This window comes from Pezoporus occidentalis, unplaced genomic scaffold (genome assembly GCF_034315485.1).
Source record: "Pezoporus occidentalis ecotype Australia unplaced genomic scaffold, CSIRO_AGI_Poc_V1 ctg12, whole genome shotgun sequence".
Taxonomy (NCBI): domain Eukaryota; kingdom Metazoa; phylum Chordata; class Aves; order Psittaciformes; family Psittacidae; genus Pezoporus; species Pezoporus occidentalis.
This window is the reverse complement of record NW_026912994.1, coordinates 710,994-855,172: the sequence shown is the minus strand read 5'-3', so window position 1 is coordinate 855,172 and position 144,179 is coordinate 710,994. Positions and strand designations below refer to the sequence as shown.

Below are 144,179 nucleotides of genomic sequence, written 5' to 3'. Positions count from 1 at the left end.
ACTGCATGACTCAGATTTGAGACACCATGCTTTGAAATCTATTCCAGATAAAAGTTAAGTGCATGCCAAATTATTTCCCCATGCATATTCTGTCCCCAAATCAGCCCCAAAACAGTTTACCAATTTGCATTGTTACTGTGCTTGAAAGTTTTTCACTTTTGATTTCAGACACCTTCTGCTACTAATAGAATTGTCCCTTAAAAAAATAAAGATACTTATTTAACTAGAAGAGAGATCACCACTAGAGAAAGAAATTTTAATCCTACATATACCCACATAACTAAGAAAGAGGAAGCAAGAGCCTAAATATATCAATTTTACTTTGGAGGACTTACTAAAAACCATAGACTAAAGAAGCTTATTTTCTCGGAGATGATTTTGTGGTACAGCAGTATCTGACATCAATGTAAGACCAACAAAATTTCTTTAATATGCAATGAAGTGCCTAGGGTACTGCACTAATTACACATTTGGCAGGACGTGAACTCCTCTGCATTTGTGAGTAGCCTCTTAGTCAGTGTGCAAAATGTAAGGAGCACAGATCAACCAGCAAGCTCAAATACCACATGAAAAAAAAAGTAAGGAAGGAACCTATATGACTATAGCATCAATGGCCAAATGATCTGATCCCTCTGCATGTGGTAGAATAAAATCTGCAGAAGCCAAATCCCTTCCCTAAAATCTCATCTTTCTTGAAGCCATGAATACTAACCAATGTTAATGCAAATGTTGACAGGCACCCAATCATTATTTAAATAAAGAAACATTTCTCTAAGAAGCACCTTTCCCAGGTCTCCCAGAAGAGTTTTCACTGTCTATTGTTAGACTGTACACTCCTTGGGCCAGGAAGTGTCATTTTTACTGCCTCTTACAGTGCTAAGCAGGTTATTGAAGCTTAGCATCCATAACTATGAAAGGAAAGCAAAGAAAAATCCCACAAGTTAACTTTGATGTGGGTGGAAGATCCCAGTCCTGTTCTGACATCAGGAAACTGGACTCACAAAGGATTTGTGAAGGCTGTTATTAAAAACGGTAAAGATATTTAAGGCTCACATACAAAGGGACAAATGAGAATGTTAACATGTTTTACTCCAGTTTATTTAACTGCATGAAACCTTTCCATGGACACTTATAACTATAGTGGCTTTAATTTGATTAGGGGAGGGTCTTTCTACATAAGGAAGTTAGCATACAGTAAGGTGTTTTAGAAATTTCTGTGTGTCTGGCTGCTCTACACTCACTCCTCATGCAGTGATGATAGCTAAGTCCACTTATATATATATATATATATATATATACAAATCATGCCCACACAGGGAGTCAGCATGAGAAGGAGTAAGCATGTCATCAAGTCATACTCTGCTGAACAGCCCTCCAAAGTGTCAGATGACAGTGATACAAGTCAGAACTTCATGGTATGTGTACCTTTGTCATCAGACTTTAATCCAGGCATTCCCTGTTGCTTCTGTGCCCTCAGCTACTTCAGATAGCTTTTCCTCCTTGTAGTGTGGGGAATGCACAAGCTGGCATAGGCTTTTTAATCTCTAGTTTCTTTGGGGTGACAGTACTGTATCATCTAATAACAGAATTAAAATGCTGTCATGCTGGGTGCATATATAAATGACATAGCGAAAAAGTCTGTCTCATCTCCTGCTGTTGAATATTTATACTGCAGTAGTGACCAGATTTCCCAATGAAGTTTGGGGTTCCATTGTGTTTGTAATTTTGTGCATGTCTGTAACAAGACAATCCAATCACATGCCTAGAATATTTATCTCATCTGGAGATGACAAAACCCCAGGGAACATCTACCTCACATGATCCAAAACCCACATGACAGCACAATCTAATGAGACTGGTTACTTCTTGTATAAATAGGTTTTAAGAAGAGCTAGGATTTTAATTTCAACTTTAACTCCTAGAATGCCTAAATAGCACTCCTTCCTGTCTATATCCATATTCAGTGCAGCTGGGAACATTTTTACTATTATAAATGCTAGGACTTAAAAGACAGCAAACCATCATCTGGAAGATATTGGTACCAGTGTACAACTGGTAATATATGAATGCTGGCACTGATCAGGACTTAACATTGACCTTCCTGAACAGGACATGATGAACCAGGTCCACTCAGATTTTGAAAGCATTATTTTAAAACAGAAACCACAAAAATACACAGTAGCAAATGCATGCTCAGACACTTCAGCCCTTTGGACCGAGGAAACACAAATGATCTTTTCCTCTGCAGCTACATTCACAGTAGTCCTGTTAAAAAGCAGAGACCAAACACTTGTATCACATTATATTACATATTCAAACATTCTATTAGAAGGAGAGTGATTGGATGTACTCTGCCAATTCAGTTCAGTTCTCAAGCAATATTCTCCTTCCTTGCTATTAAGCATCTCAGCCTCCCAATCTGTAATAACTGGAATTGGAATCCTCTGTCTTTTACAACAGCATTTCCCTCTGATTTAATCATTCTATTCATATTTTTTGCTGACCTGATTTTTCTCCCCTTTCACTTTTAAATCCCCTATTGACTTGAATTAATCTTGCAGAGGGTTTGTATGACTGGGAACTCACTGAGTTTCGAAGCAAGCTCTGCTAGCTCATGAAAGGCCTTCTCACACATCTACTTTCAAAAAAAGAGGTTAAATGCCCAGTGACAGAGGCAGCCAAGTATCATTGGAAAAACCTGCAGTCCACCGCATACACAAGAAGAGAATGAAAGTGATGGTTACAGCAAATCTTTACCTGAGATGCTGTTTCAATTCAAGTTAAAACTCATTTGGGGGAAACTGTAAAATATTGCATAGGAAAAGTAAGGACAGAATGGCTACTAATTAAAGCACTGAACAGTTTCATGTGTACAATACTTAGGCCCTGGAATAAGCTCTTACTTCATGCTGTACTGTAGGCAAAATACCAAATATGTACTGCATCCATCAAAACCTGTAACTGGCTACAGACCTCATGCCTTAAATAGCAACATGAAGCCATTTAACAGGATTTGATCGTTGGTTGATACTTTTCTCCCTGTCTTAAAACTGGAGTATATTTACACAATAGCTATCTCTATCAAAAAGGAGTCTTCAGTGTGATACAGACTCATGCTGTACACCTAATATAACCTCTCCGGATAAAAACTTATTTCAGTTATGAGACTGTGAACAATGGGCATTTCAGATTCCTGCAATTTGTGAAATACTATTTTTTTTTCTTAGTTGCATTAAATTGAGGAGAGAAAGAGCTTGCGATTTCATGACATATACTGAACATTGGCTATATAATAATTAAGCACGCTAGGAATATAAATTAAAAAATATATTGTTATAATCAGATACAAGCTCATATACAGAAGAAAAGAAATATATCCCTGCAGTGAAAAGTGTGGAAACAAACATCTGCTGGTGCCCAGAAAAATATGAAACAGCTCTTCACTTTTTTTCTTAGTCATGCTGTTGAGTAAAATCCTTATTTCAAGTACAGTGGTTGTACTTACCAGTCCTACTGCTATTTTATAGATAACATTCCGTTAAATGGGGATCAAGAAACAGCATGAAACTACAGTACTTAAGGACATAATACAGCTGTAACAGAAATTCCTACTGATGTCTGCATTTCATGTAGCTTTACAGATTCGGGTAGTGTTTCACAAAGTGTGGTCTACTGATTATTGTTGGTCAGCTAAGTCACATTAGGGGATCTATAGAGCTGCTGAACATACTCAGCAGCAACCTGGTATACTGGGAGGTGTCCCTGCCCATGGCAGAAGGGCTGGAGCTGAATGAGCTTAAGGTCCTTTCCAACACAAACCACTCTATGATTCCATGATTCTATTTTCCAGAAAAGAATGTGATAGAAGTGCATGCATTTCTTAGAAACTTAGAGGCCTATTGTTGATCCATAATTACACACTGAACAATCAACCCCTCCTCTCAGTTATAGGGGAATATTAACAGAAAGCAGCATTCTCCTTTTAAAGACCAAGGACTCATGTTTCAGATGAAAATAGAAAGGTTAAAAACGGCCACAAGCTAAACTTTCAGCCAGGGAAGATACTCTTATCCAATTACAAGAAACATTCCTGCAATTAAACCATTTGGCTGCACTATTAATACTACAAAAGCAGCATTTTCTAGCTAAAGAGTCAAAAGCCATCATATGCAAACAGAGCAGCCATTAGGCAAGGGAAACAGTGTGAGTCTAAAAGCACACAAGGCATTGCTTCACAGCAGAAATATTATTAATAGGTTTTTATCACATGTATTTTGCTAAATTTTCCTCTCCTTTGTACAGCTTTCCTGTTTGTTTGGTTTTGTTTTTTTTAAATATATCACTAAGAGCTTTGTAAGTTTCTGGTGTGAAAAATATTGTGTAACTATTGTGCTTAGACAGAAACAAATGAAAACACATTTTTCCTTAGGTGCTTAGACATGGAAAAGGTAAAGGAGAAAATAGTTTCAGCTGGAGTGACTTTTGCATAAAAAAATAATATTTATGAAGATAAATTTCAGATTACAACAAAAAGTACAGAATCTTTTTGCCTATTTTGACAATTCTTATTACAATACCAGAGCTGTTCATAGCAGTCTTATGAAAACAGGTTACAAAACCTAAGTACATTACATCTAATTTTCCTTCTTTATGCTAGTACTTTGACCTTCAAAAATTAGTGTAGGTTCCTGAAATGATTATATAGCTGTCTGTAAGCTTATTATGAGTATCTACTGAAAGTATTTGCAAATTTAAAATAAATAATTTTCACCTTTAATTGCAGTAGCAAAACTATTATCTTATTACTATTCTTACTCACCATGAAACTGCAAAGTTTGTGTGGGCAAATTATCCCTCTCTCTGCTAGATAAAAAAAAAGTGGATATGAAGTTGCTGAAATATTGCAGTACGGGCATTTAAAAATTAAGTAGAAATGTTATTCACAGATTCAGGAGGAGCAATAATGAACATTTATTGGTTTTAAAGATATTTGGTGATTTCCATCACACAATTTAAAGCTATCGCATTGTTTTAAATGTCCTTGGGATTTCCATGCCATCAGATGTGAATTTAAGAAAATGAAATGCTGTTTTCCATCAACCTGTGCATTAAATCCATATCATATTTTCCTTTAAGAAGCTTATGTCAGTCAATATGGATTCTGTAGGTTACCCACTGTTTTCAATACTGTACCAAGTTAAATGAAACTTCCAAGGAGTTAACAGAGAGGGTCCAGCAGAGGGCCACAAAGATGATCGGGGTCTTGAGCATCTCTTACAAGGAGAGACTGTGGGAGCTGGGCCTGTTTAGTCTAGAGAACAGAAGAAATGCATATAATACCTCAAAAGTGGGTGCCAAGAGGATTTTGCCAGCCTCTTTTCAGTGGTGCCCAGCAACAGGAAAAGGAGCAATGGCCATACATAAAAATACAAGAAGTTCCACCTCAACATGAGGAAGAATATCTTTATGTTGAGGGTGGCAGAGCACTGGAACAGGCTGCCCAGGAAGGCTGTGGAGTCTCCCTCTCTGGAGACATTCAAATGCCTGGATGTCTGGACATGTTCCTGTGTAACCTGCTCTAAGTGGCCCTGCCTTGGCAGGAGAGTTGGACTAGATGATCTCCAGATGTCCCTTCCAATCCTAATGGTTCTGTGATTCTGTGATCTCATGAAGAGAACAAGATATGCGCCCATTGTTTTCAAGGACTTGACAAAGAACCATTAGCTGCATAGTGTCACTGTGTCTTCACAAATAAGGGAGTAAGGGAAACCACAAGCAGAGGACAATGGAAATAAGAAGAGGAAAAGGCATGTTAAAGAAAGATTCAAGAAGGTATAAGAGTTCTTAGATACCAATACCATGGCTTCCAACTCACTGTCAAGCTATCCCTCAGAAGTACACATGGGTACTCCTGGAGAAGGCTGGGAGTTTATTATTCGTGAGAACTACTACTGCCTGTTGGTCAGGCAGCTTGCTACCGTTCTTCCTTGTAGAGGATGGCCTTCACAAAGACCATAACCTTTCTCTGAAAGTCCATCCAAAACTTATACTAAGTCTTCAGATGTTACAATTCTTCTTAATCAGTTCTGCCTATATGAAAAAGGCCCATACTAAGCCTGAGACCATGAAGATCTTGGGTCTCAGGTTTTTAATCATGATCACAATTTAATGCAGACTGCAGACTACAGACTACTACCACTACTACACCACCTGGTACAAATCAAATAATCCGCTTAAAAGTATTACAGAAATATATACTCAAGGACACAGTTTAAGAACACATTTGACTTAGTACAGCTAAACTGTAACTTATTTGCAATTCCAAATCACTAAAGTCACTTAGGAGCAGTTTGAGACAACATTCTGAGTCCGTAACGAGGCTTGATCACTGTAATGTGATACAAGAAAGGAATACTTGCTGTTGTAGTAATCATGTCTGGAGGACATGCCTTTTTAAAATGTATAGATCACATTATGAGAATTTTGCTTGCCACTTGTGTTTCAAAGTGAAAACGAAGGTAGTGGAACATTGAAAAAAAGTCAGGAACAAACCTTGGCTATTTTTCAGTTTTAGATCTCCATAAGCATTCAGATATCATTCACTTTCATATGTTAAATTGGAAAGGAGAAGATTTGAAGTTGCAAAGGCCTATTTATCTTCCTCCTAATCTAGCATGCTTGTTCCCTTTGCAATGAAACTTTTACTGTCTATTATCACATCATCCAACTTTTCTCCAGTGTTTCTGACTTTCACCTGCACTTGCTGCTTCTCTCATTCCAAGCTCCTCCAGGGGATGCCAGCTTTGAACTGAATCATATAGTTACTTTTTTTCAAACTCTTTTTCAAAAATCCACATCTTCTGCAACCCATGGAAGGTATGAGGTGACTAACAATGGGTCTACCATAGGGCGTCCGGGAAATGTTTGACAGTAAAAATAGCAATAGCAAAATTTATTCTTTTTTACTCCTCATTGATTAGTTTCTTAGGGCATGTCTGCATGGTACAATACTACAGGACACAGAGTCACCTGAGCTGCTACTGAATCAGCCAGCTCTGTGGGACAGAGCTAAGTAGCCTAAGCACAGTGCCATGCTAGCAGTGTTACTTTGCTTTTAAAAAGGAAGTTAGTATGCCTTCACAATAGCACACTCTGACCTGTCACTACGCCAGGTTGCTCAGTGGTAGCCTGATGATTTCTGGATTTACCAGAGTGTAGAATTTCATTAATGATTGTGCAAATGCAAGTCCATTAAAGTTAGCAAAACTCATATGACGACTTATTTGTAGATAGTTTTCTCTTAAGGCCTTATGTGCATGCAAACAAACACTTTTGAGTAAAAACACCTCTGTTCTGAACTTCTGTCCATTAAATACACATACACATACACATATTTATAAAATTTATATAAAAAATAAATTTATATAAAAAATAAATTCTTTGTTTGTATGTGACGAAAAAAAGAATAATTAAATTTTCAATGAAATCAAGGGATCGGTCACCCAGAATTGGGTGACCTCAGGCATGTGCATATAAACCAGCCATTTGGAAGACATTTAAAGGAAGTTCTTGATATTTCTTGAAACAACTTCTACATTGCAGAAATTATTCTCTTTTTATGCTCTTTCAACATTATATACATTTGAATAACTCTTATTTGATTTCAATCTACATTTAAAAATAGCAAAAAAGCATTTCTATACATTGCAAGATTATACTGCCCTGTGAAAATTTTGCTACACACTAATAAGGGAAGCCCACTTTATGGCTTTGTATATAAGTTACTGGCAGAGTCAAGGAAGCCATTCAAGGAACAGAGGCCTCAGCCAGTAAGACTGACCACAGTCTACAATTAAGATGATGATCTTCAAAAAAGTCATGTTAGAAAATAGCAAAATAGAAGTAATAAAGTTATGAAGGCAGCCATTAAAAGTTTCCAAAAGGTAAAAGTATGTGAATTAAAGTGTTTAGGCCCATCTTAGAAACTGTTTAAGCATATTATAACTGACCAATATAATTCACCTATAATCCAGACAGGAAACATGCAAACTAAGCTAAAACAGTATTACCGACCAGTAAGCTCTCTATAAAGGTTGTCAAGAAGTATGAGTTCTTCAAAATACCGAAATCCCCATCATGATCAAGTCAGTCATACAGGACAAACTACAGACAGTGAAACGTGAAGTGGGAGCTCAGAAATCTATGAATTTGAAGTCAAAATGGCAAGATTTCTAACATAACAGATTTTGAAAGTGTATCTTCCCTGCCTCCAAAGAAAGAAACAAAAACATCCTGAACTAACAGTGCAGCTAAAAAAGATATAGACATTATGGATAATAAGGGATTTGAGATGTGTTCTATCAGATATAGTTGTGGTTGGGACACTTTATCACACAACTTCTCTCTTCCTCTCACAACAAAACCTCTGACTTCATGCATAGCCTGGTATCTTAATTTAAACCAAGAGTGAATCTAGACACTGAAAGCAAGGCACTAGCAGCTGGTCTGACACAGTTCCCTCAGCACTGCCAGGGAGGCCAACAACATGCAGAGCACAGGGCAGCCAGGGTATGGCCTTATGTCCTTTCATTCAATAAGGGCACCCTGGAGGTAGGAAGGATTGTTAATATTGATAAACTGCTATTGGGCAGGTCACATAAAGATTACCTGCATGTAATAATAATCTGTGGGAGAGACTTCTATTTCTGTCCTAGGGTACCCCAGAATAGTACAGCTGGGGTTCTTTTCCAGCCATTCAGGCACAGTCTCCCAGTGGCAGAACACAAAACCTCCCAAACTCGGCTACTCCATTTGCTCGCAGCTAATCCAGTGAGCTCTGAAACACCATGTCCCACCTAGTGAGGCAGAACGGAGACCTCATAGTGCACTTCCAGGCACTAACACACTCCATGCGAAGCCACTGGTGCATGTGATCAGGCACAGCACCAATAAACTGCTTTAGGAATAACAATCTGGGTGCAACCAACTTCCAGCCCTGTCCCAGTCACTGTCACAGACTCCTTTGTGTGGACAGCTCTGAATTATCACTATCTGTTTTTGATATGTAATAGGCTTATTTCTAATGCAGTGTGATGAAAATAAAAAAAATAATAAATTGATTAACTATATATCTGAATGTTTTCCAGACTAGCCAGTTCCATAAACTACATTTTTATGACATTCTCATCCCTGACATTTTGGCTTCTATTTTTCCCAGGTGGGTTGCTTAACAACCAATTTCCAACATGCTCCTAAGTGACTAGTCTGATCACCCTGTCACAAGTTCTTGCTCACAGCTATCTCTACACCCACCTTCCATCTCAGACTGGGGGCCATATCTTACTGGCTGAACAGCAAGAAAGCATTAACAGTAACTACAGAAATGTTTTTCCTCTGCTCTAATTACACTGACATCAGCATTCTATTAACCTTTAAACCACTGATATTTTTCCAGGAGAGAACTCTAATGAATAGCAGTTAAGAAAAACAATTCATGACTTCAGTGAGAAGAAAATGAGCAAGAAACAAAGCAGAGAGAGCATATCTGGTGCCAGTATAAATGCCTCCTAACAGCACTCTCATACTGATGGACATCACTGACTCTTACAGGCCAGATCCTCAGCCTGTGTATCTTACAATAGCTTTCTGCTTCTGGTAACCCAGGAGCCATAAGGCACAGCTTTTATATTTGGTCTTTGGAGCTGTTAAGAAAAAACACCTGGAACTTGAAGTGCTAAAGGTGGTGTGGTAGGTACCTAAAGCTGGAAATAGTAAGGAGTTACTGTCTTGCATATGCTCCTGCGCAGACAGAAATAAGCATTGTTCTGGATTCATCTTAATAATGAATGAAATAAATAATATCATGACAATAATGATACTAATAAATCCTGAAATAATTGAAAATAATGAAAATAATCAATGAAACACTGATGAATATGAAAGAGAAATGGTTTTCTTTCTTTTGTGATAGTCTGATTTCATCTGTTATAAAGTTGATACTTCTTTTTATAACATCGATGGGATCCCTTAATTTTTCTGCAACTGACCTCAGAATGGAAATGTTTCTCAGAGAAGCTAAGGAAAGAACAGGTTGGCAGAAATAATACTTTATGGAACAAGTCAAACGAAGTAGCTGATATTTTTGCATATTCTGGAAACAATGTTTAATGATTTAGGGATTCTTAGTCAGAGGAAAGTTTTTTGTCCCTCTAGGTTTTCCAAGCACTTCATTCCTTTAAAGGAAGACTGTGGAAACATTTCCCATGCGAATATGACTATTCAGGAAAAAATAGGGAACCGTTTTGCTGATACGTGGTTTTTTACTTGATTGTTTCTTGCAGAGGTGCCTGTTCCCCAAATATACAAAAGCAGTCAAACGTACAATGGCAAGCACTTCTACAATGATGTAACAATAAATTCTGTTTACAGTAGCATATGCAGAAGCTTGGCATAACAAGGACATGGGAGAACCAGTAATGGAATAAAACAACCTTACTACCTCATGCACAACTAGAAAGAACCCCATGTGGCTGATTCCTCATGGAAACAAAATTGTTCTCTTCCTCCAATGGCAAGCATCGCTTTCACAGGCACAGTTCTTAAGTCAGTCTAGAATTCTCCTGTGTGTCCTTTGTAAATGCATTTAGGACTATCACTTATGGTTAAGCCTTCTCTGGGTTTTGCCTTGATTTCTGGCTAGCATATTTATGTGTGTGTATTATGAACTTTACTCAATCTACTACTGCATAATAAGATCTGAGTAAAAGACTTTCCACTTAAAGAATTTTCTTTTTTTAACCAAAGTCAATCCTCATTTCCTTTTTTTCAGTGTCTTTCCTAAGAACTGTTCTAATTCATGTAAACATTAAAAAAGTAAATAAAAATTGGGGGACTGGGTGAAGTGAGTGCTATGACAAAGGAGTCTCAACTGAGACGGAATCCTCCATCTGAAGCAGGAAGAGAAGGGACTTAAGCCAGCTTTCTTCTCTTGCTGTGTGACAGATCCACCATGCCATGGACAATACTGGATTGATTCTACCTCTTTGAGTTTGAAATTTTAAGCAGGATTTCAGGATTTCATTGACCAAGAACAACTGAAACTGCTCTTCTCAAAGCAGAAATTTCAGCATTTCCTTAAAACAGTTTTGTCAGCCGAAAAAACACCATGACCAGCAGACTTGTACCATTTTCTAAAACAGCCAAGAGGCTTCAGGACTATGAGATTAATTTTCAGAACTTTATACCCTTAATCTTACTTCATTTCCTTAAGGGTGAGAACAGTCAGCATGGATTTACCACAGGTCAGATGAAGATTATAGAAAGCCAAAGGCATAGTGGAGCATGTAACAGTATAACCCTGGTGGCATTAGGAATGCAGTACTTTCTGAGCCTTGGCAGAGGTGACTGACTCCAATACAGGAGCTCTTAAATCAGCACACACATTTATTGAAAATGCATCTACGAAGAATTCAGTTCTAATGAAGCAAGTAAAAGGAACCGAAATTGCTTAGTCCATACCTTTAGCAAATCTTATTCATATTGGCACTGCTACAATTAATAGCCTGTTTGAATTTTCCTTACAGTTCCTATTACAGCAGCTTTACAATTCAGGCAGAAAAATCTTACTCTGGGCTGAAACTTGTTATTTAATGTCTTAGCTCATTTCAGCAGCTTGCCTCCTTCCTCCAAACAGTAACAGAAGCTGCTATGTGGGGTTCCTCAACCTAATATGCTGGTAAGGGGGCAGCACACTCAGCTTGCTGTCTGGTGTAAAGTTTGTGAGAGTACCTTTGTAAAAGAAATACCAAGGTCTGCCCAAGGGCAGATAGAGTCACAGTTCAGGAAGAAGCTCTTCTAACTAAAACTTTAAAAACAATCAGAGAATGTACCTAGCAATTTACTGACTTATTTGCCTATCCCCAGTACAAGGAATTTGCATCTTCCTGTCACCTTGGAAAAGGATCCTATTGGCAGATAGGTTTTTGAGAGGGAATGGTCTTATACTGGAGGCAGAAAGGACAGCATAGCATGTGCATCCAGAAAGAGATGGAAGATACAGGAGCAAGAACAGACCAACAACCAGGAACGAACAGCCACCTAAATGACCTAAGAAATAACAAAGGGCCATATTCAGAAAACTGTTCATGGGCAGGTCAAAGAAATGAGACAGAGATCTGAAGCAGAACTGTATTTGGCTGAGACTTCTATCATGGTAAAAGAAGTGATGGCATTTAGATTCTTTCCAGATTGGTTAGTTAGAACTCAAGCCATGACTCTGCAAACACTAACACCAGATCTGTATGGAATCAAATCACTTTACCATAGAAACCTGATCCATATCAGCCATGGAGGTAAACTGCACTTGCGTTGAATTATACAGACCAATGATAACCTTTATGATGGTCTTCTACTGCGACATGAAGACAGACACATCTTAACTAGCAAATGCACTTTATGCATGATAGTTTGCAGCTGGAACACACTTTTCTGATTAGGAATTCAAAATCCTAATTTACTACATCATCAAATCATCATCCCAAAGGGAAGGTGTTGTGTTACATACCCTCACAACTCCACTACACATTTCCTTTCCTTTAAGACATTTCAGGCTTCCTACCCTCTCACTGTAATAACAATTTCTTTGAAAAAAATATATTTTTATAGTTTGCTGAATTCTATGTGTCCATTTCTTGAATTCACTTCTAATTTTTGAAAATTCAAAAGAAACAGAATTAATATCCACATGTTTTCAGTTATCTCCAAAACACTGCCAAAGTATCACTTTCTACTACTATGCGATAAAATTGCATTAAACTGCAAAAGGTGACTTCATGCATCACTTGTATTATCTGTGCAAAACCACAGAATAGTGACTTTGAAAGTAAAAGTAAGTTACTGAAAAATAAGGAATAGTAGAGAAGGGTTATGATTGGATTATGAATCAGCCAGTGCTTGTAAACAAATCTATTTAGACTTATTAGTCTGAATGGGCTGTAGTGCTTTGGGGTAGGATAGAAGCATGCAGCTGAACTGGAATCAGGCAATGATATAATACTCAGTATCTGTGGAAAAAAAGATGATGCTCAACATCGACTGGAGTAGGAGGAAAAACAGGGTGGTAGAAAAGATACAGACTAGAACAGGCGCCTATAGACTGAACTGGAAGTTACATAAGTGTTCTTAGTTTGTCATTTCATATCTTGTGAATTCTTAGTTTTGTTCTGCTGACATCTTTATGTAGTTCTGTGTGGGGATGTCAGCTGTGGAACAGTGGTCTACACCGATTAGAGTGGAATTGGCAGTAAAGATCTCTGATTTATATTCCCAGCCTTGCCACTGATGGTACCATTCACCATGAAAGTCACTTTACTTCTCTGTTCTTCAGCTTCCCCTTTTACAAAACATGAATATTGTTATTTGCTTACTTCACAGAAAGTCTTAGTGATTCCATTAAATACTTAACTGAAAAATAATATACATGAACCTTCCTTAAGGAAAAGGAAAAAAAAAACCCTGCAGTTAGCACAGTTCCTGACAAAAGGAATCAAATAAGAAAACAATTTGTAAAGTGGTCGTTTTTAAGAACTTTACTAAACTGTAAAGGCCATCACCTGTGACAGCATGCTAGAATAGAGTTTGTATGGAAGTACAACCCTACAGATAATCACAGTTGAACACTGAATAGGCAGCCACCATAGAAATTAGGTTTATGCTGAATCACTCACTGTGGAAACACTGTGCTTTTTTTCAGTTTTATGCACATCATGTCAAAGCGTGATGAGATTCTACCAGTTCCTATCCATGGATACAGATTTCTCATAAACAGAACAAACTCCCAGGTTAAATACACATATTTTAAGTCAGAGGTTGGCAGAGTTTTACATTAGCCTGAAGATGAACCTACTGTGTAGGGTCTTACTCTCCCTTCTCACAAAAGATTTACTGTACTTTTTCCTAATGAGATCAATTGAGCCTGGATTCCAGTGTCATTCAGTATGGGCTATTATTTTCCACCTGGGTTTTCCACTAAAGTATGGATGCTTCCTCACTTTGCTTTACATTGACATTTTAATTTTTAAGAGAGAAGTAGCATAAAAGAATATACAAAATTCAACTACTGAGGTACTCCAACATCTTGTTTGGATTAAGATTGGTTTGGTAGTACGTACTTGGATTAAATTTGGATGGTATATTTCTGGCATTTGAAGAAAGAGAAAAAAACAACTAAACTAGAAGGATTTATAAACTCTCAGGTAAAATTATATATTATTCATTTGAAGGCATCTCTTTACAGCTCAGAAGCTGTCCTTCACTGTGACAGATTGAAAAACTGCAGTACAATTTGTCTTTTCAAGCTGTCCCTGAAAGAAGATTCTGGGGGAAGTTTTTCAAGTGCAGAAACATGTGCTGTCTGCTTAGATTTTAGTTTATATCCAAGCTACTGAACTGAGAACATTTTATATCCTGTCAATTTTAACTTTTGTTTTGTTTTAATGTTTTTACGTTTTAATGTTTGTTTTAATGTTCTACTTTTATAATTGTGTCACTTGTGAGAGTTTGTTAGAATAAAGATTGGGGTTGCTCGGGGTTGTAAATATGTGAGGTTCTTCACATATGTAAATATTCTTCACAAAGAACTTTGCTTTCATCAACATTTAAAAACAGAGGACCTGCAAACTCTCTGGTACTGCTAGACAGCTTTGTAAACTGAGGCTTTGTCTGGTCTCTCATGTGGAAAGCAGAATCAGTTCTTTATTCCAGAGAAGTGAATTCTGCCCACTACTCACTATCAAGGCACATTTTCTCATTCTTTTAGTACATGTTCCTTCATTCCCTTGACCATATACTTATTTGTTTGCCAAAATACTGAACAGAACCAAAGCTAGTTGGATTTCAAGTCAATTTTTTTCTGAAAACAATGGCAGGTAATGAGAGAAGTCAACACGTTTTGGAGTAATAGAAACATTCTGTGTCTATGTTATACAATTCTTTAGTTCGGGCTTTTCATTATGAAATGTTTTAGAAGTCCCTTTAAAATAAAACTAAAAATTAGAACAAAGATGAAATAACAACTTGATTTTAGAAAAAAGCAAAACATTTCTATGGTGGGTCAAGCTGATGGCTCATCTGAGATTTACTCATCTGCTTTGGGAGGCAGTTTTCTTGGAAAGAAGTGATTTCTGTGCTAGTTGCTAAAAAGTTCAGGCACCAATATATCATGTTGTAAGGTTTTAATTTTTGACAGCCAGTCCACTGCTCCAGTAATGCTGAAGTTCTCTTCTCATGGCCACATATAAGTTGCTTATCATTGTTGCTGGAATAAGATTGCAGCTCCACCAGTCAGCCAGAACCCAAGTTGTTACTGGTCTTATCGCAGAATGGTAGAAGTAGCAGTCAGCTTTATCTGGATAATAAGTCTGTATATGGAGAACCTTGGAGACAAACTTGTCACACAACTTGTGTTCTTTCCTGATAGTTGCTATATCTGCTTGTGTGTGCTTTAACTTTCATTTTCTTTAGGGAACAAACACTGGGATACTTTCTTTGCCCACACAAGTTTCAGTAATACTTTAGGCCTAAGCATTTTACTTCTGGGATTTTGCCTGCCTTCTCTACACTGTATTGCACTGTCTGCTTTCTCAGATAGAGACTGCCTATTCTGTGTTCCAGTTCCTTGCCCTTAAATTCTGAATTTGTTCTGCACTAATGGCTATTAATGTTTTGATCCTTTTCACTCTACAGTCTCATTCTGCCTCAGGTCACAGTTCCCAGCAGACACTATCCATTCCAGCATTTCAGGAGTTATTCCTAGTATAAGTGTCAATCATTTTATGGCCTTGTTTCTCAGTGGGAAAGTATAGAAAGAATAAAAGAAAAATGGAAAAAAAGAAAATAAGAAGAAAAAAAATTAAGAAAAATAGAAAAAAATATATAGCAAAATGAAGAAGGAATAAAGAAAAACAAAAAAGGCAAAAAGAAAAAATAAGAAAGAAAAAATAAATACCCTGCCCCTCAATTTTATCTTCAGTTTTTCATCATTGTTTTCATTGTCAGGTCAGTTTATAGCAAGATTTAATTTTTCTTTCTGATACACTGCAGGTTCTTTCTGGTCTGGATATGCAGGTGACCAGGTGGCCTGTCTGTAGGTGTTGCATTTTTGTCTTGTTAATTAAATTTCTTGCCATGTTGTAGGTGTCATGAATCTTGTTAATGACATCAGATTTCATCTAGGGAGTGCTGAATAGTAACAGCTCAAGCTTTACAAACAAATTGTTCTTTATCTATTAGAGAAATCCTAGAACTGTGATAAATGACTGAGTTGTGCATATAGACTTGTGCTGTCTTCATCTACACTCTCTTCTCTAGCAACTTGTATTTCACATCCAATTTATTACGTGCATGAAAGACTCCTTATAGCATATGAATTGGAAAAGATTCAAACGCTGCAGCTTTTCAGCCTTTATTGCTGCTTAACTTAAGCTTATCTTCATGGCTAGAACTAACACCATTATTAGTTTGTGTTCTTGCAGGTACAATTCAACAGTCAGCAATAATGTACAAACAGGCATTCTTACAAGGTTGCCTGGGTCTAAAAAGAACTAATGAAGGCTTCATTAATCAGCATGCCACACTATATAACTGCAACTTCACTATGAACTAAAATGTTGCACTCTCAGGAGCACAGATTTTTCTCTTTTAGCATTATCCTTAATTACTCCCAGGAACCGTGCTGGCAGCACTATACTCTGATGTCCTATGGTCAAGTCCTTGGAGGCATCCCTTATCTGTACAAATGTGTTTGCACAAACCTCCACTCTTCTTGTGTACTTTTTCTGAAAGTCCTGTTGCATATTTGTACTCTATTATTCATTGCACTGAGAAAAGAGTGAATAATATTGACCATTCAATAACTGAAATACTCTGATAAGAGGCTAACTGAATGTAAAAGAGTTTTCTATTTATTTCAAAGAAAGATACTGATAGACTTCTCTTTTTAAATAAGCCAGCAGATACACAGTGTCACCATCCACATTTTTCATAAGTAAATACAGTTGCCTCTGATAAGGAGCTCTCATAACTAGCTGTTTTTTAAATTCCTCTTGTGATTGCTCATTTAGGTAGAAAAAAGCCAAATCCCTAAGCTCAGGTAAAAGCACTTGAGGAAAGGTGCACATGGTTATGAGATAAGACCTATCCCCCACTATGCACATGAGTAGTCAAGGAACTAGAAGCAAGTGAAAGGTAATATTAACAGAGATAACCAGTTGGCAAGTACAAGGGAATTATTTCCCTTCACTGGAAAGGGGATTATTTTGTTAATAGCTGGGATTCACTACAGAAAACAAGTCTTCAAAATTATTTATCTTTATCATATCTTGGATGATTATTTACAGTTTGCCTAGAATGAGCTTCCTATCAGACATTTTGAAAGTCAATTTACCTGAAACAGATAGCACTGATGAAGTAAAGGCACAGTTAGTTCTCTGTTAACTTTGGGGTTCAGTGTTAACAGTCCTTCCTTGAACTGAAGGAAGGCAGTTCTGAGCTCACAAAGGCAGAAGCTAGTGATGCCATACAGTGAGTTTAGGTAGGACCACATGTCTAGTTAAATAGTAGTTGGAAGTATTCAGAGGGTGTGGATCCTTCTGTTCCACATCAAAGGATGTGGAACATTATTTTCATTATATATATTGGATATACTTCCATTAAAAGCAGGAGTAGGCTCTTTACAATAGAACTGCTTCCTACAGAGCTGGCTTTTTATAGATGGATACGTACATGTTTCTTAAAACAGTGTGGGCAAACCTTTATTTACAGCATATTAAGAAGCAGTAGAACATTCATTCTGGCACCAGCTCAAATTTCTCTTTATATTGAGCTTCCTCCTATATCAATGGTTTGCCTTCATGCCTGAAAATGTTCTTTATCTTCATCTGTGTGCATATATAGTCCACCTGGTAAAAAAAATTTGTCATTAGCTTTAAGTTTTCTTCAGGCTTTCTACTTTCTCAGACAGTTTTGAAGCTATTTCTATAGACAAAGATCTATTTTCCTTCACTTTCTATACAGCTGTTCTGACAAAGATATCATACCAACACAAAATTTCCCCCACTGTTCTAGGCTTTGACTTAGCCTGTAACTCCAAGGTCTTAACATATGTGAAAGGTCATTTCCTTGCATAAAATCTTGGAAATAAAAACTGGTGTGCTTATTAGCACTACATGACTTTGGCAAAGTGTAACTAGGCTTGACATGAGAATTATCTAATGAAATTCTATAGCCTGCATTCTGCATGTTAATCCTATTTATTTCTTCTTTTCCTAATTTAGATAGACAAATTCTTTTCCCAGGACCAGAAATAACACTTTGGAAAGCATCTACTTCTATAGGTTTCTTTATATTAATCAAAACATGCCACCATAACCTGTTTTCAGCATAGGTGACATAGGAGTCCTCCTTTTAATTGTAGATGGGAGGTTTTCCTCCAGTGGGTTTTGAGCTTTCTGGTTTGCTTTTTTCCACTGTTGATGCAAACTAACCACTTGCATACAGGTGCTCGAAAGAGGTTTCAGAGAAGCCACACTGGTGATTGATAGTACATAGAAAAAATTAATCTCAGTAATGGTTGATGAAGCTTTGTCAACAAAGGCTGATCAAAGTACTCAAACTAAATCATCCTCTATCCAGATATTACAGAATTCATTAACTCCTTCACAGAGTATGGGATGAAAAAATTAGAACAGATTTCTAGAACGACAGAATAGCAAAGCCACAAATCAAAAGTATGTCAAAGGCACTTTGATTAACTGAACTAGATGTATGTATTGTGCCAATTGATCTCTCTTCTTCTTCTTGCCAGGTATTGTTTCTTGTCTCTCAAAATAAACTGACCGTATTCAGCAGTGACCTTAAAATTACCATTAGGGAGCTATGACTCAGAATCTCATCATTCGATGTTTATGAGATCATAGCTTCCTTTGAATCTCTTCATTTTGAGGAGATGCTGCTGTCACCTTCTGTTATCCTAAAACTTGCAGGACTAAATAAGTTTTAGATGACAAATCTGATTTTTGACTGTGTTCTTAGAAGACATTCTTCAGCCATGATAGCCAATGACTTTGAGATGACACACTTCGAGTTCTGTTGGCAATTTAAGGTTGTTATCTGGGATGAACATATTTAACTTTTTTCTTTTTAATTAACTACCTAATGTGCTTGTAAAAACACCCTGAAACACTAAAATTGAAAGGATATATTACATTCCAGCTCTTAAAAACTGAAGTGCAAGCTATCAGTCCAGTCTGGTAATATTAGCTATCTGATCTTTAACACTAGGACTTACAAAGTAGTGAGTTCTGATGTATTATTTACATTTTCTGAATTTACATATAATATCTTGCAATTGTTCCATAGTAAATTCCTGCCTTTTGGATATGACCATTACTGAACCAGCTTCTATACCACTCTGGATAATTCTGTTGAAATCAATAGAGATACTCAGGCATAGAACAGCCACAAGAAAATATCAGATACTAAACTTCAAGTATTTAATGTAAAGTGGTCAAAGTATGAAACAAGAAAAAGTCAAAAGAAATTAAAGAGCTCAACTCTGAGTTGCAAGAAAAGTGGACTTTTAATATATGTATGGGAAAACTATTGAAAATTCTATTTTAATTAACAGAAACAGAATGAAATCTGCAAGCAAATAGACCATATCATGATGTATAATTACTGAGAATTTCACATCTTTCCAAATCAATGGTGTCAACAGACTGCTAAAGAAAAAGAAAAAAGCCACCTTTTGATAAAAGTGGGATTTTTGACTTTGTCTAACCGTAATGTGTGAGAGTTTACTGTATAATTTTCTTCACGAATTAACATTTGTGTTATGTAAATTTGGTAAAGGAGTTGAAAGCTAAAATCTCAGACAAAGTTTGCATCCAATTACAGTATTGCAAAATAATTCTAATGTTTTAGCACTATATATTTCTATGCCAGAGAAAATCTGACTCAGAAGACCATTATCTGACTTAAACTACCTTTTCCTGACCACCAGTTTTAAGCTATCTACACAGACGAAAGATCTCCACCACTGACGGATATGCTGTAGTCATACTACATTATTCATGAGTAGTTTTTCTCTAGGAATAGAATACTTCCATGCTGGCCTGTTGAATCCCAGAGCAAAAGGAAGCTCTTCTGCTTACGAATCATAATTTGTCTTCAGACAAAAAATTGCTTGCTAGAAAGAAGAATTAACTATATGAAAACATCAACAGTGCAAAATCTGTGCTAATGAGGACTACACTATTTAAAGCACACAATGATATGTAAAAAGGTGTTCAACCCAAATAGATGCCAAAATAAACAGAAATAGGCAAGAAACCCCTATAATTGTATTAAAGCGAAAAAGTTAGCTACATCAAAATTTCCTATATTAAGTATAACTCCATTAGAAATCATCATGGGGCTGTTCTGTGTTTTCAGCATGGCATCTATCCTTCTATTCAAGCTTGGTATCTATCTTTACTTCTATTCATAACAAACAGTGAATTACTTACTATACAACTGTTCAATATTTCTTAGAGATGAAATTCAGTGAGCCCACATCTTTTCAGCAAAACACAGGAACCATTCTGCTTAGAAGAGTTTCCAATTGAAACTCATACTTATTGCACAGGTTATGTTATTCTTATTACTATTACATATTATTATATATATAAGAATTGCTTATTATATAAAGTATATGGTCTAGCACCCTTTTAAATTAACTTTATTTGAAGGATAGCTGCACCTTTACATTTTAACTACTTAAACTTTATAAAGACCAGATCAAGTATAGGCAACAGTGATGAATAAAATTTTGTAAATTATAATTTTGGGGGGATGGTGAAACTAAAAAATTATAAAAAGCAGCCAGCAGAATGCTTGCATTTCTCAGAAAAAAACGGGGGAAGAGGGAAGTAGTTTGTGGTTAAACAAAAATGATGTTTCAAACACAAAAAAAGCATTTTTCATTAGGTTAATTAACCTTATGAATGGAGGTCAACTTATGTATAAAACATGAAAGCACTGAGCTTTCAGTTTAAGGTTTCTCCTAAATCCATTGTTTTCCATATGTACAAAAATTTGCACAATAGTGGGGAAAACAGAATAATACCTTTTTTTTTTTTTCCCTGAAATATGCAGAATGGATCAAAATAGGCAATTGCATGTGTACCTCATAAGTCCATGAGCAAATTATAAAATTGCATAAAAATCCATAAATATCCAGTCACTTGTCCTGTGTACTTGGCAGGTGTAAAAATAGTCATTACTGAAAGGACTGAGTGCTGGTTTACTTTAATCATTAATAAAAGTTATATACTTAGCACTCCATGCTAAATATGTTAGGTTTGCAAAGCATGACAGAAGAGCTAAGTCCTACAAAACACTAAGTTAGAAGGATTACTGGGATTTTACTCTGCATAGAGACAACTGAGCCAGGTCCTGTCATGAAAATCAAGAGAATTTGGAGAATATTGATGTTAAAAAGTACTCTTTTGAATAGTATAATTAAGGATTTTGTTTATCAGCTGGGAAGCAGGAAGTGATTTCCAAAGGCAAAACCACAGAATCTCAAAAACAAAAAGGGTAATGAAGTTCAATTTGTTTTCCTTACATTTTGAACTGAGGTATGCCTTAGCAACTTGAACTTCATTCAGCGAGGAATCTACTGATTCTTCTGTGAATCTATTTGTATTCTCTCTGAGCCAACTGAATCATGTTCAGATGCTGGTTTTATTTGAATTTGTAAGTGATGATGTTTGGGGCCCACGTAATATTCAGAACTCATGCTTGTTCTTCCCTTTATGAAAGTGACTTCTAAAAGCATTTTTGCAGTTACTTGGTATTGAAATGAGGAAAAGTGTATGCATTTGGCTTTATTATCAAATTTATGAGTATAAGCCACAAACCAAAATTTGCTATTTATTACTGCATTCTGGTGCAAAAAGAAGTTTCCAGACTCTCTCTAACAAAAAAATCTGTAGAAGGGTATGCGACTTCGTGTTTGATTGCTTTTTGAAGAGTAGAAGGTAGTAGAGGAAGAAAGGTTTGGCATTACACTTAAAAATACGGTTTGATTTTTATTGTTCTGTGGGAAATGAGAGGAATGTTGATTTGCAAAGAACTTAAACGAGGCTTTCTCGTGCTTTAGCAAGATCCAAAAAGAATCTATTAAATTTACCCCCAAAAGAATCATCTTTCCCACTAGATACTTATAAAAATTTTACCATATCCAGGAATGTGTTTCGCTTCCAAGTTATGGTCTGAGAAACTGTATTTCTAAATAAATCTGAATAAAGCCCAATGGCTGTTTAAGTTCTTGTTTTTAATTGTATACACAGCCAGCAGTACTGATTCCTCTATTTAGACTGCCTATCAGTTTTCATTATGAAAAAAAGTCTCACTGTATACGTGTGTCAGGGGGAAAGGGTTCTTTAATTTGAAAGAACTGTAAACATGTCATGATTGCATCAGGGAACATGAACTTGGAAGCCATAGTAGCTGTCAGTTATGTGTCTTATCGAGCATATATATATAATATATTAAAAGATATTTAAATATAAATATATATAAAACATATAAAAACATATTTCAAATAATATCACTGGTTTGCTACCTTATTTGTGATCTTCAGTGACACTGCAATGGCAGTGGAGTAGAAAGAACCTGGGACACACGGCACAGGCACACAGTCATAGTTGTGGAGTTCTAGCAAATATGAATTCAACAACTTGAAAGTGCATGAAGGAAAAATAAGGAAAAAATGGAAGATTTGTAGGGGTGGATGACAGAAAGGAATCTGGAAATATTTTTGGACAAGAAAATGGTGCTAATGTGTTAAAGAACACTGAGGAGGAACTAAACAAAGATCGTAAGCAATTTGCAGCCTGCCATTCTGCAAAAAAAATAATGCCATATAATGCTGCAACCAATCTCCAGTGAGTTTTCTGCCACTATGCATTAAAGAAATATTCATAGGAAGACATGATGCCTGCTTTGAAGCTATTACTATCTATTTTAAAACATAACAGTAAATACAGCAAACACAAAAAGAGAAACTGAGGGAAAGGAATATGACAACAGAAAGCAAATTCTATTCTATTAGTTTAAAATGCTATTAATATATGTGTCCCTTGAACTAAAAAGTCTTCAAAAGCTAAAATTGTGTGGGAAATGTTTGCTGCCTTGTGAAAGTTTCTCATGAAAATATTTTAAGTATTTATTTTGAATGAAAGAAGAAAGAGAAGCTCACACAGAACAGCTGCTGAGCTAAGGCAAAGATTGGAAGTCCCAAGTTCAAGTCTCTGCTAAAATTTTATACAAAGTATAAAAACAGAAGAACAGGAAAGATGCTAATTGTGTATCAGCCAGTAGCTCAGTGGTTAAGGTTTTATCTGTGATGTGAAAGTTGGGAGATCAAGACCTGAATCTGACTCACCCAACACTGGCAGGCTCTTTGCTATGGCCACTGGAACACTGCTTACTCATACATCACCCTCCTCCCTCAGAAGAAATTGCATCTTTGTTAAAACCTTTCTGCCAAAACTAGAATATATTTTACAGTGAAGGGTGCTGGTTTCAAAACATGGACCTTTTCAAGTGAATATACATTCTGTTGAAACATTATTGAACAAATTCAGAGTCATAGCACTAACTTGTAAGAAATTAGTTGTTTGTTGCAGTTTAGCAGGTTTTATTATTTTCCTATTCAGGAAGAAAATCTAGAAGGAAAATATAAAAAGAAGTTAAGATTGAAAAATCAATCTAAATTGGGTAATGCCTTAACACTCTAGAATTTTAAATTCCTCAAAGAAAGTCAAATTCCAAAGCCACTATATTATGAAAAGACTAAATACTTCCCTGCTGAAATTTTATATTCTTTTAAAACTCTCCATAAAATTGTGATTTTTATCAGCTAGATCATGGTTTGCATTTATTTAATGCAAAATCACCCATACATCTTGGCAATACATTTGCAATGCTGTCTACTTGCTCTTTTAAAAGTAAATAGGGTAGAATAAAATAAGATATTACAGATTTATCATGATTCCTCCAGAAAGTGCTCTCGTTTAGACAACAGACAGGAAAGGAAAACAGAAAGCATGTGACAATAGCACAGTCTTGGGAGGTTTACCATTGATTTTGCTAGCACAAGTAAATAAAAATAATTAACTTGGTTAAAAAAATAGATGAGATTAATATTCTTGAGTTTCTTTCAAAAAGCTTATTTTAATGATATAAATGTTTGTGAACATTGGATATAAGAAGGAAATTCTTTCCTGTTAGGGTGGTGAGGCACTGGAATAGGTTGCCCAGGGAGGCTGTGAATGCTCCATCCCTGGCAGTGTTCAAGACCAGGTTGGACGAGGCCTTGGGTGATATGATTTAGCGTAAGATGTCCCTGCCCATGGCAGGGGGGGTTGGAACTAGATAATCTTAAGGTCCTTTCCAACCCTAACGATTCTATGATTCTAAAACATTGCAGCCATGTGCTTACACACATATGCATGTGTGTATAATGCTTTCTTTCACCAAAAAGATCTCAATGAGGTTTATAAGGAATCTGTAATTAGGATATATAATTTCACCATTGAAATGTGGCTACCTATTGGGCAGAAAATGACTTCCACTTGTAACTTTATCCTGAAAATCATTTAAATGCATGTTTATATATGCAACTACTTTCCATAAATCTGTGGGACTGCTCATATACCAAATACTTAAAAGAAGTCTATTTTACATGCTCTGAGGGTTAACACCATCATATATAGCAACTGAATTCAGGCAGTTCACCTTATATCACAAAACAAGGGTGAGGAAACCTGGTCAATAACCCAGAATAAATTCTCTCTTTCAAACAGAAGCACAGCAAATCTGGTATCTAATACACAGCAGACAGAAGTTGCATTTCAAAAAGTTTATCTAAGGTGAAATTCCCAACAGCCTGAAACTTGATCATGCTGATAGGACGAAGATTGTGTTGCTTACCTAGACTAGAGCACTTAAAATCTCCAAATACTAATCCTTTTATAACTGTATGTTAACATAGTTCCTTATTCTTTCTAGGAGCACATGTAAGAAAAATTATTCTATAAAGAAACCCAGAAGAATTATGGAAAGTCAGCCCTTGAGAAGATATCCAGATTGACATAGCAGCCTTCCAGTATCTGAAGCAGGCCTATAGGGATGCTGGGGATGGACTCTTCATTAGGGACTGTAGTGACAGGACAAGGGGTAACGGGTTAAAACTTAAACAGGGGAAGTTTAGATTGGATATAAGGAGGAAATTCTTTCCTGTTAGGGTGGTGAGGCACTGGAATGGGTTGCCCATGTGAATGCTCCATCCCTGGCAGTGTTCAAGGTCAGGCTGGACAGACCCTTGGGTGGCATGGTTTAGTGTGAGATTAGCATGGTTTAGTGTGAGGTGTCCCTGCCCATGGCAGGGGTGGTTGGAACTAGATGATCTTAAGGTCCTTTCCAACCCTAACTATTCTATGATTATATGACTGTAGCCAAGGGATATCAGCAGTTGGACTGGATGATCACTGAGGTTCTTTCCAACTGAAATATTTATTCTACCCTATTCTCTTTTATTCTGTTCTAAATATGAGGGTTTCCCAATGCAGGATGGCACCACCACAGTACAGTGCAAACATTGCTCTGTCCCAGTGGAATCTGGGAGGAAACAATTTCTACAACAGTGTTTTTTCTTCTTTTATCTTTAATCTCTTTTTAGACAATAAAGTAACATAGCACTTTCTCCCTAAAAACTCTGAAAAGTATAAATACTCCCAAGTTTCTGCCAGAAAGTACTGTATATTATAAGAGCATATTCTTGTGCAACCTCCTATCTAGTCTGAGAAAATACAGTCTAGAGCTTTCACTCTGGACCCAGGAAAGTTTGATCCTCCTCTGGTGTCTGACAAAATCTTTGTTCTGTAGGTGTGCTTAATCTTTTCACCTTATCTTGTTTTTCTCTAATACTTTCTGTCCTGCCTAATTAGATTACGGACTTTGTGTTTGTCTCATATGTTTCGTAAAATGCCTGGCATAAAGGGCCACTTACCTCAGTTGACACACCAAATGCTGCCATAATACAATTAATACCAATGCATCCTGATGTGACAATATATAATCTTAATGTGACACAAGAGGCTGTACTATACAGTGCACTTTAATTTAGCACTGAGGTGAGAAACAAGCTCAGGGTCTGAAAATGAGCAGCCAAGGGGAGATAGCAGGAAATAGGACTGAGTAGTGGATGAAAAGTACAGGAAAATAAACTTCTGTTAAAACTGACTGGAGACTCCAGATCTGGAAAGTGGTAGCTGCTTTGCTTGGCAACCATCTACATACCCTTCTGTGGCATTTGCCCACACACAAGAATAATATATATATATAAGAGTGAGCAAACGAACTTTTCAGCCCAAGGGATGCATGAGCTGTAATCTCACCTTCTGTCTGCTGACAAATATGCTTGTGTTTTTCACAGTTCCTGTTAATGATCCATCTTTGCAGACTTTTTCTAGAGGGGGATTTAAGGGACATGGCGGTTAGTTACCATATACGAAGGTTCACTTGGCTCACTGCATTTCTGGTGTGGTAAATTGCTCTAAATCATAAGATTCCCATTACAGACTCTTCAGTTACAAATAGGAGTACATCCCTGATTTCCAGTAGCAGAGACTGAATTCTATCTCATAAAAGAGTGGATATTCTTCACATTTGCAACATTGTCTCCAAGCACCGAACTATTCAGCTTACAATACCAAGAATCCTGATAGTCTGTGCTCTACATGTGTCTCATACAACCAACAAAGATATACTGTGATTTCTTCCAAGTAAAGGGCCATACAAAAGGTAACAGCCTGGTCCCGCCCCAAGTATCCTGTTCAGCTGTAGGAAGTAAGCCCTGGTTGTGTCTGTAATGATATTTCCTACAAGAACTGGCTTAAAAAAAGACTCCAAACAAACAAAAAATGCTGAGCCACTTGAAAATACAGCTCTGTGTTGGGCAGGTTCCTGAAATAGTTCTCACTGAACTAGTAATATCAAAAGCAGTATGGCGCTGTCAGTGCATTTTTCCTTTGCAGGATGAATTATCCAGGGCTCTGTGCCTCACTAATGCAGCTGTATTGATTTTGAGACCTTGGTAGTTTGGGTATCTTTACGCAGCACAATACTGTGTATATGTATTCTTAGCGCTCATTCCCAAGGGATGCAATTAGGGTGTCACTGAGTCTTAATTGTCTTTATAGATGGTATTTTCCCTAGTGCCCTGGCCCTTAGAAAAACAAAACATACTGCTTATTTCCAACGCTCCACAAAGAAGTCTGCAGTACTGTATATGGAACTTACAATTATAACATCATTTATTTTCAGAAGCAACTAGGAAGATACGTCAATGATTTAGGGAAATTCATCCCACCTGGGCTGAAAGAAACAGATCTGACCGACAGCTCTCGAAACTGGTGGGTAGTGAACACATGTGGGAGGAACACAAGCGCCCCAGTCAGGGAGCTGTGGAGTGAAGGACTCGAAGCCCACGCCTGTGCCAGCAAGGAGCACAGAGCAGATCTGTGCACCAGGTAAGATGCTGAGAACTCAACATCGGCACTGTAAGCGGGGGCGCAGTTACAGTGCTGGTTCTCGTCAGGTCCTGATACTTGGTAGAAGGATGGCCCTCACGAATGGCACTTTCAGGTCAACTTTAACTGAAACGGACAAATAAGAAAGACGCCCTCAGAAGCCCCATCTCCGCCCCGCAGCGTGAGTCAGCTGGTCAGTGGGGGTGATCCCCGGGCACTTGCTCCAGGACAGCCCCCGAAAGCTCACACTACAAACCCCTTAGCTACCCCACCCCCAGCACCACCCTTCCTCACCCGGAGCCCTTCCTAAGGCGCCCGGACACCACACGCCCTCCCCATCTCGGTACCCAAACAGCAACAAAGGCGCCGGAGAGCACCTCAACTATAACCTCAACAACCGCACCCCCATCAGCCACCCGCCAACCCCTCCCGCCCTTCTCGGCCGCCGCGAGGGAGAGGGCGGGACCGCGCGGAAAGTCCCGGATGGAAGCGGCACGGCGTGCGGCAGCGTGACCCCTCCCTGCCCGGAAGTGCGGCGGCGGCGGTGGCGGTAGCAGGAGGAGCGGTGGCGGCAGCGGGGCCGTACGGGAGCCGCGAGGTACCGAGCGAGGGGGAGGGGCGGCAGCGGGTCTTGTCGCGGGCAGCGATGCGGCTCCGCCACCGCCCGGCCTCGCCGCATCCGCCTCCCGCAGGGCACCGGTGACAGTCACACCTTTCCCCCCGTCCCGGCAGTATGAGACCCGCCGCGCCTCCCAGCCAGCGCCGCGCTCCGGTACGTACCAGCCCGGGCCGAGGGGGTGGGGAGAAACGGGAGGGGAGCACTGCTGGGTGGCGGGGCGCGTGTGGGGGCAGGCCTTTGTTGAGCTCTCCCTTGTCCATCGCCGTGCCGGCGGGGCGGGCCCGGGTCTCCCTGCCCGGGGCAGCGACCTTACAGGGCCCTTCCCGTGACGGGGACCAGGGGTATTCCTGAGGGGCTGGGGGTACCGCTCCCGCTCCCCCTTAGCGCCTCGCCTTCGCGGTGGCGAAGCCGCCTCGGCCCGGGCCGCACGGACGGAGGAGGCTGGGGACTGGTGTTGCTTCCACGTATGTAATCCATACCTTGGGCAGGACGCGCTTCATAATGGGCTGTTGCAGGCCCTGGCATGAGTGCTTTCGGCTGCACGGTGCAGGAGGCCGTCGTGCGAAACTGGCTGTTAACATCTTATTTTCTGCTTACGCTCTTGGTGTTATCCTAAGCTGCAGTTTGTGGTGGGAAAGTTCACATCCGGGGGGAAACATAAAATAGGGGGTTTGGCTCCCTTCTTCGGGCCGCGGCAAACTTTTGGGAACGCTGTAGCAGCAAGTGAATAATGTTTTAAGAGCTCGTGTTTGATTCATCTGTGCTGTCTGCACCATTTTATGCGTGGTCAGGAAACGGCATTGACTAATAGTGGTTTTCACCTGATGATGTCATCTACCCAAATTCACATCAGTCTGGTGAAATTTGCATCATAAGGCTTTTTGAGAGCACAAGTAGTTGATAAGGAGCATAGAGAATGGAAAAAGGCATAACAAAGAAACAACGTGATCCCTGTTGATGAGTTCACGATCGTTTTTTAATTGCAGTATACTAAAATCAGCTAATTTTAAAATGTAGCTTTGCTTTGTGAAGGTATTCTTAGCTTGTTTTGTAAAATGGTGTTGAGAGTTATAAAAATAGTGTTTGAACAAAAAGGATTGTTTCTAACCTCCTGCCGGGGAGAACAATCTGTGAGAGTCAAGCTGGGTCATTCCTTATTCTTATCAGTTCTGCAGAATGCATTATTTTGATAGATTTCCCATATGGTTAGAGGAATTTGTACCACAGTGGTGCTGAAGCTGAGCCATTTGTATGATGGCCAAGGCATTTGTTTAACTGTTAAAAAGAAAGAAAAAAGAAAAAAAGGTTTTGTTCCCTTTTTTAGGGTTGTGGGGCTTTTTTGTTGGTGGTTTTCTTTTCTTTTCTTTTTTTTTTGTTCCGGTTTTTTTTAAGCATAAACTTTATTATTTATGGAAGTAAAAAGCCCATTTTAGAGAGACGCTTAGCAGTCGCTGTCACTTCTGAAAGTGTTTTACCTGGCTTCCCTATCTGGGCCTTCTGGGATGTGTGACTAGCACAAACATAAATTTTTGTTTGTGAGGGATTTCCAGTGTGTGTCTACTGCACAGTATTTCTCCCCACTCTGTAAGTGGATGTTTGCTCAGGAAAGGGAAAATAATTTCTAAACAATACGCCTTTTATGTTTAAAGCTGCAAACATGGCAGACTTTGGTACATCACCAGAAACTACTTTTAACTCTCATCAGGAAACCTGAGATTTTAAATATCCAGAAATATCCTTGGTGTTATATTGCCTTGAAACAGCTTTCTGCCAAACTTTTAACTTCAGTGCTTTACAGTCTGCTCTTAAACTGTCAGCGAAAATAAAGCATTACATTCTGAACTTGCATAGGCGTTGTAAGCTACTTGTTGCTATTAAAAACTTCAATACGCCATAGACAAATATAAAATAAATTTGAAAACACATAATTTTTTTCTTGGCCTGTTCACCAATTTTAGTTGTCAGTATGTACAGTTTACTGTTCTTGGATTTTCAGTTGAAATAAAAATAACATATTAGAAAACTTCCTTCCCCCCTCCCCTTTTTTTTTTCTCTATGCTGTTTTTATCTGCTAATTTTGGGGCCTTTAAAAGTACCAAACACAAATATACAGGAAAGATAAGGAAACCAGTTGATATGAACAGTAGAAGTTAAAATGGAAAATAAATAGCTGAGGACAGCAATAGGTAGTGTAGTTACAACTTGCATGTGGATCTCATTGACTTACCTTTTTATTTACCTTTCCTTGTTTTTTTTTTTTTTTGTCTGCATTTGTTGTTTTCCCACTCTTTCATAGAGTCTTTTCACAATTCTACCTATGTTCTGTTTATATCTTATGCTCTTGTAGAAATGATTGTAAATAGAAATGTTGAATGTCACCTGCTTCTGGGGTATGCTCAGAAGTAGGCTTCTGTGTGTGTTTGTCATGATATAATGAAACCAGGATACTCTTGCCAAAACTACACTAACCCAGTTTGGTTGGTTGGTTTGGTTTTTTAATTGTTTTTCTTTCTGTTGAGAGCAAGTGGATATTTGTGGTATTTTCTCACAGTTTTTGTGGCAGGCTCATAGACTCCTTGTAGGTATTTCTGTCTCTGTAAAAAGAAGTCTACAACATGCTGCCCTTTCTGCTTCCTGTGTATTTAGCAAAACATGGTTAAGAGTAAGGACATGTCAATGAGATTATTACACCCATAAAAAGCAGTAACCTAATCTTGTAATGATAAAATAATGTGGTCTTCAAAATACTGCACCCTGGATTGGACCATGAAGATGTTGAAAAGTGTCAGCGGTGCTCCCTTCCCACCTTATTTAGGCCTTCCTTCACTGTGAATGTCAGAGCACTTTGTTGACAGTTGGCTCTTCCTTAACCATCTCTGTTGCGTTGACTGTCACACGGCCAACTGTTCTTTTACTGATCTTATATTAACTTATGTGAATTGCATAGCTTCAGAAGTCTACTAGTATTGTGAAGCTGAAGGGGCCCTCTCCTAACTCTGCAGAGGTCACTGGACTGAGGAGGAAGAGCATTTTGTTAGCCGCATGGGCTCTGTGTTTTGTTGTATATGTCCTAAACCTTGCATTTTTAGGATAAAATGGAAGGACTTTCCCTCAGTGGTTGTCTAGTACCTGCACCATCATGCCAGAGATTTGCCTTCCAAGAGACTTTCATACCTTAGCTCATGATTCCTTTTCCTCTCTGTAAAATGCGTGCATATTCACAAGAGGCTTCTTCCTTGCTTTGATTTCTTGAGAAACTTTCCAGTTTGTCCTTATGACACCTTTTTTTTTCAATTACTTCTTGTTCCACCCAAATCAAAAGGGCTCCCACTGGTACTGTCCCTTCAAATGGACAGTAGGAAGTCTCTCCTTCAGTTTGTGCTTTGTTACTTACAAGAGATTGTTGCAACTGTGTGAGGGGTGGAGGTACTTATATAGTGCAATGCAGACGCCATAGTTGTTACTGAGAGAAGATGGTCAGCCTAGTTCAGTGGCTTTCTTAAAGCAGTGTGTATACTATGTTATAGAGTGTGTGTTGTTTTGTGTGTTTGAAATGTTTTAGCTATTCAACTTTGGTGGGGCTAAACTTTAGCAGAAGTTCAGTGTTGGAGTTGAGGTTAAACAAGAAAAACTCTCAAGTCTCCTGATTCCAGTTTACCTGAGTTTAATAGCTTCCTGATGTGGGTGTGTTAACCTGGTTTAAAATGATTCTGTATCAGCTGTAAAGGGTTGTGGTTTTTTGGTGTTTTTTTTTGTTTTTTTTTTTTGTGTTTTGTTTTTTTTTGTTCTTTACAGGGAATTGCTTTGCAAGCAGGCATGTTAGCTGTCAGTGTTGTTTGCATATAGCATTTAGGAAATGTAGTGGAAAGTGAGATATTCTTGCAGCTGAGTCAGAAACTTGTTGGCATGGAATAATCTAGAGACCTCTCATGTACAAATTCCCGGAATTAGATTACTTATCCTTGATGCTGCCTTGTATCTCCCGTATGACATTTATCATTTGATTTTTTTGTGAAAAGTATCACACTTGCCACTTTTCATTGGTTACTTGTCTTTTTCTTTCTGTGGAAATCATCCAAAATAGGTGACATAAAACAAATGTAATATGTTATTTCAAGCATTTGACAGTTGTTTTCATGAAAAAAGCTGCTTGCTTTCCCATGCTGCTTATTCAAGGATTAAAGATGGACTAAATGATTTCAAAGTGGACTTTTTCTTTTTTTTTTTTTTTTATGTAGTGTGGAATGCTAGGTAAAAGGAGAAAAGGGTTAGTGTTCTTACCTCTATAAAAGAGGCTGCTGCAGATACTTGTAACCATTTTATTTTTATTTTTATTTTTTTTTAGTATTAGAAGTGTCTAAGTGTGCTCTCCCTTGATTTCACTGCTGAATATATGGAATGAAGCTGGTGAATTTGGGAGCATTTTTAAGATGGTAATTTGCTGCTTGTGTGTCTGTGAGGGTTTTGGTGGTGTGGTGTTCTTTTTTTTTTGTTTTTGAGACTTTCTTTTTTTTAAGTTCAGATCTCAGCTCAGTTGATATGCATTATTTGAAGCTGTAGTTTGATTGTACTCTTGCTGTAGGATTGTTTTGGAACAGACAGCTGTTGAGCCTTTAATTAGTGGTACTTTGTCAATCGAGTAGTGAACAGTCTGTCAGTTCTGCCTGCCTTCATCTATGTGACATTTGCTCTTTGCACTATATTGTGACTTGACTTCTTAAGCAGTTCAAAGGTGAATTATCATTTGATGTGTAATTTAACTGGCTGCTTTATAGAAAGAAAAAGTAATTGAGTGCCAGGGAGAAGCTCTTGGCGTAGGCAGTGTTGCTGCTTATGGAATAAATGTCTCCAGCAGTTGGGAAACTTCCAAAGTTCATGGGGTGGGAGCCTCTTATTGTTATACCTGCCTCTGTTGTGCAGTGGAGATCACTGGGTGAAACTTGGGAGGCAATGTTAATGTTTATCCCCTCCCAAGAGCTCACTTACCAGTTGGTCAAGTCACTTGCAAAAACAATTCATAAGTAAGGTTATGGATGCAGAAGAAAGGAATCGGGGGCACTGATGACTTGCACTTGATTTGTTTCAAATGACTTGTTTACTTGTGTATTAAATGCTTTGAAAATTAATTAGGCTTGTGTGTCTTTAGAAGGGTTTGGGGTTAGTTGCATCAGTTGTTGCTTCCTGAAAAACTGAAATTGCGTGTAGGTGCCGAACTCATTCTGACCTGAGGAATAGCTGGTATAACTTTCTCCTCTGGTGTCATACTTTCTAGTTCTCTGTTCCCTGCTGATGACTTCTTTGGAAAACTACTTGTCCAAAAAGTTTTTATTTTCCTGGCTTTCTTTATTCATATTCAGTTTCTAATTGATGGGTCTGTTTTCTCCATCAGCATGGCCTGTAGCCTGTGAAGGACAACAGTTTTCAATATACAGGGATTAAGTGGAAAAAAACCCACTGGTTTAAGTAGAAAAAAATCTAAATATAAGTAATTTGTTGCTTTGATTGCTTAATGTATGAATCTAATGATCCAGATTAGCTAGCTAATAATTTCTTAATGCTCTTTAGAAGATGCACTTGTTTACTGTAGGAGGCATCTAACACAATGGGGCTCTGAATTACTCCATCTGTAGACATTACCTCAGCAACAAAACAGTGCTCTTTGATGGCATTTTTCCATAAATTTTAAAACATATGGAAACTCGTTAACAGTTTAATTTCAGAGTCGCTTGTTTGTAATCAAAAATCTTGAAGATAAAATCAGAACTGTTTTGTAATGAATTTAGATAACAAGTGCTTAATATAGTTTGCTTCAGCTTCTGGGAGCAATATACAACGAAAATATTAAGCTTTAACTCCTTTCTGTAGGCAGCATATGCACCAGTGGTCACACTGATATTTACTTGTGAAATCGATTAACTGTTCTTGTAACAGAGGACAGAATACAGTCATGTCAACTAATGTGTTTGTGGTGTGCGTGAAACTAATTGCAGCAGTTTGCATACATACCTATTTTAAATGTGGTTTTTAATGCATTTGGAAAGTTCTGCTTTGTATGAACTCGTTTAAAGATGTGAGTCATACTACTACAGTTCTGGAAATGTTAAACTAGAAATCAAATTGTTTAAAATCCCTTGCTGCTTTGGGTAATTGTAGGTTAATATGATATGTTGCTGTATTGAGTGTTGAAGTTGGTGTGATCTTACTTGTAGGTCTGGTACTGCATTTGGTGTGTGGTAGTTTCAGAGGAATAGAATGTATAAAATCCAGCTTCAATGTTTTTTTGATCTCTGCAGAATATATCAAGGTACATTTTGTTTGTTACTTCTGTGCATATAGCAAACAAACTTTTAAAGTTTAAAATCGCAGCTGAAGAATATTTGTGTTGCAATGGGTGATTTATAAGAAACTGAAACTTACACTGAAGAAGTTTGCATAAAGACATTTTTTGCAAGATTTACAAAATAAACCAGGCAGGTGGTTGATCTGAGGGGAAAACAAATAAATGAAGTAAATACATCTGGAAGGGTTGAATTAATACTATTACATCCTGTGAGAGGCTTCTGATTAGGGGAGTTCCTGTGTTGCTTATCAGTGATGTTTTCCTAAAGTATGGCTGTTCTCTTAAAAAAATTTAAAAAGGGGGGGAGGGGGTTTGAGGGGATTGGGAGGGGGTTAGGAGTGGGAGGAAATCATAATACAAGTAGAAGTGGAAGAAAACCTTGCGTAGGCAGTAGCCTGCTTAAAATTTGTATGTGGTAAGCTTCGTACCCATAGTTAGTTGCTATGATTAGTTGTATTGATAAAATTATCAAGCAAAATTAACGTTTATTCTGTGATCAGTAGTTTGAAATATTGAATATTGTTTCACAGACCAGGCATCATTTTTTAATAATTTAAATACCAGTTTTATTTGGAAATGTGCCACCTCCTCCAGCAGCTGTGTGACTCTGCTCACTGAGTGGTGGTGAGGAAAAAATATGTGGCAGTAGAACCATCTAATGTTATTCTGGGTAACTAATAAATTATAGTGTCTAAGCTTTCACAGAGGTTTCCAGAGTCACTTGTGAAGATGGGCTCATTGCTTGGTGTTAGCTGACTTTTTGATTTCCTGATATTAAGTTGCATTTTTAACTTTTTTTTTTTTTGTGAAAGCAGTATTCTGTGGCTGAACTGGATCATCAGGATGATTCACAGTGCGGTTGTGTCTCCTGAAGTGAGGCAAGAAACGGCAGACTTGCATCTGCTTTAGGTCTGCCTTATTTGACAGCACTGAAGACGAAACAATATTATTTGCTTGCCATAGCAAGTGGAGGACTTTGCAAGCCCAGCTGTGCTAGGGTATCAATAAAGAGAGGAGGAATGTTAGGTTATTTGAGCATAGATGTCAGTGGGTGATGGCCTCAGTGGTCTGCAGCCCGTGCAGCACAATTTTTGGAAATAGCTTCTGGTAATAAGATGGCTACATGCAGTAGTAGTTCACAGTGTGGTGGTTTGTGGAGTTTGTTGCCAGCAAGAGCTTCTCGAAGGCAGCTGAAGCAGGTTATGAGAAGAGATTTTGGTGTGATAGAATTTACCACCTTTTTATCAACCCTGTTGGTTTTGTCAAGCTAAAATCTGCTTAACTCTTCCCAGACTAGCCAGGCCACTCTGACAGCCCTGTGCCATCCTGTTTGCCTTACTGTTGTTTTTAAACTTAATTAAACATTACCTGCAGAGGAGCAAACTGATGGCATAATGAGACTGTGCTGGGAGGTGAGGGGAATGTGGGCAAACAGCCTGTTTGACAAGGTGTGAGTTAAGATTTTACACGTTCATGCTTTGGTAACTAGGGCTTTTTTGCAAGATAGCATTTTTCCTATTCCTTTGAGTTTTAATCGCCAGAGAGTTTGCACAAGCTTTGTTAGGTGAGTAGGTGATGTGTGTTATCCTTTTCAAGAAAGATCTGTAGGGGGGAGCCCGATACAGAGTAACCTGCACCATCCCCTGTTCCCTTTCCCTCTCATCCTGTGTTGCAGTCCAGGGTTGCAAATAGAGCAGTGAGTTCTGCCACCTCAGCAGATGTAGAAGCAGTGGGGTTTGCTGTTGCGAAGCAAGAAGTGGTTATTGCTGAGTAGTCTTGTGAAGCATTACATGTTTCTGTGAAAGTTGAAAGCTACTGAAATCTTTTAATACTCAAACTAATTTCAAAGAAGTAACGTTTGCGTGAAAGAAATGTAAATACTGCTTTTGGTCTTGGGACTTACTCTTTCTAATCTATAAAAGTTTACAGCTCCTGAGTTTGATCAATTGGTCTTTCTTAAGAGTTTTGAATTGCTTTTGTTGTGGAAAACGGTATTTTAAACAGATTGTTTTGGAATTGTTTTTAAATCCGAAACAAAACAATCTCAATGGTTTTGAAACAATAGGAGAAATTGTGTGTCTTTAAACTTGAGAAACCAGCCTCTATTGGACTGAAGTTGGGAGCTGGATTCAGTGATTCTTTATGGGTCCCTTCCAGATGGAGGTATTCTATGAACTTTTAGGATTTTCTTTTTTTACCTTTCTGGGTGTGAACTTGTTTTGCTGCAGGCTGAGACTGCAAGTCAAGTTTTGATCGCCTTGATGGCTTTTGTCAGGTTCTCCTATAGCTATGCTTTCAGAGATTCCTAGTTAATATTCACTAAAGCAAGGGAGTGTGCAGCTGTACCTCTTGATCTATCTGTCTTTCCTAGGGTGTTGTCTGATCAGCTGGTGAGGGTGAAATTTAATACCCAGTCCATTGAAATGAGTTCAGTTTCAAGACTGTTTTGGGTGAACTAGCATTGAATGCAGTTTAGTCCTCTGGAAGAATTGAGTTTTGGGGTTTGGAGCTTATGTGTAGGTTTCTGGTTTTTTTTGTTTTGTTTTGTTTTTTTTTCCTCAGTTTTCCAGCTCATAAGTATCAGTTGTTTTTTTTTTCACAGTCTGATACACTTTGTGACTGGCCTGGTACAAGGCATAAGATGATGAGCTGTATGAACTGTACCTCTCACAAACTTACCACAAAGGTGCAGCCCTGTGCGCAAATGTGTCCACTGTTTGCCATGATAGGTAACACTGCAAGAAATGAATTATCAAAAGCCCTCCTGGTAACATCTGTGAGCTTTTGGCTGCTGAAAGCAGTTGTACCATTTCAGTGTGGACTTTGCAAGTGATCACCATCTGCAGAGGTTAATGAGGAGAGTATTAAGCTGCTGTTGCACTTTACAACTTCTCTGCAGCAAATGAAAGCATCTGTCTCCAGAGTGTAGTCCAGTGCTTTTCACAAATCTTAGGAATTTAAAAAGAAAGGAAAACCAAGACAAACCACCCCAAACTAACTGAATCTGCTGGAGAAAGATAGTTTTTGTTACAATTTGAAGTCAACTTTCCATTGGTTTTTACAGATACTTGTTTCATGTGCAAATTTGAAAGCCAAGATTAGCATTTTCAATTTGGTGAATTCTGAATTGTGTGTAACTGAAGTATTTAGGGGGGGAAAAAAAGTCTTCACTAAATATACTTTAACATGCCAATGATTTCTTTGAGTAAGAGTAATAGAGTAAAACGAAGGATGGGAAAAGATCACTTTGGCTGTATACCAGGAAAAGCCCCAAACATCAGTAGGTTATTTGAACAGAATAGTTTTCCAAGTGGAGCTGTGGTAGAAGTATCCATCTTTTTGGGTCCCATAAACTAGACTGGTCAATGAAATTGAAATATGCTGTAAGAAATAGTACTGCATTTCTTCAGGGAAATGCATAGATGACTCCCATAGGGGATGGTCTAGGCTATCTAATAAGGGGCGCAGTGGGTTTCCTATAGTACAGAACAATAACACAAGGCTAATGCTCTGAGGTATTATTAATAAGCTTGGCAGATGTAAACTAGACAGTTACAGTTCAGTCTCTGCTGGGCACTATGTTTTCTCTCAGCTGAGGTAAAACTCAACTATATTTTTCAATGGGTTGGGATAGGAAATAAAATTCAGAGCAAAGCCTGAAAAATGCATGTACTCAGCTTGGCAGTTTTTACAACTAAGTATAATCTTGCTAATTTTGAACTGCTGACTTCAGTGTTATTAGTTATAGCTACACCACCGTACTCCTGAAAAGTTGGACATTTCACATGTGCTGGGTTTTGCCTGGCTCTTCTTTGCTGGGGCTCTTCTGCTGGAACCCCTTTGTGGATGTGCTTTTAAATTCTTGAGTCTTAGTTGCAGCTATTTTAAGATGTCTCTGACCCCAGCTGCCTGCTCTATCTCTGCTGGAACTTACTGTCCCTGGAGTAGGGGTGACAGGGATGAATATGTAGCTCCTCAACTGTCACAGTCCCATCCAGGGTTAGTGTTATTTCTCACTGGAGAGCTGTGGAGAGGGTTATGAATTGGCTGGTGGTGTGGTTGCTGAAGTGTGTGTGTGTTTCTCCTGGCAGGGCAATAGCTTCCAGCAGCCCTGCGGGCCTGGCAAGGGTGAGATCTTCAGTGTGAAGCACACAGGAGAGCCAGAGCTTATGATTTAAGCCCCCAAACCTGATTTAGGTTTGTACAAACTTGGTTGCTATTGTGTGGTTCAAGAGCAAACTTAGATAAGTGTTTTTTAATACTATGTCCTAAAACAAAAGTCCTCAAATTCTTCCTTTTAACTGTTAATAGATCTCTCACTTCTTCAGTTAGGGTTTTCCTGTGTATAACCCAACTGCTGTTCCCTTCTGCTTGCCCTAAAAAGGAGACAGTTCATATGTTAGAAGTACTACAAATACGGAATGTAGTATATCCTTAACCTATATGTTTTCTAATTTAGGGGGTGGATATATATAACTGCAATTGTGTAAGTGTTAGTAATGCAGTTAAATGTTGCAGTGATAGGGATTAAATTAAGTAAATACTGAACACTGTATTTAAATTGTGTAAGTATATTTTGAGTATGTTTCCAGAGAAGCAAATGATGATACTGAACAAATTGTCATCAGGGTTGGAACTAAATGATCCATAAGGTCCCTTCCAGCCCAAACCATTCTATGGTTATATGAAATTAGAAAACTGCCTAAACTTAATAGACCTTTCAAATGTTTGTCGTTTTTGTTGTGTATCATATAGCAGAAAATTTAATCATTAGCTATAGGAAATATGCAGCAACTCTTTCAAAAAGATCAATTGTGAAGACATGCAAATCATGTTAATTAACAAACAGTCCTATCTTTTACAAAGTTTAGATTTTTTTGCGTACTTACTAGTAGACATCTTACAAATTTTTGTAAGTATAATCAGCTTACTACACAAAATCTTAAACAGGGAGGAAAACAAAAGTCACTTTGATTGGTTATTCTAAGTCTCTGAAATTTGGTGAGAAAGTGAATCTTTCTCCTGTGGATTTGATCAGCATTCAGGCCCCAAGAGTTTCATGCCACTGGATAGGCATGACCCAGGTGATGGGTGGCTGTTACACAAATCTTTCCATGGCCAAGGAGAAAGGGACATGGCTTTCTTGGGTCTTAAACAGTTTGGCCTTCATAAGTTGGTGCTACCTAGAACTGTTTGAGTCAGCTGGAACGTTGCTTCGGTTAGGGGTGCAAAAGTAACTTTGTGTTGGGCCTTATAATGTCTTTCACTTTATATTTAACTATTTTGATATGGTTTGTTCTCTGTCTTTAGCTTCATAAATGTATACTCTCTCACCCAAGAAGTGATAAAATTCAGTATTTTTCCCAATTGTTTGACTCTGTAATTTAAAAACCAAAACTGATTCCTTGAGTAACAAGTAACGATAGGTAGTACTATATATGATACTTACCATTCAAATGGAATATGGAATAAATACGTGAGATTTCTTGGTATGGTAATTTTTTAGGCTTTCATTATAGATGACTAAATGATATTAATACCACTCACTCTTAGACAGCAATTTACTCTTAGTTTTTGCATTAGTTGTTAAATGCTTGGTGTGGTTTGCTGGATAGAGATATTTGATGTTTCAGTCACAACAAGCTCCACAGCCTCTTTCTTTGTGGAGACTGCTGTCGTGGTTTGGAAGTGAACAATGACATTAATATTAAATGTTGCTTTGTTGCCCAGTTTCTGGACAGGACATGAGAAGAAGTCTGCACTGTGCCAGACTCACTCATGTGAGCGTATCCCTTCCTGGAGGAAGGGATGTCAAAGAAAAGAGGGTCAGCAGGAGCTGATCATCAAGTTCATAATGTGCTTTCCTTCTCACTCTTGAGGGAGCAGGACAGGGTCACTGGCTTGCTTGGTGAACTGATGTGTGGGTTAGGTTCTGGCAGGCTGGATTTGACTTTTGGGGTGTGTTGCATACCCTGCAGAAGACTGTTTAGCTGTTCCTGCCAGTAATTTGCTGACTGTAACACCTTATTGAAATACAAAGATAAGTTATTCCTATGGTCAGTGGTTAACATGCGAACCTGGTTGTGTGCACTTGCTACACTTTTATTATTCTGAAAGAACTGTTAGGATATAGTTACCCTGAGCTTCTGCTTTCAGATGTGGGGGCTGGCAAAGGATCATGTTAACGCTTCAGACAAATATTCAAATAGGTTTATGAAGTGTTTTGTAGGTTTATTTTGGGGGATTAGGAAACTCCTCTTTGTGTTCATATGCATGTGGTACTTTCTTAATGAGCTAGTAATTTTTTCAGTGAAGGTGTTGAGATGATTCCAACACAAGATGTAACAACCTGGGAATGTGTTCTTGTCTAGCTCTAAGAGGTTGAAAAGAAACTATTTACAATAACATGGACAAGTACTCAATTTTTGGGAAAGGAAGCAAGATAATGTTTTCTGGAATTCATGTTCTGTGGATGTATGAAGTAGCTTTGAATCTTAAGATCTCTTAAATGTTATGAAAATGGAGAGCTGATGCAGCTTTTGATGAAATTTAGTGTAATTGCTTTATGGAGGGTAGCCCATGCTTTCTTTATGCTTCATGTGCAGGTAATTAATGATAATCAACTTACGTGGCTTGAAGCTTAACACAAGTACTTTTTTTTGACTAGGAGAGTACTTTAGTTGATTCCTGAATAAAATGTGCTTTGAGAAATGCCTTCTTTTGTCATCTGTGTGCCTTCAAACCCACCACTGCTCTGCAAGTGGTACCCAGCTCTGTGAAGATCCTAATTTAACTGGGACCAGTCTACTTGGCAGAGTGATTAGCAGGTAAAACCAATACCTTCCTAAAGAGACCAGTACAGGTGATAAGCCCATCATGTTTGGATTAGAAATTAGAAAGAAGCTCTTCCTTGTGAGGGTGCTGAGGCACTTGCACAGGTTGTCCAGAGAAGCTGTGGCTGCACCATCCGTGGAAGTCTTCAAAGACAGGTTGGATGAGGCTTTGGGTAAGGTGGTCTAGTGGAAGGTGTTTCGTTGTTTGGGGTTGGGGTTTTTTGAAGTTAGACAATGAAAGTAGCATCTCGGTGAGTAAAATCATCACTGACTGCTGCACTACATTCAATATGGGTATATAATTTCATTGATAAACCAACCAAACAACAAAGGTACTTGACATCCTTTAAAAATACATCTCTTTCCCTTTGAAAACCAGAAATTTCTTTTACCCTTATCCATTAAAACTTGTTTTACTGTTCCCAGTGCATGTTTACTCTGGTCAAACACATCTGCCTGGCAAAATGGCCACACTGGTTTGTTAAGCCAAGTCCAGACAAGTATGGCCTGAAAACTCTTGGAGGCATTACCTGATAATGTCCTGTCACCTCTGGTGCTTTGTTCATTATAGCCTGCAGAGAAATAAGTGCAGGTTCTAGCATGAGTTGCTTTGTCCTGCAGATAACAGGTCTGTCTTTCTGCACTTCATTCATTTAATTCTGCCCAGTCATTCTCAGACTGGTTTTGTGAACTTCAGCTTCATCTTGTTCCCAACCATTTGATCTAATAGGCTGTGACGAGGGCTTGGTACTTGGAAAACTTTTTTGTCAGAGCTGAGGGCAGTGGCTAATCAACGATTCATAAACATTTTCTTCAAAGTGGTATTTAGACATCTCCCCAAGCAGAGTACAGTATGTAGAACAAAGGGGTAAATGTGTAAGTACATTTTTTTTTTTCTCACCTTCAGTCTGCCCTTGTGAGGTCCACTTTGCCCTGGTAGCCATCACGGGCCACATGAAGTGGGTAAGGCTCTTGGCCTGCAAGGCCTGCTTGGTCTGAGTGGCAGTCTGGGGTCTGAAAAAAATCCTTCCTTCCCCAAACACCTCTACACTTCAGAATAGCACCTTTGAAGCTTGTGTTCTCTTTCACCCTGTAGTTTTGGTAAATATCCCTACATCCCCACCCAAATGCTGATTAATAGGTTAAGCGAGGGGCAGATGAGCAGTACTGCTAAACTGTTTCCCTGCTGTTCCTGGCAGTCTTTTGGTATGTCTTGCCAGAGAGCCTCTGATGCTCTGTGTATTTGTTCTCCATTGTTCAGTTTTGCTGTTAGTTGGTTTCTTACTACTTTTTTTTTTAATTGCACATCCAGGCATATTAAAAAGTAAAAAAGGCAGCTCTTCAACACAGGCTCACAGTATATGAAGTATTTAAAGTTATTGTTTTCTTACAGTTTTCTGAATCTAAAAATTTGATTGACTTGGTAAATCCATGCCAAAAAATGTGATGTCTAAATCTGTTCCTCAAAGTCTTATCATGAGCTCAATGAAAATCAGTTTTCTAGTTCTAATACTGTAAATGGAAACTTAACAAAATGCTGAAGCTATTCAGAAGGATCTGTAAAGGGTACTTACATAAAATCATGCTGTCAGAACCTGAAATAAAAAAAAAAAAGCCATGCAGCAGGTGGAAGCAGCCTGTGAAGTACAGATGCCCTGGGTAGAGCAGGTACAGAGACAGGGTGGCAGATACCTGAAAATAATTGAGAATGCCCACCCTTGCTTAGAGTTAAATTGTCAGCGAATCTGGCAATTTAGCTGTGTGATAGGAGGGGGCAGGTAAGCACTGGTACCTGGCATAAGGTGACTGGATGCTCTCTAAAGAGCTTGCTATACAGCAGGTTTTTCAATCTTTTTCAATTTGGATACCCTTTCAGAGCAAACTAGGCTCAGATCTGCTGCTCGATCATGGTTACTGGGAGCTGAGCAATCTAATGGACTGAAAGAATTGAGGAGCAGATTAGAGATGAGGGAGTCCTGTGCATCTCATGCAAATGACAGGATAAGGAACAAGGGTATATTTCTTCTTGGTTTTAGCATTGGAGAATTGAAGAAGAGCAAAACAGGTTCAGTAAAGCTGAGGTGAGCTGTTGTAATTCTTTCAGGATGTGGTTTTATCTAAAATCCATCATGTATTTGGGTAGCAGCTTCAGTTGTTACCATTGAATAGGATCTGCTTCCAGAAATAATGGTAACATAAGTACGAATATTTGCTTTATGAAAGAGGGATGTTCACATGTATGTTTCCCAGGAATTTTACTCTGCATGGTTTTGTACAGACAGTCAAAACAAGTTGTAAACCTGCAAACAAAATCTCTGTAAACACAGTTTCCACAATACAGGCAATTCTTGCTTAAAAAAAAAAAATATAGGGCAAGCAAGTTCCATTACCTTAAATTTAGGGTGGCTGTTTGTTTCTAGTTTTCATCTATGGAAAGTACTTTTAAGTACTGAAGATTGCCATAAATAAAATCAAATTTTACTTACAAAAAAATAACTTATAAGAGCTGAATTGTATTTATGATTACACTTCAGTGTCTCTGATCCATGTCTTGCAGAAGACCTATTCACTAATTTTTATTTAATTTTTTTTATATATCTAGTCACAGTAGGTCTGTTAGTAGAGATCCAGTATGGGATCTGATTATATAGCATCTGCTTCCTCATAAACTGAGAATCAATTTTGTTTTCAAGGTTTCATACATTTCAGAGTGATTCCCATGCCAGCAGGATTTAGTGAGGAATGGCTAATTCTTATCAAAAGTAAGTGAGAAGCAGCCCTAGAAAGATAAGAGGGAAGACATCTACCGAGGTTCATAGTGATTTGCAGAGAATTCTTTCCCTATAGGAATAATAAATTTGTTCACATTGTGACTGAATGACGTGGTCTTGTAGTATCTTCTTACAAAGGCTTGCATAAACCCTTGTTTCTAAGTTGCCTGTCCCTAAAAAAAGAGTTCCAATATGGTTAGTGATGTGCAATCGCATCTTTTGAGTAAGACAACTAGTGCTGTTCTGTCACAAGTACAAAAGACCTCTATGCGGAAACACTCAAATGTTGCAGGAAGATTGTAGTTTTCTGATGGTGCTTCAGCGATAGCAGGATATGTTTAAAGAAACTTTCTGTACTAAGAGAAAATATTTGGTGGCAGACAATTGTCACTTTCATCTGGTTTGATCAGGGTTAATTTAACTTCTTTTTTGCAACTTAATGGAGCTGCTTAAGTGAGAAGCTGTGCTTCTGGCAGAAACCTGTCTAAAGTTGACAGCAAACCCTACTCTAAAGGAGAGTCAGCCCAGTAACCCAGAGCCTACCCTCTTGAAAAGCCCGCCTTCATTCATTACTTGTATACCAAGACTAGCACAAGTAGGCTGCTAACTTGGTGTCTGTGGCTAGATGTGATGAATCTGGGCATGTGACTCAGTTTCTGATGGGCAGAAAAAATTGTAGTGCTCTGTTAAGTGATAATCCATAACAATACGGCTTTATTTGCTATTAGAAAGTTCTTCGGGTTTGGCAAGTTGTCTTAAGCTGGTTTTCAGTTTTGTGTTCCGATAAGGAACAAACGCATGATTATGGTGATTATAGTTCTGCAGTTGAATCTGTTGGTGTTAAACATACAAGGCAGTCATGAAAGATCTATGAAGAAAATACTTTAAATGCAAGTTTAATTTCTTTCCTTCCCTTGAGAAATCCCAGGATTGTTTGAACCTGGTAGCTAGGTGTGATTCCAGGACTGAATTGTGCTTGTGTGGGCAACTAATACATTGGTAGTAATAATTGAGTGCTCACAAGGCCCTAGTTACTCTCCAAATCAAAGGAGAAGATCCTGAAGAAAGTTGTAACACAACTGGTGTGATCAAGGTGGTAATTTGCAAAGGTGATGTTGAAGTAAGGTTGTTAGTGGTATTGTATGATGCACAAGTGCTTGCTTTTATGAAGTATTTCAATGAAGATTCAGCCTGTGGATTTTGAGTACAAGTGGTCATTAATGTCAGACATCTAGCTCATCTAAATAGCAAAGCCATTGTCCTCTTTCAGTTGCATCATTTAGTAAACATAGTAATATGGATTTCAATGGATATTTCTTTCTACACTTATAAAGGGTGAACAAAATGTATTAAATTATTTTTTTAGGAGAATTACTGAAGTCTGGATTGCTATCTTGATACTATAAACCTGCAATAAGTGGCAATGTCAAGGGTTCCCACCCCACCTCCTCCTGGGGAGATGTCCAGTGGACCTGTGGCTGAAAGCTGGTGCTACACACAGGTAATCTACATAAATTCCAGCGCCTTTATTTTCTAGTCATAATTATAACTAAAAATAAAAAATAAAATTACTGAGCCGTGCTGACAATCTAACTAGCTGGTGCAAGTTAAATTTTATTGACAGTCTCTACATCTCTGCATCTTTTATTCAGGTTAAAGTAGTAAAATTTTCCTACATGTGGACCATTAATAACTTCAGTTTTTGCCGAGAAGAAATGGGTGAAGTGTTAAAGAGTTCTACCTTTTCATCAGGGCCAAATGACAAAATGAAGTGGTAAGGTCTTTATTCTAGCAACTTCTTTGTGGGTTTTGTTTGGGGTTTTTTATTTGTTTTTGGTTTTCCCACTCACAAAAGTTGCAAAATTCAATTGCAAATAAATATTAAACCTCATATTTCTTGAAGTTTTACTGTAGGTACAGATTGGTTCTAATTTCAAAGTTTCAACAGTCATAAGGGAAACATTCATTTTTGTAGTATGTATCATTGTATTTTGTAGAAGTATTTCTGAATTTATTCTGGATACTATTGAGAAATGTACGATTTCTGTGTTCCTTTCAGGTGCCTGAGAGTAAATCCAAAGGGATTAGATGATGAAAGCAAAGACTACCTGTCATTATATCTGCTTTTAGTCAGTTGTCCTAAAAGTGAAGTCAGAGCAAAATTCAAATTTTCCCTGTTGAATGCTAAAAGAGAAGAAACAAAAGCAATGGGTAAGGGAATCTTAATGTATTACGTGTGGATTTGTAAAAGCATTCCCAAAAAAATCAGCCTTGTAAGTTTTTCAGTTGAGAACAGAATTTAGTATTGAGGTAAACTTTAAAATACATTTTTAATATACTTTTAGAAACTTAATTAAAAATCTTGTTCATGTTTCACACTTCCCTGATTGCTGAGCTATGTTAATTCTGTCCTGAGCAGTATAAATTACTGTCGTCATTCCAAATTCTTGTCACTTTGCTCTTCTAGCAGATTATTCTTGCTTCCTATTATTAGGGGTGTATTTGCTTGTTTCTAGCTGCAGTGGAAGTGTTTGATTTCCATAGTTAATTGGGATAAACATGCATGGTTGGTGTTTGGGTTTTTTTTAGACACTCCTTTACAGTGTTTTGGTCTAGTTCATCTCATTTACACTCTAATTTTAGAAACATGAGCCATATTTACCTGAGGAATTAGGAAGGAAACTTTGAAATAAACAGTGATTTAATTGCTGCTTTAATATGAAAAATATGGCTCTTAGTTTTAAAGTTACAAGCTTAACCTTCATTGGAAACACTTTTTGGAAAAGCTGGAATTCTCATGAAAATGTGTACTTTAATGCTGGTCTGCACTGAGCTTATGCTGTTGCTAGTCCTATATATGAAGAATCTGTCTACCTTTCTTCCTTCTACTCCAGGACTTGAGATCTTGCAGGGTCTGTTCTGTTGCAAGTTCTGAATTTCTTGGAAAAATCTGTAGCTCTCTAGTACTCATACCCAAAGTTCATGCTGCTTTCTCCTTATGTAACTAGGCATGCTTGTAATCTTGAAAATAAATCCACAAAACTGAGTTCAAATCTAAAACTTAAATGGTTGGACTCTTTGGAAGGAAAGGAAATACATACATTCTCTCTATTTATCCTCTTCCACTGATATAGTCGGTTGCTTCAATCTCTTCAGGCCTCCTGGTTCTGTTACATGAACAAAGCTCGTAGTTTTTGGCTTGAGACAGAATTGTAGAATCATAGAATAGTTAGGGTTGGAAAGGACCTTAAGAGCATCTAGTTCCAACCCCCTTGCCATGGGCAGGGACACCACGTACTAAACCATGTCACCCAAGGCTCTGTCCAACCTGGCCTTGAACACCACCAGGGATGGATCATTCACAGCTTCCCTGGGCAACTCATTCCAGTGCCTCACCACCCTTACAGTAGAGAACTTCTTCCTTACATATAACCTAAACTTCCCCTGTTTAGGTTTGAACCCATTACCCCTTGTCCTGTCACTACAGTCCCTATTGAAGAGTCCCTCCCCAGTATCCTTATAGGCCTCCTTCAGATACTGAAAGGCTGCTGTGAGGTCTCCATGCAGCCTTCTCCAGGCTGAACAGCCCCAACTTTCTCAGCCTGTCTTCACAGGGGAGGTGCTTCAGTCCCCTGATCATCCTCATGGCTCTCCTCTGGACTTGTTCCAACAGCTCCATGTCCTTTTTATGTTGAGGGCACCGGAACTGCACACAATACTCCAAGTAACGTCTCATGAGAGCAGAGTAGAGGAGCAGGATCACCTCCTTCGACCTGCTGGTCACACTTCTTTTGATGCAGCCCAGGATACGGTTGGCTTTCTGGGCTGTGAGCGCACACTGAATCTGGCTCATGTTCAATTTGTCATCAACCAACACCCCGAAGTCTTCTCCACAGGGCTACTCTGAATCTCTTCTCTGCCCAACCTGTAGCTGTGCCTGGGATTACCACCACCCAGGTGCAGGACCTTGCACTTGGCTTGTTCAAGTGCGATAAGGTTGCCATCGGCCCACCTTACAAGTGTGTCAGGGTCCCTCTGGATGGCATTCCTTCCCTCCAGCGTATCAACCAAACCACACAGGTGTCATTGGCAAACCTGCACTCAATCCCGCTTTCCATGTCACTGACAAAGTCCGGTAGTGGACTGATGTATGTAGTTAAATAAAACTGCAATGTGAACATCAAAAAATATTTCGAAATAATCAGAGAATCACAGAATTGTTGAGGTTGCAAGGGACCTCTGGATGTTGCCTTGTCTAATCCCCTTGCCAAAAGCAGGATCAACCAGAGCAGTTTGCTTGGAATCTCATGCTTTAAATATCTCCCAAGGATGGATACTCTGCAACTTATCTGGGTAACCTTTCTAGTGTTTAATTAGATACTGCTGGTCCTTTTTTGCTTTAGGGGTTCACTGATGACTTGTTCATTTGTTGCCCACCAGCACCCTAATCACCAGTCGCCTGTTTCTTCCTGATGAGTAGGTCTGCAAGCAGACACTGAGCACATTGCTTGCACTGGCATCCCCTCTAATCCCGTAAATTCTCTGCTGGTTCATCATCTGCAGGGCAGAGCTCCATGCATTCCTATAGGTCTCATGTAAAGGGTAGCCTAGCCTTCCCAAGGAGACTGAACCTGTCCACTGCAGCCCTATGGTCCCATGAGCTATCCTACTGTGTCTGTGTGGGGGCAAGATGGTAGCCGTGCAACCGAACACAGACTTCTGATTTCTCCTATTTCTTCCTCATCCTGTGTACATGAGTTTGTGAGCACTTCAGAGAGGTGCTTCAGAAGTGTTACTTTAAATGCTAAAAATCACAAGGTGCTAAACCCCAAAAATCCTAGTGTTTTCAGTTTCTGCAGTAGTAGCTGTCCTGTGTTTGGCACTACAGGAATTGGAAACATATTTTTATTTTGGGACATTACCAACAGAAGTCTTATTTTTTGGACTTTCCAGCCATTTGCCATCTGCTTCTGTTCTGTACTTTTATTTATACAGTATCGTGATGCCCAACTTCAGATGTCCTTTGTAAATTCATAATTCACGTGCAGACTGCTTCAGATGATGAAGCTGTGTATAAAATCATAGAATCGTAGAATAGTTAGGGTTGGAAAGGACCTTAAGAGCATCTAGTTCCAACCCCCCCTGCCATGGGCAGGGACACCTCACACTAAACCATGCCACCCAAGGCCTCGTCCAACCTGGTTTTGAGCACTGCCAGGGATGGAGCATTCACAACCTCCCTTGGCAACCTATTCCAGTGCCTCACCACCCTAACAGATAAGAATTTCCTCCTTATATCCAGTCTAAACTTCCCCTGTTTAAATTTTACCCGTTACATGTGAGGTCTCCATGCAGCCTTCTCCAGGCTGAACAGCCCCAACTTTCTCAGCCTGTCTTCATAGAGGAGGTGCTCCAGTCCCCTGATCATCCTCATGGCTCTCCTCTGGACTTGTTCCAACAGTTCCATGTCCTTTTTATGTTGAGGAAACCAGAACTGCACACAGTACTTCATGTGAGGTCTCATGAGAGCAGAGTAAAGGGGCAGGATCACCTCCTTTGACCTGTTGGTCATGCTGCTTTTGATGCAAAAGGAGCATAACATAATACATAACAAAGTAACATTTGAGCTTTATTAGGAGGAAAAGAACCACATTTATGCTTTTATGTTGCTTTATTTTTGTGGGTTTTGTATACTTAAATTGCTACTGGTGACAATTTCAGAGGGTTTATCACTGGTTGTTGCTGATAACAGTAAAATCTGTTTTCAGAATAAAGAATTGGGCTGAATCCAGAGGAAAACAATTTTAACCTCTTCATTTTTTTTCTGGTTTTATGTTTTCATTCTGTTCTGAGGTTTGTTGTGGATTTTTGGCAAGTTGATAAAAATGTGAAAATGCTGATCCAGATGACAGAAAACCTAAATGGTATTTTTTAAAATGATAATTTTTCTTTGGCATACAAAGTTAAATGTAACAGTATTTGACATTTGTTCTGTTGCCCTCAAAGCCCACACTGCACTTGGTAAGTGTATTTTCCTCTGCTTCTGTTTTCTGCAGCGTAAGGAGGATTTGTTTTTGTTTGGATGTGTGCTGGAGACACCTCCTGTATTGTCAGTTCCTGAGTGGTTCTTAATTGTATTAAAAGAACAGAATCAAAACCTGTAGAATATATTCTGCTTGGTCTAATTCTAGTGGAAAAACTGTTAGGAATGTCATTTTTCCAGCTACTGGCAGTGAGGACAACGTATTAGACATATGTTTCCTAGCATGTGTGGTGTGTTAAATGGTCAAGTCTATTTCAGTGATGCTACCAAGCTGAATAGAGAAGTCTGACTTTCCTGATAGCTTTATTTTAGATGTTGTAGAACGAATTGTATTTTAACAGATTCTATAATGGAAAATACATTGCTTTTATAACAAACTTCTGACTTCTAAATTCTTCTCTAAAAGGCTAAAGTATCTATCCATACAGCTTTGTGTGGAATTGTATGGAAATATGATGACATGTTTCTTGTCCAGCTTTTTGGAATGAAAAAAAAAATCTTATCTTGGAGAGCTCTTTTTGAGATTCTTTCCCCTTCCCCTCTGACTCCATGTTATTTCAGAATTAGTCTTGCTGTCTTCATTTTGAACAGTCTTTCTAAATCTGATTCAGAATGTGGTTTATTCTACAGATATTCTCAAAGGTATTCCCAAATAACCTCTTTCCCATGAATGCTCCATCCCTGGCAGTGTTCAAGACCAAGTTGGACAAGGCCTTGGGTGATACGATTTAGCATAAGGTGTCCCTGCCCACGGCAGGGGGGTTGGAACTAGATGATCTTAAGGTCCTTTCCAACCCTTATTATTCTATGATTCTATGTTTTAGTTCCACACAGAAGTATATAATGCTCTTCCCTGTGGAAGAAGTGAACACCTTATAGTGAACCTGCCATGTAAAATAACTAATCTTTCAGAATTACACGTATTTGCACTGATATGACTTTGGGAACCCTTCTGTGGGCTATGAACACTAGAACTGGAAAAAAAAAGGGTTGTATGGTCACAGGAAATCCAATGGATTAAAAAAAAAATAATAATTATCCTAACTATGGCTAGAAGGTAAATATAAATAATACCTTTTTATGACCAAAAAAAAAAGTTTGTTACTTGAAAGCTTTTATTTCTGTTTTGCCTTTTTTAGTGCTGTTACCATATTTCAAAATAAATTCAGCCTGTGAAACATGATTTTCCATTCCAGGAGGAAGTCAAAACAGATTGTTGTGACAACTGCAGAAGTGCTGTCAGAATGTACTTGTGGTGACAAATTCATTGTAATGGTACTTCCCAGTGAACAATTTCTGTTTTGACACATTGGCATTCTTAAACATTAACTGAAAAACTCCTTTTTTGCTGGATGGTGCCTAAGATAGCGTCTAAGGGGGTGACCCGGCTTGAATTGCAAATTTTGCTCTATTAAATTCTATCAGGTGTTTCATAAAATAATGCAATTACAACATTATATTTTTAAGAGTTGTGGGTTTTCTCAGTGTGACATATGATCCAAACATGCTAAATGGTTTTATTTTTTGATTAATGCTTGGCTTTAATATAGCATTTAGGTGTTGTTATTTGCTAATATTTTTATTTAACTTGCTTTATTTGTACATTGACTGTATTTTATCAGAAAGCCAAAGAGCATATCGATTTGTGCAAGGCAAGGACTGGGGTTTTAAGAAATTTATCCGAAGAGACTTTTTACTGGATGAAGCCAATGGTCTTCTACCAGATGACAAGCTTACATTATTTTGTGAGGTGGGTATAGGTTTATAAGTGGTAAACTTTTAAGTAAAATGTTTTCTGCTTTAATAAAGGTTAACATTGATTTAAGCAGTGATATCTTAACGTTTTCTTCTGTAAACTATAATATGGTAAAATACACATTTACTTGTTTTGTCTGCATTGCATTTGTTGGGTTTTTTTCTACATGTATACTGAAGTTTAGAATAGGTCTGAATTGATCACTTGTAAACTATTGGACTTCACCATGAATCTCCTAGGATTATTTTAGGATTACTTCTGTAAAAGGAGGCTTACACATGCTCTCTGTAGAAGTACTCTTTTACTGAGGTCACTTTTATTTAAAGATGTTGTATTTGGAATTACAGGATTGGTTTTGACTGGATAAGCAAAAAGAATGTCTGCATTTTGGTTTGCATTATAAAAACCCCAACTGATTGTCAGAATCTATATTTCTGTAATATCATAATTGATGATTTTAACCAATGATCAGGTATTTCCAGTAAATGAAATACTTTTTTTTTTTTTTAAATAATGATTTTATATTTTGCTTTCTGAACAAATGCAAGAATCCTGTAGAAGGACTGCTTAATGTTGAGAATTAATATTGAGAGCTGTGGTGTATATTTAACTTCATGGTGCATCAGGGTCACTTCTATATCAGTTATATTGTAACCTAAATTGTCATTAAAATTCAGTAAAATGCTTACTCAATGTTAAAAATGGGAACTAGAGAAAGTATAAGTACAGTGTAAAATACTCATTGGCTGGTTATCTCTGCTACCATAAAGTGATTAGTGACTTAGGAGGATGATAGATGTTCTAACTACTAATAAGTTTGCTTTGATCTGTGTATTTGCAGGAAATATGTAAAATTGTCTTGGCAAGATTACAATTTAATTATATGTCATTATGCTGTGTAGGAAGAATAATTGAAATGTGCCCCCTGAGACTAGATATTGCAAATATAGTGCATCTTATTTTCACTTAGACAAGTTAAATGAGCAGCATGATAAATTTGTTATGAATACAATTATTTGGGTCATAAAAGCTGATGTAACAAGTGTCTTATGGTTCTGTGAAGATACTTTTGGGTATTTTCTCATTTTAAGTTTTCCTTGTAATGAATACTTTGTAAATTAATATTTTTTTTTGGTTTTGTAAATAGGTCACTCTTTAATGTTAAAGTTTTTTGCTTTGTTTTTTAAAATTGAACAAATACTGAATTTTCCAGAAAGAAACATTGCTATGTAAATCTTGATGCTAATCTTTAAATATAGCTGTGTTTCGCTACAAAACTTCTTGATGTCTTAATGCGAATGGCTTTTTTTTTTAAGTGTTTGACCTACCCTGATTATAAATGCTGGAAGAAAGTACATTTAGTTGTGCACAGTGAGCATGTTAAATAACTTCTGGCTTATTTTAGGCTAAAGGAAAAAACAACCTCAGTAATCCAAATAATTTTGAAATTAGTTTAATCTGGTGTGTTCTGTCATTTCTAATGACACCTGAAGAACTAGGTGTTGTTTGAAGGACTTGTTTCTATAGACAAGTTTGAAGTTTTTGTCCTTTAAAAGTGAACTGTAAGTTGTAATTTCTGTCTTTGCCTTCCTATTTGTAGCCTAATTGGAGGACTGACCACTTCTTAAAACTATATTGCTAAAATTTACCAGTCATAGCAGGTATTTAGTAAAGATCAGTGGGTACCTGCTGTATTGGTTGGCTCTTTTCTCCCTTTTGAATTGCAGGATTTTTTTTGGTCGTGTTTGGCAGCAAAGATATTCCTTCTGTGTTGAGTGTTCTTGGCTATGTCCTTGGAATGGAAACTGAAGGGTTGTTAAGTTAAATACTTTGCAAAGTCTGGTGTTGCCACTGACAAGTGAGCTCCTGATTAAATACAACTTCATAATTTTATTTTTTTTTAAGCAAACTGATGTGTTTCGCTCAGTTTGTATATTCCATATAACCTGCAGTTACTGAAGTCTTGCAGGTACTTTTACAAATAGAATAGTAAGTTCTCTGCAGGGGTGTTTTTCCTAGTGAGTGCTTTCACAGATCTCTTACCTAGCTTATGTCAAGAAAGTAGTCTGGAGTATCACTTAAATTATCTTTACTATTAGTTTACCATGGGTTCAAAACCAAGAAAATAATAGACATTATCCTCATTAACTGTCTTCACACACAAAACTTGAAGTCCTAGTTTATGCATTTTTTTTCTATACACTTACATGTGAGAGAATGCAATGCAAATAGGACCTGTATCCCTAAAGTATGTAGGCTGCACAAAAGCTGCATGTTGGATAGCTTCCTAAGCAGTAAAATACATCAGACCTTTTTGGATGGAGTACCTGGAAATCCTGGCTGGGTTGCTGCTGCTCTTTGAAATACATTGTTTGCTCTTCTAACATCTTCTCATCATCCCTCAGTTCAGTAAAGAAATACCTTTGATCTTGTGAGTGGTTTTTATAAACACAAGTAAGGATTGTATCAGGTGTTACTCAGCCTGAGATGAGGTTTCAGTAGTTATGTGGGATTAACTTCATTGGATTTCAGCTTGATTTAAACAAATTAAAAAAAAAAAAAAAAAAAAAACAAAAAAAAACAAAAAAAAAAAAAAAAAAAAAAAAAAAAAAAAAACAAAAAAAACCCAAAAAAGAACCGTCTGGACAAGTGAGATATGAAATATCAGACTCCTGTGTCTGTATTTAGAATTTTTAAAACTTGTTACTATCTATAGACAATACATGCCAGGCCTCTCAGAGGTAGGAGATGTGAATTAAAATTTTGCTTGGGTTATATCTTTAAAGGATGGATCATAGCAAATTGTTGTGTTGCACAACTACTAATGTGTATTAAAAACCAACAGAAGTTTGGAAGATCAGAGGTCAATTTAATTACACATAAAGAATATGTAGGTGACCTTCCTAGGCACTTGTCTGTAGCCAGCAAGAGGATGCTGTGCAGGCAACTTGGCTCAGGAACTTTGAGTCAAGTCTCTGAAGAAGCAGAACTCTCCTTTGACAACAGAAGACTAGCTTTGCTAAGCTGAAACTCTGTGTGTATGTATATCTCTTGAAATCACTCTGTGTGTATGAAAACTGTGAAATCAAGTACACAATAGCTCTGTAGATTTTTAGTGTTATAAATTTATAGTCTTAATGTCAAACTGAAATTTCACAGTGTCTGGGGTATTTTTTATTTTTTTTTTCCTTTAGAAGGTGGAAGAATATAAAGGAATTTCTACTAATCACAAGGAGGTATGGGATGAAACAGGGAATTAGGCAATGATTCAAATTCCCAAGCGGCTGTCCTAATTTGATCATCTTCCTCTTCTGATCTGGAGTTTCATTTGCTGTGCTTCAACTTTCTGTGAAGCTTAGCTGTGCTGTTTTGTTTTATGCCATATTTATTCCAGATGCTGTGCCTCTAGAAATCAAACTGAGCACTGATCTTAACAGTATCAGCATTTTCTCTTAATATATAACCCTACTGTATTTGGGAGATCTTGTGATCAAGATCTTGTAGTATGTCTCTTATTTACAAAAGTGTTTTGTTTTTTTTTTTTTTCTCCTCAGGCGTGTGATCTCAGGGAACAGAAGTAAAACCTGCTGAGCATTTCTGTTTTCCCAACATACATTAAAACAATATGTACCGATATCTGAAAAAAAGCATGTAAGAATGCTGCTGTCCTGTTCTCATGTGACAGATTTAAACATGGGGAATAATGGCAATATATTCACTTCAAATGCACATATTTCACAGTTTTCTTAATTAGTTCTGTACCAAAATGACATCCTGTGAGCATGCATTTCACTATTGAAGTTACCTACTCCATCTTTTACTTCATTGACTTACATTGCTGAAATAATGGCTTTTAATCTTGTTTGGAAAACAATGACTGGTGATTCCAGCCTCAGCTGTACACAGTAAAATGAAATAATGGAGGACCTATGTTACTTGTACTTAGTTTTCGTTATCACATTGCAGGTGAAGTATGAATTTACCGGAGTTAAAAGTTATAATTATTCAAAATTTCTATGGATTATTCCCTTAAAACTTTGCTGTGACCTTGTGATCCTGATGATCTGTTTACAATTTTATATTGTAGGTATTTTGCTTAAATGTGTAAAGAGTGAACTGTTATCTCTGACAGATAGTTAACTTTTTTTTTTTTTTTTAATCCCACTGATATCCCAAGAGCCATATTGATACTTTGGCTTCTCTCTCTGGTGGCATGTGGTATTCTGCTCTTTTTGTTTGTTTGTTTGTTTTGGTTGGATAAATACAAAATACTAGTCTCTAAGTAAAGCCCTTTTTTTTATTTTATATTGCTTAAAAGTGAACTGTAAAGCATTGGCTTATGGTTCTGGCCTAATGCCAAAAACATCACTGTTTTTTTTTGCTTTGCTTTGAAATTGCTGAAATTCTAGCAATAGGTGCTGTAATATAATTATTACTGTGATTCAGTTATGAAGGAGTTGTCTTGCTGTGATTTTCTGTTAGGTAAGCGTGGTCCAAGACTCAGTAAATATATCAGGACAGTCTAATACAAACACTTTGAAGGTACCTGAATGTCGACTAGCAGAAGATTTAGGGAATCTCTGGGAAACAACAAGATTTACAGATTGCAGTTTTTATGTAGGAGGACAAGAATTCAAAGCTCATAAATCTGTCCTTGCAGGTACTTTCTACTTTGTATTGCTATTACTTTGTAATTTAAATTGCTGAAATTTTTAAATTTGGCTATATTCAATATTTACCTTTCTTGATACAGCACGATCTCCAGTTTTTAATGCAATGTTTGAACATGAAATGGAGGAAAGTAAAAAGGTAAGCATTACTGAAAACTTCACATGTAAATATTTGTATCTTGTGAAAAAGGGAAAAGTTGTAGAAAACTCAAGTATTACAAATTGAGGAAGATGAGTACTGTATGATGGTACATGAGTGGAGGAGGGTACTACTGATTGCCCTCCTAGTGAGTTCTGCGGGAATTTCCTTGTGTAAAACAGTTAGGGTTGAATGTGGAAGAGTTCTGGAGGATTTGTTCTTGCAAGTACTTGTACCTACCCTAGATCAGTCAGGGTTTTCTAATAGTAGCTACTTATGTAATTGACTTGCCCCTTTTTTTGCTTCAGTTTATGCCTTCACATAAGCCAATTGACTTGACTAAGGTTTTGTGATAGTGTATTAAAACATTTTATATGGTAGCTAGGAGACATAGAAACAACAGGTGAATTATGACTAAAATTAAGCCCTGAGGCCGTGAAGCTCTCCTTTTCATTCAGTTTCTGCAGGTACTTGACCTGTGTAAGTGTTTTGGTTGGATAGTTACTTAATCAGCACAGAGAGCTACTGCTGCTTTTATGCACTTGATCTCTCCCACAGTAAGGAGTTGTGTCTTTCCTGAAGAAAAATATCTAAAATGGTTGGTTGTAGGCAGAATCCATAAAAAAAAGCAAGGACCTGATCAGCTCACTAAAGAGTTGTAATAGATGACCATCACTTAGTCTTGGAGGCTGCAAGATTGCCACTGGTGTGAACAAATACATTGGATGAATATGGGGTGGAAGTACAGTTGGGTTTCACAAGCATGGCATTTTTCTTCCCTGCACTTATGCAGGGAAACTTTCTCTGCACTGGAAACTTTCACAGGTAGATTTGGAATACTGGAAGCATTTTATAGAGATTTCTGAAATGAAAGAAATCCAGATATGACACAGCTTCAGTAATGCACCATTGCTGGGGACCTCCACCTTCATGTTAACAGTGAATCACTAGTGCAGCCTTACTCGTAAATACTGTTTGTGGTTCAGTGGATAGGAAACCAGAACATGTGCATCTCATGTACTATTGTGTGCTCCATTCAGAGTCTGGTGCTTGCTTCTGCATCTTTGAAATAATTTCCTACTTTGTCAGTTGCTTATAGGGAATACTATTTGAGGGTGGGGTCAAGCATGTAGTACCGCAGTTTTATTAGGATGGGCTTCAGCACATATAATGTCAATTATATCAGCTTTTGTGTTTGCTTTTTGGATTCCGAGAACCAAATGTAGGCTGTGTTGACTCAGTCAAAGTCGAGCCAAAATGTCTGACTTTGTTCTGTCTGGTGCTCTGACTTGTGGTATTCCAAGCACATCATGGTTGGCTTGGAAGCTCAGCAGCACTTTTAAGTATTCCTGAAACTGTGCCTTGATTTTTTCTTTTTATGTACAACCTATGCAATAGTCCAGACTTTGACATTTCTAGAAAAAAGTTGCAGTTATTCCTGAAGCGTTCCTAACTGATTTCTATGGGATTTTAAGAGCTGTTGATTTTATTTACTTTCTGCTTAATATTGTTGAATGCTAACTTAAGTTTGTAAGGATTTTGCATAATGGATGGCAAATGAAAACTCGTAGTGTTCATCAAATGATATTTGACATGTTAAAGTTGTAGCTAAATTTTAGAGGTATTTATTGTTTTTTTTTTTACCAGAATCGTGTAGAGATAAATGATGTAGATCCTGAAGTTTTTAAAGAAATGATGAGGTTCATTTACACGGGAAAAGCACCAAACCTTGAAAAAATGGCTGACAATTTGTTAGCAGCTGCAGACAAAGTAAGTTATTGACTTTTAAATTCTCAAACCTCATGTTTGCTTGTGGAATTTTCTTCTAAAACAAAAACACCCAAAACCTACCACTCTCTCAGATTGTGTATTTTTATTTTTTTTTAATTATGAGAAACAGATTTCATCAGAAATAGAGAAAGAAGGGAAAGGATAGCCTTTTAGCAACAGAAGGCTGATAAATCTTTCTTGACCAGATGTATTTCAGATTAATTATATTTGCTACCCAATTTTTAATTTTATTTTTTTTTTGAGACGAGATTGGAGACCATTAATATGCTTGGAAAATTGGTCTTGAATAAAATGTATCCTAGATCTTTGTGCTCTTGAAGAGGCTATATGCAAGTGTTTGAATTAACTGTGCTTCCTAAAGTACTGCTACTTCAGAACTTTCATCTTTTTGTTTTCCCTACAAACATAATAGTTTTAGCTTTTCATCTCTTCTGTATTGGAACTTTGTCTACTTTAAATTGTCACTCTGTGAAATACTTTTTCTACAGTTATATTTGAGATAAAGGGGCTTTTAGTAGCACAGCAGTTAAGGTGAGATTATTCCCTATCATAATTTACAGTTTTCTAACTTTTGATCTCAATACCTGATTTTTTTTCTTCACTGCTTTACAGCTTGAGTTAAAGTTTTACTTAGCTATCCTCAGAGGACACACAGTTGTCTTTCCCTGAGGAGGCAGAAGTAGTTTAGAATCCAGAAAATACTTCATTGTGTGTAATTGAAGTTTTCATTCTCAGCTGCAATGGCAATTTCTTAAACTACCTTTGCAGTTTTGGTATTGGTTGAGCAATCATATCTTTAAGATATTAGTGGTGAAAATTACCTATTCTCATAATCAGTCCTGATATAAAACATTTAACATAATAAGTCACACCAGTAGTTAATTTCAAGAAAAAATATATGTATTTTTTTTTTCTGGCAGTTTAATGGATTCTTAAGTTTTCAAGATCTTTTGACCTGGCCTTGGTAACTTGCCACTCTTGCTCTTTTCACTTCTCATTGCCAGCATCTTATCTTCCAAAACTGATGTTTTATCAGGTTTCAGTATACCCAAACAGAAAGGTGAAGTGATGATATTTTATGAATGCTGGCCTTTATTTAGCGCATAATTGATAAATATAGATAATAAGTTGCAGTGGTGGGATTTTCTGCAATATCTGGGAATAAAAATGGAAACTTTATTCCTTTCGAATGTGAAATAATAATCTAAAAAAAAATTGTGTTTTACATTTTACAGAAGGCATTATTCCTACCAGGTAATACCCTTATTTAGAGTAAATAAATATCAGTTAGAACAAATCTACACTGCTGTATCTTGTGGAGCACTATAGAAATAAAATGGAAGTAAAAATGCATAGGTCTAGAAACATAGAAGTTAGCCCAATAATTTGACTTGAGTGGCATTTCTTCATTGTATTCAACAGTTGCTAATACAAATGTATAAGTTGCAACTTGAATATATGCTACTTGTGTCTAAAATTCTTTTCAGACTTGAAAGCTCTTATCTGGAGGATGCTGAACTAAATGGGATGGGTAACCTCTCAGTAGTAATGTATACAGCTGAATGAAACCTGTTCAGACTATGACATCCTTCAGAAAAGCATGGTTTATTAATGCAGAATATAATGTGGGAATGCAATTCTTTTACATCAGCTTTCTGGTAGGCTGTGTCAAAGGTATGGAAGAAATAAAGAAATTCAGAGGTAGGGGTAGGACTGAACTTGGAATAAGCTAGTTTAATGTATTTTCCCATGGACATTTTCATGAATGTTACCACTGTATAATTTCTTGCCCCTCACTTTGAGATGTATACATGTCTAATATAATTATAGAGCCTGTGTCTGTTTCTTGCTCTTCCTCCCCTACCAAACTGAAGGAAAATGAAAACTTCTGAATGAGTTATTTTTGTTTTAAAGTTCTCCTAGTAAAGCATTTGATCAGTTTGTGTCAAACCTAATACATGTCTTACCATTTGAGGACTCTTCAGTACAGCATACTGAATTAGAATTATCTGTTTGGAAGTGGTTTGACGTTAAGCTTGAGAGGCACCAAGGACTTTCATGACTGGAACTGTCGTAAAAACTGTAGAGGTACTGGTAGAAAAAATGAGTTTGAAGAATGATTAGTGTAGTTTTTTCTTTTATCAGTATGCACTGGAACGGCTGAAGGTCATGTGTGAGGAAGCACTCTGTAGTAACCTCTCGGTAGAAAATGTTGCTGACATTCTTATCCTCGCAGATTTGCACAGCGCTGAACAGTTAAAAGCACAAGCAATAGACTTCATTAACAGGCAAGTAATATTTTTGAGACTGTACATATATTTGTATTTATGCTTTGTGTACCTTTTCATCATGAGCATGGCTCTTTCTTACAGGTGCAGTGTTCTTAGACAACTTGGGTGTAAAGATGGGAAAAACTGGAATAGCAAGTAAGTTTTCCTGCCTCATGATGTTCTGTACAAACACTGCTAAATAGACTGCAGATCTTAAGAACTGTTGCTTCATGTCCACACTACTGAGGCCAGTCACTGACTGTAAGTAAAGTAGGATTCAGCAGATGCTACCCCAGTTATGATTGCAACTTCCCCTTTAACTGATAGGTAGAGTTAATTGCCTTCTAACATGAGGTCCTAACAATAGCTAGTTTTCCTTCCTCTCCCCCACTTGTATCAGTGCTGTGAGATGGTGGCAGCAACCTTTATAAATGGAACTTTTCTCTTGACTAACCAGGTTTATGCTTGGAGGAGTGACAACCTCAGTGTGGTTTCATGACTTGCTTAGGTCAATATGAGCCTGCAGTATTTCCAAAGAAAGGAGGGCAGTTGCTCTTTTTGCCTTTGGCAGTGTTTGTGCACCTTCCCACATGCCAGCACTAGTACTTTTGAGGCCACACAACTAGTCAGGTCCCTCTGATCTGGCTGGCTCTCTAAGTGCTTCTGCCTACACTGGGAATAGGTCAAAAATATGTGGCTTAGACTGTAAGACCGATTGCGGCATGTGTTTGGAACAGCTCAAGTGAATCTCAGAATAGAAGACAGCCAGCTTCAGAATAGCCAGCGGTAGGCTGAAACAGTGAAATGAAGCAGAGCACTTATCTTACTGTCAGAATCTCCAGAGAAGTTAAAATGTATGTTGTACCAGTTGCTTTACAATTAGTGCTTCTGCTTTAACAACAACAACAAAAAATCTTCACAGGCCTAATGATTGAGCATGCTGTGGAAAAGGGAGTGGTAGAAGGTAAATAGTGAAATACTAGTAGAAAACTTAATAAAGATAAGTCGGCATACGTAACAATGTAAACTAGCAGATGTATTCCTTTTGAAGTGATTGGAATTTACTGAGCTGACTTGTGTCTTGGCACATTGCTATTTAAGATGCTGGTCATCTTTGCTTCAGCTAAAGCATCTGCAATAAATCAGGGAAATAACGTGAGAAGGCCTGGCTTAATTTACTAACACTTGGCACCAGGGAGTCTGAACTTTGATACTGTTTCTCAAGGCACTTACCTTTACTGACTTGCAGCAGAAGATTAAAGGCTTGCATTAGGAATGTGCAAAGGTTATTTAGAGATCATATGGTACAGATGTTGTCTGTTAACTTTATGCTTGACAGTATTCCTGAAGCAGTATGAGGGTGCTTATGAAAGGCGCTTGAAAATGCAGGGTAGCAGAAACCTGGGACTGATGCATAAATTGTTGGTTCAAAATTACAAATTTATCCTGTGTCAATGTGGCATGCATACCAACCAGTGTAATGTTCTTCACGTGCGGAAGAATCTATATTCACAAAAAAGTAAACGTATACATTGAGAAAATACATAGCTTTTAATTTCCTGGATACTTGCTGAAATTTGTTGTTGCTTCTATGTTAGTTAAGAATCCATAGTGGCCATTGAAAGCCGTTCTGAGTGTAGTCTGTGATTTTGTACTGAAGGAGTGAATATTCTCATGAATACTCGACTGGTAGTGAAACTGAGCTTGCAGTGAAGGGCTCTGTAGTCAGGCAGCTAATCTGTCTTCATTGCTTTTTCTAACATATGAACTACATCATTTTTGCTGCTGTTTTGGCTGATTCATCTTGTCATCCTTCTCTCTCTAAACTGAGCATGCCCTTCTATGTAATGAAATTACTATGTCTTCCCTAGCTTTTTGTGTCTACACTAGACCTCACTTTCTTCTAGATTTCCTCTTTTATTGTGTTTTTCCTGAGCGATTTCAAGGTGGTTATCTTAACACAGTGCCCAGTATTGGATGCAGGCCTCTAGCTAATGTGTTGCCAGTACTAAGTAAAGCAGAATAAGTAAGTACCTTATGTCCTACATGTGATGGTATTAGTATACCCAAATTGCAACTTGCTGTTTCTTTCCTATGGCATCCTTACCAGCATTTATAAACTGGTGTCTCATAATGTTCAGCTGCTTTTCTGCGATAGTTGTCTTGCCTGCTCTTCTCAAGTGTGTTTTTTTGCATTTGGTTTGTAAAGTTGTGTGACTATTATTAATACTTCTGTTTTCAGCCAAGCAACAGACATAATGGAAACAGCAGGCTGGAAGTCCATGATCCACTCCCACCCTCACTTAGTAGCAGAGGCCTTTCGCGCACTAGCATCTGCACAGTGTCCACAGTTTGGCATTCCACGCAAACGGCTAAAACAGTCATGAAATCTTCCATGAACTTTAGAGAAACTGAATTGACTCTACTCCACGTCCAGAGGTGTTTTCACAAACCATAAAAAGTTTTTGTTATCCTTGTCCACAGAACAGAAGCTGAAAAAGCCTATTGTTTGCTTTTCAGATGGATAATTTATGGTTTAATCCTCAGCTTTAAATTAGACTGATTAATTCACTGAAAGGCCTTAAATTATCTTCAATGACTCTAGTCCATATAGTCTAATGTATCTTGATTTTTTTTTATTATTATTATTATTATTATTATTATTTTTTAATGTGCCTTGTCTTTTTGACTAGGCTCTGCAGGATTGCACTAGCGCCATAATGCAGTAAAGTTGATAACTGAAGATTAATTTTTGAAAGGGATCTTCCATTATTTTCAGAAGAAAAAAAAAAAGATTATAGTCTGGTCCTGTGCTAAACTGGAAGGTTTTAACTAGCCTCTCATTAAAAGCACTTGAATCAGAGGCACATAATGTACCCTAGGCAAGTGTTGAATATGGGGAGAGCCTGTTTACCTTCAGCAAATGCTTACAGGCTATTTATGGCAATATACTGCTTTGAACATAATTTATTTTTCATTGTGGGGACAAATATGCAACGGTTTGGCCCAAAAATGTATTTTCATTACAGTTTGTAATGCTTACTGTGTGTGTGTCAAAGCTGTCCAAATGGTAAAAAGAAACACAGAATAAACCTCTTGCTTGTGTTTCTTTACGGTCCATCATTAGTTTACATTTAATGCAGAACAGAACAGAGGTAAAGATTGTTCAATGTGAAAACAGAATAGTATTGTATAAGGAAAAAAAATATATCCCATGTGTATGGTTACATAGGAAAGTAAAGGATGCATAGAATGACCAAATGTAAATTGAAGAAATGGGCCAAATGGATTCTGAATATGCACTTTTAATGTGTAACTTTTGTATGTTGTGTGGTACATATATATTTTGCTTTTGATGAATTAATGAGGTACAGGTAATTGTGGCTTAACTTTTTAGATACATTTTAAGATGCCCACAGCCACATGGGATTTAGTTTTGTTAGAAAAGAAAGGCATGTCTTTTAAGACTCAATTGAAGGTGGCTATTGCAAGCTTTCGTATTTAAGTAACAGAATATTTTTGCTTATTTGAAAAAGGCATGTGAATGGCAAAGTTTTGAAGGGTTTTTTCCCATCTTGACCTATGTGCACAGCTTTCATTAACACCTAAGAAGGTTATGTACACATCAAGAGGAATATTTCCCTGAAATGTCAGATGGAGTTTGCAAGCAAAGACTTGCTCAGTCTTGCATTTCGGTTATTGTGCTAGCATTGTGGATGGTATTGAAATTCTGCATAATGTGAAAAGGATGAAACATTTATAAACTGCTTGTCATGGGCCAGTTCTTTATGATGCGAACCTTAGCTTTAATATCGGCATCCTCAGTGTTTGATAGCATTGTTTACAATTGGGAGGAAAAGTCTGCAGTAGTGCACACTCTAAATGTTTCCTGAGTTACTGCATTGAGTTTACTGTAATAGTGATAGTATGCTATACTTTTTGGGGAAGACAGTGGGGAATGGGAGGAGATCTCACCTAATTTATGAACATATTTGCATAAGGGGGTTAGGTTGCCTATTAAAAAAAAGTCACGCAGGGAGGAGAGAGGAAGAATTTCAGATTGTTTACTATTTTAAAATCTATCTCCATCCTCATTTCATTAGGATTCATCTAATTGCTCTGAAGGAAATTTTTAGAGGAAAGAGTATATAGTTTTATACTTTGGCACCTAGGATACCACTAGCAAAGGTAAATTGGAAAAAATGCTCAGTTCCATTTTGAACAATAAAATAACCTCTAAAGATGTGTTTTCTTCTTACCTTCTAACTAAATCTTTATGATGGATAAAGTGTAAAATCAGAAACTTTAATAGAACGTAAGGCATCAAATTATATATTTGCAGAGATTTATCCTTTTATCAATTTTAAAGTATTTATCTAAAATAAGATCTCATAAGCATTCTTCACAGTAAGACAAAACTAATTGTTCTCTCCAAAATAGTGATGTTTTTGCTGCACTGTGTAATGCATTAGGACTATATATCCTCATACTCATCACTGGTAAAACTTGCAGCTCTAACATACGAAGTGACTTGAATATTTAATGCTGTAATGATTGTCCAGTGCAGCTTACTCAAAAATATCAGCGTACAGTAATCAAATGGAAAGCTTAAGGACTTTTATGAAATTTTTTTTAATAGAAAGTTAATAGCACACTTTGTACCAAAAAATGTCAGGCACTATGCTGTAATATTACCTACATTGTAGAGTGTCCACTTTTCAAGTCAGACAATGTGTATCATACATTACACTAACAGGAAAAAAAAAAACAAACAACCCACATGGTGATTGATCTGTTTAGATATTTTATTATGTATGTTTTGAAGTTTCGTCAGCTCTTGCGAAAAAAGTGAAACAGTTGCTGTATTATTAAGTGAGTGCACTAATTATTCACCTCTTATTCTTTAATTAACTACATGCAGTGTTCTCACTGGAACAGGGCTGGCTGGTAATTACAACCTTCTCCTTTGGAGTCAGTAGCTTGTTTTTATTCCCCACATCTCAAGAGCTTGCCCTTCAAAACCTCAGTTGTCAGTTCTAAGTGCAGCAGGTATGAAAATATCTAGATACAAATGGACAGTTTTTTTCAGGCTGAAATCTTAAGGGTTTTTCTTAGTTTTATATATGTATTAGGAATATAATGTATGAAGGTGCCATGTTTTGGCTTGCCAACACTACTCCCTCAGATAGATGTGAACCATTGCTTCCATACTTTTCTGGGGAGAACCCTGCATGTGTCCTGTGTGTGCGTGCGTGTGTGTGTATGACTGTGCGGTGTTTTTTGTCAAGAATGACTTTCTAAAAATAAGGACTCAATTTGCTGTTAAAATGCTATGATGTTTTTTTTGGTTTTTTTTTTTTTTTATTTGAACCTCTCCTAAGGAGATGCTTTGGGTGGGAGATGCTTCAATAAATGATCCTTATTTCTGAGTCCATTTACTGCATGCAGAAGTATGAACACATTGTGCCTTTTTAGGAAACCGTTGTAATGAAGGGAATATTTAACAGGACACAAGATCTTTTTTAAAAGGTAATCTTAAAGGTGGAGTATGCTATTTGATATACAGTTGAGATGGAAAAGTTACAAATTGCCCGTTTAGGCTCTGTTGCATGTTGATTCTTTCTACCTAAATTCAGTTTCACTGAGGTGGAAACTACACAAAAAAGTGGAATAAGTATTATAGATACAAGTTGAGTAATGGTATATTTTTGTGAAAATGTGAAAATACTTGCTGTTACAAGATAAGCGTATGTCAAAATGTGATAATCATGGACACAAAGTTAGTTTCACAATTTACTCTAGTCTGATGTTTTTCTAAACATTGGGTATAAAATCCACCTTTGCACAGACGGTCAGTAGAAGACCTACATGGAGATTATGTTCCTTTTAAATCCTTATAGTAAGGTTTCTCCCTTGGGAGAATAAAATGATGTGCTGTATTTGAAACTGTGTTTCATGAAAGACAGTGAATTGCAAATATGAGATATTGCTACCTGAAATACTGTTCAATTTCATTGGATTTTACAGTTGGTTAAAATTTCTGAGTTTAATGGATTTACTTTTTGTAATTGACAAATGGAATGTTAACTGTCTGCTGTCTGGTGTTGATAGTGCATTTAGTGCAGAGCTTAGCTCCTTAGCTAGCAAGACACTGACTTAGTCTCATAACTTGGCTTCTGCTTACAGTAAATGGACTACATTTGTAAAGGGAATTCACTATTTCAAGTGTTTTGCAAGGAACTTCACTGTATTTGTAACCTGGTTTTTGAACGTGTAAGATCAATGAGTCTTATTTTAGAAATTAAACCAGTGAAATGACTTAGACCTGTTTTGGGGTGGAAATGATTAAAAGCATTCAGATATGTAAACAGTTGTATCAAACCATCCAGCCTTTTTTTATCAGCTGATGTTAATGGTGAAATACTTTTTGTACCTTGTTGCTGAAAATATTTTTGCATTTCAGCACATCAAGTTACAATAAAGTTGTTACTTATACAGAATGTGTCTGTGTGGCTTGTATTTGGTTTATTTCCTGTATATGTTCACAGTCGCTACTTTTGCTTCTCTCCTTTTGAAAAAGGAATTTTTCCAGCATTGTCAGTCTGTCTGGCATGAAATACACTGCTGTCCTTTGAAAACCGGTTTTTGGGGAAGATCATAGTGAAGATCAGAGCAAGACTGCAATAACTTAATTATTTTTTCATTTTGACACCTTCAAATAACTTCAAGGTCTGAACAGCTTATAACTTGCCTACCTGAGAAATGACTGCCTTTACACAGACTCTGTCAGAACTGATACTGGGTGGGAAGAAGAGTTGATCTTATGGTCATGAAGGTGGACTTTGTAGTTTTGAAGAGATTTGGTTTCTTTTTCCACCTGCTATCAAAACCTGGTTGTTTTTTTTTTTTTTGTCAAGGAGTATAGGCTCATATGACCACATACAACAGGAATGTTGCTTGCATTTGTTATAGGAGAAGTGGTATGCAGGAGTAATCCCTATGGGTAGTTCATGGGATTTAATATGTTTATAGATATTTTTGCAAAGATAGGACTGTTGATATGCTGCTCCACGTGTTTGACTTTGTACGTGCTGAACTCATGAAAACAGTAATGTCAAGGTAAGTCACTTTATAAGAAATGTCACAGGCTGTTTGAACAAACATAATTACTTGGTTTGTGTTATCTAGGCTACGCCGAAAACACAGCACAGTTGACCATTGCAGTTCTTCCCAAGATGACTTGGGTAACAAATAAGGATACAGAACTGTCATCACAAGGCTCCTGTGGGTATCTTAGCATAGCACATTGCTGTTTTATGTGTAGGTACACGCAAAGTTCTCCACGTTTGCTTAAAACATAAATCCCTTAAATTACTTTCCAGTGATTGAGCTTGATGTTACTCATGGGGCTAACAGCAACAATAGTGTAACTTGCACCTTCACAGGCAGTTTCAGTAACTTCCAAGGAAAACATGACTAGTTACCCCTATGAATGGCCATCAGTTATTTGTGCAAGTCCAAATTTTTGAACTGAGCTTCAACTTCTAGGTAGAGAATATTAAACTTCATTATTTCTTTTATTTTAGAAAGCTATATTTTTATCCATGGTCTTTCTGAAGTAATTTTTCTTGATGTATAGCTTGTCATTCAAAAGTTTTCTTCATTATTCATCAGAATGGATTCAGTTGGCATTGATGAAAAAAGCACCTATTTTCCTTCTAAAATTCTGATGGCCTTTTGGGTGTAAATAAAGCTTTTCCTCCTTTTAGTTGAATGCTTCTGTTTTAAAGTATTTTATGGTGTCAGTTTATCTGAATCTTGGTTTAACTAAAATACTACTAGTAACTCTGGCAGGTTTCTGGGAATTCTCATTGTAAGTCCAGTGTATGCCCTTTTCTTTCTTTAAAAGGGGAAAGCTCAAATAATGAATCTTGATTGGTAGGATATGCTGTTAGAACAAAAAGCAGCTCTTGTATACTGAAGTGCCAGCCCCGCCATATGCTGTAGGCAGTTTGATGTGCTATGAGTAGTGCCAGCTTAAGCAGTCCCCATTACAGCTACTAGAAGAAAAGTTTCTCAGTCACAGCTGAGAAGTACTGATTAAAACGTCTTTGTGCTGCTTTGCCAGACTTAGTAGTTACTGACTAATCACAACAACTTGCATCTTAACTTTATCAGCAGTTCTGATATACTCTAGAATCTTATCTACCTTAATATTCAATGTGGTTTTTGCTTTGTTTAGTAAAGGATTCGTTAATTTTAGCTATGATCTGTGTGAAAGAATATAACCTTTTAATGTCTTTGTATGTTTCAGATGACTTCTGTTACAATTAGTATTTGTTAAAGTGTTAAAGTCCACTACAAATTTTACTTGCCATATTTATTAAGTAAATTATAATCAAACTACTTCCATTATCCACAAGTAACTTTGCACTTAACGTTGTGATGGTATGGTAATGGAGGAAATGCTGTTAATTGCTGTTAAAATTAGAGTAGGTTTGAACAGCTTATCTTTCCACAAACTTCTTGGTAATTTTCCACTAGAGGAACATTTTTTTTATTGTTGATTTTGAAGATTCCTTCTTTGTTATCTCGGAGAAATCTGGAAGAAATGTAAGTGCAGAAGCTGGAGCATTGCAAATGTGTGATGTTGAAGGACTTGCATTTTCCACTACAAGCACTGCATCTAGGAAAAGAATACCCACCAAAACCCAGACTTAACTGTGACAATCCACCGGTGCTTTGGAATAGAGGTGGCATGCCAGTGGTTGTCTAATAAGTTATATTTTAAACAGTATGTGAAGTTGATGCTTTAATTATAAAATTGAGTTTCTCATACATTAAATATAAATAACAGAAATGAGCTTGTGATTCGATGCTCAGGAGGGAAAAGTAATTTTGCAGAGTTGCCTGGCCTTGGCTTATAAAGAAACCACCAAGAATAGTTTGAGTTCTCAGTTAAAGTATTTTGAAGGACACTTAGAGCTGTAGCAATCATGATGATCATCCTGTAAAGCAGTGTGGATTTGGCTTCCTTTGAAAACACTACCTGACACTAACATTTTTGTCTTGTGTTCTTAGTACAGTTTGGAGCATAACAATATTTTCATGAAGGTGTTGGTTTTCAATCAACAGTATATATGATGAGTGAAAATCTGTGCTCTGCCAAACTCATGCATGTTTCATGCGTTGGCAGTGATAGTCATGTAGAAAATAAACTTCACTATGTCAAATTTTGTGCTGCTGATCAAAACAGAGGCAATTTGTGATGCATTTTAAGCAGCTATGGGTTTTGACTTCCTGCATTTCTCACTGCATAGTTGACTGAGCCATTTCAGTTAATAAAGGTAAATTTTGAAGCATATGCAAAAAAAAATTTCTAATAGGGTGACTTCTGAAAGCATAGAAGCTCTAAGTGCAGGGTAGCCTATTTTAACCTCAATTGCCAAGTAAACTTTAAAATTTCTATTTTTAAATTGATAACTTTCTATGAGCTTTAAAATCTTGTGTATCACATACACAATTTTCTAACCCAGCTGTGTCAAGGTTATCAAGTCTTGACATTTTAAATCAGACTATCTACATGTTACTCAAGAATGAAACTAAAATATTTACCTGCTGTGGCCAGCAAAGAGTAAATCTTGCTAGGATTGTTCTGCATCCGTAGATTAAGAGCCATGATGTTCTCCATAAACCCACACCATATGTTTTAAAAGGAGGAAAAAAAACCACACACAAACACACACAAAAAAAAAACAACACAAAACCCAAACTATTAAATTTTGCATCTTGTCCCTGTCAGATCTTGCAGATGGCTGTTCCTTTTGGACACATGCATGTGGGAGTTTTTTCCACTGGCAAGGCTCAGTTTCTCCCTTACAGCAGGACTTTGTGTTGTTACGCTGGATCACAAAAGCCTATGCCATTTTACCTGGGGAGGATTATCCCAGGGCAGCAGAAGGACTAAAATTCATTTACCTCTTTTCCTGCTGCTGTGTTAAGGACTGGCATGCAGGGAAGCATGCCAAGGGTGTGCTCACTAAGGCTAGCTGCCAAGTTGGTTGCTGAAAGTGCAGCTGAAGTTAACCAGAGGTGTTTGATATAGGTTGCTGGGGCATCTATGTTATGGACAAGCTTCTAAGCTCCCTCTTTGCTGTTATTTCATAGGTATCTATATGGTCTTGGCTGTAACCATGGGACAAATAATGCCTGCTCCTTGTTGCGTACTTACTGGCTTTTCTGGTCAATGTGAATTTGAGGTGTAGGTATGGAGCAGTGTGGATATCTTTTTGAATGGAACTTTTTCTTCAAATGCCTTCTTGTTTTTCTGTTTTATTTTTCAGAATGTGTGCTTGCACTTTGTAAATAAATGCAGAATAACTAGTGAACCTGCAAAAGCTCTGTAACGAAATTTCAGCAAGTTCCGTTTCCCTGATTGAGAGAAATGGACATGGAAATTTCTTTGTAACTGTGCCTGCTAACAAAAAATGTATTATATCAGGTGTAGTAAATCTCTAAACAAAGAGGGGGGGTTAAACTGTATACTAGATTACTGGTAAAACACTTTGCATTTTCTTAATGCTAGAATAGCAGGCATCTACTCTTGACAAGCTGACAGACCAGAGAATTGAAACTTAATGAATCTTAATGCTTTCTGTCATGTACTTCAATTTTCTCAAATTAGTTCTCCAGTTAGTTTAGTCTTTGTGAAGGATGATTAATGATAATTAATGCATTCTTATAATTTGCATATTCAAGCTCCAGTGTTTCTAAAAAAAATGCAATTTGTATACGTGGGCAAACCAGGTATATCTGTTGCTTCTTTGGGGTGTTCAGAATTTCAGTTTTCAGGGAGAGTCTGGTAGATGCGTTAGGTAGTTCAATATATTTTTTTCCTTAAGAAATGTTTTGGGCACAAACGCAGATCCTGGCTCTTTTCTATAAAAGCAGTTTCTTCCCAGCTACTTTTTAGTAGGTCAGCAGGAATGTAGGGATGCAAAGCTGCCATCAGGAGCCTTAACTCATCCTGGAGTTAAGGGTGAGTTAAGGGTGAGTGAGTTAAGGGTGAGCTTTGGAAAACATTTAGATCTGCAAGATGTCAAAACAGGTGAATCCTGTAGGCATTTACTCTTCAGAGGGTTTGGTTTTCTTCTAGAGTTTCTGTATGCCTCCTTTATGTTGTCCTTTCTTTGGTTTTGTCTTACTCCTAATACACACACATGGGGGGATTTATCCAGATACGTCAGCATACTAATTTTGTGCTTAAGATCAGCAGCATGAGGTTGTGAAAGCCATTGGTTTTTTTGTCTGCATAGCTTAAGCTTTCCATGCTGCTCTGCAGGTATCCAACATTTGGGTCTCAAAAAAACCCAAATAAATAAAATTTTGGTTTCTGCTTAATTAGTCCTGCATCTTCTGGTAGAAATGCTTGTCCAGAGGAAAGAACTGAGATCAAACAAAGTATTTTCTCAGTAGCTGGGGAAAAAAAAAGGACAGTAGGACGAAACTTCATAATAGAGTGACAGGAAATAAAGATTCAGCTTGGATAAATAGAAAATATTTGGCAGAATAATCAGCTGAAACAGATTTTGTGCAAAGGAGATGCTTTAAAGCTACTAGTGCAGAAAAATACCTTGAGGCTATAATGAGCACTGTGCAAGATGGAACCTTGCAAACATATTAAATCGGCATGACTGATTTATAAACAGGTATCATGCTAGGAAGGTCAGGTGAAATGATACGTTTGTATTCAGCTTTCGATCTTGCCCAAACTACCACTTAGTTCTAGGTCATTTTGGCATTCTTCTGCATCTGGGAGAACATGGGGCCAGGCAACATAAATATACAGGGAGTAAAAAGGATTATGTATATAACATCAGTTGTTGAGGATACTCCATGTGGTATAAACCCAAGAGCATTTCTAAGCTGGGCTAATTTTGTGTAATAATAATTATCTCTGGACTCTTGGTCATAGACGTTCTATGAGCAGTCATATTTACTGTAGTTCATTGTATTTACTTTAAGTCACTACTATCAGCAAGTCCATAATCTTCCCTTATTGCTTGTTTGCAGGGAGCAGACCAAACATTTGTTCCTAATTCCTCCAGATAAAAATGTGTAAAGGAAGGTGCTGTTGCACTGAGACTATGCTTTACTATAATCCTTGTTTGTGTTTTCACATGAATTACAAAATTGTAAGGAAGTTTTTATGGGCATGAATGTGCCTCTTGCTTCATTCTCTAAAAGCAACCACAAAACCTGGGGCTGGCCCAGCTGTGTTCAGTGCTACTGAGACCATATCAGTAATAAAAATAAGCAGCTTATTTAGCTGTATGTAGAGATTCCTATCACAGAACCATCAATAGTGCTGGCATAGTTCTGTAATCTTTACTTGCTTCCTGTAAAGCTAAACTTTGTCAGAACTAGCTTCTATTCCTGCAGAAAAACAGGGTTTAAACATCTATAAGGGAAGTGTCAGTTCCCCAGAGGAACCGTGCTGCCTAAGGGCATGGCTGGCTGGGTAAAGTTAACTGTTAATATACTTGTACATGGCTGTCAAAGCTATTTATTCAGCAATTTTAGCTTAAATAATGAGGATGAAGTGAAGGAGAGCATTTGTGTTGTCCATACCAGTGCTCCAGCAGGGCAGTAGGAACTAGCATTGAGCAGTAAAAACTGTATCGGTGTCTGGATCACTCTGGTTATTTTCACAGCAAGTATACACCTTGTATCTGTCTAGTCTTCAGCTTCTTCAGCTGTGGTATCAGTTCTTTTTCCACCAAGCTTGGTACTTGCCAAGCTGGCTGAGAAGCACTTTCAATGTTAGTGATTACTTGGTCTTTAAATATGTTGCTATATTAGCTTGCCTAGGCATGAATATTGTTGTCTTATTGGCTGTCAAAGGTAACAAAGCGATAGAATATGTTCATTAGATTTGCCTTAATTTGAAAATCATTGAGAATGAACGATTTTTTCCTTAAAATTTGCAAGGAGTACATGTTTAAAAATGTAGAAGTGAGGACAATTCTGAAACTTGAGTTTCTTTTTTCCCTGACAAAAGTGAGTATGTGCAAAATGAAGGGAAGTGGCTCTTAAAGCAGGTCTTACAACTTCCCACTTGCAGCTCTTAGTACTGGCTCATAATTTGTAGCACTCGTTAAAGCTTTGTTAAATATTTCATTCAAATATCTGAAGTGGAGTGAAATAATGATGTAGCAATAGTGATGTGAGCAGTCTCTAATTTTGGAAGTCTGGCAAACTTTTCAGATGCTTTAAACTAATCAAACTTCCAGTTAGTGACAAATCTGAACATGTTGCAGTAGTTCCGAAATCCTACCATACAGTTTTACAAACTGTAGTCCCTGTGTTTGGAAATGCTAGATTAGGTGTTAACTAAGCATGCATATGGTTGCTTTCCATTTCTTGGAGCAGGTTCACCCTTGAATCAAGGTAGTTCAGAAAATTCCTGCAAGAACTTCATTAAACATCTGGGAATATAAGCAGTGCATTCTCAACGTTCTTCAGTCAGTACTGTTAGCCTACGTACCTCCTTGCATCTCTTCCTTCATGGTGGTGATAACCCATTTACCAACTGTGTGAAGGATCCTCTAAGTCAGTAGCACTGCTCCAAAGATATAGAAAGAAAACTGCAGTTTGCATCATGTTTCCTACTAAGATCTCGGTCTGACAGAATGTCTGTGAAGCATCTTTTGTCCTTTGTCAGTACTCTCTTGTAAAGTATATCCCAGTCATCAGGAGTCATCTCACATTCTGCGATCATCTGAAGATCCATACTTTTGCATGGGTTTCTACACACTTGTGTGGAATCATCTTGAAACTTCTGTAACAATTTTAAATTGGTAACATAAGGCAATGCTGTTTTGGTTAACTGAATTATCACTGGGTACATAACCCAGGGGATTTGGGAAGGAAAAGATAGGTGTGATGATGGTACAATCTGTTTTCTGAAAACGTTAGTTTAGTAGAATGTTGCCCTTATTACAAAACTGCATGAGCCAAATGGGCATATTTTGAGCTTCAATATTAATCTTTTGTATTCTGCAATAGATTAAAACATCAGTCATATTCTCCATATTTCATAGTCCTCTAGAAGCCTGAGGGAAGGTACACGTGTCTGGTGTTACTTATGTCCCACCAATAAAAGAACCTCTAGAAGGAAGTCTGTGTAGGCCATACAGCAAGATGTCAAATTAATTGTACAGCAATAATGAGTTAGCACTAAATGCTAATTAAATATTGATGAAAGTCATACTTTCAATTATCTTCATTATGGAGCAATGTTTTGTCTAGACATAAAATGCTGGGAATGTGGGCATATATTGTCATTAGTCTTGTCATATCAAAATATTAGTTATTTCTTTAAAATCCATTTTAAATGCAGTGGAGGTCCATGTATAGTATCATTGTGACATAGTAGATTTTTATAATATTTCTCTGTGCTGCCCCTTCCATTAAAAACCCTGCAAAGCAATCATCTTTAATGGGGATGCTTTGTAAGTACAGATTCTGCCACAGCTAGCCTATAGCTAGCTGTGGTCTACCCTATGGTTTTTCTAGTCAGCATGCTAAAACATGATGACTCTGAGATAAAGTCAGTATGATTTTTAATGAGGTTTTGAACTTACTTACTAGCTGAAGTCCTTTCTCTTTTTTGTTCCCAAGGAAGTAAGGGATTGATTTAATCTTACTGATTGAAGGTTTCTGAGCATTTATTCTAATGTATACCCTCCCTGTCTGTCATCTTCACAAGGTTTTTGTTGCTTGGCTGAAGTGGAGACCAGTATCTCCATGCTGTTAGGCTACAGGAGCTGAGCTGGAAGGACAACCTCAAGCTCAAAGAGGACAGCAGCTGTAGGGCAGCACAGCAGAGAGAGGGAGGAATCCAGAAGTGTGAGCTTTACATCAAGAAATTGAGCTGAATTAGAGAGAGGAACCAGTGGGTAAGACATGATCCAGGATTCTGTGCTTTCGGGAGAATGGGAGCCAGTCCTCATCTCCTCACCACTGCCGAGAAGGCTTTTAAACATTAGAAATTAATGAGAGCTTCTGTGGATGGACTTTGTTACTCAAAAACAAAAGCCTGGGACTATGAAAGCCCAATCCCCAAGAATGTGAATGCTCTTTGTAACTTCTAAGGCTCTTTATCACTTCAAAGAGCACTATAAGTTTAAGAGTGGAGGCAGGTGGGCGATATATAATTAGAAAGGAGGTTGCAGAGCTTTTTATTGTAGAGCATTCAGCCTTAGTGCCGTTGTCTAAGTTGTTCCTAAAAGATAACTGGTATTATTCACTGTGGAATATATGTGAATCCAGTGAGGGGCATTTTAAAATTACCAGTGGTGAAGCATGGTAGAGCAAAAGGAGCACTTGAGCTGAAGAATAGATAACACCCAGTGGAGCAGAACTGCGGTACCAGCTGCTGAGAGGGTAATTCAGTGCTCATAATGATTTTCAACTTCACTCTAAAACTATCACTTTGGAAGTATCCCTCATCTAAAGTACAAAGTTTTCCCAGACCATCGGAATAGAATCTCTCCACATCCTGAGCATGTGAAATTAATGACTGAATATTATGCTGAAAGCCATTTAATTAAAAACACTTTCATTAATAATGCATTTGGAGAGCGTGTGTGTGTTATGTAATTAAAGATAGTACATCAGTAAATGATACTATGCAAAGCCAATTCAAAAAATTCAAATGAGTCAGTGAAACATAAGGACCTTAATTCAAGTGGGAATAAAAGTCAATGTGAAATAATCTTAGAGTTTTTCCTGGAAGCTGCAATTAATCTGCTTCTGGCGACACAATTCAGTACTCATTTTTTAAGTAAGGGGCTGTGCTTCTTTTAAAGATAACTGGTATGGTGAATCAAAATACACATTTCTCTCTCCGCTCCTTTTACCAAGTAACGTAAGTATCCCTTGATGTCTTGATATACCCATGAGCTTGGCTGACCCAGTGGGTGTGGACTGCTTTGCCCTCCACACTGTTCATCTGTGCTTGTTTTTACTTTGAGCAGTCAGGTTGTGTTTGGTTGTGGCAAAGCACTGTGGGTCTAGTATTTATGGTATATTTACTTTAAAACCAGGAGAACGAAGCGGAAGAGGGAGAGTGTTCCCTCAGGACAGAGCAATCGCCCTGTATGGTATCACCTGCAGGAGGCTTGGGTGAGCAGGCATCCTGTTTTCCCCTGAGTACTTCAGCTAATCCAAATCTTCAGTTATTGAAGCTAGAAATGTTACGGTTAAATACATCTGACATGAGAAGTGGATTGGAATTAAGTAGTCTGAAGTACTATATAATAAATAAGCATACTCATCTTCAATATGGTAACTTACTATATTTTTAATCCTTTGGTTTACCTGATCAGAAATCTGTTAAATATTCTGTGCTGAGATCCCAGATTAATGGTGCAAGATTGCTAAGCATCACCTGCCGCTGCTGTGTGTGCTTCAGGGACTCGTTCAAAGAAAAGGTGGTGAAAGAGTGTAAGTTCTATTGGCTTTTCATCAGGATTTTTTGGAATGGGGACAGAAGGGCAGGTTGACTGCTACCCACCATGTAAAAACCTCATACCTGGGGTGTTTATTGAGACTCTGCTCTCCTGGCTGCTGAGGTGTTCATCGCTTTAATTGCAGGGATGAAAGCAAGGTTCACAGCAATGCAAGAAAACTACCATGATGTCCCCAAGCCCCAGCTGGAAGGAAGGGAGTTGTTTGCTTTGAGCTTGCCTGTCTGAACTGGGGACTCTGAAAAATTGATGTGTATCAGGAACACCTATAGAGTCTGGGCACTTGGAATGTGTCTGTGTCAGGCTTCTGCACTCTTCACTCTCTCCCCTGATGTGGCTTGGTGCTAGTGAGCGCAGCGCATCTATTTCATCACCTGTGTTTGGAAGATGCAGCATCACTGGTACCTAGGATCTCTAGAGCAAAAGATCCCAAGTCTTGTTTCCTGGGAAGTAACACTAGCTTTAACAGAGGATATAAACCTGACCAATGCTAGGAGAGCTAAGCAAACACCCTGATAACTCTAAGTGGATTTCTGGGCCATTTTAAACTTCAGGGCTAGTTCAAGTAACCTCCAAGTCTCATATTTCACTATTCTTTTTCTTGCCAATTTGGAACCAATTATAATGTATCACCTTTCAGGAAGATCACCAGCTTATTTGGAGCTGTTAAGATAAAGTAGCCAAAGCTTAATTGACTGCATAATAATGAAGGAGCCACATACTGTCTGGAAATGAGGCAAGAGAACAGAGAAATGGGGTTTGCATCCAAAGGGCTAAAACATAGAGCTGCCAGGGCAGATGTGCAGGATAATGATGGAAGTGTGAGATGCCAGTCTGGGCTCAAGTTGGTAATAAAACTGTCTCGTTTCCCAACAAGAGTTAAAGTTGGAGGGGCAAGGTGAGTGGTGGGATGTCTAAGAACATGTTTCAGATGCAACTTCTGCACAATTGCCTCTCTGTTGTGGCCATGCTCAGCTGCAGCTCTGTCCCCTGCTCTGAGGGCTCAGCCCTGAGTGAGAGCCCCAGGTCCTGCCGGAAGAGACCATGGTCTCCCTGTGTGCCAGCTGTTTCCCATGTTAGTCATTCCAGAGAACTGCAGAACGGTTTGGGTTGGAAGGGACCTTAAAGCTCATCCAGTTCCAACCCCCCTGCTGTGGGCAAGGACACCTTTCCCTAGACCAGGTTGCTCAAGGCCTGGTCCAACCTGGCCTTAAATACTGCCAGGGATGGGGCAGGCACAACTTCTCTGGGCAGCCTGTGCCTCACATACCCTCACAGGGAAGAATTTCTTCCTTACATCTAATCAAAATCTACTGTCTGTCAGTTTAAAGCCATTCCCTTTTTAAAGCTGGTTAGGAAAGGTAGTTGAGCCTCTTGACATAAGCAGAGAATCACTCAACATCTCTTCTCCCTCAGTATAATTCAGCTTCCCTTGTCTGGGTGAGGAATCACAGACGTGCATTCTTCCTACAGTGAAGAGAATACATTCAAAAGTCCCTGAACTAATGGAATTTTTTTCTTCCCTGTTCTGACCTGAAAAAACCAAGAGAGCAGTGCAAGCAAACCTGTCGGACCTGGCTGGCTGTTTCACTGCTGTTGAATAGGAAGCTGTTGGTGCTTCTTTTGGAGTCTTGTTTTAGAGTCCTACCACTGTCTATGTAGGTAGCTTTTTTTTTTTTTTTCTCCCTGAAAAAACCCTGTTTTCCCATGAGCATAATGGCTTTTTAATTGGGGTGAAGCTGGTGCTGGATTTGAGCTGAGTTAAAGACTGGATTATGTCCCTGGAAAAGCATTTTCTGGTGACTCTTCTCTTTCCCTTCAGAATTTAGTCTAGATGACTGGCGTTCTTGCTGGAGAGCACCAGCAACTGCAGGCTTGCTCCTGACTGAAAACTCACAGGTATTATGGGCTGGAGAGTGGCCTGATGGGGATGGTTACAGCGGTCTCTGCAGAAAGAGGCTGCTGTACCGTGCTGCCAGCAGCATCCAGCAGTCTCCAGTCATCTTTCAGCCCTTCCGATTCCAGATCTGCTGAGGTCTGGCTGACCCTTGCTCAGCAGCCACCCCAGGTGAGGTGTGGTTTGACTGAAGCCAGGGCAATTCATGACAATTCAACTCTTCTGCAAAACCAGTCCCTTGGATCCCTTTTTTGTGGATCCGGTGTGTTCCTTCGCATGCAGCAAGCAGGGCTACACAGGCAATGGGGAGCTGCCTGGTGAGTTGTGGTTTAACTTCTCTTCACTAACTCCAGGGACCTGAATTGAGCAGGGATGTGATAAAACCTGTGATTTCTTTGGAAATCTGTCGAGGGGATGACACTAACTGCTAGTGTTTTGTCTAACACAGTACAGACAATACTTCTCTCAGTACAGTTTGGTGCTAGTTGCCAGTATGTCGCTTTATTTCTTAGTTTTCAAACAAAGAAGGAGGCCGCTTCTGACGGATGCGTGCAAGAGGTGTTGGCAAAAGAGATGGGACTGGCAAACCTTCATTTTCAACAAGACACCCAACAGCTAAAAATCTACTTGATTACCATGTGTTTCATTGAGCTACTTTGTATATTGTGACTTGTTTTTGTCTTTTCAACTGTGCATATTTGAATAGGGACAGTGGAAATGATGGATCATTATTATACTATAAATAAAACATTATCCAGGTTACGCTAGTCAGCAGAGCATAAAACAAATAGCAAATTCTCATGTCCTTGAATTAACAGAAAGCAGCACAGGATGCTGATGTGCACTGAACACCTTTGCCTAGCTGCTATGAGAGTTTTTCCAGTGGTATCGGGATTATTCAGGGGTTTGGTCTTTTAGCACTGCCTCGTAAATCCTCCCTAAAAAGAAAATGTAGCGACCCTGGGGAGCTCACAGCAAACAATGCTCGGCTTTTTGCCTTTTTCCTGCCTTGCTTACTGCCGTAGCAGCTGCTTGATGTAAGAGCCTGGGAATTGCCACAGGCAGCAAGGCCAGGGAAGTGCCCTGGCTCCCAGTGCAACATCGCAGCACTGCAATGATGGGAGAGGCCGAGGAGCTTGCAGCAGGGTCCAACCACAGGCAATGAGATGAAGAGGCTCCCGATCCAAGGCATGAAATTCTTGAGGGGAAAAGGGAAAGAACCCCCCCAAACTAAGTTAGTTCCCTGCTCCAGTTGAAATGACTAAAAAAGCTAGCACTCATGTGCATGTGGTTCCTACAGCACTGTGCTGCCTCAAGCATGAGTGCCGATGCTTATGTGAATTAGCTTTTTATTGGGACTTTTTATATTTATATCCATGGGATGGGAAAAGCAATAGGAAGTGTATTTAGTAAGGAGTTTAAATGCATATTGCATTTGCTATGCATGCATGCACAACTATACTGTTGAGATTTGGATTAAATTGAAGATGTATATTAAACTGAAACATGTATATTAAAAACTTTCAGATTAAGTTGCTGTGGTTATAAGTCATTATTGTCCACTTGGGACACTTCCAGAAAATGGTATTTAATCTTCCAGATTTTTACTTTAAAATCCTTTGAGTAAGAGTCGTGTGAGGAAGAATCCCTGAAACTTGTCTAAAATAAGTCACCTGTTCCACAGGAAAATGGTGGGGGGTTGTTTTGTTGATTGGTTTTGGTGGTTGTTTTTTTCTAATGGCCTATTCTGTGTGAAATTAATTCAAATTTAATTCTGTTTACATGGGCAGTGTAAAATTTGACCTTATGAAGTCTGTCCCTTCTATTCATTACATTGTATTCTGCTTACGTGCGAGTAACTTCTTTAATCTGATTTTGACTGCAGTCAAGATTGTGTTTTTTTTGCAGTGTTTTTCTTAAAATTGATCAGAAAAAAGCATTCCAGGTTGGGGGTTTCTTAAGCTTAAGGTATTGTGATAGGAAAAAAGTGTGGTGGTGAGGAGGAGAAGGAGCAAGCCTTGGTACCAAACCCCTCCTGCTGTAGCTGCGTAGCCCCTGCCTTGTGCCGGGGCTTGGAGCAAGGTGCAAGCTTCTCCCATTGCCTCTGCTCCAAGTGCTGGAAAACTGGTCAGATACTGCTGCCGAGGTTAAGCTCTCCCTGGGAAAACATTCGGACTATGCTAAAGCACCCACTAAGTCTCCAAAGGCAGCCCCTCCTTCCTGTGCGCCATTGCCTTTGCAGCCTCAGCAAACCTCAGCTTTTGCTGAACTGTTTCGGGTTTGCTGGGTGCGGAGGGACCCAAGCACATTTGGTGGTGGTGGCTCCTCTGTCAGGAGGTTTGGGAGCAGGAAACTCCTTGGTGGGACTTAGGTGCAAACGATGACAGCTCTTCCCAGTGCTCTGCTGGAAGATGGGTCCAGGTTCACCATCTCCTGCTGTAGAGGGCTCTGTTTCTCTGCTGCCGCCCATACCCAACACTGCTCCAGTGGTTTGGCACCAGCCTGAGCCTCACTTGAAGAGCCTGAGAATTGTTTTAAGTCAAAAGCTGCCAGGTGGATGCATGTTGTTTTCCTGTTCAAGAAGCTCAGTGTTAAACCTGTTAAAATACTTGGCCCTTGATCACTAGAAGCCTTTCCATGTGGATCCCCAGATAGCCCAGGCTCTCTGGGTGTTTACAGAGTGGTGTTTGCTCAAGGCCCTGGTTTGTCTTCCTGAGGTCTGGAAAGCTCAACCTGGGATGTGGCTGGGCTTCAGTGAGGGGATGTCTGTGCCGGAGGATGATAACTTGGAGCAAGGGCTGAATCAGCAGCGTGCTGCTGCCTCTCCCAGCGTTTCCTAATTTAGACTAACCCCTTCACTTGTAATGCACCCTGCACAATTACTAAACAGTTTGTGACTTTGTCAAAACATGTACTTAATTTGTCAAATATGAAATGCTATTGAACCTACTCTGCCTAGGCTTGTAGCACAGTGCACTTAGCGCATACTTAATCTCCTAGAAAAACAAATGGGGAAAAATGTTACAGTGCCTTAGTTTTACTTTGTCTTTAATACATATATACATGTGTGCATATGTATATGCACACAGCATTTAAGAAAAAACATTAAAAATCAAGTATGCCACGAGCAAGTGCCAGATTTAGCAAACTCTCTTTATTTACATACAAATACATGTACACATGTATTCTGTATATGTACACATATTTAAGAGTATATACATACATAATTTCCACATTCTCTACAATAAACAGCATGTAGGGTTTTCTTTTAATTGCCTACAGTTCTGAGTAAAAACAGATGGCAATAAAACCATGGCTTACAGCTAAATTACAAAAGCACCAACCACTGAACTCATTGCAATAAATCCGAGCTTATATACAGCCAGGACGAGGGCACACTATACAGAATACAAAGTAGACTATCTTGTAGGAATTGATAGTAACAGACAAACTAAAAACCAGCATTTAGACCAAGACAGACTCTGTATGAAATAAGATGACGGAAAACATTTAGATTATTGATCAAACTAAACCACACATTTAGATTTGTCACCTAAAGAGAAAAACAGATTAGCCAGTTACTCATCTATTTTTAATAGTAATTAATTAATTAATTATTTCTTTTGTATGAGTCTTTACCAAGGAAATCAGAGTTAATATCACAAGTGAGTCCTCCCATGCTGTCACAGGCATTTCTGGGTGTGCACCACTTAAATGGAGTATTTTAATAATCCTTCAGCTGTATGTAATACTGAATATTTTTATACTGATAGTAATTGTCTGATATGTGCTTTAGGAGGTGAAGGTGCACAGACTGTTGTTTTTTCTGTTTACTTGTCGTTGCTTATATTTTGATTTAATTGCAATGCAACGCTAAGGAAGACAACTGGATGCCATTAAGCAGAAAGCTTGTCGCTGTTTGGATATTGCCCTTACGCTGTGATGTATTATCCTTGCTGCAACGCAGTGCTAAGAGGGCTAGACAGCAAAATAATTGCTTCCTGTACATGGAAACCAGTCCCTGCCATAATTTTCAGACTTAAACAGAGATTCTCTTTTTCCAAGGTAAGTGTATTCTCTATTACTGCAACACTTGTACTGGTGTAAATGTAAACAGTGGAGAAGAATCGAAATCGAAACGAAATTGTGGAGAAGATTTCGAAACGAATCGAAACAGTGGAGAAGAATCACCAGAGGTGATGCACACCAAACCTGCACACCTGGTGGGTCTGATAAACTAAAGCTCATCAATGTCTAACTACATCATTGCACATCCACAGGTAAGAAGGCTGAAGGAAGAACTACCCACTCTTCAATTAATACGTACAACTACTGCAACTCATAAAAATGCAGATTCCTTTCCTTTTTTTGTCCCAGAAATAGCACTTTCTCCTAGTATTTGGACTTGATTCCTTGAGCCCTGTGTAACATTCTTTATTAACTTAGTGGGAGATCTGTTTATTTGGATTTTGTATATAAGCATGTGAGAGTCTGCTTCATCATTTCTTCTTTATGTCATCATCTGATGTCCCCAGTGAGAAACAGGATCCAATACAAGTAAAAGACATCTCTGCCATCAAGTCTAGTTTACAAAACTGGTTTTCAAGATCAATGTTCATGACAGACAGAATTCTGTTTGAATTTTGTCGTGGGTCTGCCTGGTAGTTCCCTTATTAATGAGGAGAGCCAAAATGCAAGAGTCTCAAAGGAAAATGACTACTGATCTACGATACAGCACAAACACCACTACAGTTTTTAAGGATTTTTTAACCTGTTAGGAAAGCATGTTCTTGTCCAAAAGGTTAATGGAAATGCGTATTTTTGAGTGATGCTGTATCTCTAGTTACCCACAACCGCATCAGCCAGAAGACAAGTACGGAGTCTCACTATGGTAATTATAATCAGGACAGACCTTTTGCACCAGTTTGTAATCTACGCTGTAGAAAGCAATGTAGATGCAGATAACTTTAAAGGGTTTGGAACACAACCAGGAGACATGGCTTTGAGTCTGCTCTTGGTAGCAGATCTTTGAAGGATCAAAATTGCACAAGGCAGTTTTTTTAGCGCGGTCTGTTTTTTCATACTCGATTCGGCAGTTGAAGGACTTGGATTCCTTGGTCTCCAGTGTTGACTGTGGAGATGATTCAAACTCAACCACCTTGGAAGGTGGCACGAGGCTTACAGAAACATTTCCTAAACCTGTGGAGTTATGTCGGAAATAAACACTGAAGGTCCCATTGCCATGATCGACAATCTTCCCTGTGATGAGGAGGTTCAGCTTAACAGTTTTGATGTTAGAGTGGAAGTCGCCCCATCCGAACATTTTCTTGAATTTCCCAGTTTTTACTATAGGTCTGCGTTTAGTTCGTGTGAGGGATTCCTGAACCTCTGTGATATTGGACAACCAATCCCAGAAGTTTTCTATACTGTCCGAGTAGGACACCTGGCCATGTTTCAGTACTGGAGATGGCTTAACAAACAGGCGTAAAGGATTGATGATCCTGGAATGGACCACGTTGTCAACGAGTGTCTCTGCAGCATCCTTGTCTTCCCAGTCCAGCACATCTGTGGCTTGTACGACTCGATTAGTGTCACAAAATACCTGTTTCAAAGCAGAAAGAAAGAGTTGTATAAAACTATCAAGATACTAGAGGAGCCATTAATACTTATTTTTACACCAGCAGCATCTGAACTAGTCCAGCACCATCTTCTGCCCCATGAAAGCTCAAGAACTTTACTCAAAATAGCTGACAGAAGATGCAAAAAGCTCAGCAGGAGCTGTCCACTGGCACAAATGGATAAATCTCTGGACAGGTTGCAGGCTGTGATGTGCAGGAGCAGACATCCTCTGTTTGCACATTTGTTAAATAGAAAGATGCTCACAGAAGCAGGAAAATCTGAAAGCAAAGTGGCACCTCTGCTGAGAGATGGGAGTGAAACAGATCCAGCAGCATTTCCCATTCCCCTTTTCTTTTTCTCTTCTCTTAACCTGTCAACTGGTTTAAGTTTAAAATCCTGCCTTGCTCAGTTGCTTCTGGTGTTGCATTTGTGTACTAAACTTTTTATAGTACTTTTGTCTTTCCTGGTGTTGCCTCTTCCATTTTTCCCAACTTAACATGCCCATTTGTACTTTAATTTGAGACTGACATCAAAGGTAATCATATTTTTGGTGTCTTGGCTTCAGTTGCTAAGCTGCCTGCATTTAGCCAGGCCCAGCCTTCAAGAAGCTCTGAGCAATCCCAGCCATATCACATATCTCACTATTCAGAAATGTGACGAGACCAAGCTAAGTCTGATACAAAATTGTCTGTAATCGGAAAGCAAGTAATTACTTCTGGTAGCAATAGAACAGCGTCAGATTTCAGAGTGAAACATTGAAACTAAACAGCAGACTTCCAATTTAAGGTAGAGAGACACTGCTTGTGTATGTTCTTCCTGCATGCTGGGGGAGTCCTGTTGAAAATGCAGAATGCTCAGGAGGTCAGAAGCAGAATCCATATTTCAGTAGGCTAGAAATGACCATATAACTTTTCCTGTTTAATTCCTTTAAGGGTTGACTGTAAGTTTCGGATAATGGCTTTTCAGGATTTGCACTCTTCAGGACTGCCTTACGCTATCATCCTAATGTATAGAGAAAAACTTTTTCAGCTGCAATTATTCTTACAAAATGTGTGAAGAGAATAAAAAGGCACTTAAAATGGAAAGAATGCACTGCTCTCATCCTCAGTGAGAAATTGCTGCTGCCTCTTCCTCCTGGCCAAATGCTGCTCTCACTTCATCATCCATCTTGCAGTGCCAGGATCTGGATAGAGGGCTTCCAGTATCGCTGCCACACAGGATGAAGCTTTCACTATCCAGCAGGCAACCACAGCAGGATTACAGGGTTGAAGCTTGCCTAAAGCAATCAAAATGTTGAGTGCTGATGCTGGGTGGGATGTGCTACCTGTCTCACTGGGGAAACTGCAATGCTGGGCTTGCTTTTCCCTCCACTACTCATCCAAAGGGGTCTTTTATGCCTTTAGTTCCTAGCAGTATTCAGCTTCTAGAATATTCTGTTTCTATGATCTTTAATTTTTAGTTTCAACATCGGCAAAGATCAGAAGCTCTGAAGGGCTTATTCCTCACTGGGGCCTATTCTCTAGCAATAGGCTCTACTCCAGCGCCCAAACCCACTTGCCATGTTGTCCTTTTTCATCATCCCTAACCCAGTAATTAAGATTGGATGTTGAAAGGTGGCCATTGCAGCAATGTTCACAACTTGAATGCTGAGAAAGGTGGCCATCACCATTACTATTGCTAAATAAATCTACAGCTGGGTCGAAATGCAGGGGTCAGGAGTGTTTCTGCAGAAGTACAGTATTTTCTTCTTCAGATTAGGAAGGGGGGAAGAACAGACAACAGCGATCACTCTCAGCCTGAGACCCTGTATGTCAACTTTCTGCCTCTATGCTACATTTTTTATGGCTGAGCTATGAACCCAGGAAAATAGGAGATTCTAATGGAAACAGTGACAGATGCTTATCTGTACCAGCACAAATAGCGCTGTCATAACGATGCTGGGGGAAGCATCATTTCTGCTGTGATGGAAAGCTCCTGGTGAAGCAATGTCATGTTTATGCGTGGGTCTTCAGCCACTTTTAAGCCTGCTCCCAATCTCAGAATCAGTGGGGTGATGCTGAGAACAGCTGGCCATCACCACTGCCAGCAAAATAACTCCCCTGCCACAGAGAAGTGTCCCTGTTCAGATGAAACAAGAACTGATGCACATGTTTGCCCATCCTCCACCTCAAAACTGACCTGAGGCCTTTAGAAGCATGGAAGAGGCTTTGCTGCTGTGTTTCTAGATTGCAGCTGGGACCAGGGGCCTGGCAGTGCTGAAATACCAGAAACTTTTCCCTGTGTTTGCATGGCTAAAGCATCTGCTACTTAAAATGCTAATGACCACCCAAAACTGTGGGCACGGGTGGTTGGTGCTGCTGTTAGCAACTGAGTTGGAGGGAACTGCCATTGGAAATTTTAAGTAGGAATACCTAGAAAAGAAGCCACTTGGTTCACAGGAGCTTCTAACTTTGCTGGTGTCCACACCCAGTTCTGACTGCTCTCTGGCAAGGGCACAGGGACACGCACAGGTCCTTCTGCGCTACTTCTGCAATGTTTACTGAAATCCGTGCAATGGCTCTTTGGTATTTCTTCTCTCTCCTTTTACAAAGCGACCTAGAGGGCAAAGAGTCATGTGCTGCTGGTAATACTCAATGTATGTCTCTTCAGGGGGCCTTCAGTCCAAATGAGATAGCAGAGTATTGCTTTTTGAACTGCTTTTTTCAGAAGACTCTGATACAAAAAGAAGAAATATGTAGGTGTAAGGTTTGGGATGGCTGAAGGGTGGGAAATACTAATGTATGCTAAAACCAGGTGCGTTTGTCACATTGATAATGTGTTAGGGCACAATTATTTCAAAACCATGATGGTGGAATTGCAGAGTTGCATCACACTAAACTACTACTTTTAATTATTTATGTGTTACACTGAATGAGATGTAATCATAAGATAATGAAACAGAGCTACAGCAACGGGGACTATTTCATGTGGCAATGAAACAGCTTTCATAATATGGGAACATTAAATCATTAATATATTCAATTATTTGCCTTTAACACCTAGGCAGCAATCACTAACTACTGCTGAGAGATGTACCTGACACTTGACCTGAGCCATCCTTTCCTTCCTCCTCCTTGAAATAGTTTGTAGACTGCAGGATTCTCCAATCTCGCTCAGAATTAACTGTCTTCATCCAACTTCTTGTTTCACTGATTTCAGTATCGGCAGGAGCTTCAGAGGCTGACAGAGTTGTCAGCTCCATGGGCTGCAGGGAAGGGGACTGGGCAGGGTGGCACATTTGTTGTGTTTTGCAAATGTTCAGTACTAAGGTGTCTAACAAAGGCCCTCCTGGCTCTGCTCAGTGGCCAGCGCAGGAGCAGGAATGAGGGGGCATTGTTCAGAAATGTGAATAATACTTATGCTATTTTAATGTAAAATCTTTTTTGTGCATGTGCAGGAACTTGGGTTTTTCTCCTATTTTGAATAAAGCTTTCTGCACTATAAGAGAACCAAACTCTTAATGCTTAATTTTCCTCTATACATCACAAAGGCCCTTCCTTCGCTTGACAGCAGGTTTTTGCTGTTAGCAAGGATGGGCCGATGCTCTTTTGTTCAGCTGTTTATTCACACTGGTTAGCAATTTCTAGGCAATAAAAAAATCTGTATTGAAAGAATGCAGCACATGCTGGAAAAAATTACTTCCTCAGCATCTTCCCATTTCACTATAATGCTTCCCTATAGTGGAAAATACTGCTTGTAGGGTATCTGAAAAAATACTAGCTTAGGGAAGTTAGCATATACATTTAAATAGATGGCTATTGCTGCAGTTCTCTGCTGCACCTGCATTTCCCATTCCCTCCAAACCATCAATTTCCAAACAGAAGCAAACACCTAATCTTTTTCTGTATTACACAGGCTGTAAAATGTCACCTGGATACTCTAAAATTTCCATTAGACTGTAGATATCTTCCAGTAAGAAACATAATCTTGGACCAGCCAAGATGCACAGAATACACTGCATGGCTTAGTGTTTCTTTTTGCTATGTTAACCACAAGAGCAGCTCAAACCAAAGCATGATGTGCTTTATATTCATGGAGTTTTAAACTTCAAGTCACTTGTTTTTCCCTGTGCACTTCTCTGAAAGATGCTTTTCAAGAACTCTCTCTCCATGAATGATCCTGACCATGGCAGAGCAGCACAGGGTTAAATAACATTCCCTGTCAACTGTTTCTGAGAAATGAGCCCGTGTTGATGTGACACTGGAATCAGTAAATGCTGCAGTTTTTTCTACGTGCCCAGATAAATTTGGGGTTGTCTGGAACTTGCTGGGCAAAGCAGGTGTGCAGGAGTTCATCATTTTGATGCTTTGAGATTTTTACCTAGGTTATTCACCAATCACCACAATCATTCCTATAGCTTCACCCTGCCAGGAATCATTTAAAAACTCTTCGTAATTAGCTAAAATAAATAGGTCTGTTGGGATAAACAGCTCTGAAGCACCTCTTGGCCACTCTCTGGTGAGTGTTTTATCCCACTGACAGAGAGGAAAGGGTGGTAGGAAGGAGGTGGTACTCAGTAACTTCCTCCCACCCCCAGTTTCACCAGTGATAAACCCAAAATGAGGGAGGCTTCCAGCGATCCCCTCACTCAGCTACTTCCATCCCTTAGGCTGTAGCTCATGGTTTATACTCGTGTCACTGCTGCAGCAGCACAGGGCGCTTTGCAGGCTTCCTCGTGTCATCTCAGAATCTCCCTGGCCGCCATAATGCAGCATCACTGAGTGGCTGCACAAAACCTCAGTTTGAAGGGGGTGGGGAGGGAAGAGAAATAGTTCTGCTTTATCCGGTTGAAAATTCAACTATTTCAACACATTTATCATATTTGAAATAATTTATGTCTTGACAGGCCTTACCAGTTTTGCAAAGCACACACATTAACCAGATAGATAGATACAATGATCTCATATTAGCTTTTTCAGCATCTCACAGTGGAGCCCAGAAAGATTAATAAAAACTCAGCCCATCATCAATTAAATGGAAAACCACAAAATTATGTTCCATTATAGCCTTTTTATTTTTTTCAAGAAAATGCTGATGGGTTCTAATAATTCATCACAACAAGCTGAGCTTGAACTTTACTGATTATTAACTATGTTTTTCCCAAAGGCAGAGGCCATGATCGGTTTTATGGCAGCAGATGTGGTCGCTGTCAGGAATGCTTCAAGGAATTCGGGAATTAAGCATCTTTTTTCAACAAGACTGTAGAGAAGAGCCATGTCTGTTCCATCTAGTCACAGACTTATTTTTCAGGATGGTATAAGCCCATGTGCTTTCATAATTGTCAGGTGGATTAGCTTGCATTTATCATCACAGCTTTTGCTAGGAATGAAAGCTGTGAATTAACAACTTAAGCTGCCATGCAGAAACATCCTTAAGGATGCCTCGATCTTCAGCTGCCTAAACACACGCTCAGGTTTCTGCTTGTGAATTTTTGATTTTTAATCCCTTCTCCCAACTATTCTGCTGGGAAGATTTTGGATTCCCCTTCAGAAAACAAAGCTGCACAGGTCAGCTTGCCCCAGGAAACAAGATTTTGCTTTGCACTGAATCACAACTCTTTCATTTCCAGACAGCTTCTGGAATTTGCACTGCTTTCTCCTCCTCCTGACTTCACAATCAGCTACAGCTCCCATACAACTACCCCTGTGCCAGTGTGAAGGGCTAGTTCATGTTGCCAACAGAAAGCTGCATTAAGTGAAAACTGAGTGTGTACTCTGCTTTGTACTCAGCATGTAACATCCTGCCACAGACTGCAGTTTGTGTTTCTTCTCAGAAGGTGTATTTTAAATTACCTAAGTACAGAGGAGTTGATAGAAGCTGCTTATTAGAAACTGGTTTTCTAAGTTAAGAAGTGTACGTGAGCACCTGCCAATGGTGCTCCCCCAGTCCTGTCGATGCGCATTACCTACGTGGCAGCCGGTCTGACCCATGGGGAGCCCATGAGCCATCATGTGGCATTTAATCCACCAAGCACTGAGCTGGTGGGAAGGAATCGAGTGAGCAGGGATTTCCTTTTGTCAGTTTTCAGAAACAAAAGAAATGACAGAAGACAGCTGGTGGTTGAGAGCGGGGTCTCTGCTCCATGTGGCTCTGGAAGCGGTGTCTGCGGTTTGCACCATGGGAGAAAGCAGGGGTGCAAGAAGTACACCGGCAGAAGCGGGACCTGAATATTACTGAAAGTCCTGCTGTCAGCTTTATTGGTTAAGCAACCCCAGTTTCATTACGCATTTGTCAAAAGCCGGGAATTAATTATTTCTTCATGTAAATGAAGAGACTCCACAGAAATCGCTGTCACCATTTACCCATGCTGATGGTGGGATGTGAATATTCAGAAGAGGCTGAATGTTGTAACTGAGGATGCCCTTGCTCTCCAGGAACCCAAACCACTTTTCTAGACTTGTACAACCCCTCCCTTGCTAAACTGTAAATAAATAAACACCAGCAAGTTGTTGTGACCAGCTTCCTCCCTCCTGTGGGCGATAACTGAAACACTGGTGCAAAGATAAAATTAAGTACATCATAAATTCAGAGTTCACCTGCTTGATTCTTCTCTCATTTTAGAATGGATTATAAAGAGGGACTATGGGGATCAGCACCCTGATTTCAGCAAAGATAGATACCCTTTACCTGGGGGAAACAGCAGAGCAGGGAGTGGACTGCCATAGGCACAGATCGGCATAGCTGGACGACAGCAGAGCACAGACTTCTGAAAATCTCCCAGTCATGTCAGGGATGCTGCAATTTGGGAAGTTTTAAAGGCTCATACAGCTATTGCTACTGTCTTTCGCTCAGGAAAGGTGGACAGAAATCCCCTGTTCAATAGCTAATAAAACTGGATTGCTTTAACAATTTTGTCCTGTCTCTTACAGTTAAAACTAAAATGACAAGCTGCTTCAGCAGAAAAAAAACTCATGATTGAACCTTGCAGCCCATTAAATTTTCTGCTTGTAAATGAATCCTACAGAGAAATTGCAGAGGGATGCTGTACTAGCATCCCCGCCAACAGAAGGGAAGTGATCGGTGCTCTACCACATCCTGCTATCAGTGACTAGTGATAAGGCTTCCTCCATAGCCACTGCTCTTCAGCATCAAGGGGAAAGGGTCCGAGTGGCACGACAGGAAAGTGACAGAAAAAAAATGAGGAATGGCAGGCTGCAACTGCGTCAATCTTTTAATTGTGAATATTAATACTTGTCTGAAAGCCAACTAATACTGCTAAACACAAGTACACGCTTAAATACCTGAAAGAGACACAACAATAAGGGTATGCCTGAAGCTTTCTCTCACTTTTTAGCTTTTTGCCTTTCAGGAGTTTCAGACTGTCACAGAAGGTAAGTCAGAAAACATAAACTGGAAACATGAAAGCCAATGTGCGACTCAGCACTGTTTTTCGTCCCTATAATGTGGCAAGTTGCTCTTCCGCTCTCACGGTAGGAGTGCAGGAAGCTAATGAAGTGTGGCTCCTGGCATACTGCTGACAGGTGCTTCGCCATTTTTCCTCAAAAGATCTGACAGAGAACGATCTCTGTCTACATCTGTACACAACTAAGGGCTAGGGAAGGCAACAGGTAGAAATCTTTACTTTAATGAGCATGTGAGATGATAACATCCAAATAACCCACAGACAAAAATAGAAATCGAAAATGAAGGGGTATTTTGGGAGAAGTTTCAACTCAGGATGTGATTTCATTGCACAGTTTTAAACAAAACAGGTATTTCAAACTCAGTACTGTATTTTACAGAAAGATAAAAATCACTTTAAAATCCTCCAATTTGCGTGAGAAAGCAAAACAGTATTTTACAAATACAGCACTTCAGCAAAGAAACAAAACTGGGGAGGAAGAAGGAGTAAAAATTAGAAGTAAAGCCTGCAAAGATTTCCTTTTTCACGAACGAAAGTATATATGTGCTGCCTTTTCACACAACCCTAGTAAGTAGTTTTAAGTTATATCTGAGGTGTTCCCTCCAGCCTCAACTGGATAAATTGTTTAGAACACAGCTAGCTTTTAAATTTTATCCATGCATTGAACTGATCTACCTTTTTGCTGAGAACAGAAAATGCGTTCTGAGAAACGCTTCTTGCCAAAAAATGTGCACCACAGCCATTCTTGAAGACTTAACCTCTTTCTACTTGTTTGGGTTTTGCCCCCTAACTCTGAAATAAGATCTTTGAGATAAAAAATAGGGAACCCATTTGTACATCTGTAGAGGAATGACTCTTACAATTTTGTCTGAAACTACTATGTAGTTTTTCTCTTTGCTATGTATGATGATCCTAGCTCTTCTTGAAGGGTGGAGAAGTAACATAAATGTAAACCATTCTGTGAATGACCTGAAAACAAAATGTCTTGTACAAAAAACATCAAATTCAGTTATGATAGATACAGAAAGCTTATATATATATAAAATAAATAAACAAATACAGATACATTAAATGTTCAAGAAGAATTTTTGGTTTATAACAGGACAGGACAAGGAAATGCTGCCAAGGAGTGGACTGGTGATCCACCTGACTGGCTACATGATGTCTTGAACTGTGTTAAGAGATCAACTGTCCTTCAGCAAATAAAATAAAAAGATTGTTGAGTCTACGACAGTACTGAAATGACCTAGCTAGGCGGGACTTCTGAAGGACTTCTGCTGACAGATGGCTAAAAGCTGAACTCTGACTTCAAAAAATCAGTGTGCATTTATTTCAAGAGTAGTTTCGAACCTTGGTAACTGGAAGGGAGAAGATGAAACCTAAGCTGACCATGTGGGTTCCTGATGGAGCAAGTCCAGAGGAGGCCATGAAGATGCTCTGAGGGCTGAAGCACCTCTCCTACGGAGACAGGCTGAGAGAGCTGGGGCTGTTCAGCCTGGAGAAGAGAATGCTCTGGGGAGACCTCTGAGCAGCTTACAGTACCTAAAGGGGCCTACAAGAAATCTGGAGAGGGCCTTTGCACAAAGGAAAGTAAGACGAGGACAAGGGGGGGAATAGCTTTAAACTGAAGGAGGAGAGATTTAGATTAGATATTAGAAAGAAGTTCTTCCCTGTGAGGGTGATGAAGCACTGGCACAGGTTCCCCAGAGAAGCTGTGGATGCCCCATCCCTGGCAGTGTCTAAGGCCAGGGTGGACGGAGCTTTGAGCAACCTGGTCTAGTGAAAGTTGTCCCTGCTCATGGCAGGTGGTTGGAACTAGATGGTTTTTAATGTCCCTTCCAACCCAAAACCATTCTGTCATTCTCTGGTGGCCTGTGTCTTCCGGCTGTCCAAGTGCATCTCAAGGCTGTGGTGGGGTTGAAATGGCTTTTGGCTGAGGTCTTCAAGCAGGTACCTCTAGCTATTTGGTTCTCCTCCCTACACAACCCTCTCCCTTCCCTTGAAATTCAGGCTGCACTCTTGCAATCTGTTTTGCACTGAGCTTCACTGGTGCTATATGGACACACGTATTCTCTTCTAGGACTGAGACTTCTGCTTTTAGGATGAAGATCTGGCACTTGTTTTTAGAAGACATTCCTGTTCACCTGAAAAGCTTGTGAGATGTCCCAGATGTTTTCAATCCCCACTGAAGTCACTGTGCCACTTGCAGACACTGCCCATAGAATCATTTTGTTTGGAAAAGACCTTTTAAGATCAAGTCCAACTGTAAACATGACGCTACCAAGTCCCACTAAACCACATCCCTCGGAACAGCGACAGCTTGCAGGACCAAGACCTGAACAAGCCTCCTCTTACCAAAAATTGAAATGGGAACGCTCAACTCCTTTGCCAAGGCAGCACCTGCTGACCACCCGTCTGTTGAACTTTACAGTTAATAATTTTCTCTCCTGCTTATTTCTTTAATGCCTGGGAGATTTCACTTTACATTTGCTGAGATCAGTTCATTAAAATACTAATTTCAAACTGTAATTATCTGTTGGTGAGTATCGTCGGTTGAACCAGCAGTACCACTGATACGCTCTCAGTTTGCAGGAGAGTTCACAGATGCTCCTCAGGTCCCTCGAAGCTCCTATCAGGAGTCATGCTGCTACAAGCCAGCTTGCAAGAATTTTTTTGGGGGGTTAATGTTTTAAGAATCATATTTAACCATTAAGACTATTTTATGTGGTAGGGAAAAACCATTAACAGATAACTGCTGTATCTGTTAGAAATGAACCTGGTTTTACTGAAGTTGTCATCAAGGTTTTGAATGCCTTATAAATTTTAAATTAAAAATCAATTACTGAACAGCTCTTAATCTCCTCTATGGAGCTGATTCATTTTTGGATGTGAACTCCAAGACCCTTAGTGACCTCCCTCCGTGCTAAATACGACACAGCAAAAGCTGATTTTTCTATCTTCCTACTCATGTGCCATTATTCAATTTTTTACTGCATTATGAAGAAGAGAGTTTTAATAATCGAGCCAGATTAAAGGAATAAAAGGATGCTTCTGGCAAGTTAGAGAGAAACTGAATTTCTAGCAGATTTCAAGCTCTGTATTATTACAACGCGTAAGAGATGATTAACAAAGAAAAATATTACAGTTATCTACTCCCTTTGAGAGTCTAACTAATGAACCTCTAACAGCTGCTGTTGAAAAATCAGTAACACCATCGCTATCAATTCCAAGACAAAGCACAGCTGACAGATGTTTGAAGTGATAGATCAGACTGCTCAAGGATTAAAATAACAAGCCCCAAATGGCCTTTAAAAGACAAAGGTGCTTCAGCAAACTATTTTCAAACACTTTGGATACTGTCAAAAGTTAGATCACTGAAACAATTATCTTGCAAAACAGTAATGACCAAAGTAATATGTTATGAAAAATCTAGCAATGGTGATACTTGAGCCAAGTTTCTGAAAAGAATGGGGGTTTACAGTCCTTTGTGCTTTGAATGGCAGAACTGAGAATACTGTGCTGCCCTTCATATTACTCCTGGGAATAAGTTATGAAAAGTACGCACTGGCTTGAAGCATAAAATGTAACTGAATTGCATTCTTGTACATTCTAATTAATCCTACTTTAAAGCAAGAAGTTACATTTTAATAGGCAATGAACACCATTATTTAAATAAGGCATAAGATCTTTGTGTTGCTTCACTGCAGGCTGAATCCCCTAACAACCTGTTACTAACGTGATAGAGATGAAGAGCCCATTCCTGGAAGATACCTTCTGCCTTTAATCGGGGATGACTGTAGCAAGAGGAGAACAAGCTGAACAAATTCCAAGTTTCTGGATTTTATCTCATCTCTCTCTGTTAAGTGCATCTTGTCAGAGGATGCAGGATTCTGCTGGGTCAGGAGGAAATGCTCACTTTAAAGAATAAAAAAATGCAGCTTTTTTCCTGGCATGTACCTGGCTCAGACAGGGACCCATGGGAGTGACGGCAGGACACGCTGTGTGGCTGCAGTGCTGTGCAGGGCCAAGCTGAGCTGCCATGTCCCTGGCTAACTGCAGTTTAACCATTTAGGAATACTACGGAGTTCAGCGTGCAAAGCTCCTGGTTGAAAAGAGCTGCCACAAGTGCTTTCTGTGCTGACATCCTGGGAAACCTGTGGCCACCCCAAGTCCCTCGGCAATACCCTTCTGCTAAAGATTCTGTTAACTGGGGTTATTCAGGGACTCTTCATGATGCCTCTTGAACCCTCCTAGTATTTGAAGAACATGTGTGGATGTATCCAAGAGTCCATCAGCAGGGATAAGGGGCACTGACTAATAATCTCAACTTCAAACCTTTCTCCCTGAAAACACATTCCATCATTTATTTCAAGCATGATGTTCTTTCTTGGAAATCCTACATCGCACGTGCATTTCTGTTAGTGCACCAGAAAGGAGAAAGTCAGCCCCAAGCCGTGTTTGTAGCATGTCCCCAAGAAAAATATTTCTGCTTAAAAGCTTTGTGATAGAAACACATGGGAATTACAAGAGCATTCCAGACTGCAACTGATACACAGGAAAAGGTGACCTCCCACTCCACAAGAAATGCTATGCGCTGAGGGGTGAGGGCAGGGGTACAAATGCTGTGGATGAGGCTGCTTCAGAAGAGCGGCAGGGAGATGTAAGGATCACACAATGGGGAGAAGCTCCTCCACCTGCATCTCTTCAGCGTAGCGGAGGCCCTCTGGGAAAAGCCTGGCTAGCGCTGGGGTGAGCACCTTCCCAGGACTGTGCAGAACAGTCATCCCCTGCTAGGGGTAGTGGGCAGCCCCTTCTCGCTGCCTTTCCCCACCTGCTCTGGCTGAGATAATGCCGCTGCATTGATTCAGGAGGAAGACAAGGTTGCAGTTTGTCTTCCTCCCCACCACTCAGCCGGGTGTGGGGGCTGGAAGCTGCCTGCTCTCGCCCCTGCCAGAGGAGCAGTGGCGTGCTGGCTCAACAGTGTCCCTCCTCCCCGCAGTATGTGTAGCAGATCACTGCAGTTCCCTAAATTAAATTAAAATCTCTTTTCTTTTCAAACCACTTAGCATGAGGTTGCACACTGGGGCACTTCGAGACTTTTTACTGCTGCCTACACACATGCACGCATGCTGCTTTCCTAAATGAATTACTCTCTTAAAGAAGAGAAAATCATTGACTGAAGCTGCCTTCTTATTAAGTTTTAAGGTGAAACAATATTAGCCTTTGCCTAGCAGCAGCCAGCCATGCCTGCAGCCATTGTGCACTGCATAATGGTATAGTAACAGTGACTTCATACTGTAAGGTCCTATTGAAACCCAATTTTAATCCCTTTTAATTTATTCAGACATCTTTTATGTCCCTGAGAAGAGGAAAAACAGAATTCTTTTCAGCCTGAATTTGTTTGTGCTTTGAAGATTTGGGGAACAGTTTGAGATTAGTTGGTCAAATGTTTTCTAAATTAAAAGCTTTCTAAAACAGAAGCATTTTCCTTAGCATTGTTCTTAAATAGAAAACCTTGTGTTTTTTTTGATTGATTTTTAAAACAGACAAATAAATCAGAATTACTCATATTCTAGACCAGTGGTAGGTATAGATAAATGATACTTCCAAAATGAAATTATAGGTTTGACACACTCTAAAAATGACAAGGTAAAAATTTGAAATCCAGTCACTGCATAAGTTTTAACAGGTCTTAATTATAAGCTGGCAAGTCATCTGATATAATAAATCCATGACTTGGGTTTAAAAAAAGGAGAAGAGATGAGTTTGATACCTAATTTGACTGGAAGAATGTCACAACACGTGCCTGTCTTGTTCACTTTCCATAATTTACTGAGATATTTAATATCTAAGATCTTTGCACATGCACTGTAAGAACAGAAAGAGGATCTGAAGAAAGACAGAATTACATCAGATGAAAATGTTGCATTCTAGCACAATAGGAGTTAATACAAATTGCTGTCATTTGAGCATAAAATATACTTTCAAACCTATTTGCTCCGCATATGCCTTATCTGTATCAAACAAAAAAGGGAATACATTCAACACATCTTTATATCTTTCAATCTTTCTTTCACTGTGAATTACTGTGCACATAACCCGAAGTATTAATTTGGTCTTATCCCACCATGAATTTGATGCATTTCAATTGGCATATAAAGAATAACATTTTCAGGTTGTATGAAAGAACTGTACTAGCAGGGTACTTGCAGCTAGTGAAACAAGCACCAAAAGCACACAAATCACCCACGGGTGAACTGGGGGCAGGGGAAATGGGACTCTTGCATACAGCTTTTAAGGCACACACGTCCAAAATGTATACCCTAGAAAATGTACAATCCTAGAAACAAAATATCTCTTTGGATGTTTACTAAAAGTGTTTTAGAGGAAAGGCGGTATGAAAGCATAACTGTATGAAGTTTTTGCTTTGTTAGCATGAATAATGCAAACTGGAATGCAAATATCAGGGGATACATGTGCTGTAATAGCCAACTGGATCCCAAACCTCTGGCTGCAAAACCTGGGAAGGCCTGAACACGATGAGGTCAGTTTATGTAAGTATCCAACGAGAAAGCTCAGCTCTATTGACTTGTCTTTCTCAGAGTACACATTTTTTTCCTCCTAAAGTTTAGGTAACATCTACATTATCCCCATTCCTCTCTGCCTTTGATTCTCTTCCCTACTCCTGGACCTGACCATGCATGATAACAAAACCAAAATGCTCCTTTTGCACCTCAGGATTCGAATTTCTTTAGGGACTTTTTCAGTTGACCATAGTCTTGCCCTCCCTATCACATAATGAATTTGCTTCCAAAATGGAGTTTGCTAATTTAATATTTACTCTGAAAAAAGCCACTCTATGGTAATCAGTTCTCGCCACTTCTTAAGTGAACAAATCAGTTCAGAAGAATCATAATTGCAAGTAAGCCTTACAGGTCACTGCATAGTTCATGTACTATCTGAAAAGGTTTAAGTACAAAACAAGGTCTTTTCCATTAAACAGCCAAATTCTGAGTTTGCGTAAGAAACCTAACCACAATTTATGAATGGGTTTGGGACTGAATGTTAACAAGTGGCATGAAAAATCTCTAAATCCAACAAACCGGGGTTAGGAAGAATGGGCTGTTAAAGCAAAGGATATGAGATGTGGAGCTGATAAGCAGAAGGTTCAAGAACTGGTGATGTGTAGGTGAAGTCAGGCTTAAGAAGCCATTCATTCCTTCTTGTTTCTGATTTCATAGAGAATGTGTAGATCAAAGAAGGAAGCAAACCAAAAATGTATCTGCTGCCTAGACCAAAGTCGGTAATAAGAATATAACAAACAAAAAAATTAGATCTGTTGTAAATGAACTGCCTCCTGTAGATACAAAAGGTGGTTCTACAGAAACAGGAAATAACCCCTTGTATTAAAATTGAATGTGTTGCCCTGTGTGATGAATTTCAGAGATTTTCTGAAGTCTATAAGTATGTATGTGCATGAATGAATCTGTAATAAGAATGTGATATTATCCATCTCTGAGGCCAATAAACTGTGTTACATCAATTAACATTTCAACTAATGATACCTATGAAAGTGCCAGTTGCTTGTGAAGAACCATTTCAGGAAGGGCTTGTCTGTCCTACCTGGCCACAATGCTGCAGAGATAAGGATTAAGGCAGCACAGCCCCATGCCAGATCCCTGTATGGATCACCCACCAGTACATACTTAACCCAGACAAAGCATGACCACCAAATTAGCCAGAGTATATGCACAGTAGTTTGCTATGGATTTTGGTTCAGAAATTTGTAAATAAATCAGGTTCATCTGTTCTTCTGTGCTGGGGTTGAAGCAGGGAACCTTCCAGCTCCTGTTTGAGGTATAGCAGTTTCTTCCATCCACAAGCCGTGTACAGAGGAAAGCAGGATGGCTGGACTCACAGTGAGAAACAAGAATTGTTAACACCTACATTCAGAGAACAAGAATCTCAAATACACTACGTCACCGAACAGAGTTGCTATTTCCAAATCATGCTCCAGAAATACCTTGGCAGATCTCTGTCCAGCCAGCAAAGGGCAACACCTCATTAGTGTAGATCAGATGTATCTGGCTCATGTTCAACTTTGCTTAGGACTCAGCTGAATTTCAGAAAAAATTCCGACAGCTGAATATGGATCAAAATGTCTAAACAATTTTGAAGTGCGCTTCATTTTGCTCAATACTCAGGAAGAGATGCTTTCTCCAGGGTGCCAACAGCATGCTTCACTTAGCTGCTTTTTCTGCTTTCATCTTCATGGTCACTATTTAGGATAAATGTAGCACAGACTGGAGGGAGAAGGCAAAGTTGCTACACTGCTGGTTTGCTCTTCTCTCTGCTCTGGGATGCTTCTTTCTTGGCCTCGTAGCCAGACTGTGATGCTCCCACCACTATTCCTCTATTCTCAAGGTATGAGAGCTGCTCCTGCTCAGATCTGGATTTGGGAACAGGGGCTTGGCTGAACACCAAAGATTCCCTGCTTGCTGTATTCCTCTTCGCTGCCATCCCACCTGGTGCTGTACACTGGGAGCACGTCACTAATACCAGGCTTTGCATTAAGGACAGCCAGTCTCCTCTTGTGTGTCCTGGCTTATCACAGAAACCCTCTTCTTCCCCCCGTTGGTGAACAGGCATTCAGGTATGCACACACAAAATTAAGAGAAAACATTCAATTTGGAAGAATGTAAACACTTAAAGGCCAGATATAGCCTGATGTTCTACTTTTAGAGACCTTTGATTTCCTGTATGTTAAGTCCAGAGCTAAGGATACTATACTTACGCCATTTTTTGTAATAAGCATCTTGCATGACTGTATGAGGAAAACATTCCCTACCAGAAATTAGACCTATGCAGCCATCCATGAGTTTCATCACAAAGTAACTGGAAAGCATGTTGGCTGCAGATTCAGCTTCTCCTGTCCCATAGCTACAGGCTAGACTCATGCAAATAACTGAAATGTGTGATCATGACAAAATTATAACACCAGGTAGTCCTGACAGAAGGTACACCAATGCAGCTCAAGAATAGCTAACAACTGCCTTTAGTTTTAATTATTTTTATTACATGATAAATGAATGGACAAGATACATGGGGCTTTTATTGCTCTACCCGTAGCTCAAACCAAGTATCTCTTACTGTTTGCTGTGGCTAATATTACAATTAAACCTTGGTATACAGACTCAGATTTTATAAAAACACACCCCCTTCTCAGGGGTGTTCTTACAGAACCATTCTTTTTCTGGTTTCCTCCACGCCAATATGCTTTACAGAGCAAACAGACAGAGGGAATCAAATCACACAATCTACAAAAGGAGTGAAGGACCTTACTTGCTCCCAGTAGTGAAGGAACGTAGTGTTAAGACTTGAAACTCGTTTCCTATTTTTTGTGTTCGTAATATAGTCTCTAAACAGTGCATTATCTCACATACCAGATGTGCAGCAGTATCTAGGTACAACAGGGTGCAATAAGTATGGAATTTCAGCCCTATTTCTTCTTTTATGTTTTAAGTAAAATCCTTACTCTGATTTTAATTTTTTATCTTGTTTTCTGTGTGCTTTGAGGGGTGGGAGAGATGTGGGCAGTTGGCATTCAATTACAGGAATGGAAAAATAAATTATCTAGGACTCAGAACGTCTTAAGTAAACAGCACAAGAGAAATCAACATCTAAACCTCTAACTTCATTTAAACTGGTGTAAAACTACAGTACAGAAACAATTTGTGCTGATGTGATTAACTCCACTTAAGTGTAATTTGCCTGCAAGACTCTTGGCTAACACATCAAGCTGCATCTGGAACCAAAATAAATTGGAAAGATCTTGAAAGTTATTTGAACCACTGTCAAATACTATTCTGAAAATACTGTTTGTATGTTAAGTAATTTGAACACATTTCAATAAATAAGTCCATTACTTTCATATTACTAATAAGTTCACCAATAAAAATCCTAGTAATATAAAAAAAAAAATACTGTTGTGTCTCAGCTGAGAGGTGGTAACCTCGTAAAGCAGTCAGCGTTGCAAGAGCATGCTTTCCATATATATAAGTAGTCATCCTGGAAATAGAAGAAATAAAGCTTTGCACCAGGATGACTATAAAACTTGGATACAGCGTGCTAATTTTCTGGTATGTTAATAGTATTTGGGAGTTGGAAGGTGGGAGTTTCAGCAAGGGAAAAGCGAGACCACAGTGAGGGAAAATGAGCTTTAATCATCAAGCCACATTTTTGTCTTGCTGTTTCTCCAGGAAGGCCCCTTTAGCTGCAAGGAATCACTGAGTGCTCTTTGGATTCAAAGGAAACTCCTTGCTGGTTTCTGTGGGCTTCCACTGGGGCCCACTGCCTAAACATCAGCTTGGTGCTGATGGCCCCATAGGTGTGAAGACTGTTTCTGTGGAAGTTGAAAGGCGTAGGTTCCTTGCAGGATTCAACTGCTGCACATCTTTACAACAGCAAAGCATGATGTGCAGTGCTTCCAGTCATCCACAAATGAGTGAGCTAATTAAAGATTTTTTTCCCTTTCTCTGGCACACTGCATAGTCCAATTAAGTTGCTAAGCCAATCATCTTGAAATAAATCAACCATATTGTTACATAATTCTTTTTAATAAACAGAGATATCATTATGTGAACTAGGTTCTAAGGGTGCCAGATGCTCTTAAACAGGCAGTCTAATTTATTTCATTGAGTTTAAGAAGCAACTCATTCATGTGTGATAGCTTTTATCATCTGCATTCCTAATTCTTCTCTGAGTTTAAAGCAGATTTCTTTCTCATACACAAATGAGCATATAAAAGCTAAGTATGAACCTTCCTTACTTCCCCATCACACAATCACATCGAACTATTGTCTCAAACCACTGACTAAACATCCTTTTTAACACAGTTAATAGGATTGCAACAGAAGAGGCCAAAACCCCCTCTCAAAATTACTGCACTCAACAAGAAGTAAAACCTTTGAAAACAAAGGTTTTGCTGAGGAAAGAACACACACTGGAAGGTTACCACTTGTAACGGGAAAAGGGGGATGAACTGGACTCACTGCAGCCCACAGTGCTGCCCAGTAATTGCGCTCAACCTTGGAGGAAAGCAGAGCCATGCCGGCAGCCTGCAGGGACTGCAGCAGATTTGGTCTCGGACAGACAGGGAAACCTAGTTTCCTCTGTAAAAAAAAAAAACAAGATTAACTGATTTAGTCTTAATGTTTCAAGGATACTATTAAAGGAGATGGGAAGTAGAGATGTTCCCTTCAAATACTGTCAATGACATAGGCTCTTCCACAGGAGAGTATAATGCATACATCAAACCCAGTAATCAAGCAAGACTGTTTTTATCTTTTTGCCCTTGGTTTATGCTTTTTTTCTCTCATAAAGAAGATTATACAAAACAAAATAATGTTTCAGCTGTTTTTTGATAGCTTCGTTGGACGGCTGAATGAGTCACACAGAAGTTAAGGTATGCAAAGTACCTTTACCCGACAGTCCTCTTCCAACCCATCATGAAGTGCTTCCTGAAGAAATGGCCACTAAAGTTTCACAGTCTGCGCCCCTCAAAGAAGCAGGCCATTTAGAACATGACTGAGAAGAAAGCAATAGTGGCTACTGAGTACGTCTGGTGCACCTGCACCTACCACCCCAATTTGTTCCCATTTATTTTGGAACTCAACAAAACAGCTTTTGCTTTGTATTTTTACTTGGACAGTGATGGCTGAAAGCTACTTCTCTGCATAAAAGCTGAAAGAAAAACCCCTGTGGTTTCCATTTGGACATTAGAGGGTTGATGAGTTTTGCTGTCACAGTCTATTTTTAAATGCATGACACTGCACAGGTGTTCAGACTCTAAATCCTTAGCTAAATCTGTCATCGCTCTGCAGCTTGTCACTACATCAGCTAACAATCTGAGGGGAGAATGAAGTTCCCGTATGGCAGAAAACTGCAAGTGCTTGACAATGGTTAACAGTAATTTCTTTCCCTAGCTGAAAAGTATCACTGCACTTGATAAATTTGCAGGTGTTATAATTGCTTTGAGGTTCATTTGCCTATCTAGATTTTTGCAATTTAATAATTCATCTACAAGCCCTTAATATGTAGGACACAAACTAACAAATGATTAAAAATGCAAATTGTTTTTGCAGGAGTAAAAAGTGGCAATCTGACTCGAAGCATAGGCTGGCAGTTTTACCTCTATGCTTGCAAACCACAAAACACTGACTGAATTCAGGAAAAGGAGATTTACAAAGAATTACAAATCATCTTCCTGCATCTGCCTTACGCATATATTATTTCTGTATCTGTGGGTATTGATAAAATACAACATATCAAAGAATATAATAATCAGTATTTTAAGCAAGCTGATCATGAGGTTTTACTCCAAAAATGAGGCTAACACACACTAACGCTGTTTTTGAAATTTTTGCTGAATCTTATGTGCTGATGATGTAGACTTCTGGAAAAAGTATACTCTGTTCAAACTATATAGGAATAAAGAAAGATGGGAGAATGAATCATTTCATACAGGACTGGTGTTCCAGAGTCAGCATGAGAGTGGACACTAGTGCTTCCCCCAGGAGCATTGTCACTCACAGGGAACATTTCTTTCTGCCTCTACAAGGCCATTCTCTGTTCCAATAACGGAAGACCAAACTCAAGACCTACCCTTGTAAGTAAAGTTAAATCTCTTTAAGAGACTTGAAGTGAATCATCATGTTCTTCTAGAGTTAATTTAGAGGAAAAAACTGTGAATGACAACTCTTCCTTTGCAGATGATTATTTTGGTCTAATGATCATTTAGCATCCATCACTAAACAAAACCAGTGGTGCTTATCTCAGTGAGGTAACACTGAACTCCAAGACATGCATTTGACCCTTGCACAACAACTAATTGCAACTAATTCAGGACCACTGAAGTTTTGACTCTATTCCCCGCATGATTCTTATTATCAGTCACAGAAGAGAACTCAAGTCAGTGATCCCCTGAACAATCTGAACCATATGTTGTCCACAAGGATGGATCGATATCATTCAAGTGTGCTGAAAGAGCTGGCTGATATTATGAGGCTGTTCACTATCAAGTTTGAAAGGTTCTAGAGACCGGGGGAGAAAAAAACCCAAATACAGTGACTATTCTCAAAAAAGGCTAAGAACAACCAGAAGGTTACCAGCTGCTCAAAATCACGGCAGACCCTGGGGAAATCATGGAGCAAATCCTTCCTCAAGTCGTATCTGGGCATGTGACTGGGAATAGCCAGCATAGATTTACCATGGATTTACTAAATTTACCATGCTTGACAAAACTGATAAGCAAGTGTTTATTAAAAGGCTAGATCTGCAGAGGAGGAGAGAGCAGAGGAATGTCATCTACTTCACCAAGGTTTTTGACACAGTCTCCCAAGCATTTCTGTCTCCAAGCTGGGACACTAACTGCGTTGATGAGTGGACTACTGTTTGGGTGAAAAAGCAGCTGGACTCAGGCTCAGGGATAGCAATTCACATGCTGTACTCCAACTGGAGGTCAGTAACAAATGGAGTCCCATTCTTCTGTAAGATTCTACCCTGAATTCACAGGGGGATTTTCTAAGCTTAAATTTTCATAATCACTATCATTACTGAAAAATTCTGATGTAGTTTGCTGGAAAACAGTATAAACAAAATAAAATGCCTGAGAACTAATCTTCCCAAAGAAGATGATTACAACAATCTCATTTGCTTCAAATTCTATTATAAAGTTACTTTCAAAATATATTGTTGAAAGACATTGCTGTTGGGTTTGAAGACCCCAAAGGAGGGGTGTTATTAAACATGCAGAATTTCCATATTAATGAAAATCTAACCTTCTCTTCAGCAGACGCTGAGAGGTGCTGAGTATTTAAGTTAGTGTTTTCCTGTCAGTATTAGTAGTGTACTTTTGCCCCTCAAGGCCCATATTTATGCAACATCACTGAGGGTGGACTTCCTTCACCAGGTTAAACAAGCATGGGTACCCAAAAAGGCACTATCACCACCCTTCTCTTACTGTTCCAGTACACTGTCTTCCCTTCAGAGAAATGCTTATGCTAAAATGCTCTATATGAGCCACTTGAAATAATATTTCCTAACAGCTTTATTTAACATGATGACTCAAAGTTATCTGAATTACAGACTTTGAATGGAAGCATATAAACGAATTTGGCAGTATTTTTTCCTCGTTTCTAATGTACATATTCCTTGAAACAAAAGTCATATTTGTGTTGTGTAGTAGACTTAAAGGACAGCTTTCACCTGCTAACTTCCCATTGATTGTGCCATAGGATGAGATGTTCTTCTTTGCTTGGTAATATAGCTAGACACAGACTGATTCCTATTTGAGTTATCTGGAAAACAGCACACTTCCTGAATAAATGGCTCAAAAACATTAAGAAAACAGGTTTGGTTTTTTTTTTTGCCGGATAGACTTAAAGATATTCCAGTGCAGACATATGGTTAGCATCATGCAAAAGAAGAATTTATCTCAAATTTAACTTTTAAGAATTGTATTTGTATTTACAAAGATTAAAGAAAAAAAAATAGAAATAAAGATTAATTGTGATTTACTGACTGAATCTTTCACCTTACACATGGATGTAGTACTGAAGACTCCCCATTGCTTCCAGGAACGTGACAGACCATCAGGAGGGCTCAACTCTATGGTGTGTCACCGCAATTGAGACCGCAATCAGAAAATGAACCACTAGATCAGGAGTACATAAATGTGTCTCTCTTTTTAGGAGTTACATCAATCAGCTGTACTTATTTATACTGTCTTACAGAACATTAAGTAAATTAATAGAACATTAATATACTTTTACAGCAGTGTGATTTATAAAAAGGAAAAAAAAAATTACGAAAAGCTCTGATGCATCTACTGCTAAATGTTGCTCATGAGGAGACTGTTAAAACTACTCACCTTGAAAACACTACTAAAAATGGACAAAGTACAGCCTAGGAAGGTTCTTCTGTATCTTATCCTCCAGGGTCAATAATTCTATATTTGGTGCCTTCTCTGAACTGATTTGTCTGTACTTCAGATAGACATGCACCCTGATGTTTCTAACCAAACTGACGAATTTCTCCCATGTTTATTGTTCTCATTTCTGGCTACTGCATGAAAAATCAGCACCTTGTCTAGCTCTTAAGGGAAAATTTATCTCTTAAAGATGATGACTTGAATGAGAAGAAGGTGATGGTTGCAGGTAAAAGCACTATTTTACACGCTACTCTAAACGCATTTCTTTCAGGAATAAGAAATCTGAAGCAGTATCAGGTTTATAGCAACAGAACACGGAACAGCATTTTTCAACAGCAGCTTTTCTTACACACAGCTACAAAGGTCATCATTGTTTGAAAAGAAACATGTCCCTTGGGAATTCTTTCTTTAATCAGAAATTAGAAACTGAGCAAAATATTTTGGTATACAATCTGTTTACGTGTAATTCCTGTTAGTTTTCTCTACAGCCACTACTGTATTTACTCAGAGAACTGATGTGTGTTCAGCTCTGTACGCAAAGCAGAAGGTACTCCTAAAGAGCTTGTAATGGAAATAGTATGTCAGAGAGATTGGTAATGTTTCTAGCCACATATAAGAATGTTCTGTCTGAGCTTTTGAGCTGATCAAAACCTTTTAACTGTACTCATCTTTTTGGTAGTGTACTCATTAACTTGTGCATAGCGCTAATATAGTCATGTAGTTGACACCTTCAGAACACACACAAGCATGCACATAGTCCCATCCTCAAGGGCTGACTGCTGATGTCCATTAAAAAAAAACAAGCTGCCTAGATAAGCTGCCCAGAGATGTATAAAAAGATCTGGTAGTGAAAGCATTGCAGTTTTAAGTAGAAAAAATACTCCCAAGATAATTATTCAGAATATAGTATGTGTTTACTGAATCTAGTTCATTTTCTTCATGTGCAAAATTGCCAAATTCTGCAAGAGGCCTCTATGCTTCACTGGTATGTTTTAACCCTAATTATATGGGTCTCCACTGTGAATATCTTTTCATTAAGATGGTCTGTGAAAACCAATGGGGGGGATGGAGGGGAAGGGGGTGTCAGGAATGGCAGTGGATGCAAGTTACTCCAAACATGCATGACCAGTAGAAAAAGAAGCAAAACATGCCTTGACTCACAATGCTGACATTGTAGTTCTTTGAGCAAAAGGTCCCCAGGAACAGGCAAATAACAGCCTAAAGCAAAGCGCTTCAAGAGTGATAGAAAATAAGATAGCTATGCATAACAGGAAGGAAGTAGGAAAACTTTGTGTATAATATTAGGAAAAACTTACTAAACAATATGATACTGTCAGCTGTGAAACTTCCTAGGGATTATCATGGGAACCTAAGGAAGAATACTAGGAAGTGCTCAGTATGAGCAATACTACATCACAGGAAGATAGGGTAGCTTTTCCTGGTGTCCATCTGCCAAAAAAAAAATAACAAAAGAACAGGGAAGCTTGAGACACAGAAAGTATTTTTCCACAGGTTCATAACAGATGCTTAGGTGTTAAGTCTATAACCTCTAAAACCATACTGTAAGACACATGACCCGAATAGCCCTTACATTGTAAGAAGGCAAACTGCCTTTAGTTTGTTTTGGAGCATGCCTCTCTGAGCACATGAGATCCTAATCCATGTATGGCTCTCTTGGGATAGAAATCTAGACATTCCTTCAATAACTTTTGTTGAAGGATCCAATCTAGGATGTGGTTTTCACACACCTTTGACTAAGGTCACAGGAAGAGGAATAAATGCTTGCAATGACGCCTCCACCACTTTTTAGTTTAGTTTAGGGGTTTTTTTTTTTTAGTCTCATGTCTCCTTACAGGAGCAAGTACATCTTCTGGTAGGTGCACAAGAGCGTCAGTTTCCTGCTTTCACTAAATTTGAACATACCTATCCCACCTCCTGTCAACAAACAAACAAACCAACAAACAAACCAAGCACCCCCCAGGAAAAAAAAAAAAAAAAAACACACACACAAAAAAATAAAAAAATAAAAAAAAAAAACAAACAAAAACCAACCAACCAACCAAAACCCCCACCCCCCAAAAAACAACCAAACAAAACCCAACAAAACAAAATCACACCAAAACCCAAACCAATTTTGTACTTAATCTCTCTCTTCCTCCAAAAAGGTTGATCCAAGCAGCTTTCAGTCCCTTTGGGGATAGGGATTGAGCACCCTCCTGTCCAACACTATCTATCCTGATAAATACGATAGCATCTTGAGAGATGCACCCTAGCCCTCCCTTCTCCTACCCTAATTAGGGGATAAGTGCTGACTTACTTGCACAGAGAGAATGGAGATATTATTATTGCCTATTAAAAGCTGTTCTACCTTAGGCTAACCTGTTTCCCTTAGAAAGCCCATGAGTCTAAGTGAAAGAAGGCGTCTTGTAAACCAGAGGAAGGCTCTGAAGTTTCTAAAAAGGTCGCATTTTAAGCTACTGCTCCTTTTTTCTCAGGACCTTGCTAGGTATCTTCCCTCCGTCTGTGTGGGGAGCTTTGCTTAACATCATTCTCAGGCACCATATGCAAGCTGCAGGTGTTTTAATTCAAAGCTGTGATATAAATCACTTCTGTGCTAAAATTTTAATGATTTTGAATTTTCCAGAAACACAGGAAAAATCCTATTTAGTTGTTAATCTCAAACTGAAGAAATCAGAAACAAAATCCCCAAACACAATTAAAAAAAAAACAACCAAACAAACAAAACCAAAAGAACAAAAACCAAACACACCCACAAAAAATAAACCAAGCCAAACCCCAAAAGACATTTGTGTAGGTTTTCTTGCCCCACTAATAGTGATTACTACAACTTTTCCAGTTGAATATTTTGAAGAGGAGCCTGAACTAAATGAATTACACAGTAAGTAAAGATTCAGATCTCTTTTATAGCCTCTACATTTCGATAAAACAATCACCAAAACCCTGAAATGGGATTACCCCAGGAGGTCCTGCTGAACTTCTGACTGGGATGCAGGCATTTTTTAGCTTTCAGACTCATTTCTGTTTCAAATATTATTTAAGCCCTTTTCCTAAGAAAATTAGGCTTCCTGTGATGATGTTGCCAGTCAGTTGTATGTTAGTACTACTCAAGTAACTGTTCAAACATTCTGTGCAGTTCAATTGGATACGATAGATCTGGTGATCTCTATCCTAGATTTCTATTAAATAACTGCAGTGGGTAAGACAGAAATTGGGGCATAGGGCACATATTCATAGTAGAGCAGGTTTTACTAGTACCTTCTCACAGACGAGTTTACCTCTATATTCCCTCGATGAACAGGAGATTAGTACCACTGGTATGGACAAGTCACTTAAGTGACTACTGGTTTGTGTTAGGAGGACTACAGTTTTAATATCTAAATAGAACATACAGTTTAATCTCCTTCACTGTTACTAGCTTTACGGACATCAATTACAAACTGTATCTAGTAGCTAATCTGAACTGGACAAGATAGTGCAATTCATCAAACCACAAGAAAGATACACCACCTATTAAATTTGTATTTCTCAACATATTAATCCTGTTATCCCACCAAAAATATAGTTTTGCTGTTCACTGAAATACTGCAAACTCACCCGAAGGCAAATCTCTGCAGAAAGTCATCACAAAGTTAACAATTTTAAATCCATACCTTTCCCCCAGTGTTCAACATTAAGTATAAAAAACAGCGACAGTGAACCTTCAATCCAAGCTAGCAGAGTAACAGATCCTATCCAACAGCCATAAAAAGGTTCTGTTAAACAAAATGAGAAGTTTGAATTCCCTAGTCACAGCAGCACTAGGCTGTCCACTGCTGATAATACATAGATCATGCATATCTGAATAAAAGGATTTTGGGGTGAATACCATAAAATGGATCCGAGTATGAGGTATGTCAAGTTTTTTTCATTCTTACATTTACAGGCATTTCATTTACTTTAAATCAAATAGATCCTAACTCAGCAATGAATTTGTTCTCCTGTCAGACACTCAACTACCTTAGTATTATTTTATGCTAGCTTCAGTTAGGTGCCAGGACTGGATACAGACTTCTACTGAGATGAAAAGTAAGAGGAGGCTTGAAGAGTGAGCTGGATGAGAATGGCTCCCCCACTTTTTTAGAACTTTAAGGAAAAACATCAGCTGTGGTTTCACCAGAACTGCTGCATAAAAAGAAATACGGGATTTGGGGCTCTAGGGGGAGGGAGGAAAACATGAAAACAAAAAACCCATCTGTGGCCCAAGAATGCTAATGTGGTAGAAGCATGGCTTTTTGTATTTCTTGGTCTTGATCTAAATTTTACACACCTGAGCTCACTACCACAGCAAGACCTTGATAGGGAGAGGATATCAGAAGGGAAACACATGGTTTGTGGAGAACTAGTGCACTGCCTATAGAATCTGCAGTTCTGTAAAACTTGCTTCTTAAAAATAAAAACAGTGACAGTCCCCACATCATGATCTAGCCTTTTGCTATAATAATGGCTATCCACTAGATTTTGCTGTGTTACAAATGAGTTGAAACTGGACAGCTTTAAATAGAAACGCTCTAGAAATATGTCATATAACCTAGGACTCAAAGCTGATAAACCCTTTGAAATGACCTGCTACTAGAGAGCTTGGACAGGTACCCCTCAGCAAGGGGTGAATTTACGATTACTAATAGATTCTGGAATTATTTATCCCAGATTTGTTTCCTGGACAAACACAGTGCATTTTGTTTTAAATTATAAACAAAACAAAACAAAAAAAAAAAATGAATCAAACCAACCAACCAAAAACCCCAAATAAATCTGGGCACTAGAAAGAAAATCTTTTTACCTGCTCCTGGCTACTGTACTTTGGATTATGTAAGCATCTCCAGGAGGAGAAGCAAGCAAGTAAGCGGCTGCTTTTCCCAGAGGAACTGAGGATCTTTTGCTTGGAAGAAACTTCAGGAGGATGGGCCAGGGAGGGATAGAGACAAAGACGTGGTAAGCAGGCAGATCATGGCAGACTGCAGCTTAGAAAAGCTCCCTGGAGGGCCAGAAACTTCCTTACAGCAGAGAGGAACTCAAGCCAGGGGAAAGCAAAGATGATGTGTGGATTTGTCGTTCAGCACAGAAGACAGTGCAGTTTGTTTCAAAATTAACTAAAAAAATTGATGTTTCCAGTACTGAAAGACTAAGTCAGTGACTGGCTCAGCAGAGGGATAGAGGAGAATCTGGCATACAACTGCAGCTGCATCGCAGGATTTGTCCCAACCCAGTAAGAAGTTTGACACAAGTCTTTTCCTTGCCTTGGTGACAGAATTGAAATTAGCAATGGTCAAAATTTAATCTGTTTTAAAAGGAAGTGAGGTGTAATTCAGTGATTGTCACATAGAAACGTTTCAATCATCTAATTTAAAGAGGTCTAGGCTAACACACCTGACAACTCTTCAGTGGTGCCACAGCAACAGAAGTAACATTATCTACTACACATCTTTCCACAAAGCTGATTACCATTTTGTTAGTTTAATGAGTGGAAAACAACACGGGCTTTAGGCTTCCCTCCTGCACATTGCTGCTCAAGAAACTGAAGGACTGGGCTTCACTCCTCCCTTGCTCCACATTATGTCACTCTGAAAACGTCCCAGTCACTGACCAATTAATACCAAATTTAGTAGCTCTTTTAAGCAGCAACAGTGCTTTAATCTTAAAAAAAAATAAAAAAATAATTTAGAAGACTGAAGTTTCACCTTTAACTCAAGATATTGCTTTCCAACTTCTTTATTAGTTCTGAATATCTTAAGAGAGATTTTTATTTGGTTTTAAACCAACTAGGATCCAAACTAAAAGCACATTTTAAGAATCCACAACAGAATAAAGTACAAGAGGAGGGTTCTGTAATTATCCTGAAATTAAACACCAAAATCTGTTGAAATAAGTTTAGTTTTGCACATGCAATACACAGTTCCTGGCACATGTGAATACGTATCTACATCGCCTACAATGAGCAGTTGTACAGCTTCTCCTGCATTTAAATCTGGAGGCTGTTTAGATATATTTAGGTTTAAATCTTGCCAATCTTAAAAAGATTTAGTAGCATGGACCTGTGCTACCTTGTTTGACTTCTAGACTGGATTGAACTCCATGAACAAAGGGAATACACTGGAGTTTCTATGTGCCCATGTAGACCACAGCCTCATAATGCAACCTCCACCCTGCAGTATATGAAATAAATCTCTTATTACACTTTGTCCTGAAAATATCTTAAAATATATTGTAAAGATATTCAAGAAGGCATTTTATGCTTTCTTCCTCAAAGTAACTTGTTGAAAAAAATCCCACTTTCAGATTGTCTCCAATGAGATGAGAGGAAGGAAGATGGATTTTCTACAAGGAAATTCTCTACAGCAGAAAGAATCCACCACAGCCTCTCAAATGTACAGCCTGGTGTAACTGTAGAAATATTCCCCATCACTGTTGGTCTGTCTGTCCCTCTCCTGCAGTAGCTGCTCAGGCTCACTCCACCTGCACACTGGGCTGTTTTATTTCCACCACCTACCCCTCCTCTTATATTCACCTCTGATTCCCACAACAAGCTTCAAGTTCTTCTTTTTCCTCAGGTAAGCCTCAAGCACCAGCAGCTCCTTCTCCATCAGAACCATAAAAACCCCTTAAATCTACATAATAACAGAATATAGAAGCATTTTTATGCAAAGTGCTTTATTTTCCAAGATAATGGGTACAGCAAGATGAAATTAAGGTTGTGCATTACACTGGGTATTAGAAATACCTGGTCATTACCAAAAAGAAGTACAAAGTCAGGAATTCTCAACTTACCATAAACATAAACCAAACATGCTGGATCTGGAAAATCAGAATTAGGACATCTGAAGTAGCCTCAACTCTGCATGGTAATGACACAATAATCATAAGTGGTCCCAGTGCACATAAAAACTGATTTTAGAAATATTAGATTCTTAGATTTTTATTTCTCCCTATTCTTTCATTTTCACTTTCCTGCTAATAATAGCTCCTATTACTACCAATCATTTGGAACAATGAGAAAACCTATCTCAAGAACTACAGCTCTTACAGCGCTTTAATTCTACCTGAAATTACAGCCAAGTTGTTCAAATTCTGTATTTACAGTAGCGCTGCCATTCCAGAGAGAGTAGAGCATCATACCAGCAATGAAATCCCTGTTGCAAGGACAAAACTACTTAGTCTTAACTGTGGGCCCATCTTCACAGACCTTTATTTCTTCACTCTTAATTTGTTTCCTTGAACCTCTTTGTTAACTCAGACAGAGCTTAGAGCTGACACAGGACACCAACCCACAAGGAAATGCCCTACAGTAAACAAATGAACACTGTTTTCAAAGTCTTGACCTACAGACCTCATAGGTTTTGTGTGAGATTGATCCAGAAACTCATCCACCCTCCGCCTCATCTCTTGCTCACCTGGCAGAGTGCTGACATCTCTCGTATTTCTGCACAGGACACACAGCTTTTCCATTCTCCCAAGTGCCTGGTATGCAGAGCTTGGAAGCAGGTGAACACTAGAGCTCCAGTCCATGCTCCGTGCTGGGAGGAGTCCCGCTGCAACACACGGTCTCCTGGACTGCAGCCTTATGTTGAGGGTCCTCCATCAGTTCATTTTACTCAAGGAGTATCCTCAGTGTATGACGACACGTGCAGGCACAACGGTGTTTCATGACCCTGCACATATGTTAGCACATTTTCAGTGCTACAACAGTAGAGTAATAGCATGTGAAGTATAAATAAGGAAACAGCCGATAAACAGGATGACTATAGATAAGAGTATCAGAGTAAACCCGCAAGTCTGAAAGTACTATACTGGGGGAAAGGGACTCTAAGGGTGTGAAACATGATTCTCACAGATGAGTGATGCTCTGATGAAAACAGAACCTACCCAGCAGGTTCACCCATCATTTTCTTTAACAAACAGCATAAACTACAACCACAAACATGGTGGGAAATTGAGGGAATGAAAAGAGAATGGTAACAATGAATGGAGTCAAGGAAACATGCGCAAGCATACTTAAGATTTGAAGTGAAAGGCCAAAGCTGCCTCAGAGTAGGATGATTGGAAAATCAAGTTCAAGATGAATTTATAAGAGTTATGTGAAAGTGAACTGCCTCTCTTTTTTCCAGTTCTGCTAGATGTGATCCAGTTCTGCAAGATTTGATCTAGCAAAAATTTCAAGGCCAGTATTTCTGTTTTACAATGGGTACAGTGAAGTAGTTAGAGGTGGGCAAAAATCAGGACTAGAAGGCAGATTAACAGAGCAAATGCACTGTCTCTTGAAGTACACATGCTTTTAAATAGCCACTTATCACAGCAATTTTGTGATAAAGGCAAAAATTCTTCCCTTTTCCTTGCATTTGGTTTTGATATATTGACAAATATGTGGTGAAAGATGCAAAGCTTCCTTAAGCATCAGAACAGTTCTGGTCTTTCTGATGAAGATTTAACCCAGAGGATGGAACCTAAACCTATGGAATGATAGCTTTTGTCTTAAGACCATTAAGCATAGACTAGCACTGATCTTTCCTTACTGCAGCCATTTATCAAGAATTACCACGTTTTATTCCATACTTGAGCCAAACACAACTTAACACGTCACCCACTAATCATAGGCTAAGCGCTGGTTACTGCCAGCTACTACTGGTGAGGGTTACTGCTCATTGCTTATTTCCCATGCCATGCCGAGCAGCTCTTGCTTCTCCTCATATATTTTTGGCTTTGAAGTGTTGACTTTTAACAGCATAGGAGGAATTTGGGGCACCTTGAGCAGAGCCCTGAGCACCTCTCTGATGCCCTGAACGTCCAGACCAGTGAGTGGTTTCTGCTGCCCCCTTTCAGCTCACATACCCAAACCCCCTTCTTGCAGAAACCAAGGCTCAAAATGCAAAACAGAAAACTGGGACCAATCAGTGCACCCCAATCTAGTTTTGGGCTCCACCAATCTTTCAGTTTCACTTCCCCATCATTTACACTGCACTACCAGTAAAAAAGAAGTACCTACAGCTCATCTCTGACATGTAGCTTCCAATGTACTTTACAATGGGTGAAAAATACCTTCCATGTTACAGATGGAAAAAGTGACACTTGAATTTTATGCGCCCTGTGCTAAGGAAGCCTGGGGTACTTTGTGGTCTACTGGACATCAGTCAAACAGACTTGCTGTACAGATTTTAAATGGGGTCTATAACCTTTCTATGCCCCCAGTCAAGCTACAAATAAACTGAAAAGTATTAGTCAATGATTCCACAGAATTAGGTCAAAAGATATGATGTAACGACAAGCCAAGTTGCATGTGAGCGGCCTATGTAAACTAAACCTGGCCTCATCCACCTTAAGACATAACTCCTTATTCAGGATAATAAATTCTTGAACTGCTGAAACCAGTGTCTGTTGAGCTGTCAACTTCAAACTGCCTGCATTCCTTGGGTTACTTGCATTACTTTATTATTCTAGAACAAGATGTGGGTTTACAATGCCTACAGCACCTAGAAAAATACCAAAATAAACCAAATGAAATCTTGGCCAAATATATTTCATGTCAAAGTTCCCCCTGGAATTAAGGGGGATGGAATTTCATCTGCATGCTTCAAGATGACTAGAGGGAAGCATTTACCTTTCCAAAACAGAGTTGAGAGTTTTGCATGGTGCCTATTTCTGATTCTCACTGCAAGGGCATGTTACACAGACCACGTTTACAAGGCTGTGGAGACACAGTAGCCAGGAGAAATATACCTCTGTGTTTCTATGCCTCGCATGGTATACATGTTTTATATGGAAATGCAGCTTTATCTCAGTTTTCAAGCTATTTCTGCTTATGAAGCAATGTCATATACTTTAGCAAGTTATGAATATTCTTTTCAGCTCAAACTGTTAAGAACCTCAAATTCTGTTAAAAAAAAATCCAAAACAAAAACCCTCTAAAAATTTTGCCTCGTGTGACAAATTATTTTGTGTTAAAAATTTCAGCTCTTGAAAAGTCCACAACAAACAAATCTGCCATTGAATTTCACTCATGTCAAATGCTGTACCTCAGTCTTGGTGGAGAAAAATCTTAAAATGACATAGTTTGGGTTTTAGTCTCTCTGTGTTGTGTGTCGTCCCCCCCCTCCCCACCCCAATTATTTGTCATCTATAGAAACACTACTGTGAAAAAAAAAAAACAAAAACAAAAACAAATGTTTTTAAGGGTTTGTAAAAGAACTGATTCCTGTTTTTCTAACATGGTGACAGCTCTGCCCAATTGATAACATTTGAAAAGAGTGTCTTGGTGGGAATGCTGATACAACTGTAGGCGCAAGAAAATGCACCTCAACTTCAGATTGCAAAAATGCAAGAACAAACTAACAGTTAAGGTGCCTCGTTATCCTACAGAACCACAGGTCCCATCTGTGTGCATTTGTAACTGTACCTTGCCAAGACAAAGGGAAAGCAGCGGCTATAGTAACTGTATCTGGCAAAAGCAAATTCTGCTTCTTGACAGAAAACCTATAAACAGATCTTTCCCCCCAGCCCCCTTCTTTCTTTGAGGGAGAAATTCCATACATTTTGAAGATCCCATGCGAACTATTTTAAAAACTGTTATGAAATATGACATTTTAAAAGGTGCAAATTAATAGCATGAAAAGACAATAATGGATACTGACAGCGGAGGCCTTTTTCTGTTACGGGTTTTGGTTTTTGTTTTGTTTGGGCATTTTGGTTTTTGGTTTTGGGGCTCTGTTTGGTTTGTTTTGTTTTTTTTTTAACCAAGATTTCTTTAAAAGGGCAAGTAATATTCCCACAGAAGTTGCAGAAGCCCCCCTCCCTTTAAGGCACATAAAGCTAACTTAAACATTAGCAGGCATATTATAAACCATATAATCCTAATAATTCAGTCTCTTCAATTCCCAACATGCTGAATTCCATTATTTATAAAGAACCAAGTAACAAGATATTCAGCATTATGTGACAATTGAAAAAGCTTACCTAAAAATAATAGTAAAGCAGCAGTACTTACTAGTGATGACACAATACAACAATTTTTGGACTTCTTATCGCTAACAGCCCAGACTAGTACTGCCTATGCATTATAGATTATTGTTTCCATCTATATTGACGATATAATGTAAACACGACTTTGAACATGAATGCATTTTTACAGAAGCAAGTTAGCACCTTAACCTGACTCAACAGCAAGTTTTCTTATTGTTTCATATACACAAATATGCAGAGTAGCATAAGAAATGTGTATGCGTTTATGCTGCATGTATACTGGTACACCACCTGTTAATCAAAATAATAATCCAGGAACATGCTACAGAAATACATCCACACTCTGTTAAGTACTAAACATGAACTTCTGATTGGTCAGTATTAGATACAGCACATGAACAACCATCTAACTAACACTGCATTCTGAAATTTAGTGATATTGTCTGACGCAACTCTCAGCATCTCCTCAAATTTGTTAAGTTTCACACGGGTTTTATCCTGTATTTATGCATCTTTAAGAAACAGGAAAGCAGACAGCACACTTCGGTATTCGAAAGCCAAGCACACGTTTGAAGTTAAATCTAGTAAAAAAAATCCAAACAAACCAAACAAAAAAACCCACATAAAAAACAAAACACAAGTACTTCCACCTTCACTAAAATACAGTGCCAAAGCATTTTGCATTCCAAAATCTCCATTTCATAAAAACTTAAGATTGCGCTATCAGGAAGGGTTTGATTTCTGCACTGCAACACTGAAACCCATGCTTGTTTTCTTTCTTGGCTGAAACACTGAGCCTTTAGTGCTGTCTTAACTTCAATCTTCAGTTAAACCAAAAAAAATGCAAAACAACTAAACAAGCAAAACAAACCAAAACAAAAAATTAATTGAGATTTAGTACCACCAATGCCTGCCTGCTAAAACTGCTAATTAGATACCAGGAAGTCACCAGCCCTTCCAAATACTGGCCAGAGAACAATGACTAGCACAGAGACTTGTATTCAATGTGTTACCACCAGGATCAAGTATTTCTCAACTCAATTTCTAATAAGCTGTAACTTTAACCAGATGTTAACCAGGTATCCTGATAATAGTATGCCAAAATGCATTTACTCAAGTTTTTAATACTAATCTATTACTAAAAAGTATACCTAAAATACTTCCAAAATTCCACCCATTCTCACATTGCTTTAATTTATAATTTCAAATAATTTATATAAGCCATAAAACTGATTGGCTCTAAAACTTTACCAGTTTGTATACAAGGAACACAGAAAATAGGAATACCCGAGTGACCTGAGTGCCACATCCACCTGAAAAACTGGACTGACTATGCATGATTATTTTAATTCAAGACAGCAATTTTGCTTCTTTGGTCTGCCTTCACTCAAGGTGTGCAAAACCACAGCAAGCAACTTCCCAAAGTCATCAATAAAACATCATGTAACAAACCCGATTCCTGTTGATGGATTCAATCTCCCTTTGATATCTGTTTAAAATAAGTAAAAAGGAGAGTGTGAGAGAGGTTGTAGGTGCGAGGAAAAGAGGGTTTACTTAGTTCCTTTTGCTCAACAACTTCGTAATCCATTTGCTGCTTTCCCACCTCTCACCCCTGCGCGTTGCTTAGCTGGAAACTGGGCTGCAAGAATGTGGAGAGTGTAAACAGTCTTTTATTGTCCAAAAGGATAGGAGTGTGAAAGCAATGGGTGCCTTATCGCAGGACTGCAGCTCGCTACTTCATTGCTGTGATAAACCGCTGGAGCAAAAAACATTACACGACAAGCACAATCCGAAACCGGATTAGAATTTGACATAAGCTTCCTCAAAAACTAATCAATCAACTCACACTGTAATATTAGACTCCAGTTCTTAAGGAGGCTGTTTAATCCCTTCAAGGTTTATTACACATTCCCTACTGACTACAGAGACAAACTTTCTGATACTTTCAGCCGGGAAAGAGAGGCACAACTTTCGCACCACGAATCGGAGGGGACTGAAATCAAAACTTCCCTCCGCCCCCAGATAACTTCGAATTCACATTTTAAAAACACTCCTTAAAGGGAAGATTGCCGAACCTGCTTGCAAATACAAGTTTTCCTCTTTTTAAACCTCTCCCACCGCGTTACCACGAGCACTAGGACCATTTTTCTACTACTGACACTCCACAACCCAGCAGTTTCTGGCTCAGGGAGAAGCTGGCCTCCGCGTTCCCGACTCCAGCCGCGCACCTCGCTGTCCTTCCCTCCCCTACACGGGTCCGGGGGCCAACTTTACACTTCACCCCCAACGTCAGTCCCAAATCCCCCGCTGCACGCAAAGGAACACGTAGCACAATACAGGTGCGTGCTACAGTCCAGGGTAAAAATTAGCAGCCCCCCATGCCCGCGCTGCAGCAAGCCGAAAATAACGGGAGCTTCCGAAGCGCGGGTGACTCGACCTGCACAGCCCGTTATGTCATCCCCACGAAGAGAGACACCTGAGCCCAGCAGAAAACTTTTCTGGAGCAGGCAGTTCCGGGCGGTACTCGGCACCCGCCCGCCCGCCGTGCCCAGCCCCACGGTGGCTCCCAGCGCATCCCGGCTCCCGGAGCCGCTCTCTACCTGCGTGCCCCACCATCCCAAACAACCCCGCCGAGCGGCAAACGCCTGGAAAAGCACGGACGCACTTAATACATATATGTATATATACACATATTAAAAGAAAGAGATAAGAATAGCTGTCGTGCTGATGGGAGGCTGCCCGCGGGCGCGGTGCGCGCTGCCCGGAGCTAGCTTTGCCTTTGCCGTCAGAGTAGACCGCGTCTGCCGCTCGCACCAGCGGGAAAGGAGCCATTTCCCCCGAAGTCCTGCGGCGGGGACCGGAGAGGGACCGCGGGGAAGGACACTTACGAGCTGGAGGACGCCCTGGACGACGATGAGGGGCAGGGGCCGCAGCTGCACCATCCTGGCTGCCGGTCTAAGAAGCGACTCCCTTCGCACGGGTCTCGCACATCTCCGCTGCGGGGAGCGGGGGGGCCGGGCTGAGCGCAGGGACACGCCGCCCCGCTTGTCCCCCCTCACGGGGCGCTGGCAGGCAGCGGCGAGGCCCCGGCACTGGCACGCCGCTCCGCGCGAAGCCGCTCAGCTCCGCGGGCGGCCATAGCGGGCAGGAGGACGAAAAAAGGAGGCGGGGGGCGGCGGTGGCGGCGCTGCCCAGCCGGGCGGCCGCGGCACCCCCTGCGGGGCGGAGGGGAAACCCCTCACACCCTAGCGCGGACCGGCGGCGCGACGGAATAGGAGCGGTCCGAGCCCGCCGCCCTGCTGCCTGCCATGGTGCTGCTGGGGAGAAGCAGCCACCCAGCCAAACCGAAGTTGAGACGAACCACAGCGAGGAATAGAGAACGAAGGAAGCATCCCCACCGGGCGCTGAGAAAACCCTATTGCCCCGGGCGGGGCGCCCCTCACGGAAAGTTTAAAGGCGTGGCGGCCCCTCCTCCGCCTGTAGCCACCGCCGGGCCAGAGAGCAATGGAGGCCTGCGGGGCTATGAGCCCAGGTTTATCGGGGGGGGGGAAGCAGCCCCGCTGCTACCCCCTCCTCAGGGAGCTGTCGCTGGCTGGCCCAGCCGCCAGCCTCATGCTCTGGTACGAAAGGAGTGACAGGTGAAGAATTTGACTTAACGTGTCCCTTTCCCAGTTGTGCTTTATAGGAAAACTGCTGTCACCGTTCTGTTTCCCAAGGGTCGATGTGCCCTCCCACCCCCGGCACCCACACGCTGTGGTCCTTGTGGGGAAATTCAACGGGTTTCTTCTCCCCAGCTATGAGGGAGGACGCATAGTGGGACGGGGGCTTGGGGTCTGGATGCGCCCCTCGGCCTGCCCAGGGCCACCACATGTCTGTGCCCTTGAGCGGTCCCGGGTACTGTGTCAAGTTCAGGTGGGCTCTTCGTGTGGGGCTTAAGCTGTGCTGGGCGTGGGTTGGAGCGGTGCTGCTGGAGACAAGGGGCATGCTGTGCCTGGTAAGTAGCATCCAAGTGTGCTGGGAGCCCGAGGGCTGGAGGATCTGGCTTCAAAGAAGTCACTCTGGGGTTATATCCATTTAATAACATAAATTAATTAACACATTGTGGACCTGCTTTTGATATGGGCATAAGCAGCCTGAAAATTTCATTCCTGTGCTGTCAAGCTGCAGGAGAGACCACCTTGTAATGCAGTAGCCTTGAAAGGGGAGATACAGTTCTGAGAGCAGGAGGCCAGGACCTGACGGAAAGCAGCCATGTTTTGGCACACGTGCCTAGAGCTGGCTCGGTAGCACCGTAACAGATATACCTGCATCCAGTCTGGCAGTGTGGGCGGTTGTTGGTCGGCAATGCACGTGGAATGTGATACACAAGCTCTCTGCCACTGAAGTGAACTTAGTGGCATCAGTTTCCAACCCTGCATCTCATTTGCAGATTAGTTTCCTCTTAATTCTTGGTTTCCCTGTCTCATCTTACTAGGCCTGTGTTCAGGTTACGTTTTAACTACCTGTGTATTTTCAACCCCTAAAATCCTTGCCAGGGGAGACAGTTTTGCAAGACCTTTCACTGCGCTGGTGAGCAGCCATGATTTTACCAGGTAGTGACTGTGTTTATTTAGCTGTTACACCCCACCCATTCCTTTCCCAGCTCTGCTGTTAGGTGTCCTGAAAAACATATCATGTGGATGTGATCGAGCCGCAGACACTGATCTCTCATTTGGGTTCAGAAACAACGTTTGCTCTATAGCAAAGGAAAATACATATAAACTCAACAACTCTAAAATGGGTTCATTTGCAGCAGATTCAAAGATTCAGACAAAAGCAGAAACAGTGTTAATCACTGAGTCAAAAGGTTATAAAAAGTTCTTTTTAAAGTGTTTATTTTAGTGTTCTTCAACCTGTTATGCTACCATTTGATTTTATTTTTAATATAAAATGATCAGCATAAGATGTGTTAGGATTTTCCTGGTAGAATTTACATCTAAAAGATGTCTTCACATCCTGGATGGAAAATAGTTAAATGCTGCTACACATATGCTTAGTATAAAAAACATTTAAAAAGTATATTTTCTGTGGTACAGAAATTATATATTTGCATGTGTGAATTACCCAGTTATTGGTCTAACTGTAAGGAAGCACTCTATTGAGCTGACCAAAGCTGTTGTATTGAGCATCCTGTGCAGGGGTGAGCCATGTAGGTGTGAGTTTACCTTGTGCCAGGCTAGTAACGGCAATAGTGGTCTGGTCTCGCTCGGGTCCTCATAGTAAATGGAAACATCTTGAGTGCTATCTACTGCTCACAGGCGGTACTGCCTGCGAGTGCAGAGTGAAGATTTTATTTCCTCATGACGAATTGCATTATACAGCTGGGTGAAAAGACTGTTATGCAATTAGTTAGAATTAGGAAGACTAAATTCGGATGAAGTATTTAGATAAATCTTTTTTCAAATGGAAAGCTGTGCTCTATAAATTTAAGGAAGGTCGAATTTCTATAACTGGCTTTTAATGGAACAATAGTGTTTAAACTAAAATACTGTACTATCCTATTAAATACCAACAGACTCCACTTAAATGACATTAACTTTGTCACACAAGCTATAAGAAGCTGGCCTTAAACCATGCTTTTTCCGGAGTAACTATCAGGAAATATTTGTTAAGCACTTTGAAGATGAAAAGCACTGTGCACAATAAGTTATTATTGTTATTTGTATTACTTCCCAGAAGAGTGATGGTAGGGTTGGTTAAGAACAGAATGTAAGGCCTGAGCTTTGTGTTTCCCTGCTTTGGCACGTTAGCGTGATCTTCAGACGTCATTTAAATGGGGAAAGAAAATTTTTCTGGTCTAATTTTAGGGCATAGTAGCAAATAGTTGGTTCATTTCAGGAAATAACAGTTGTATATGGCAGGAAGTAATACTAATCTCTCTAGAAATGGATTCATGAGCCAGCTGTGGAAAAACTAAACTAAGAACTCAGGGTCCTACTAAACCATCTCTGCTGCTGCAAGACAATGAAAAATATCTGATTAATAATGATCTCTGATGCTTGTGCATAAAGTTAATAGTAATTTTTATTCCTTTATCAAGGAATTCAGAAGCACAAAAAGTAAAACCTGTAGTTAGCATCAAACCCATCTGTCAGTCAACCTCAGTTTAATTTTTAAATCCCATTCCTCTGAGTTAACTTAAAACACTGACATCAACTTCTGCTTGTCTTAGTCCTAGGACTCTTCACTCTGTTTCCAAATATTAGAAGTGGTGGACTGGGAAGAGCAGCTGGTGTCACTCAGTCTATCTCTCTAGAGTGCAGGCAGTGAAGTGTTGGTTCTTTTTGGAAACTCTTCAGGATCTGTCTTTAAATTAGCTAGTCAGGAGTGGGGGGAATCCCACGCTGCATAAGGAAGCCGTTCCAAAAATTCACTCTTGGCATTTGAAAACCTTCTAAACTTCTAGTTTCCAGATTTACTGCATTTGATAGGTGGTTTTATACACTCTTGTTCTTTTATAGTCACTGCTTTATCTTGGTGAGCTCCTCTTCCTCCTTCTGACAACGTGTAGCCCCCGAAATTTAGAAGGTACAGATTCCCTCTCACATTTTATTAATTATGTGAACCAGGAGGCAGTCTGTCTTAGGCAATAGCTCTGCATTTCCTGTGTTAGTCTAGTAAAGCTTTTCTTTTATCTATTCCCATTAGAATTAATCTTTTTTGAATGTGGGTACATGTCCAAATTTAGATGTTAGTAGTCTTGTGGAACATCATGAATGCCTAATCTGTCTCTGTTGGAAATATGTTCTCTGGAACATGTTGTTATTGTATTTCCCTTTTCAAGAATATGTAACAATTATATTTTCTCTTTATTGTTCTGGTTGTTCCAACATGTTATCCAGATCCTTCACACTACCGACTGCCTACTGTGTGTGTGTCAGTAGCACATTTCAATAGCAAGGTCCTAAATTTATGCAGGAATTGTGAATTAATTTATTGAATAGTAGTGGTCCCAAGATCAGTCTTTGGTGAATTGTATTACTTATTTCCTTCCAGACCCTAAGTGCAACCTGTTAAACCATACATTACCCTCTTCACAACCTTTTCCTAATCACCTTCTTCAGCCTATGTAATTTCTTCCCACATGACATCCAGTCATGTTTTGATTGAAGGCCTGCTAGATGACTCTATTTAATTTGCCTAGAAAATTAGCAACCTAATGAAAGGCAGGTAATGAAATATTCATTATCCTAGAAATAATCTGTACCTTTCTGTATTAAATAAACACACCAAAACGAGCCCAAACAAAAACCAAATAAATTGATCCCATTTCCTGTCTCAAACAGAGATTGCCTTCCCACTGGAATTTTCTATCAAATCGGTTAATTAGAGTTACACACAAAGTCTTTTCCTCAGTGCAGCTAGTGTTCTGGGTTTCTCCGTAGTGACTAGTCTGAACAGAGAATAATAGTCTGGTATTGCTGTTTACTACTGCTGCTTTAACTCGGGTAGTGAATCTGTGCTGTAGCACTGACAAACTTTAGTTCAGATCCTTAAAGAAGTTTGTTACAAATTTAGATTTAAACCTTGGTTTTAGAAGTCTATGGGGGACCACTGTATTATAGAATCATAGAATAGTTAGGGTTGGAAAGGACTTTAAGATCATCTAGTTCCAACCCCCCCCCCCCCCCCCATGGGCAGGGACACCTCACACTAAACCATGCCACCTTTAATTGGATTTTTGATCTTGAAAACTATTTCAAAGAGAGATTAGTCACCAGTACTTACTAGCTCCTTTTGAGTTCCTAGAATTCAAATATATTCAGAAGTTTAAAAATCCAAGCAAGTGAAATATAACAGTGTACCAGATCTGTGAGTAGATACAAAGGAACATCCAGATCTAATTCTATGGACAAATACAACCTTTTGATAAAACAAAATTTTTAGTAAACATGCTGGTGACCCTGGAAGAGGATTGGTGAGAGCAGGTCACTAATTACAAATGAGAGGTACGCAGTAGTGGTAACCAATACATTTTAAATATTTTTATGAGTATGAATTAATAAATAAAAAGTGACATTGGCAAATCAGCAATTATCAAAGTCTAATGCCAGGCATAATACTGAAGAAATTGATACAAGACGACCTAGAAAGTAATTTGGTGTCTGATGTTCCTGCTTTTACAAAGACTAGACCAAACTTAACAGCAGTGTTTGTTTGTTGAGGTTTTTTTATGATTGCATTTATTCCCAATAATATTTTATCATGGGAGGAAAAGTTTGCACGATTCCAGCTGTAATAGTCACAAATAATGTACGTTGTGTGGTGTGTTTTTCCTTTAATTATGCAATTATTTATTTATTTTGTTTTGTGAATCAAATGTTTTTTTTTGATGATGAGTACTTCCCATTCAGGGAAGTGCTGCAGCCTGTATTGAAGTCCTTTTCAAGAAAGCATTTCAGCATCTGCCCAACTTCGTTGACTTTAGTCATCTATAAACATCTTCAGCAGAGAAATTTTCTTGAACTGGACCCAGATGAGTAACTGCATCAGATGAAGCAAGCTACCTACTTAATATGCTGTATTCCTCACAATATTTTTATGTTTCTATGTCAAAGTGTTGGGGATACTCTAGGCATAGATTAATTCTGATTTATGGTAGTGCTCTACACGTGATAGAAAGTTAAACCTGCTTAAATCCTTAATGTTTTTTATTTTAAAATCTAGATGTATTATCATTTACTAGAATAGTTAAACTTCCAAAATTTAAAAACTATGGCTAGACATGTCAAAACAAGAACATGGAAAAGATTTTGGAAGATATAATGGGAAAAAAAGTAATGAGGAAAATTCTGCTTTGAAGGAGAATGAGTTATCTGTAACTGGATAACAAGAGCTATGAAATAAAATTTGGTTTAGAAGTCATACTAGCTAGAGTTATTGCAATACTAAATGTTTACATAAAGCGATCATAGCATTTAAGGGCAGAGTATCCCTGAATTAATACTCTCAGGTGTTCTTTTTTCTCACCTTCAGAATTTTTAATACATTTCCCTCCTCATAGATGGATGTAGTATTTTATCAGTTAATTTCTTGCAAAGGAATAGTTTATCATTTAGAATGGACCCTTGTGTGAGATTCATTTATGCAGTGGCTACTCTGTTTACTTTAGCTCTAAGGTTCTAAGTTCTAAAATTGTTTTCTATTTGAAGATTTTTTTGAGGGATTTTAATTTTTTTCCTTTTTCTCCCCTAGAATATGAATAAACCATATCAGCACACCTGTACCATGTGGATACTGTTTGATCCAGGAGACAAAAGAAGCAAATCTGCATTATGACAAAAATATTTCCTGTGTAATTCTGCTAAAAAAAAAAAATCCAACATAATAATATATACAAAAAAATGTCACAGTTGTGCTAAAATGATGACTGTGACTGGAGAGATTAGAATTTGTTATTGCATTCACTTAGTATTGTGGGAAAAAAATGTTCAGTGAGCGCTTCCAAATCCGCTTCACTTTCATTTCTAAGTCATAATCTCTTATATAAGAAGGTGCAATTTTTTTACTGTCAACTTTTGCATGAGGAGTGATAAGAAAGTATCTATATAGAACATTCACAATTACTAAGTATCAAGGTGAATTATGGCTAGTTCTAAATGAGAACACAAAAATAATACTTTTCATGTTTTTTAGAGTTTTGGCAAGTCAGGGATATACATAGCTGAAAGAGATAACATGCCCAAGTGAACTTTTTCAAAGATAGAGATAAACATATTTTTGTCTTCCTTAAAAAGGTCCCATGTGTTTTTTAAAAAGAGAATTTTTCTGACCAAATTGGCCAAATGGGTATCTCTTTATTTATAACATTCCCCACCTAGGCAGTGACTTGAATCACTGATTAAGACATTGAGCTCTGTGTCTGTTTTCACATTGATTATCAGCAATTGTCAGATTGTATTACTCTTTTTTTTTCTTCCATTTTTTTTTAATTTATTCTGAATCTACCGAGGCTAGGCTGTAGCACATGTCCTGGTGGCTTTTGGTACCTCATGAGATAAAGTTCTTCATAAAACAGCCAGAACATGCATTACATTATCAGAACAATTCTAGCAGATTGACAAATAATGCAAGCTCTTTGGCTAAGTAGCCAATCAGTTGGTTTTGAAAATTAACACACATCCTTTGTTTCTTTTATCATCTACAATGCCAAAGCAAATATCCACAAACCATTTTTATATCTGAGGGAAGCAGGGAATTTTTCAGGCTTTCCTCATGTCATGCTACTTGGAAAGAGTTTGTGCTTCCCTCTTCTATAAGCTTGTCATTAGACAGCTGAGGTGGAGAGTAAGCACAATTCCTTCCACCGATTTCCTATACTACCTGCCACAGTTACGAGATCAAAGAATTGCAGCCTGTGAGCCCTGCTGTTGTTAAGTGTGATACAGTGGTGTAGACTATTGCAGCCTGTAGTTACTCATTCCCCTGTGAGTTCAAGCTTCTAAATGTATCTTTATCCTGCTTCATAAATGAAAAGTTTTCCTTTGACATTCAATATAAAATTTTGTGACTTAAATAAGGTAAACCCCCCTCCATTTAACATCCTAAACATCTAAAATCACATTTTTTTTTTCACTCTGAAGGTAATTGTGTACTTGAACACCTTTTCTCAGCACTGAAAACAGCATCCCTCTTTTTTTAGTTTTTCTTATAGTTTCTTTCCTGTGTTGTTTTAAATATCTGCTTCTTTTTCAGGCACTATAGCCCTTGGATATATCAGCCTGCTCATTCAGAGGAGTGAATTACCTTGAGAAGGGTAGTTCAGAAGGAGGGAAAATAGACCCAAACCTCTTATTTTTGTTTAGGATCCAGGCCAGAACCACTGAGGAACTTTGGATGAAGTTATGTTTTGATGCTCTGGAGAAACAACTTCTCTCTACAGATAAAAAGAGAAAGAAAGGCAGACTTTGATTTCCAGCACAGTTATTTAGGAGAACTGGCAAAACCTGCTGCAAAGTTGCTCAGTTTGTTCAGCATTAGAATAAATCAGAGGGCCTAAGGAATCTCACTGAAACAAGGTAGTTTATTTAGTTTATTTTGTTGCTTTTTGTTTTTCATTTGTGGGATTTTGTTTGAAAAAAACTGTGACCTCTGGAGACCAGATGCTTGAAATTCAGACAAATGTGTGGAAAAAACTGGCCTCACTGGGAGAAACTGTTGGACTAGAAGTCCAGGGACACAGCCATGGGTTTACAATTGAGTTTGCCATATATTCCCATCAATGCTATTTAACTTTGTTCTGAAAAGCCTTTCTCAGTAAGGGCAAGCTGTCTAAAAATCGTATATTGAGACCAGCTGACTTATATAAGGACAGCAGCAATGATTTATGAATGACCTATTAACATTTCCTATATAACGTCACATTGCAGTTTGTTCTGTGTTGGCCTCCGATTTTACTCTGCCATCCAGCTCAGGGGATAGATAACTGCATGAAAATTGAAATGTAGTAGTAAATGTTACAGTACCTGTGGGAGATCTGAAACAGACTAAGACTCCCCTGTTCTAGAAAGTCTGGAAGCAGTTAGTCTACAATGCTTACAGAGGTCTAAAATTGCATATTCTGATATCGTCAATATCATCTCATTGGATGCTGCTGGACTGAATAGGAGACATCATCCTTCTTCTCACAGGGAGACAAAGCTGTAAACCGAGTGTGACCGGAAGATGAGGAATGGAGTGTTCCTGGTGGTGACTCAGAAGAGGTTCTCTTTCACTCACAGGAGAAAGAGGCATATATATGTCTTGTTACATTCATTTTTATCCACCAGGTCTTTGACAAAGCTATCAGTCTCATTTTTCTTGCTTGGAGAATTCTGATGATTTTTTTATGATTGTAAGACTAAGTTGAAAAGACCTATGAAAGGTTTTGCCATCTTTAGAAGTTGCAGAATTAGAGCAATAAAGATTTGACAGATTAATTTTTCTGAGAGTGGAATCAGGAGGAAGGAAGGAAAGAAAATGCCCAGATGGATGAGAAAAGCTGGATTTCTCAAGTCAGATGACATTCTTCAAAAGCATTACCAAAATTAAAACCCCTAACAGCCTTCTTTGATCTGATGATTAGTGGAGGCAAGTACTACTACTGTAACTTTTCAATCAGCAAATATCATCAATAAAGTAATGAATCAAGGGAAATATGCTTTGTAGGATTAAATATTTCATAAAAGATACCTAGGGATTTTGTGCAGTCATGTATCACAGTATCACAGTATGCTAGAGATTGGAAGGGACCTCGAAAGATCATCTAGTCCAATCCCCCTGCCGGAGCAGGAACACCTAGATAATGTTACACAGGAATGTGTCCAGGCGGGTTTTGAATGTCTCCAGGGAAGGAGACTCCACAACCTGCCTGGGCAGCCTGTTCCAGTGTTCCGTCACCCTCACTGAGAAGAAGTTTCTTCTCAAGTTTAAGTGGAACCTCTTGTGTTCCAGTTTGAACCCATTACCCCTTGTCCTATCATTGTTTGCCACTGAGTAGAGCCTGGCTCCATCCTCGTGACACTCCCCCTTTATATATTTATATACACTAATAAGGTCACCCCTCAGTCTCCTCTTCTCCAAACTATAGAGACCCAGCTCCCTCAGTCTTTCCTCATAAGGGAGATGCTCCACTCCCTTAATCATCTTAATTGCCCTGCGCTGGACTCTCTCCAGCAGGTCCCTGTCCTTCTTGAACTGAGGGGCCCAGAACTGGACACAATATTCCAGATGGGGTCTCACCAGGGCAGAGTAGAGGGGAAGGAGGACCTCTCTCGACCTACTAACCACACCCCTTCTAATACACCCCAGGATGCCATTGGCCTTCTTAGCCACAAGGGCACAGTGTTGGCTCATGGTCATCCTGTGGTCCACTAGGACCCCCAGGTCCCTCTTCCCTACACTGCAGTAGTTCCCTCTTTATTCTCAGATCACGTAAGGCATGTTGTAGCCAGACTCTGAATAAATGTAGTGAGTAGAAATCTTCAGTAGCCTGCTCGCTACTGAAAGGACTACAGCTCAACGTTCATTTTAGGATTTAGGAGTCAAACCCATTAGTGCTGCTTCCAGTCATTTCAAAGCAACAGTGGACATAAGTGGTATTTGACATATATAGACTCCTTCAAAGTTACTACAGAGAGCTTTTAAATTACCAGAAATTTTTGTTTAGTGATTGTAATTTCCACATGCTTACAGCATTTGTAACAGTTTTCTAGAAACATACACCATAGCTTATTTTCTCGGACAGCCAATATGCAAGATTAAATTTATTGATACTGGTTCTTAATGCAATGTGTTTGGCAACTGTGAGGAGTGGAAAGACATTGGAAAGTGAGTTATAAGTGAGGAGGCTTATGTTTGCTGTATTTGTCATTTTTCCTTCTCTCCACAGCAGTTGGAGGGGATTTGAAACTGCTTAACTACTTTTATTACAAGTTTCTGTTAGCAGCCCTGTGTGTGAGTGGGAATTGTCCAAGCGTGGACTCGTGCCTATGGCAAATGCTCTAGTTCAGCAGCTTCTGACCCATTGTCCTGGGGTTAATGTATTTCTTTTCAGGGATCAAGAAGAATAACTAGGAAAAACGTGCCAATTGTAAGTTGGTTTACGTTTTCAGTGTTGGAATATTTGAACATTTTAATGGACCTGCCAACTGGAAAAGGAAGAAAACAGTGGTTTAGCTATTCAACTTAATAAAGCAGTTACCATGTGATTATGTGGTAAGATATGGAATTTTTTTCATCTCACAAGACAGAGTGCCACATGTAAGGCTGTTATATCTGTTATGTCTTTTTGTTTCTTCCTATGTTTTTCCTGCAGTGTCACATCTGGCACATGTTGCATAGGCTGGTTATATGTAGCAGTCTTTCCTACGCTGATGCATTCCCAGAGAGTGCAGGTTCTTATCCATGAGGACTGGCAATGGTTTATCCTGCAATTGCTCATCAGGACAGAGATTGCTAGCTAGTGCCTCTTTTCCTTCCGTTTGTGACTGCCTAATGAGACTCAAAATATGATCAGTCACTATGTGGTATGTGTTCAGTATCAAAAGAAAATCACTGACTGTAGGGAGGAGGTCATTCAGCATTGCCACTAACAGCTTTTGATACTTCTGCATTAAAATCCAAACCAAACATTATAGGCACTGAACCATCTGCAGGCATAAGTGGGCTTATTGCTGCTTAACTTCTTAGCACAAATGAAGAGGTCTGTTATGTACTTCTGTCTGCTTTTGTGTGATCAGTGCTCCTAAACAATGAATCCTCTGCTGCTATCACCACTGTGTCAGAGTTGAATGAGATGCAAAGAGGTTCTTTGTTAAGTGTGTGTTGTTGCTCTCTGCTCCCTCACAGCAACATGATCTGACAATAAAAAGAGATGGCTCTTCATAAGATAATGTCAAGTTTTTTTGCAGAACAGCCTGTCAGACCTGTAACTGTCCTCCCAGCAGTTCAGCTGTCTGAGATCCAAGACCCAGCTTGCACACAGTGTGCTTGTGTAACCCCAGCTTAGACTTTGGAGAAACCTGCTAAAAACCTGGTAGAAACCTGGTAGAAAGAGCTGTAAAAGCCTACATGGAATAAAGTAATGCAAAACCAGGAAGGTGAAACTGCAGAGGTAAGTTTAGTGAGAAGGGCATAGTTGGCAGCTCAGGGATTCAAAAGATAAAACAAACGTGGAATCCTAAGGAGAAAACAAGGAGACTGAAGATGGCAACTCTGCAGCACTGAGGACTGGCCTGTCCCAAGGATGAATAAAGAAAAGCCTCCTCACATGATTTGCCTGGCGGGCGAATGTTGGTTGATGTCATCTCTGGAGCACTAAGCTTCTCGACCATTGGATTGGTAGCTTATTATTCCTATCTATTATTTTTGTGTATTGGACAATAACGAGTTGGTTTGTACTTTTACGTGGTGTGTACCCTGCTTTCAGAATCTCTTTGCATGTTAGAAGTTGCCTAAAGTGACCCAGGGTGGGAGCGTTGCATACCCAAGAATTTGCAGAGGAAACCACATCAGATCATGCCTTCGGTTTGCCTGATCATGGCTTATCCTTAGCTGATCGTGTGCCCACATCTTTCTTTCTCCTTTCTAATTCCTACTTCTCTTTCAGGATGTGCCCATGTTATTAAGAAATTCTTCAGACCTTTTGTACTAAAGTCTTTGAAGTTCAGCTATAGTTTCATCAGTCAGAGCTTCACTCACACATCATAGCTGGTTTCTGTCTGCCTCTTTGCAATCTAGCTCTGATTTTTGTGACTTTGCTTCATTCCCAACACATTGGTGCATGCAAAGAAAGAGCAAAAGGGACAGATACTTTATTTGGAACTTTCCTGGCAGTGTCAGAAGTTATTTGATAAACAGTTAAGTGAAATAGTTTCATAGGTACAGGAATTTACATACAGACAAGGGCTGTCTAGAAAATACAACATGGAAGACTGAATGAAAATCAGAGACATTTTAGTTAACGGTAAAATTATGAAGGATTAAACAGAAGAGTGAATTATTTTTTCTTAATGTGGAGCAGCTCTAAACTTCTGTCTATGAAAATGTTGGTTATGTAGTACATAATGCGTGAAGTATGTAGAAACCTCCATCAGCCTGCCACATAAACCCAATTTCCAACAATTTACCAAAGTTAATAGTGGCCTGAGGCTTCTGTGTTTGTAACAGAGACTTCATCAGAACAGCACTCACTGTGGAATCTGGTTGGACTGATTAACCAAAGCCTACTTTATTGCCATAATCTTCCACTGATGGTATTTGGCACAGCTGTGAAAGCTTGCTGAAGATGTGGTACGTAGTATATGTTGTTAACCTAGGCAAATTATAAAGACAGTGGAGCTAAGTGAGCAGTCCCATAACCTCTCTTGGGTGAAAAAAGCCCTAACAAAATACCAGCTTGCCTGAGAAGAATTTCTGAGAACTTTTTTACGATATAAAACTGCTTTTGCTGGAGGTCTGAAGGCAGATACAGGCACAGCAAGCTGCCAGAGAGCATTTTGTTCCAGATGGGTATCCAAGACAAGACTAAATCCTTCTCAGACACTGAGTCAATCAAGAAAAATGGTACATGTGGTGGCTTGGAAAAGCCAAAGGCTAACACTTCAAGTTGCACATCCAGATGAGCATAGCCAAAATTAAGTATCCGTATTCTTTGTATTCACACACTTACCTAGAAATTAATTCTCTTTCTGATTTGCAGACCCTATTTTTACTTCCTAATAGTGGGGCAGGGAGTGAGAATGTGGCTTCTCATAAATTTTGATCTGTTGTTTTCTAACTGCATTTAGCTGCCAATTAACCTAAACATCTTGAACTATCTAGCTCAGATATTATTAGCTGCAACTTAATTGCAGTTCTGTTAGCTGAAAACAGCACAATTATCTCTTGGGTCTGCTAAATCGTGGCTTAATTTCTTGCATGTTTTTATGTTCAGAACTACTTCCCATGCATGACTCAAACCTAAGCCAAATTCCACTTATTTTTAATGGTAACATAGTTTATCTATATTAAAAAAAATATGTATATTGTTACATATTTTTACATATAGATATCTCTTTATAGATAATCTTCCTATAAATATATATCTGTGAAGAATCTTCTGTTGTGCAAGCTCATCTGCTCTGCTTTAAAAAATACTATACTACTATTAAACTTCTGCTGTGTTAGCTTTCTATAACACTGAATGTAATCTTTACATTTTTAACTCTACAGAACAACATGTTTCTGGAAGCAGGTAAATTAGAACTCCAGTTCTAGTGGAGCACATCTTACAATATTTTTGTGTTGGGATATGTTACAACAGATGTTAAACTGGTCTATAATGTGAGGGGACAGAAAGCTGGCTTGTACCTTTAGGGACAGCTGGTGAATTCTGGCATGCCTGCTCATGCCCTATCCACAGTATTTAAATATAGGTCCTGGTGCCCCTCTTTTAGTCTTATCTTTGTTAAATGCTACTTCAGAGAAGATTCCCCCCCCCCCCATTAGGATACATCAAATTTATTAGATCCTGAAGATATAAGGAGGAAACACTTGGAAAGAGAAGTCATGGGGAAATATAGATTAATGCTAAGATAATAAAGAATAGAGAGGTCATAAAAAGAAATCCGAGGGTGAGAAGAGTATTTATCAAAGAGATACAGAATTGTTTCATCAGTTGTCATGCTGAATATAAATGTGTGCTCAGGACCTGAGAAACAATAGTTGCAAGTAGGATATATTAGGGCAGAGTTTGAGGCTGGAGAAGTGGAAATCTGCTTGCCTGTGTTTATAGTATTAAGTTTATGCAGACCTTTTACTGCTGTTAATCACTATAATTGTTACCATTTAAACTGTCATTACCTTGGGGGTCTTTAAATCCTATCATCATTTTACTTCATTAATATACTTTGCAGTACAATGGAGTTTTTCATCTTTCTTTTCACTTCAACTCAAAGCACACTGAATTTCAAAGGCATATTGAATTTTGGACTTTTTGACATAGTCTTTTGCAATAATAGTGTGGTGATGGTCCCCATGTATAAGCAGCTGGTTTCAATTTCTGCCCCTTGATTGATGGACTTTTAGAGACTAAGAAAACCCAAGGAGCTGCAAGAAGAAGCTTGGGGAAGCACATGCTCCTTCTGACAGGCACTAAGAGTCCTGGAGCAGCACCCTAATCTGGGTGCCCAGACCTCGGAAGCTTAGAGGGCCCTATGGTTCTAGCACATGAACCCACCAGGAGCATAGGCTTCACAGCCAGTGTTTCCATCAATGCTGCACAGTCCAGCTATCAGACCTCTGGCATGGGAGCCATGCAAACTACCTATACAAGCTCAAACTAAATAGGCTTGCTGCTTTAAAGCAATCTATATGCTTTCACATATTAGAAGGCCCTCCTGAGGCCTTGCTTTATTAAGATCAATTGTGTGTGATATGTTGTAGCATAAAAGCACTATATTGTTTGACAGAATGGTTTTCTTTCACTACAGTGCTGAAGCAGCTACTACTTGCAATTTGTAAAAAGTGGAATTTTAGCTGCTTTTGAGGGACAGCAGGCTAACAAGAACATTTCAGGTAGGAAAAAAGCACTAACAATCCCAAATAGATTCTTGTTTCCTTAACATTTATTTTGAAATGGCCAAGTCATTCTGGCTGTAGCATCAACATGACACAGGGGATGCATGAGCCGGTTGTTGATTCTTTGCACTTCTATAAAATTATCAGTCAAATGTACTTTTACACTGCTATATTGCCAGAAAGTGAAAAGGATATATCCAGGCTCTGTTAATAGGGGTAGGGGAGAGAAGGCTGCCTATACACTGTGAAAACTCTGCTTTAAGTATACCCTGAACTTCCTAACCTAAAAGAATCACATCACATGAATTGAAATAAACCTTGCATACAAGGGAGAGAAAAATACACTGTTGTTATGTTGCCCACATAATCTAATGTAATTGCTTATTCTCAGGAGCAAACCACAGATTGCAAGTACAAATAACAAAGCTCATTATCTAAACTCCATTGTGTTTTTGAAAATGCAAAGTTTTAGGAATTTAGAAATTAGAATGACTGAAACCTATCTGCTACATATTTGGTGGATTTTTTTTCCTGTTAAAATTACTGTATGGAAACCACTTAAGAGAGTAGTAAAGTTTTGGAATTCATTATTTAAATTTAAGTGTATACTCACAGATACATTGCTACTGCCTTTTATACAGGTAGGAAAGGGAGAAATTGTTAGGTATGTGTGTGTGTTTTTTGATAATGGGAAAATATTTTGTGTGGTGAAGAATTTTGAAGAGGCAGAGATAGAGAGCTGGTTTTGTTGCTAGAAATGATACCTGAACTCCAGATGCAGGGCTGGAATTTCGAATTCACAAACCTTTCTGAGTATCTGTACTAAGCGACTTCATCCAGCTTATCTCTGCTTTCCAGAAATCTTTTAATTTCTGCAAATCGTTAGTTTGAAAAAAAAACCAAACCAAACCCCAACAGCAAGCCCTCACCAAATCAAACCGTTCCGCCAACAAAAAACAAACTACAAAAAACCCACAGCTAGAAACAAAACAAAGAATCAAGGAAAACTTCACTCTTTGATTCAGTCCCTGAAGGACTTCTAAGAGACATGACTACAGTAGTTTGCTGTGAGAGAATAGGAATAAGGGTTTACAAAGACCCGATTGTTTCTGTCTGAAAGTTTGTTTCCCCTGTAGGTATTTTCACAGAGCCGGTACCAGCTCAGCAGCCACATGCTGCCATCTGGTGGCAAAAGGCACAATAGGTACTCTAGAACAAAAATAGCAAATGATATCAAATTTATTTCATAATTTTTTCTTTAAATTGATAAGCAGCAGAAGACAACCCTGTAATTGAAGGACAGAGTTGAGAAAAAAGGTACTGTTCAAAATCAAAAAACTGCAATGACAGTAAATGAAACAAGTGCTATAGATCGCAATAGTGTGCAAGTCATCAATATTCAGTATATTAAAATGGTATTTCACAGTAGAGGGAGAACGTGGGAGAAAATAAACCATTTATTTGTGATTAAGTTTCATCTCTTTCCCAACATGCTGAAAACAAAAGAACTGTGCAGCATTTCCCTCAAGTAAGATACTTGGGATTGAAATGGTTCTACAAATCTGAAAGCTAATGATTGTGCAGCCAAAGGGGAATGTTGTACGAACGTGTGCAGTAAACAGTACTTTGCGTGAAAGAGATTCAGTAGCAAAAATAGTATTTGTAATCCCTTCTGAACCTATCTCACTTAACATACTTGAATTAATATTCAAGCGTCACCACTTTTAACTCTCTCATGCAATCTCTTGGGACCAGGTCTGTAAAGGGTAAGGGCTTGTATATGTACAGTCAACACAGCATCTGGGGAGAATATATAAGCAACAAGGGTTCTTCAGTGCTTTTAATGAATTGATCTGAAAACTGGTTTTCAATGCATGATCTGTTTTTGTTTCCCAGACTGCTATACAACATGCTGGGTGTGTGGGAGGGCATGGGGAGAGGAGAAAAGGGTACTGTATTTTTGTGAAAGTTGCTTGCTAAAATTTCTTTAATGTTTTATATATGAATGAAGAGATATATGCAATTTTTCCTTCATTCCCATGAAAAAGGAACATACATAAAAATCATGACAACTTGATCAGATGTCTGGTTGTTGATCAGAGAGTAAAATCATTCTATTTATGACCAAGCTTACCATCTGATATTAGTTAGTTGATGTATTTGCATTTGCAGAAGAGGTATCCCTCTCCAAACTGCAGAAACATCTAGAATCTCTTAGCTTTTTGAAACAAGTATTGACTCTTATGGAGTGAAATGGCATCTGCAGTCCAAAGCATCTCATGTGAGTCGTTGTTTCCAGTGCTGGGAGCTTATCTGTCTGACTGTGTACAGCCTGTGCCTCCACTTGTTTCCCATCATGTCTTCCCAAACATCCTCTTGTTCCCTAAGTAATCTTCTCCCATTTTAAAGCTTTTCCAGATTCGTCCACCTTGTTGATGGTTGCTAAATGGCATTTTTGAAAAATGTGAAACAAGTTCCTAAACCAGTTTAAAATCTCTGTGTTCAGTTAAAACTTTGCCATCATGAAGTTCACATTCTTTCCTGTTTCCTCTTTATAGGATATAGCAGTCTTTAGAGTCTTCCTTATGCACGTGTGAATGCATGTTTTTGAGTGAACGCATGTGGTGCTGGGGATGAATTTTTGTACTATTTGAAATAGCAAGCTTATTTGCTAAAACTTAGAATTCTGGCCAAAAAAGAGAAAAAAAAATTGTCAAGTGCTTTCATGAGTAATCTTTAGTTTTCCTATCTCATTCAGAAATACCATCAGGGACACCAAGTGTATTTTAGACAGCAATAAATCATATTTGAGTTTGGGTAGAGTTTATTCTTTGATGGAGAGATAAAAGACTGACAGTAAGACTTGTAGGCTGATTTTGCCCTCGATGCAGTGTTGTGTCTCTTTATTTTTTTTATATTATTTTCCCATGCTGATAATGGGACTCTGTGAGACAGATTTACACCTGGGTGTTGATGCTGTCCAGTCTGTAGTCCAATACCTGGGCAAAAACTGGAGACTTGGAAACTGGTTGGAAAAGTTCAGCTGAGGAGAAGATGAGCAGAAACAGGAGTAGAATCTGATTCTTTCCAAGGACATGGGTTGTTTGGTCTGGTGAAGTCTCAAGGGGGGACGTTATTGCTCTCTACAACTACCTGAAAGGAGGATGGAGCAAGGGATTTACTGGTCTCCCAAGTAACAAGTGATAGGACGAGAGGAAATGGCCTCAAGCTGCGCCAGGGCAGGTTTACATTAGATATTAGAAAGAATTTCTTCACCAAAAGGGTGGTCAAATATTGGAACAGGCTGCCTAAGGAAGTGGTGAAATCATCATCTCTGGAGATGCTCAAAAAACATGTGGATGAGGCCCTTAGTGATATGGTTTAGTGGCAGACATGGCAGTCCTTGGGGTAAAGGTTTGACTTAACGATCTTGAAGGTCTTTTCCAACCTAGTTGATTCTATGATTCTATGGAGCAGTTACCCAAGGCTGTGTCCTGAATCAGCTTGCGGAGAACAATTGCACAGGACATAGGCAGTGGTCAGCAAGCTAACCTGGCTACTATCCCTGTGGATTTCTTTCTATGTATTTCTGTTTGGAGGTTAAAGAATTCATCTTAGGGACGTCTTTCTAAATGGTGGCAACCTGTTGGCCTCAGACAGAGAGATGTGTAAACTGCTGTGGCAAACAACAGGCTCTTTTCCTAGTTCACCACTTTGACTCCTTCCTTTTCTTCCTACTAGAATTTGACTGTTGGGGTACCCTGGTTAAAGTTTGTTACTTTATTGAGACTTTCAGGGTAAGGATAAGAGCATATGAGTATCCCTACTCCTTTGAATTTGGGTGAAATCCAAAATTGGATGGTACCTGTTTTCTAGATCTGGACGGGCTGCAGTTCAAGTTGATGGAAATGTCATGAACACCTGATCTTGAAGCAAGGACTGTCAAAACACTAGTGTTTTACAACCTTAAGCCCATTTTTAGCACCAAACAATGCTCTGATAAGCAAAAGAAAACCTTGAGTTTTCTTTTTGTTGTTTAGTCTGGAGATTTTGTTATGAAGTGTATCAAATACTGCTGCTTTCAAATTACAAAGATATGTTCTGGTACAGCCATAAATCAAGCCTTGACTCTGAACCTGCCCTACACATGAATCCAGATCTAATTATTGCCTCCTGAGGCTATTTCTAATGAACAAAAATGGTAGGAAGTGGGATATGAAAAAAATACAAGCTTGTTCTGAATTAACCTCTAATCAAATAATATTCTGACAGAAGTTAAAACAAAAACCTTATAAGGTTATATACATATTTTATGAGTCTTCTGTATGGCAGGAGTTTTGTCAGTCTTGCCATAAGGTACAGAGGAGCCAGGTACAGAAAGTTTTAATACTGTGCCCAGCCCTAAATAATTTCAACACAACTTTGTCCTGTATTAGAACCTGTGCTTTCTTACGCTAAATATTTCCTCAGTTTTTGTATGTGGCCTCAGGGAAAAGTATAGGACATGCAATAGTGGTGAAGATTTTATAAAAGTGTTCGTATGTTCTGATTTTTGCAGTTAGTTTCTTTGGATACTGGGTTGGTGGCCAACCTCTGGTAACAAAGCAAGTTCTTTCTAGCTTTTAATCAGGTTTTAAACTGAGGGTTTGGCTAAATTTATGGGGCAGAATATTTTATTGATAGAAGAGCTTGCCAGACCTCTTTGGCAATGCTCTCTTTTCACTTAAAGACCTTGGTGTAAATCTTTTTAATGGTTCAGCTACAAAAAATTTGAAGAATCTTTCCCCACTTCTTACCATTGCACCATCATCTGTGTAAATCATCTTGCTTACTCATTCTCTTAGCTACTTTAGATTGTTAGTCTTAATGACAGGATTGCAGTAAAAGTGGAAAAGAAGTATTTTAAACTGTCATTAGTCCATAAAACTTTGATCATTTATAGTAAGTGGCAATTCATCTTGGACCTTTAAGGGAAGGGAGAGGTCAGTCAGACCATCCCTACTCAGTTGTGCACCCATGTGATAAAGCACACCTCAAGGGAAGAGTAGAAGGTGGAAATCTAAGTATTAAATGTTTTAAGACTTGGGTAGAGCTACTCTTTAAGCTATAAAATATGATGTAATAATAGTAAGTACTGAGGCTTTTTCCTTGAACCTGTCCTGTACTTTACTTTAGTGTTGCATTTTTTAGAGTAAGGGTTTTTTTAGTGGCACAAAGTTTGATTGCAGTAAATAATTCTGGAGTTACCATTGTCATCATTCAGCAGTTCCTGAAATGTAAATGCCATGCTTATTGTAGTACTGAAAAAGGACTTCTTGTTGTGTATTCTGTATTTGCATGCATTTTTAATAACTGTGACAGTGTGCAGGAAACTCTTCCAGGGTAAATGTGGGTCCAGTGCAGAGTCATTAACATTTTTCTTGTTAAACCTTTTAAAAAGACTTTTAGTGAGACAGAAAGGCTTCCCTGGTACCTTGTGCTATATTAACATGAACTTCAACCACAGCCTCTGTTTGCCAAGCTTTATTGGTATTGATAAACTGGATTGCATGACCAGACCTTAAGATATTCTAAAACCAGGCTTTTGCTGTGAGTTTTAAGATATATCCTTTGACAGATTAATAAGAGTCGGCCTCTTGGAATGCCAATACTTTGTGTACGGATACTCTTTGAGATTAATTTTGGATTACCTAAAAATTAAGTACTGCTGAAGTATGCAGGTCTCATAAAGCAATTCAGCTTTGCAGAGTGCAAAGCATTGTGTAAGAATATAGGAATTTTTCTCTGGAAATAGGTGTGTTCTGGTCATTAGTGAATAGAAGTTGGTTTATGCGTGTTAAGTATTGTGCTAGTATGTGTGTTCTCTAGTTTTGTTTAATACGTGCATTTTATAGTACATCTGAGGATCCATTCCTGACATTCATCAAACATCATTTCAGTTCACTCAGTGACTTCCCTGCCCAGCTCTTTCCAAACTTATGCAAAGCCCATTTAGACTCTATTTTTGTTATGCTTAGTTTCAATAGAAACAGATAACTGTGACAATAATTTGACAAACATCTGATCAGTAGTATTTGAAAAATACACTGTTATGTTTGCTACATAGAATAGGCTGATTTTGGAATCCTCTGCACATTTGTAGTTGGTGTATTTGTGAAGTGGTGCAGCATGCTGCCATGTTGGTCTGAACTTATGCTTTGGTTTTGCTGTTCCTCTTACATAAAAATCAGCAACCTTTAAAAGAAGTAACCATCTATGCAAATGGGGCACAATAGCACATGGACTATCTTCCTTAAACATCCATGCATCTTTTGGGCAAACGCAAACATTGTTTTGAGCAGAAACTGTACATGGTGCGTACTATGCTAAGAGGTTTGCTATGTTTTCTCTTTCCCTGGTAATTTATATAAACTCAGGTTGCATAAAGGAAGAGTTAAACACTGAGTAAATATCTTCATTGAATTTCAACCTGGATTATGAATAATTATTTTGGAGACTTAGAACTCAACTTACAGTATATGCATTTCAAAGGCTTGCATAGTTCCTGGCTTGCTTTATTTAGCATCCTTGCAAATAGTTTCTCACTACTGATTTTTGTTGTTGTGTTTGCCTACAAGATTTGCTAGATGCACTGGAGGTGTCCTTTGTACAATTTCATTTTCTTTTATTGGTTCCCTTAGGACATCATTATCCTTTGAATAAGCACAGAAAACTGTGTTCTCATTTTCCTGTTTGGATTTCTTCCATGCTCTTTATTTCTATTTGAACAAGAAGATTGGTCAGGGAATTCAGAATTATGACTCCATTTCATATTCTCTTCCTTGCCTAACTGTGTTGCAACTAATACTGTCCTAGGGGTATTTAATAAAATGAAACAGGAATGGACCCTGGCAAAACAGTAGGGCCACACTTAAGGGGCTGGAATGCACAAGTCAAAAATTATGTGAAAATGTTCTTAAACTCAGAAGAGCTGATATGAAGAAGTTTGCAGTCAGAATTACTTTATGAGGAGGAAATATATGTCAGAATTAGAGTATGATACCCACAAAGAAGTAGAAAAGTCTTTTGAAATTTATTCTTCTTGTGGATCTCTAACTTTTCTGTCCCATCTGTCTTTCTATATAGTCTCACTCCTACTTTCCATTTATTAAGAAAACCTCTTTAAAATGAAGTTATAATCTGGTGGTTCAAGCAATTCCACTTCAGTCATGGCAAAGAGAACATAAGAAGGTCCTCTCTCAGCTTGTTTATCCCAAAGGGATAGATGGTTTCTGCTATGGTTTCAGGAAAAAAGAGATGCTCTCAATGGCACATCTTCTACTGATACCAAGATTTCAAGGAATTAAAAAAAAAAAAAAAAAGAAAAAGAAAAAAAAGGAAAAAAGAGCACAAAATTCTCAAAAAGCTGAGCAAGGAGAATTTTTCATCCTCATTTTATTTGTTCTCTAAAGCTTTGACAGCTGAAAAGGGGGGGGGGGAACCCTAATTTCAGTTGGAGTAGGAATGAAAGAGAAAAGTGTCAGGCCTTTCAAAACAAACAAACAAACAAACAAACAAACAAAACAACAAACAAAACAAAACCCAAACCCAAAGCAAGGTGAAAGGCATCCACTTGGTGCAGGGTGTAAGAGAGAAGTTCTGGCCTAATTGCAAGGATGCAAAACCCCAGAAAACTACAGAGCTGCTTGAAGTTGATGCATCACATAAAAGCAGAATCAAACTGTGCTGTTGCAAAGGGTCTTTGCTTTGCCTTTCATTTTATTGTTTTTTAATGTAAACCAGATTTAC

The 144,179-nt window shown here is 38.9% G+C and overlaps 2 protein-coding genes and 1 long non-coding RNA gene across 7 annotated transcripts; 1 reads left to right on the top strand and 2 right to left on the bottom strand.

Moving 5' to 3' along the window:
* Positions 1-23,309: 23,309 nt before the first annotated feature.
* Positions 23,310-27,862, bottom strand: LOC134156987 (uncharacterized). The gene is made up of 4 exons (XR_009962156.1): positions 27,406-27,862; positions 26,502-26,572; positions 25,036-25,136; positions 23,310-23,768 (listed from the first exon to the last, which is right to left on the bottom strand). It is a non-coding gene; the product is annotated as an uncharacterized LOC134156987 (long non-coding RNA).
* Positions 27,863-28,125: 263 nt separating this feature from the next.
* Positions 28,126-67,367, top strand: SPOPL (speckle type BTB/POZ protein like). 5 transcript variants are annotated; one of them, XR_009962155.1, is made up of 11 exons: positions 28,126-28,407; positions 45,565-45,699; positions 45,851-45,972; positions 46,258-46,409; positions 51,864-51,991; positions 56,480-56,657; positions 56,751-56,806; positions 58,454-58,576; positions 60,743-60,885; positions 60,970-61,128; positions 63,110-63,243. XR_009962155.1 is itself a non-coding variant. In XM_062605425.1 (11 exons), the coding sequence occupies exons 2-11, from the start codon at positions 45,622-45,624 to the stop codon at positions 63,252-63,254; spliced, it is 1,179 nt and encodes a 392-aa protein (XP_062461409.1). In that variant the 5' UTR covers positions 28,127-28,407; positions 45,565-45,621; the 3' UTR covers positions 63,255-67,367. The 5 variants fall into 5 exon arrangements, 4 of the variants coding, with proteins under 4 accessions (XP_062461431.1, XP_062461409.1, XP_062461418.1 ...); XM_062605425.1 differs by having other exon boundaries at positions 28,127-28,407; positions 60,970-61,023; positions 63,110-67,367; XM_062605434.1 differs by lacking the exon at positions 28,126-28,407 and adding an exon at positions 28,463-28,718 and having other exon boundaries at positions 60,970-61,023; positions 63,110-67,367.
* A 16,644-nt stretch (positions 67,368-84,011) lies between these two features.
* On the bottom strand, positions 84,012-121,634 carry NXPH2 (neurexophilin 2). The gene is made up of 2 exons (XM_062605410.1): positions 121,202-121,634; positions 84,012-84,898 (listed from the first exon to the last, which is right to left on the bottom strand). Exons 1-2 carry the CDS (start codon positions 121,253-121,255, stop codon positions 84,155-84,157), a joined length of 798 nt encoding a protein of 265 aa, XP_062461394.1. The 5' UTR covers positions 121,256-121,634; the 3' UTR covers positions 84,012-84,154.
* Between the last annotated feature and the right edge of the window lie 22,545 nt (positions 121,635-144,179).

Bases quoted from the DNA above. Each gene is read 5' to 3' on its own strand.
- SPOPL (XM_062605425.1), top strand. From the start codon at position 45,622: ATGTCAAGGGTTCCCACCCCACCTCCTCCTGGGGAGATGTCCAGTGGA. The intron at 46,410-51,863 runs GTAAGGGAATCT...GTATTTTATCAG, and splicing joins AGAAGAAACAAAAGCAATGG to AAAGCCAAAGAGCATATCGA. The intron at 56,807-58,453 runs GTAAGCATTACT...TTTTTTTACCAG, and splicing joins AAATGGAGGAAAGTAAAAAG to AATCGTGTAGAGATAAATGA.
- NXPH2 (XM_062605410.1), bottom strand. From the start codon at position 121,255: ATGGTGCAGCTGCGGCCCCTGCCCCTCATCGTCGTCCAGGGCGTCCTC. The intron at 84,899-121,201 runs GTAAGTGTCCTT...GCTTTGAAACAG, and splicing joins TCCAGGGCGTCCTCCAGCTC to GTATTTTGTGACACTAATCG.